Source organism: Lactuca serriola, chromosome 8 (genome assembly GCF_051521515.1).
Source record: "Lactuca serriola cultivar US96UC23 chromosome 8, Lser_US96UC23_V15, whole genome shotgun sequence".
Taxonomy (NCBI): Eukaryota; Viridiplantae; Streptophyta; class Magnoliopsida; order Asterales; family Asteraceae; genus Lactuca; species Lactuca serriola.
In genome coordinates this window covers 68,610,004-68,754,182 of record NC_136415.1, presented here as the reverse complement: position 1 = coordinate 68,754,182, position 144,179 = coordinate 68,610,004, and the positions used below count along the sequence as shown (strand labels likewise).

At 37.0% G+C, this 144,179-nt stretch overlaps 1 protein-coding gene and 1 long non-coding RNA gene across 8 annotated transcripts; one reads left to right on the top strand and one right to left on the bottom strand.

The window, feature by feature from the left end:
• Positions 1–69,376: 69,376 nt before the first annotated feature.
• On the bottom strand, positions 69,377–117,419 carry LOC145067474 (ureide permease 1-like). Of its 7 annotated transcripts, none has more exons than XM_079014608.1 (8): positions 117,352–117,419; positions 71,345–71,644; positions 71,103–71,241; positions 70,848–71,022; positions 70,736–70,767; positions 70,567–70,661; positions 69,747–70,121; positions 69,377–69,657 (listed from the first exon to the last, which is right to left on the bottom strand). In XM_079014608.1, exons 1-8 carry the CDS (start codon positions 117,352–117,354, stop codon positions 69,502–69,504), a joined length of 1,275 nt encoding a protein of 424 aa, XP_078870734.1. In that variant the 5' UTR covers positions 117,355–117,419; the 3' UTR covers positions 69,377–69,501. The 7 variants fall into 7 exon arrangements, with proteins under 7 accessions (XP_078870734.1, XP_078870735.1, XP_078870738.1 ...); XM_079014609.1 differs by lacking the exon at positions 117,352–117,419 and adding an exon at positions 72,492–72,684 and having other exon boundaries at positions 71,345–71,656; XM_079014612.1 differs by lacking the exon at positions 117,352–117,419 and adding an exon at positions 72,492–72,684.
• Positions 117,420–117,657: 238 nt separating this feature from the next.
• Positions 117,658–120,206, top strand: LOC145070865 (uncharacterized). Its single transcript, XR_013690116.1, has 2 exons — positions 117,658–118,705; positions 118,818–120,206. It is a non-coding gene; the product is annotated as an uncharacterized LOC145070865 (long non-coding RNA).
• Positions 120,207–144,179: the final 23,973 nt, after the last annotated feature.

Sequence of the window (144,179 nt, the reverse complement as noted above, 5' to 3'; positions counted from 1 at the left end):
CCTCTTCAGATATGTTAATGTTGCCCCTAGTGATTTTTTATCAAATCGTACAACCATTTATGTACCAAATTCTCATAACGTATTTGAAGTATCATATAACTCAAATATTTTATCTATGTAATCAAATTTGTGCGCAACATGCAAAAATTCACCTAGTTAAGTAAATACCCAAAAAAAATCTTAGGAAAATAGCACAAAAGTCACTTAGTTTATACCAAAATTCTAATTTGACACTTGTTTTTTGTCCCAAATTTGACACTGTGTTTTTCAATTTGTTACAATTCTGACCACTTGACCGATCATACTGGTTGCCTGCTGACGTGACATCATGACGTGTCAGTTTTGATGACGTGACATACTGACGTGTCAAAATTGTATTTTTTTTTTTCACAAAAGACACTAAATTTTTACTTTTTTAAATTTTGACATTAAGTTTTATTTTATATTTCAATTTTGACACTCCATTGTTTTGTTCCAAATCGAACACCATTTTTTCCAATTTTGTTCACTATTGAACATTTTCCATTTGATACCATATAAATATTTTTTTTTCATTTAAAAACCACATTTTTTTATATATACAAGTTTTTTTTATTATTATTATTTTTTTTATTTTCAAACCATAATGTTATGTATAAATATGTATTAGTTTTATTATAACCATATTTTACATTAAATACACAACTTTAAAAGGGATTTGGAGATGTGAAGTGCATAATCAGATAAACTAATTTGATCTTGGGAACACGAGAGTTTGATGTTCACTTTTGTAACATTCAAAAAATTCTTGAGAAATTTAAACTTTTAAAACAAACCACAAACCACATTGTTTACAAATTGTTTTCAAAATAATTTCCACATCAGGGATTCTTAAAATCGTAAAACAAAATATGAGGAGGTGCATGATCACGCCTTCACCTTCCCGCAATCCTCTAACGTACCTATAACATAATCCAAAACTATAAGCCCAAAGCTTAGTGAGTTTCCCCTAAAATACCAATACATAATAAATAGCACAAACATAATAACAGCATACTATGTGCCCAATCAACCATCGAGTTGGAATATCCCAGGCCCCTCAACCATCAGGTTGGAATGCAACCACACTATGGGTCCAATCAACCGTCGGGTTGGAATACCCCAGCCCCCTCAACCATCGGGCTGGAATACCAACATACTATGGGTCTAATCATACTTAGGATGGAATACCCTAGGCCCTCAACCATCGGGTTGGAATGCTCCGGCCTGTTGGCTTAAGCACAAAGCAGTGAAGCCCCAAAGCTTAGTGAGTTTCCCCTAAAATACCAATGCGTAATAAATAGCACAAACATAATAACAACATACTATGTGCCCAATCAACCATCGAGTTGGAATATCCCAGGCCCCTCAACCATCAGGTTGGAATACAACCACACTATGGGTCCAATCAACCGTCGGGTTGGAATACCCGAGGCCCCTCAACCATCGGGTTGGAATACCAACATACTATGGGTCTAATCATACTTAGGATGGAATACCCTAGGCCCTCAACCATCGGGTTGGAATGCCCCGACCTGTTGGCTTAAGCATAAAGCAGTGAAGCCCCAATAACCAACCAATCATGTGCACATAATACATATAACCATACTATTAACCAGCTATCAAACAAATAAACAGATCTTATAAATCACAACGCATAGCATCATCCTAACTACCAGGATATTGATCTACCAAATCACTATAGCATAATATGTACAACATGATATCAATCAAAGGGACGACATTGGTGCCTTCGACCTGTAAGTACAGTGAGAAAAACTTACCTCACAAGTAGTGCTGAACTGATAAGATCCAACTCCAAATCTCAGCTCCGGACTTAAATGCCTACAACCACCATGTGACCATTTCTGTCAAAACCCCGAATTATTCGAAAATGCCCTCAACGGTCAAACTTGGTCAACCATGTTCAAAGTCAAAGTCAACGGTCAAGGTCAATAGTCAATGTTGACCCAACTCGTCGAGTGCACCCACAGACTCGTCGAGTTCCCACAGTACTCAGAAGATTGGGAAAACCCTAGCCAACTCGCCGAGTTGGCAGGACAACTCTTCGAGTTTTCCCAGTCTTAACACATTCTTCACTTTTTTATCGAATCTAATGCTTCAAGATACATATCTGGTTCTATGGGGCTGGAATACCATGTAAAGTTGCCAACTTTACGCTCATGCATGCCAAAAGAAGCTCTAGAACTCATACAAGGCTTAATAGAGAACTTAATGCATGGATGAGGCCTTAAACCTAATAAAGTTTGCAACTTTAAGCTAAAAGAGGCCACAAAATAGTCAGATCTAAGGTGACAACCCATGAAAATCTCAACCCCATGAACAATCCATAAATGATCCAAAAATCCCAATAATCTATCCAAGGGAGAGATCTAAGAAGTAAGGAAAAAAGGTGTCGACTTTATACCTCAAAATGACTGCAACAAAATAGGAGGTTTTGGATCTATAGCCTTCCTTTCAATGATGCCACCTCAAACTTCATGCTCCTTTAAAAAACACCAAGAAATTAAGCTCACTCACACTCAAATATAGGAGAGGATGCACGGAACTAGGGTTTCTGGACATAGGAGACCAATAAGGAGGCCATCCAAAGGATATAAGGCCTTTAAATAGGGTGCAACACCCTAAAAATTAGGGTTTCATAATCAGTTGAGTTGAGGCTCCTCGACTCGTGGAGTTGGCCTATTAATATCCGCGGCTAATACCACTTCAACACGACGAGTTGAGGCCTTCCAACTCGTCGAGTTGCCAAGGAAAAACATAACTAAAGATTTAAATTTCATACTTGAGGATTGGAATGTTACAAATTTAGTTACCAAGGACCGTTCTTTGTAAATATTATTGATTTCTGGTTCTTGCAGATATACTTCTTCTTCATTTATAGTGCACACTTTAATAAGCTAATTTGATCTCGGGGACACAAGGGCACGATGTTCGTTTTATATGTTCAATTTGGAACAAAAAAATAGAATGTCACATCAAAATTGAATAAAATTGAAAAAATGATGATCAATTGGGACAAAAAAACTGAATGTCAAAATAAAAAATAAAAATAAAAACATAGTATCAAAATTGAAAAATGGTAAAAATTAGTGTCTTTTGTAATATATTTTTTTTTCAATTTTGACATGTCAACATGTCCGTCATCAAATTTGACACGTCATCATTTTACGTCAGCAGACAAACGGTTTGACCGATTAAGTGGTCAAAATTGTAGGAAACACAATCTCAAATTTGAGACAAAAAAATTGAATAAATTTTATGCTATTTTCTAAAAAATCTAATGAAACGTGTTCTTGAGATTTTCAATTTTTTGAATGATATCCTCCCAAAACATTAGAGAAAAATAAAAATACATACTTTTATCATGATATTTTTTCTTTACTATCTTCGTCTTTCGTAAACTATCATATTTTAATGAGAGTTCATTTTTTTTCTTTTTCTAACCTTATTACATAATAATAATAATAATAATAATAATAATAATAATATATGAGAAAATACCGGGTATAAACATTTTTTGGGTTGAATTCCAAAATATAGACACAAAAAATTGGATTTTCGGATATCAAAATGGATTCAGCGGAGGTAGCTCCGAGGAGCTCCGCGGAATCCACTATAGCTCCGCGGAATGTCAAAATCTTAAATAAATAAGGGTAATAAAAAAATACTCAAAATCCATTCCGCGGAACTACCTCCATGGAATGAACTCATTCTACGGAGATAGCTCCGAGGAATGAATTTTCAGAAAAAAAAAAATTCACTTTCAATGATTCTTTTATGTAAAAATCTCTAATTTAAAGACCATTTTTTTTCTACATCACATTCATTCCGAACATTGTCAAGAAAAATTCATATTATCATAATCTTTTCTTGAAAAATAAATAGTTGGGGAATAAATATAAACACCGAAGAATTGATGTGAAAAAAAAATATATGAAGATCAATTCCTCGGAGCTTCCTCTGCGGAATAAGTTCATTCCTCGGAGGTAGCTCTGCGGAATGGATCTTGAGGGTTTTTTTATTTTTTAATACCCTGATTTATTTACAATTTTGCCATTCCGCGGAGCTACAGTAGATTACAAGGAGCTCCTCGGAGCTACCTCCGCGGAATCAATGTCTATACCTGAAAATCCAACTTTTTATGTCTATATTTCGGAATTCAACTCCAAAAATATCTATAACCGGTATTTAATTATCATCTTTATAATAAAAAAGTGACAGTTTCTTGAAATGTGAACATGTTTGTTCTTGGTTGGTAACAATTAACCCATGTATATTTAAGAGTCTCCATCCAAATTTCTTGGACGGTTCTATCCATGTCAGATAATAATTATTTCTTACATTTAATAAATTACTGTTATTATACCAATAAGTTGAAACATAAATATTAGAGAATCAAATCAAAGCCGGTTGTTAAAAATGACAGTTTATTGTTTTTTTTTTTTTCAAACCAAGGGAAGGTTGATGTTTACTAAATCTAACTAATTGATCAATTGATGTGTCGTTAAGAAAAAAGATGAGCCTGTTTAAGTATTATTGTTAGACCCTATTTTATTGTTAGACCGTATGTATCAGTCATATTAAAAAGAGAAAATGACAAAATTAGCCAAAATCATTAATTAATTTACAAATTTAGCCAAAAAAAATAGAAATTACAATTTTAGCCACGTAAATCGCAGATGGGAATTGTCCATCTGCGATTTTGACATCCAATCTGCGAAGGTACAAGTGGCTAAAGCACAGTTATGCTGTAGCCACTTGTACCTTCGCAGATGAAGGGTTTTTTTTATTTTTTTTATTTTTTTATTTTATTATTATTATTATTATTTTTTGTATATATATAGTGTTTTAGCAAGCTGAAATCGCAGCTGAACACTGTCCATCTGCGATTTCCTCTGCGATTTTGTGGGTTTTTTTTTTTTTTTTTTTTTTTTTTTTTTTTTTAATTTTGACTATGAAATCAATTGGTTTGACTACGAAATAACCTTACTATATATAAACTTTTGTAGAAACTTATCAGTTTAGTTGTTTTTTCTTTGGGAAATTTCTTTAAAATCTCTCTAAAAAGATGATTGAATGTATGGTTTGTCTTGTAACCGGTGGGAGATGACAAGTTATTGAAACAAATCTGGAATACGTATGTCCACAGGGAGGTATTTCTGAATTCGCGTTGATATTTTCTGAGTATATTAGTTATAGTGAATTTGTATCTTTGGTAAGAAGGAAAATTGGTTTGTTAGACAAATATAGAATTAGTCTTTGTTTCCATCATCCTGAATTGAAATATTATATAGCTATAGTTGAAGATATGGATGTTAGAATGTTGATAAATGTAATCAAATGTAGCGTAGGAAGGGCTGTGAAAGTGTTTGTTGTGGTTGATGAAGGAGATTCGGTGAATGAGGCTGGCGATAGTGGAAATCAGCCGGTTGGTAATGTATGCAGTTATAAAGGGAGCAACGATCCGATAGGTACTTTCAATACTCCCAGTGTACCTTAATTTCATAGTGTTGCTGAAAATGTTAATGTTAGTTATTCACCTATTAACTATTTTGATCTTGAGAATTACAAATATGTTGGTACATATCATAATGACGTGGGTGGTCGTTGTGTTGATGTTCCCGAACAAGAAGTTAAAGTTTTGAATAAGCGTGTAGTAGATAAAAGTAAAAAGAAAAAATATATGCGTCAAAAAGATGAAAAAAAGCATGTTTACGGGGATTATGTTGATGTTGCTGATGTAGGTTTAGATATAGCCGACTTAAAAAGCAATTCAGATGGAGATGAGTTCGGTGATCAGGTCAAAGCTAAGTTTCCCGATAACCTTTTTTACGGTATGCCCCCTCTACCAGAATGTCCAGTTGATATTAATGAAGAAATCCCAACACAGATGGTAGACATGAATCTTCAAAAGATTCAATGTGAGAGTATATTTAAGAACAAAGAACTTTTAAAGCGGTGTATTGGTAAAAAAATGTCTTCGAGAAGGTTTTCAGACGATGACAAGTAGATCGACCAAATCAAGGTATGAGGCTGTATGTGTTTCGAAAAATTGTTCTTGGTTACTAAGAGCAAAAACAATTAAAAATTTTGATGGACTTTTCCAAGTGAATAAATTTGTTGATGTACATACTTGTTCTTCAACAATTTTGCAACCTAATCATCGACAAGCAAACAAATATGTTTTGGGTGAATATCTTGCTGATGTTTTGGCTGAAGATTATAGTAGAGTTTATCGGGGAAAAGATATTGTTAATGATATGAATGCTCAATTGAATATCAATATCTCATACCATCAGGCATGGCGTGCGTAGCAATATGCATTGTTGTTGTTAAGGGGTACGAAAGAAGATTCTTTTACCAAACTTCCAACTTATTTCCACAACTTGGCCAAACATAATCCGGGTACTATGACACATATTAAAACAGATGGTGATGATCGCTTTGAGTTTTTGTACGTCGCACTTGGTTGTTCGGTTAGTATTTTAATATTTTATTATTTTTCCAGATATTTTTATTGTATTTTAATAGATATACAATGTATTGTAGGTACGCGCTTTTGTCAATTTCTGTAAACCAACCCTTGTAGTAGATGGAGCCCACCTAAAGGGCGAGTTCAAAGAAACTATGTTACTTGCAGTTACTAAGGACGGACAAAACCAAGTATTACCGGTTGCATATGGTATCTGCAAAAATAAGTGTACAGATTCTTGGACATGGTTTTTTCAAAAACTACGTGATTGCATAGGCAATATGCAGGAGCTTACAATTATATCTGATAAGTCTCCATCAATACCAACATCCGTTGCCAACATTTTTCCTCACGCTCATCACGGAATATGTGGTGTCCATTTGTATTTCAACATAGTATCTAGATTCGAGAAGAGTAACACGGTTAAAGGAATTTTTTGGGAGGCTTGTAGGGCGTATACAGTTGATGATTTTGACGCTGCCATGGAAGCTATGAGAACGACAAAACAACCAGTATGAGAGTACTTAAGAAGTATAAATCCAGAAACTTGGTATAGGGCACGTTTTAGAGGGAATCGATACAATCTTATGTTGTCCAACAGTGCGGAGTCTATAAATGCATTATCTAGACATGCACGTAAGGTGCCGATACTTATGTTGATCGATTTTTTTCGTGTAACAATGCAACAATGGTGGTTTCAAAGACGTAACTTTGCAGGTATTAAGTTAAATTTTAATTTTACTATTAAAGTTTTAATAAATCTTATTGATCTTAACTTCTTTATTTTGTATATTTTTTAAGCGAAGCAACAACAACACTTACCCCTTGGGCCGATGAAATTGTTAAAGAAAACAAAAAACATTTAGTAAGTGGTATGTTCGCATGATCTCAAATACGAAATGCGAGGTCAAAAAGGGGGCACAAAACGTGATAGTTGATTTCCAACAAATGACATGTGCATGTAGGCAATGTCAACTTGATGGAATACCTTGTGGTCATGTCATAAGATGTTTAACAGTCAACAATTTCCAAGACTGCTCGAGGTATGCATTAAATGCTTACTTTACCGAAACACTGAGGAAAACATATGAAGAGTCAATAAACCCTCTGCCAAAGCCATCCGAATGGGAGATCCCTGATGATTTGATGATTGTTAAGCCACCTATAATGGATAGACGTCAGCCAGGCAGGCCAAGAAACACAGACCGCATTCCATCCCAAGGCGATGATCCAATTAGAAAAGAGTGTTCTACACGTGGTCAAGTAGGACACACGAGGAACAATTGTACTGGAAGGGTGTCCGGTAGTGGAGCACCTCGCACGACAATTTCTACTACAGAAATGATATTTAATATTGGTGGTTCAGCGTGTTGCTCACAAACCTATGAAGTTGATTTTGATATAACACAACCTTGAAATGAAAACTTGTTAGCTTTTTATGTATTGTAATTTTTTTTATTAAATCTTACAAGACATTGATATGCTTTCATATTTTAGTTTAGTTTGTAGATTGTAACAATTAATTAAGCATTTATATTATAATATTTTAGTTTGCAGATTATAACAAGAAATGTTATTTAAAAAAATACAACAAAGTCAACTGATGTCATGATAATGTTACAACATTTTTGTAACTAATTATTAAAATCAGGGAACTGCAATGGATACTTCTCTTTCTCGTTTGTTATATAATCATCCCTAATTCTAATTTTATCTTCCAAACGATCCTTTTGCTCCATTAGGTGTATGATCTGCTCGTCCTTCTCAGTAATCCGTTTTTCGGTCGTTTTGATTGTCTTCTTAGTTTTTTTATCCATTCTTCATGCTCTTTGATTTTGTTTTTTTTTTCAGGTCTGTCCATTCTTGAGCTTGTTTGCATTCCCATGCAATTTCATTACCACATTGAGTGTCCTGTTCTTGTTATTCTTCAGCCTTTTTCAATTCTTCAAAATTATCATCAGACCTATATGGGCCTGATGAAGACGATGTAAAAAAAGGGTCGACTGAATCACAGTAGTAACAATCTACTTTGTTGCATGAGCAAATTTCGAAATTTTTTGGGGAACTCATAATAAAGTCACGATTATAATAAAGTGGTGCTATAATGGTATTTATACATACTACTCCATCTGCAAATCATAGTCTAAATGCAACCATTTCGTAGTCAAAGTTGTAATTCATAGTCAAACTTTGAAATGACTACACATTAAAGACAAGTCACTGTAGTAACCTGCAAATCGTAGTCAAACTCTTAAGTGACAAGACATAAATGACTGTTTGACATGATAAGTCACTGCAGTAACCTCCAAATTATAGCCCTGTATTTATTATTATAAATAGATGTTTAAGCTATACTAACCAAATCATAGTCCTGTATTTAGTATTATAAGAAATGTCGTCGAATGCATCAAGTTCTTCGAATGAAGTACCTCGTTCCAACTCTAAACGACCATGGACGACAAACGATGTGTTGGGTCTAACACGATGCTGGCTAAGTGTTAAGGAGGGTGTACCGTTATTTGATCCCCCACATTGCCTAGTAGGCAGTGTTCTAAAAGGCGCGCCATGGCGCGCGCCAAGGCACGCCATGGCATGAGGCGTGGCTTCGCCGTTACGAAAAGCTTCATAACGTTGCTGTTAGGCGTAACACGTGACAAGGCGTGATATAACGCGCCATGGCGCGTTATGGCGTGTTATGGCACGTGTTTTTTCGTTTGAGACACAATTTTTTTTGCTTCATTATGTCTTTTCAAATCGGAGATACAAGTATTGTGGTTTTTGTTAACTTTTTGTTATTAGTTATTGATCTAACACTTCTAATAAGTAGTTATATTTAATATAAATTTATATTTATGTGGTAATATAATTTTAAATTAATACAAAATCGCCGCCTTACATCACGCCTTGAAAAACGCCGTGGCTCGCCATGGCTCGTTAAGCTTGAGGCTTGGCCTTGCCGCCACGCCACGCCTCACGCCATTTAGAACCTTGCTAGTAGGTGATGAATGGACCCGCATAATAGCTTTGTTCAGCCATGAGATGGGAGAAGGACAACAACGACAACAATCAGATGTTGTTAGTAAATGGATGGATGGAAAGGAAGAAGTCACATGGTTCAACCGAGCATGTAATTATGAGAAAAGTACTAGAGTTCATTGTAGAGACGAGAAAGAGTTCTTGGAAGTTGTTAATGATTTCTTGAAACATCCCAAAAATACGACCCAAAAATTTTTGTTTAAATTTTACTAAAAACCATCTCATTGAATATCATACATACTAAAAATCATAACTGAGTAACTCAAAAGTCATGTAACTGTGTCAAAACAAATACTGTACCAATCATATAAAAAATATCTAGACAAAACTCCCAGGAATAAACTGAAACTGTGGTGTGTGCCATGCAATCATCCCGAGCTCTTCCCTTTACTTGCGGAAGTACCTGAAACCAGAACTAAAAACTGTAATCACAAAGCTTAATGAGCTCCCCCATACTACCACATACCATATAATAACATATAAGCAACTATTGGGCCTTGCCCACTGCATTGGTCCGAAGCCCGGAAACTGCATCGGACCGAAGTCTGGAAACTGCATCAGACCGAAGTCCGAAAACTGCATCGGACCGAAGTCCGGAACTAACCAGGGCCTTGCCCTCTGCATCGGACCGAAGTCCGGAAACTGCATCAGACAGAAGTCTGGAACTAACCAGGGCCTTGCCCTCTGCATCAGACTGAAGTCCGGAAACTGCATCGGACCGAAGTCCGGAAACTACATCGGACCAAAGTCCGAAACTGACTGAACATAGCATAACATAATCACAAATACTGGCATAAACACATATACTGCATACTGCATCAGACCGAGGTCCGGAACACATAATCACAAATCCATGCTTGAATCACAAAGACATCAAGCACATTGAACTATTACATCAGACCGAAGTCTGGAACTACTGCTAACTAAACGGGTCGGCATTGTGGCCGTAGACTAGTTCCTACTGGAAGGAAACTCACCTCGTAATCTGGCTACTGAACCAACTGCTGGGGAAACTGTCTGTTGCTGCTCCGGTATCTCTCCGGCTACAATTTCCCATAAATACACTCAATCAAATAATGATAGCTACACTGTGGTTAACATGACTATTTTACCCCTGGTCAAAGTCAACCTCTTGGTCAAAGTCAACATTCAGTTGACCCGACTCATCGAGTTGGGCCGCCAACTCGTCGAGTCCCTACTCTCATTTCTCAATCCTACCCGCTACTACTCGTCGAGTTTGGCATAGACTCGACGAGTTCCTCTTCGATACTAATACTCAGTAAATCTTCATCTGACTCGCCGAGTTGTATGAACAACTCGTCGAGTTCTGTTCTTGAGGTATGAAGATTGCCTTGGACTTGCCGAGTCAGGGCATTGACTCGCCGAGTCCTACCATGAATGAGTCAAACCTCCAGCTTACTGAGTCCATCTCTCACTCACTGGTTCCACTCGACATAACTCGAAAAGGGGAAAACTGGGGACTCGCGAAAAAAGTGAAATATAGGATTATCTTAAAGCAAAAGACTTGTTTCAGTAGTTCTAAAGTTTTAAAATCAACGCAATAAAGTACTGAAAATACAAAGCAATAAATGTCAGTAAAGCAGCAAACACATTCAGCACATAAATGTTACATTTCCTGATAGAAGTGAGTAAGTTTAAATTCTTTGAATATGTGATGTTTCCTTCCTCCTTGCTTAAAAAAACCTTGTAACTAGTCTCACAAAGTTGTCTTATTGAAATAAGGTTATGTCTTAGTCCTGATACATAAGAAACATCATTGAAATCAATAGTTTTGCATTGGATCGATCCAGATCCCTTATTTCTTCCTTTATTGTTCTCTCCAAATGTCACCACTAGGCCATCCTTCTCAACAAAACATTCAGGAGAGACTTAGATCTTGTCATATGCCTTGATCACCCACTATCAAGATGCCAGACGTGCTCCTGACCCTATAGTGATAAGAAACAAATTAGGACACGTTGACCCATTTCTCAATAGGTCTTTTCACACAAAATTTAACATTAAAGATATCATAAAAAAAGAAGGAAGGCAATTTAAAGAATTATCTTTTTTTGGTCCACTTTTCACTTCTAAAGCGAACATTGTTAGATCTCTTAGTATTTTCACTAAAGTACACTCACTAATCATATGAGAAGTATCTCCATAATGATAACATACCCTTGCCCCATGTTTTTTATTTTTGTTAAAACTTCTCATACACTTAGGTTTCTAATGAGTTGATACTTTTTCATGAATTTTATGAATATTGGAACAAGTTGTGGATATAACATATTTTTTTAGTGAAATGATTTGGAGGGGGCCTAAAACGTTGATGTACACAAAGAATCATCAGAGTCATGGGAATGATCATTATCAATGTTATAACAGTTAATAGTACATTCAAGGGACTTATTGAGTATCTCTTGTGTAGAGTGAAATTCACCATTAGATATGGGAAACTTTGGAAACATTTCAGTGGTTGGGGTAGGAATGTCAAGGGCAGGTTTCTAATAGTAGGATCCAATGCAATTATATAGGTAGTGCAAATGGTGACACCATTAGGATTCATCATGCAATGCTTACTAATTAGAGTTTGATTTATGAATGAGTGACTAATGAACAAAGACTTAAAATCTTCCTTGAGATCATGAGCAGAAGAAAATTTTTGTTTAGTTTCAATATGTTTATAAATGTTGACGGGGTCATGAATATTTCCACCAAGAATTTTCTCACAATGATCAGGTATTTGGGTGTCTAACATATTATTTAACTTATGGTGAGAGTGAGCCCAATTATTCATGATACCTTGAAGCTCATTTTAGCTTTATTGTTTTTGAAATTAAGATCAATATTAGTAAGAGATATATTGGTGACTTTAGTGTTAGTTAAAGCAAGAGTATTTTCAATTTTGGACAAATTTTTTATCAGTGTGTCAATCTCTAACTTAAGTGAATGTTTTTCTTGGTTAACTTTAGAGAGATGATGACACGGGTTATCAAACATAATACACTTTATGTTATCATAATGAGTGATGAAGTTGTTTACCTAATATAAGGACAAGGAATCCCAATCCTGTTTCTTTGAATCCTTAGTGGCTTTGGCTAGATCATCTTCAAAGGTACCAGATCCTCTGCTTTCTTTATATGTGAGTGGACCATCAGTGTGAGCCATGAAACATTTCTTTTTTCCTCCATCTTCTTCAGATAATTCTTTATCATACACCCAGTACTCAACTTCAGCAACCACGATATTCACATCAATAATCTATCTCTTCAAGAGGCCAACAACTTCTTGTACTTTAACTTATAATCTTAATAAGTGTATACCTTCTTGGATTTGCATTCCCTGGAAAAATTATCAACTCCACCATAATTGAAACACTTGGGGCCCTCGTCCTTTCTAGTAGCTGGCTTTATTCCAGTGTCATAACCCTTCTACGCGGTTAGTCTGTCGTTGATTGAAAGCTTTTAGATCCACATTATTTCTTATAAGTCTAGAAAATTTAGTGCTTGACAATCAGACTTCACCTTCAGATTCATTAGAGAAGTCATTTTTGCTGCTTTGATTAGACTTCTTGGAATAGAGTGCCACAAATCTGCCCTTGTGAGTGTCACACATGATTTCCTTTTGTAAGATCTTCTTTTCTTCATGATTACGAATATTAATGAATAAAAGTGGCCAAATACATGGTTACATTTTCTCACTGTAATCTTCAAAACATCTATATGATGTTTCCAACTATCGCTGAGTGAATCAAGAAACTTGAAAACCAAGAAATTTATAGTTTTGTTCATATTAAGACAACACATATTATTGTAACATCCCAAAAATACAGATAAAATTTGGTTTTTAAATTCATTCAAAACATACGCTACTCATATCAAAACAGTCAAAGTGTATCATAGCCACATGTTATTAGAGTACAAATTCCGAAAATCTCAAAATACGGAAACTGTAGGGTGATGTGGTACGATCAGGCCGGGCCCATCCCCTTCGAACCGGAAGTACCTGAAATATAAACTAAAAACTATAAAAACAAAGCTTAGTGAGTTCCCCCAAAATACCACATACCATACAAACATACAACCAAGAATATATGGGTGCTTGCACACCCGTTCGGTCTATTTCAACCGGATACTATCAAGCATATCAGGGTGCTTGCAATCCCCTTCAGTCTATTTCAACTAGATATTGTCAAGCATATATGGGTGCTTCCAATCCCCTTCGATCTATTTCCTCTGGATACCGAGTCTATTTCACCCCTACCACTACCATATAAGATGTTAACAAGAATCACAGAGTCATCAAGCAAAGACAGGCATAACTGACAATTGTCACGAAGACAATCATCATATTACATAATGAACTAGTGGGCTGACATTGGTGCCTTCGATCCATAGATACAATAAAGGAAACTCACCTCAGACTGAAGGTATCAAATCACATTCAGCGGATGACTCGTGAAATCCTCTCCCTAAGGTACAAGTATAAAACCCTAATTAGAAATTAGGCGAATATTCCAACCCGAAAGTCCAAACCCTCATTCTTGAATTTAAGGAAAAAATGGTTTCTTCACCCTTTCCTCATTGGGCCTTCCTCCAACAAAGGCCCAAATCCATACAAGTCCAAAAAGGCATCCAATCCCAACCATAAGGCCTTTAAGGCCCAATATGGCCCAAGTGTACCCAAAAAGAACAAAAGCCCATGAATACCTTGCTACAATAGATGGTCCTGAGGGCCAAACCTAAAAAAGTCAAAAGCCCAACAATACTCGAGCCTAAAAATCTTCTAAGTCCACAGACTGCATATGCACGACATACATGGCTCATACGCCCAACATACACTGATGACGATCTAGAATCGGGGCACTATCCAAGTACGCGCATCATACTCTAGAGTACGCCCAATGTACTGACTAGTCATCCCAAACTTGCACCAAAGTCTTAATCCATTAAGCCCTATGGTCTAAAAGTTAGATATCTACTCATAATAGTGTCTTAAGTGTAAAGTTGCAAACTTTATGCACTTGCATGCCTTAACGGGACTCAAACCATGAATTAATCCCTCTAACTCCCTTAGGTGGTTACTAACACATGCATGATTGAGTCTTAACCTCCAAGATAAGTTTTTTATGAATCCATGTGCCCCCAAGAGTCTAAAAGGATAACTCAAATGGCCTGGAGTCGCCCATAATCCAAAAGACCATGTTATGGGACCAAAAGATGCTAAAATCTTCCCTAAATCTAGATCAAAGCTTAGAATGAACACGTTTTAGACTTTATACCTTCAATAGGCTTGAAATGATGAACAAACTTTGGATCAACAAGCTCATTCTTCTCCTTTTCTTATTCTCAAACTCCCTCCTTCTTCAAAACTACCAAAGAACACGCAAGCACACAATGTAAGCTCAAGAATGCACTCAAGATGGCTAGGATTTCTAGATTAGCACTAAAAGACAGTGGAGGCTGAAAGGGTGATGCACTTGAAGTACTTAAGGACCTTAAATAGGTTGCAAACCCTAAAAATTAAGGTTTTCCCCTTGCTTGAGTACGCCCAGCGTATGCTAGCATCACCTTGATGATGAGCATTCAAGGAGTACGTTGTGCGTACCTAATGTAAACCCAACATACTCACAAACCCCTTCACCACCTTTTTGCTTAATTAAATAGGATGATAGATTAATTTCATACATGGAGATTCGGGCGCTACAATTCTCCCCCACTTGAATCAGACTTCATCCTCGAAGTCAGCTGGGTAATGCTCCCTCATCTCTTCTTCTGGCTCCCATGTCCATTTGGAACCCTTGTAGTGTTGTCACTAAACCTTTACCAACTCAAAAATCTTGTTCCTCAAGGTCTTCGTCTTTCTGTCGAGGATCGCTACCGACCTCTCAATGAAGTTCAGTCGGTCGTCCACCTGAACATCCTCCAATGGAACCACTGCGGAATCATCAGCCAAAACCTTTCGCAACTGAGAGAGATGAAAAGTATTGTGAATCTAATTGAGTTCCTTCGGAAGATCCAACCGATACGCTACCGTGCACACGCGGGCAATAACCTTGAAAGGACCGATATACCTAGGGCCCAACTGGCCCCGCTTCCTGAATCATATGACACCTTTCCAAGGTGACACTTTCAGGTGAACCATATCCCCAACCTAAAACTCCAAGTCTAATCGGCTCTTGTTGACATAGCTCTTCTGTCGACTCTGATTTGTCTGAAGTCTACTCCGAACCTGCTAAATCAACTCGGTGGTCTTGAGTACCATTTCGGTACTCCCCATGACTCGCTGACCTACCTCACCCCAACATATTAGGGTCCTGCATTTCCTCCCATAGAGCATCTCAAAAGGTGGTAGGTCAATGCTAGCATGGTAGCTATTGTTATACAAAAATTCAGCTAATGGAAGATACATGTCCCAGCTACCCCAAAGTCCAGAACACACGCTTGCAACATATCCTCTAATGTCTGGTTGGTTTGCTCGCTCTGACCATCAGTCTGCGGGTGAAACGCCATGCTAAAATGTAGACGAGTACCCAACTCCTCGTGAAACATCTTCCAAAACCTCAAAGTAAACCTAACATCTCTGTCTGAAACCACCGAAACTGGCACCCCATGTTGTGCCAGAACCTCCCTGATATAAATGTCACCCAACTTCTCCGTATAGATACTCTCCTGAATCGGAATAATGTACACGCTCTTGGTCAATCGATCCACAATGACCCAAATCAAATCCACTATGCATGATGACTGAGGCAACTTTGTAATGAAATCCATGGTAATCTTTTCCCATTTCTAAACGGGAATGTCTAACTACTGTATCTTGCCATGAGGCCACTAATCTTCGGCCTTGACTTTCCTACAAGTCAAGCACCTCTCCAAACTACATCCCGCTTCATATGGGGCCACCAATAATCAGGACGGAGATCTCTATGCATCTTTATCGCCCCATGATGAATGGAGAATCTTGACTTCTGTGCCTCCACTATCAGAACCTGAAGTGCACTTCCCCAATAAGAAACCCACACTCTCCGATGGAGAGTCAATAAACCTCGGCTATCATAATCGAAGGAAGCCACCTGACTCACTATGCGCTCACTTATGCAGTGCTCTTCCTTCATAGCCTCGACATGAGCCTCTCGTATCTGCTCAAAGAGTGGAGTAATCACTGTCATCCTCATACAGATATCCCTGATCGGAGCCACGACCACCTTGCGGCTGAGAGTATCGGCCACCACATTGGCCATCCCCAGATACTAAACGTTCTCACAATCATAGTCCTTCACCACATTTATCCACTGACGCTGTTTCATATTCAAATTCAACTAATTCATCAACTACCTCAGGCTCTTGTGATCCATGTAGATAGTACAGCGGACCCTATAGAGGTAATGTCGCAAAATCTTGAGGGAAAAAAACCACAACCCCTAGCTCCAAATAATGAGTCAGATAATTCTCCTCGTGAGGCTTCGGCTGCCTCGAAGCGTAAGCAATAACGCGACCCCTCTGCATCAAAACCACACCCAATCCTTTGATTAACGCATCACAATAAACCACAAAATCCTCAACACTCTCTGGCAAGGACAGAATTGGTGCCTCGCACAATCTCTGTCTCAAGGTCTCAAACGTTGCATGCTACTCAGGCCCCCAGCGAAAAGTGGCAGTCTTCTTCGCCAGTCGAGTCAAAGAAACCGCTATTTTGGAGAAGTCATGAATGAATCTTCAGTAATAACCTGTCAACCCAAGGAAACTCTGAATCTAAGATGGAGACCTCGGAACCTCCCACCTCATCATGGCCTCGACCTTGGCCAGATTAACCAAAATACCAATCTGGTTGACAAGGTGCCCCAAAAGCTGCACCTCGTGCAACCAGAACTCACACTTGGAGAACTTTGCATACAGTCACTCCCTCCTCAGGGTCTCCAACACCTCTCTCAAGTGCTCCTATAACACCCCGAGTTCAGAACTACAAGTTCAGGGTTCTTAGTGTAAATAAGAAAGGTCGACTCGGCAAGTCGATGGATAGACTCGGCGAGTCGAGTCGCGATTTTGGTCATGTGTTAAGTGACCAACTCGGCGAGTTGGCGCTGAAGGGAGAAAACCCTAATTCTGGGAGTTGTGCCCTATATACAGCAAACTATAGCCACCCTCAGCCTCTTTACTGCCCATTTGAGTTCCAGAAACTCTAATTAGTGTGTGTGAGCCTCGATTGTTAAAGTTTGAGCTTGGAAGAAGGATTTAAGAGGAGAAAGTAAGAAGATCAAGAGGCTAGCATCGGGAGATCATTGTAGATCCGAAATCTACTCCTTCTTGGGCACATTTTTGAGGTAACAAGTCGTTACCTTGAGTTTTCTCCTTCTAGATCCATTCTTGGTTGTTGTTTTGGGAATTTTAGCTTGATTGGAATCCATTTCGGGTTTAGAGGTTAGATCTGAAGTTGCAACTTCAGATCTAGATTAATAGTGAGCCATGGAAGCTTAAAGCATCAGCCTTGGGGCTTGATTTAGAGTATCTTTGTCCCAAAACCCCCTAGTAGCTTGTTGAGCCTTGCATGCATGTCAAGCTGGAAACTTTACGTGTGAATCTGGCCCTATGAGTCCAGATCTATGTATTGGAAACAATGAAATGGCCTGAAATTGTCTGAATGAAGATGTCACGTTTGGACTCGGTGAGTTGGAAGAACAACTCGGCGAGTCTGTTGAAGATTTCCTTGGACTCGGCGAGTCTGTTCTTTGACGCGGCGAGTCTGGTAGTGAAACCCTAATCTTTTCTGGTTAAGCTGTGAATCGGTGAGTCGAGGGATGACTCGGTGAGTTGAGCGAGAAGGGACTCAGAGCTCGTTGGACTCGACGAGTCTTTGGGCGACTCGGCGAGTTGAGTCGTGGCTTGTGAGTTTCTGAGTATAGGAACTCGACGAGTCAACGGGTTGACTCGGCGAGTAGGGTCAACCAGGAAGGTTGACTTTGACTTGGACCAAGGGTTGACCAGTTTGACTTCCAAGGGTATTTTGGTAATTATTGGTGTTTATTGGTTTTGGTTATTTGGTAATGATCAGTGGTGGTGTTTGTGTTGGTGGTCGGAGTAGCGTGGTCTTATTTCTTTAAGTCGGCAGTTGCAGGTGAGTTATCATCACTATACTGACAGGGTCTACGGCACCAAGGCCGGCCCGTTATCGGATGGATGTTCGGGCATTGTTTGTAATGTTATTGCTTTGCTATGTTTGCATCCTGGTAGTTAGGATGATTCTATGTTAGAGACCTGGTTAAGGTCGATTTCCTAGTATATAGGATGATGCTATGTTAGAGACCTGGTTAAGGTCGGTATCCTGGTATATAGGATGATGCTATGCTAGTGGCCGGTTAGGTCGGTATCCTGTTAGGATGTTGCTATGTTATGTGACATGCTGGATCGGTTTGATTAGTTGTGTGATGTTATATGATTATATGCTTATGTGCACATGGTTGTTGGACTGGGGCTAGGTTGAGGCGGGTCCTGCTTTGTGTTGTAGGCCAACATAGCCAGGGCGTACCGGTTAGACCGAAGGCCCGACGAGTGGTCTAGATAAGTTGAAGGCCCCAAGAGGGTGGACCATACGTGCCGAGGCTCGGAGAGTGGACTAGACAGACTGAAGGCCCGGTGTGGGCGGACCAGTCATACTGTAGACTTTGAGGGTGGACCAGGTGGCATGAAGGACTGGAGCGGGCGGACCAGTCATACTGTAGACTCGGAGAGAGAGTGGACCGGGTGGACTGAAGGCCTGGTGCAGACGGACCAGTCACACCGTAGACTCGATATGCATGGCTGTTCTGTTTATGTTATGATATGATATATGTGTGGTATTGTGGTTGGTATTTCGGGGGTAACTCACTAAGCTTTCGGGCTTACAGTTTCAATGTATTGTTTCAGGTACTTCAGGAGACCGTGGCAAGGCGAAGGCGTGATCGTACCGCTCGTCAGTTTTATGTTGATGTCCTGGGATACTCTGATAATAAATGAGTTGGAAACCTTTTTGTAATAACTTAATGAATATGGGTTGTTTTTTTTTTTGAAAAGTTTAAATTGGTTGTAAATTTTTGGATGTTACAAGTTGGTATCAGAGCCTTGGTTTGAGTGAATTGGAGGAACATTCGTGTGAATCCAGTCTCAAATCAGGGAGGGATTTTCAAAATGGTTTTCAAAAGGTTTTTCAAAATAAGTAAAGGAGGACGCAGAGGGTACGATCAGCTGGAGCCAGTAAGTAGACCCCAAAATACCATACAAGTGTTTGATTATGTGATATGTTAGAACAGCATGCTAGTACTAGGCTAGGGATCTTAAGGAATTGCATGATAGAATTGCCTGATTATATGATGCCTACTAGGCTAGGTTTTCCTTTGTATGAAATTGACATCATTACTATAGTTATTTAGTGTATGCATCATGGTTATACATAATTAAGATCTTATAGCCTGAGAATGTTTGATTTGGACTTATGTTCTGTTCTTGTATGAATGGGAGCTTAGGGTAGGATTGGATATTCAAAAGTCTATAGGGTACAGCGTTATGTATGACTAGCATACACTAATGTTGCAGGGTTGGTGGAAGTTTCATGGATGGGAGGGTTGCATGAGACCGATAGGTCGATTATGGGATAGTGGTGCTCCTCTAGGAGTGGGGATCGAGTATTTGTTATGTATATGTGATTGTTAGGGTGTTGTGGTGATACTTGATACAAATATGGGTAGGTGTGGAAGGTAGTATGGGCCCGTACTACTGAAAGCACAGGACCCATACGCGTATCAAGGAAGTCACAACCCCTAGGGTTTTGTTGGAAGCTAGTTCTCGGGATTATTATGAGGAATGCCTAATATTCTTGTGGTGTATTTGCAGTATGGCGATTAAGAGACGTCTCAGGGAAGGATCAGGTTCGGGATCGGGATCAGGAGAGGGTGGTTAGGATGGACCAGTACTACCCGAGGTCGTTGGTCAGATGAGTACGGATAAGTTGGATGCTAGGATTCGTGAGATCCTACATGATGAGGTTGCTGCTTTGTTCCGGGCCGAGTTGCCGGAGATGTTTGGGTCGATCAAGACCGCCATCGTTGAGTACTTTGATGAGCGCTATGCAGCTCTTGCGGAGGCGACTTCCGCAACAGCTACAACGACTGTATCAGCGGTAGGGGGAGGAACCGGTTGAGGTTTTCAGTATTGGGACTTCGATAATATGAAGCACCTTACTTTCGATGTATTTCAGGATCCGATCGTTGCCATAAGATGGTTGTCAGACGTGGAGGGATGTTTCTTCACGTGTTCATGCCCTGCGGATCAGAGGGTGAGGTTTGCTCTCAACCTTTTGAGGCTCGGGGCTAAGGATTGGTGGAGGTTGACCACGGGATCTTATTCGGATGCGCAGCAGGCTGCGATTTCTTGGGATCAGTTTCGGGAGATGTTCAGTACCCATTATGTTCCACGGGTTGAGAGTGAGAGGTTGGCTCAGGAGTTCTTGGAACTGAGGCAGGATTTAGAGTCATTGACGGAGATCACCAGGATGTTCACTGAGAGGGCGATGTTTTGCCCTGAGTTTGCTTCGGAGCAGGCTCAGATGTCCTGATATCTGAGTGTGCTCAAGAGGGATATCAGGTAGTTTGTGCCTACGCAGAGGTGCGAGACCTTGCTGGAGTTGCAGGAGTCCGCTCGACGGCGTGAGTTGGAGATTGAGTTGCAGTTGAAAGAGGAGAGGGAGGCCCCGACGCAGTCGCAGCCGGCGCCGAAACAGTCCAAGACCGTTGATTCCATGCTGGGAAATCAAAGCAGCTGCACTTGCAAGAAGTGTGGGAAGGGTCGTACCGGAGTTTGTAGGTCTGGTGGTGCGTGCCGCAAGTACGGGAGAGAGGGGCATTACGCGAGGGATTGCCGTCAGTCAGCCCCGGTTCAGGATTTGAGGATTTTCTATCATTTCCATCAGGTTGGTCACTTGAGGGCCAATTGTCCACAGCTTGTTGCTAGACCGGTGCAGGCTTCAGCACCGACACATTTGTGGATTACGGGTGGAGATCAGCGTGGAGCGGAGCCTCCGAGGACTCAAGGTCGCGCTTTTCAGCTCATAGCAGAGGAGGTCAGAGCAAAGCCGGATGCAATTGCGGGTATGTTTTCGTTTCATTGTTGTCTGGTTATCTGGTTATTTATGTAGTGTTGTATTTTATTCGGCGTTTTGCGTGTTTCATGGTTTGGTTGGGAGTGTTAGTAACTAGGAGTAGTAGGCGGTTAGCATCCAAGGGATTGATGGTCAGAATTCGGTTGTACGATCTTGTTGTCGGGTATAGCAATTGCGATTTGAGGAGTGCTCAGTTGAGGGTCGAACTCCCTTAGAGTTCGGGATGTGCGATGTCGGGATATGATTTCGTAAAGGTTACTCGCTTTAAAGGAAATTAGTTCATGGATAAGAGGAGTATGTTGAGTAGGGATGATTGATTTATGCCGGTTGAGTCACCGGTGATTGGTAGTCAGTGCTCTAAGTGGGGAGAATTGGAAAATTCTCAAGAGGATCGACAACCATTAGAGGTTGATTAGCTGTTTGGGAATCAGCAATGTTTCAGTCAGCCAAGAGTGTGGGTTGGTATGAGTAAGTGACAGACAAATGGGGGGAGGATACAGGCCAAGGTTTTTGTAAAAGGTAATTTGTTGTTGTAAGGCCTAGGATTAGGATGGGATCTAAGTAGATGGAATGGAGTTAGAGTTCGGAACCCCTAGAGGGCTAGAGCAGTATATACGGGAGAGATTCCCAGGAAGGATAGTTCGGGATGATGTAGGATAGTTTGAGCGGTCCGGGGAGACTGAAGGCCGATGGGCATACCAGTCAAGCCGAAGGCTCGGAGAACGGTCCAGACAGGCTGAAGGCCCTGGAGGGCGGTCCAGACATGCTGAAGGTTCTGAGAGTGGTCCAGATTAGCTGAACGCCTCGTAAGGCGGTCCAATCATGCTGAAGACTCTGTATGTGTTGATAAATCTATATGAGGAGGTGGCTTGAGTACGTTGTGATGCAATAGCAACAAGTAGGTTTGGCCCCAGGTATTGATTATGTTAGTAAAGGTGGTGTATGGACTTCGATAGTCGTTGTGATCAGATTCAGAGTATATGTGATGCATGGAATAGCAGTTACTCTACAAGAGATAGTGTAGAGTGGGGTGTGAGCACCTTGGCACTTGTTGTTATGGAAAGGTCGTCGAGAAAGTTTCCTTGGATAAGGAAAGGGAAGGGAAAGTAGCTCCGAGAAGGAGTATTGGTTCACTACAGTGGAAGTAGTAGTGTGTATGTATGATTGAGAGTATTTCAATTATGGTTGTTGAGCATTGTGCTTGTGCTAGTGGTATGAAAGCACATCCGGATTGGGTGTCTGTTGAGGTTGCGGAAGAATTTCCGGTGGTGTAGAACCAAAGGAGTCCGGAAGGGATGACAGGATGGAGCCTTGGATTTTCAGTATGGTTGTGATCAGGAGGTTATGTATGTAACGGTAATTCATCCTGGGGATGTCTGGAGGTATCGTCAGTGAGTCGGGTTTTTCCAGCCCGAGGGTGTTGGATCAGGTGCAATATGAGTATGGAAGTGTAGTTGAGAGCTCATGGGAGCTGCTCAAGAGCTGTAGGATGTATTATCTTGATAGCACAGGAAGGAAAGAGTTGGATCAGAAAGGAAGCGGGATGAGTCCCAACGGAGATTTCAAGAGAGGTAACGCCAGTGGAGGAAAGGGATAGCAGTTTGATACCGGTTCAGGACCCAGTGGTACATGGTGATATCCAACTCTATAAGGGGCAAGTGAGTGGGTAAGTTGGAAGGATGGAAGTATCATCGGGTGATACTTAGTTGATGTGGACATCATTAAAGAGAGAAACCGGTGGCCAGTTTGAAGCAGTTGTCGTGACTCTATGAGGGGAGAGTTGGACTTCATCGTTTTTGATAGCAGTGTTTGGAGGAACCTGAGTCGGTTGAGACCAGGAGCTGTATTGTGGGAGTATCATCTGGGGTGTGTTGCTGCAGGCTTCGAGGACGAAGCCTAATTTAAGTGGGGGAGAATTGTAACACCCCGAGTTCAGAAGTGCAAGTTTAGGGTTCTTAGTGTAAATAAGGAAGGTCGACACGGCGAGTCGATGGATAGACTCAGCGAGTCAAGTCACGATTCTGGTCATGTGTTAAGTGACCAACTCGGCGAGTCGGAAGTTGGACTCGGCGAGTTGGTGTTGAAGGGAGAAAAGCCTAATTCCGGGAGTTATGCCCTATATAAGGCACATTATAGCCACCCTCAGCCTCTTTACTGCCGATTTTGAGTTTAAGAAACCCTAATCAGTGTGTGTGAGCCTCCATTGTTAAAGTTTAAGCTTGGAAGAAGGATTTAAGAGGAGAAAGTTGATGGGTTTTGAGCATTCTAACACTTCCTAAGTGTACATGCAACCCTAATAACCTTGAATCTATGTTTTCATTATATACATGCAAATTTCTATTTCAAGGTTATTTCCTAACTAGCATGGCATGGGGAATATATAAAACATAAAACTAGTAGAAATACATACCTTGTTGTTGCTTGGATTCCTTCAAGACTTTGTGAGCCTAGCACCCCAAATGTTGTGCCTCAAATGCTTTACACAACACTACAACCTTGGAATAACTAGAGAGAATACTTCTACACTTCAAAATCTGCTATGCCCTCACAAGAATACTCTAGTCTCGATTTTGATAGCCATGGGGTCCCTTTTATAGTGGTGTCACAATTAGGGTTTCATCATGAAGACTCATAATTGTCATGACTCCTCCATTCTCATGACCCATGGGTTTGTAACTCCCATGGACTATCCATGGAGCTCCAAATAGTTATATCCGTAACCCATAAACCATGGATCACTTAATCCACTATAAAAGTTTAGATGATTGTCATAATCAACCCCATATATTTAATTAGTTTCAACTTGATCACCAAATTAATACTTAAATTAATATTTGATCAAGACTAATTAAATAATACTATTATTAATATATTAGAAGTTATAATATATTAATAATCATAAGTGCCTTATTCTCTCATTTTGTGTATCCAAGTATTGCAATGCCATGCAACCTAAATGGACCATGTCGGGTCGGGTCAAGTACATACCAAATAAAGTTATGGACTTAAACACTATATCCAACAATCTCCCACTTGGATAAGTCTAATGACTATATTTGCAAATATGACTTCAACATCCAACTAGCAATCGTAGCTCTTTTAAGTCTCTCGAAACTAAGATGATGATGATACGCCATTTAAGATAAGTGATCATATAATCCTCTGCCCTCAAGATATCAGCCGGACAAACACATGGAACATGGTCTTACTTATTTTCCAGCTTTTGTTTCTCGATCTCTAATTTTTGCTTCAACATAGAACTAAATTGAACACATCAATTAGGTTCTGACCGGGCCCAGTACATAAGTCAAAACCAAATCATCGAGGGGCCCAGATATCGCTTCTATTTCTAGAAGGAACATATAAACTTTGACTGATATGCTTGTACTAACTACTTGTTGAATTATTCACGAAGGCACGTTTTATAACATCGAGTTACCAATGCGTTTTCGTACAATCAATTAATAACCAACTCATATTCAACAACTCATAGCTCTAGGTTTGAGGATTTATATGATATTACCGTCTGACGATCACTCGAGATAAATTTCATGAAGTGATGCAAGTGAGCGTCGGTTGAATCCAATACTCAGTCCTTATGAGTACTCATGAATGTTGTAGCAACCATTGCATTGTCTAAATCACTTTAGACAAATCATACAAGCCAAATTCATGACAGTCTTGATTCATATCTACTTCCAACATATGACTGACTGTGGATGGTTTGAATAACTTAGTCATTCAGGAAGAATGGTCTAGTTATTCTGGAAGTCAAAACATGCAAAGTGAAACACAAGAATAATACTTAATCATGTATGGCCTTAACACTTTGAGTGTAAATAAAACACCTTTATCTAAGCACCATATGGATTACTCATTATTCATGTTTTGATTAATCCACTTAATACTTGAATTAAAACAATAGTCATGCCGTCCTCCAAGCATGCACACTATGTTTTTCCGAACAATAGTTATGCCATACTCCAAGTATGCACACTATGTTTACATATGGTCCTCTCTTTGTGAAATAGATCAATTCACAATATTCCAATGATGCTTATTTCACAATTCCAATCCTTGTTGTAAATGCAAGAATACCAAACTCTTGCCATTTACTATAATCTGTTACATTCTAAACTTATATGCAATGATCCCCTTGTAATGACTATGCACAGAAGTCACAAAGACTTGGCAACAGACATTACAAAGCATTCCAATGGAAAACAATTCCATGGAAATGAAGTCTCAAATTCAAAGTACATTCCTTTGAACATCCTTCTTAGCATTAAGTTCTTTAATCTTACACAGATTCAAAGAATAACTTCCATCTATGGATACAATTCCATATTACCATTTTGACCATCACTTCTGAACAAGAGTTTCCTCTTTTCAAAATATGTCAATATGGTCCTTACTCTATACTTCCAATTGTCCATGGGTAACCAATCTTTGGTAAACCTTAGATTGTCCTCGACAATTTTGCTTAATCATTTTAGTCATTTCCAATTCTATTCCTTTTTCCATCTTAATGCCCTAGGCATTTGGAAAATTTAGAATTGATGAATATTATAGCACATGTAATCAAACCTATACCCAAAGCATATGGGACATGATTTATGCTATAAATTTTTTTTATTTGCCATGTTTTTCATAATTCGAACTATGAAGAGGGATGCCGTAATCATAATTGAATTTTGAGAACACCACATATATAGAATTTCCTTATGCTGAACCATTCCAGCATAACATTCATATATATTCTTGACTAAAGTAGATTAAATTCTCAATCTAAGCTTGTAGAATTGGAGTGAAGTATAAAATCCTCTCCCTTAATTATAGCAAAACAACTTTTTCATGGCGAATTTTTGTTTTCTATAATTAATATTGCTGACTTGCAACACTTAACATAATAATCATGCTCCCACTAGCATAATGATTATTATCTTACTAGCATAACACTTATGCTCCCACTAGCTTGGACATGTATCCAGAGACCAACTGGACTTTTAGAAACCAACACTTTATTGACTTTTCTACCAAAGTTTAGATTTCTGATACGTAATTTCTTTGATAAGACTTTATCAAAACCATACACCTTTCCTTAGATAGCTCACTTGTGTGTCTAAACAATTATGAAGAGGGATGACGTAATCATAAAGTTTAGACCTTTTGTCATTCTCACAATTCCTATCTACTCAAAATCTACTTAGTGAAAGAGTTTTCTTACCATCATTTTCATGAATTGAAGAGAAACCTTATGACACTTAGTTTTTTTTATGGTGTATATGTTCCTATCCATGTGAATTTGTCATACCCATAATCAAAAGACAAGGTTAGTGACAAATCCAAACTCATATAGACTGAACTTGTTCAATCTTAATTTCTTGCCACCTGGTAGCATAATGCCCACCATTGCTTCCGGGTTGTTATGCAAATAATTGAGAACTCATAGAACTCACAAGCATAATCAACTTTTAACTGGAATTGAAACATAAATAAGAATATGTCAACACGATAGGCTACAAACCTCAAGTCATGGGCTAGCGATTAACAAAACTCTTGATTAGCTCTTGAACTATTTCAGAATCTTTTAGACTCCCACTGTCCTCTTGACATATAAGACTTCTCTTTGTAAAGAACCATTCCTTGACAAAACAAATATTCAAGACCTAGTGCGGATTCTTATCAAGTTAAACACTTCTCACTATTGGTCTTAGTTGGTCTTTGTTTTATCCAAAACATCACAACTAAACAACCTCAAATGTACAAGAGTAGGACACATCTTACTCTACATTTGATAAGTGTTATAAACTTTCTGAAGATTATGTCACTCAATGGCTCAATCTTGGAGTATGACTCTAAGATTTGATTTTGATGTATGATTTATCTTTTGATTTAACCATTTTAACAACTCATGATTCCTCTCCTTAGCCAAACAAATGAACTAAGGTGTCCTTAGAGGATCAATTGTGATATGGTTTCATAATCACTAAGATAATCATAAAACAAAATACTCAAGTACTCTCCCATCTCTTCAGATTGGAGAAGCTTTTATCTTTCTGCCTTATTTGATTCTTCTTACTCATTCTGTCTATCATTGAAACTCTTCAATGATCCAGAATTATACTTAAACTTGTAAGTATAACCATATTTACTAAAATTTAGTAAATCATAATGAATAATCTTATCAACCTTTGTGGTGGATCTAACCAGCACACAACCAAGTGTACCCAATCTTTTAGTCCTTCACTTGACTCACATGTACATGTGAACACGGAATTAGTCTTAATTTCCCAAATGTGAAAACTTCTCATTCATCATACAATACAAGTTGCATGATTCCAAGTTTCTATCTAACTGAAACTTGGGTGATGGGAATCTTTCCTTATTTGGTAAATTATGATACTACCACAAATTAAAGAATCAAATCCATTTTCAAATATTGCTATTAATGGAAACATATAATCAACAATTTTTCACAAATGCCATTGTAAGGATACTTAAAATAAATAAAATCAAAACTTTTCATTTATTTTAAAACTTTGTGAAAAACTTATAATAGAAAACCTTGTTGTTATCTATTCCTAAGCAATATGTCTCAACTCTTAAGTAACAACTCAAAATTCTGATCACTGAACCATGCGATCAAAATCCCTCTCTGCGATCAGAATCAGCATATACTTCCTTTAAGTTTCTTCACTTTTCTTTGATTCTTAAAACATCAACATGTGACCCAGTCACATCATGCAATAAGAATCTCATAATAGAAACTTAATAGAGTTATACAATGGAGTTTACCTAAAGTAGAGTCAAACATTTGACTATACTATCCTTATGGACTTTTAGGTAAATTTGGCAGCTTCACAACCAATGCCATTCCTTTGGCAACAGAACCCTATGGACTCTTTGGAAACGGTACACGGGTATATCACAGACTTAGCCTTTCTCTTTACCATTTGGTCAACCGAGTAGACTATGGCCAATCCCTTTCAATTGGGAAGAGAAAGGTTTTCTGTACTCCCAATGTTACCATTGTCAATGTCCATGGAAGTTTGAGAAGTTGATCTTCCAATTAAATTTTGCTTTACCAATGCTCCAAATCATTGCTGATTCAGCATCATCAAGCAAATAGGTAAGATCATTACGGGTCATGTCGTGATCTGTCATCAGGGAGTGACTAAAGAACTAAGTCAACAACCAGCTACCTTGAGACTTTGACACCCGACTCTCCCGGCTTGTCAAAATGGGACTTAATCTCCAAGACGTAAGCACATATAGACTTTGTTTGCCTATAAGGATTGAGTGACTTAAAACTTATCATGTATTGAAATGTCACACCCCGAAACCGATAGCGGAAACGTTCCGGGGCGGAGGACGTCATGCAAAGTATCACAACCAATGTACATAGTAAGCGTAGTAAACACAACCATTATATTACCTAGAAGTATTTACATTTGTTCGAAAGTAAAGTTATACATGATTATAGATATATAAATCCAAAATGAACAAAAGTAAAGACGAGACTGCTAAAATGCTCCGTCTTCTCCAAAAGATCGTGGGGTACCTGTCTAATGAGGACCTGAGAATACAAGCAACATTAAAATATCAGCATAAAGCTGATGAGTTCATAAGTGGTTTGTTTCTGTAAAAGAACAAGTTTCCTTTGGTTTTCTAAAAAAGTTGCTATCCAAGAAAATCCCATATTTTCTTACAAGAAAAGTCTAGTTATCCATTGGTTATACATCCTAGTTAAGAAAGTCAAGTTATCCCAGGAAAAACCCTTATTTTCCTTAAAACTTGGTTGGTTATCCATGCACGAATATCAAATATCTACTATACTTAACAAGAATTTTATTTTCGAATCTCTAATTTCGCTCAGAGGAGTATATATTAATAGACGTATTTTCGAAACTCTGGTTTTACTCAGAGGATAATATTAGACTAAATTTTGAAGCTCTGGTGACACTCAAAGACGTACACTAGCTGTATTTTCGAAGTTCTAGTGCCATCCAAAGGCATATTTTAGACGTATTTTCGAAGCTCTGATGACACTCAAAGACGTACATTAGCTGTGTTTTCGAAGTTCTAGTGCAATCCAAAGGCGTATAATATTAGTAATAATCCTATTTTATGATTAGCGTCAATCCTTCGTAAATTATAAAATATAATATAAATTATAACATTTTATAATGAGATCTATAATTAATCTGAAAGCTAACTCTACAAGTTAAACGGTTGGTCAATACAGTTTCAACATTAAAAGCATACGGAATATGAAACATTTCAAATGGAATAATAAATTTGAGTACAAGATATCCTTGTACTTTTTCTTGTATCCCCCCCCTGAAAACATTGAAAAACATTGAAAAAGGTGTAGCGGTATGAACTCACCAGTCGAGAAATGTGTCGGTTAGGATGCTAAGTGTCAGTTCGGGGCTTGAATACACGCGAGGTTCCTATGTAACATGAGGAGATACACAATTGTATCTAATTATACTTTGAACCACTTATTAATTGAGATAGTATACTCCGAGACGCGGAAAACACTTTATTTCACGTGTTGGAAGTGATCCGGGTAGCATCTAAGGGTGTGTAGGGCCTAGATAAGGAGTTTACTCTTCAAGGGTAAACTCTTTGAGGAGTTTACGGCCCATTGACCATATCCCCATGAGTTTACGGCCGTAAACTCATGGGTGGTGTGTTCTTGGATGCTAAATGGTCCTATAATGCACAAGGGAAGGTTCTAGGGTTGAATCAAAGGCTTAGGAAGTGATCGGGACTTGAATTGACCTTGGAAAGGAGTTTATGGTTTATGAAGGTGTTCTTGGTGAGTTTACTGCCATAAACACATGATTTTACGGCCGTAAACTCATGTTTGCACATGATTCATGTGTTATGGTGGTTGTAGGTTAAGCATACAAAGTTCTAGACCCAAATCTATGCCATACAAGGTGTTAGGGGAACTTTGACACTCTTTAGAGGTGTTTATGGTCTAAGAAGGGGTGTTTACGGTCCAATAATGTTCTTGGGCCATAAACTCAAGTTTACTCCCCAAATGGTAAGATTTTGGTGTTCTAAGTCAATTCCTGCAAGTCCAAAGGTCATAACTAAGCACTAGAAGTGATTTGGAAGGGTTTTGGGGCTTCAAAACCCTCTTATAGGAGTTCATGGTTTGGGGAGATGTTCCCAAACCATATACACATGTTCTTGATGCATTTGAATGGTTTAAACACGAATTTGCATGATAAACAAGCTTAATAACAAGCTAGGATAGATTACTTACCAATTTGGAGCTTGAAAGGGGTGTTTTTGGCTCAAACTCGACTTTTAGAGAGAGAGAGAGTAGAGAGAGAAAACTACGAGGGTGGGCAAAAGGCTTTAAATGAAGGTCCACTCACCCTTATATAGGTTTTGAGTTTGTGGCCAAGTGGGAATCCACCCAATACCGACGTTAAACGGGGCTTTTGGTCGTACCCGATTAATTGCCGTAACCCGACTTAGTCGTAACTAAAATATTTCCAAATAAATAACGAGGGTATTTTACGCATTTCTAATGGGTTTGGACACTCATGAGTTCATAATAAAAAGTCCCACTTTAATTAATTTAAACCAAAAGTTAACGGAAAAATTGGAATACGAACGGTTTTATTAACGGGAACTGTTTATACTAACGGAAAGTTTTCGGATTGTCACATGAAACTTGTGGGATAGGGAGATTTATTGGAGGAGGTGGAGGAAGTGAAGTATGATTTCTAGTCCCACTAATGCACAACAAAGGGATTGATCTTTCACCTTGGTTGACATTTGGGATATCATCTTCATTAGGAAGCTTCTTCCTAAAGATTTGGGAAGACCATAGCTGTCTAAACTAGACATCTATAATGGGAGAAATTCAAGTTAGTTGATTTAAAGTCCTTAATATAACACCCAATATGAAATATTAAGGCTGGGATCCAACAACCTATTTATAACTGGAAGAGGGATGTCTTAATCCAAGTTATAAAATAGTTGAAGGTAGGTAAATGACGATTTACCAATTTCCACCATGAAAATGAAATATAATTAAGTTTTAATTGGATTTGAAACTCCTAGATCTTTTGAGATACATTGAACTTTCAATGGCATGTTTGAATCTAGATTGAGCCCTCTCAAGTTTGTGACTAGGATGCCGAGGATCACAAACAAGGTATGAATAACCATACAAATTGACTTGGTACCCTCAACAATATTACATAATCGATGTGCCGGTTAGCCACACAGCTCCACCGATCTATAATAAGGTCAAGTTACCCCTTGCCACACTTACTAGTCCTTGTTAGTGTGCCAATTAACCACAAATGCTCCACTAACGACTTGGTAAGGTACAAAGTGTAATTTTATGGGTTAGCACTAAATTCACATTTTCCTAAAGTAACTAAGATTAGGAATTATTAAGGTATAGTTACTTTATAATTTCATTATACTTTTAATGAGGATTAAGGTCCTATCCTACCTTTTTCGGCTAACAACCCTCCACCAGTCAAGGAAGCGGTAGGTGAGAGTGAACACCCATTAAACACGATTTTATAGGCAGTAACCTTATACCCCCTTATAGACCGGCTTCGTGAATGAGGCCTACTAATGGTAAGACTGACTTATTCTTATACATATCTATATAATTAAAATTATAATAATAGTATAAGGGTGTATTTTAAACATTTAAAATACATGGTGGTTTAATCTATTAATTAAACTATACTCTTGATTTAATTAAACATAAACCATGTCTTTATGAAATTATTAACTCTTTTAATTAAACACTTTAATTAATTTAATGAAGTACATAAAGTTTGAATTTTTAACCTTTTTTTTTTAAAAAAAAATAAGGTTTAATTTGGAATTAAAGTGTAAGACTTTACAAATTCCAAAACTTGATGGCAAGTTTTGAAACTATTTCAAGACTCTTCAAATTTGTAACTAATGAGTTTTAATGGTTCATAAAGTTGAAGACTCTTCATTTTATGAAACCTACTATTCTTTAATGACAACTTTTAAAGAAGTGACTTTTGGTTATCCATGACTTGAGGACAAGTTATGGACACCATCATTGTCATTAAGATCATGAATTAAACACACATGGAGGTTACACATAATTCCTATGATCTTCTAAAAACTCATAAGAACACAAATTCATGTCAAGCAATTTCAAGAAATCATATAAATATATACAATACTTGAAAATTGATAAAAGTCATGTAAAATAGGTTAACAAAATCATTACCACTTTGAAATTTTTTTTTACAAGTCCAAAACAGTTTGGGATAATGATTTTAATCCATTTCCAGCAACAAAACTCAAAAAACTTCCCAACACGCTCCTACTCGTCGAGTGCAAGAACCTACTCGACAAGTAGGATGAATTTGTTCATGGACTCGGCGAGTCTTCCCCATGAACTCGACGAGTCCAGTCGCCAGTGAGCAGATTTTTCGATTTTTAAGCAGTTTTGCATCAATTATATAGAAAACAGTCCTAGTCTCTGATACCACTGATGGGTTTTGAGCATTCTAACACTTCCTAAGTGTACATGCAACCCTAATAACCTTGAATCTATGTTTTCTCTATATACATGCAAATTTCTTTTTCAAGGTTATTTCCTAACTAGCATGGCATGGGGAATATATAAAACATAAAACTAGTAGAAATACATACCTTGTTGTTGCTTGGATTCCTTCAAGACTTTGTGAGCCTAGCACCCCAAATGTTGTACCTCAAATGCTTCACACAACACTACAACCTTGGAATAACTGAAGAGAATACTTCTACACTTCAAAATCTGCTATGCCCTCACAAGAATACTCTAGTCTCGATTTTCCTAGCCATGGGGTCCCTTTTATAGTGGTGTCATAATTAGGGTTTCATCATGAAGACTCATAATTGTCATGACTCTTCCATTCTCATGACCCATGGGTTTGTAACTCTCATGGACTATCCATGGAGCTCCAAATAGTTATATCTATAGCCCATAAACCATGGATCATTTAATCCACTATAAAATTTTAGATGATTGTCATAATTAACCCTATATATTTAATTAGTTTCAACTTGATCACCAAATTAATACTTAAATTAATATTTGATCAAGACTAGCTAATTATATAATACTATTATTAATATATTACAACTTATAATATATTAATAATCATAAGTGCCTTATTCTCTCATTTTGTGTATCCAAGTATTGCAATGCCATGCAACCCAAATGGACCATGTCAGGTCGGGTCAAGTACATACCAAATAAAGTTATGGACTTAGACACTCTATCCAACAAAAGTTAGAAGATCAAGAGGCTAGCATCGGGAGATCATTGTAGATCCAGAATCTACTCCTTCTTGGGCACATTTATGAGGTAACAAGTTGTTACCTTGAGTTTTCTCCTTCTAGATCCATTCTTGGTTGTTGTTTTGGGAATTTTAGCTTGATTGGAATCCATTTCGGGTTTAGAGGTTAGATAAGAAGTTGCAACTTCAGATCTAGGTTAATAGTGAGCCATGGAAGCTTAAAGCATCAACCTTGTGGCTTGATTTAGAGTATCTTTGTCCCAAAACCCACTTGTAGCTTGTTTGGAGGTTGTTGAGCCTTTTCGTGCATGTAAAGTTGGAAACTTTATGCGTGAATCTGGCCCTAGGAGTCCAGATCTATCTATTGGAAGCAATGAAATGGAATGAAATCGTCTGAATGAAGATGTCACGTTTGGACTCGGCGAGTTGGAAGAACAACTCGGCGAGTCTGTTGAAGACTGCCTTGGACCCGGCGAGTCTGTTCTTGGACTCGGCGAGTCTGGTCGTGGAACCCTAACCTTTTCTGGTTAAGCTGTGAATTGGTGAGTCGATGGATGACTCGGTGAGTTGAGCGGGAAGGGACTCAGAGCTCATTGGACTCGACGAGTCTTGGGGAGACTCAACGAGTTGAGTCATGGCTTGGGAATTTCTGAGCATAGGAATTCGACGATTCAAAGGGTTGACTCGGCGAGTAGGGTCAACCAGGAAGGTTGACTTTGACTGAGGAGTTTAACTAGGACCAAGGGTTGACCAGTTTGACTTCCAAGGGTATTTTGGTAATTATTGGTGTTTATTGGTTTTGCTTATTTGGTAATGATCAGTGGTGGAGTTTGTGCTGGTGGTCGGAGCAGCGTGGTCTTATTTCTTCAAGTCGGAAGTTGCAGGTGAGTTATCCTCATTATACTTACAGGGTCTACGGCACCAAGGCCGACCCTTTATCGGATGGAAGTCTGGGCATTGTTTGTTATGTTATTGCTTTGCTATGTTTGTATCCTGGTAATTAGGATAATGCTATGTTAGAGACCCGGTTAAGGTCAGTATCCTATTATATAGGATGATGCTATGTTAGAGACCTGTTTAAGTTCGGTATCCTGGTATATAGGATGATGCTATGCTAGTGACCGGTTAGGTCGGTATCCTGGTTAGGATGTTGCTATGTTATGTGATATGTTGGATCGGTTTGATTAGTTGCGTGATGTTATATGATTATATGTTTATGTGCACATGGTTGTTGGATTGGGGCTGGGTTGAGGCGGGTCCTACTTTGTGTTGTAGGCCAACATACCCAGGGCGGACCGGTTAGACCGAAGGACTAGGGAGCGGTCCGGATAGGCTGAAGGCCCCAGAGGGCGGACCAGACGTGCCGAGGCTCGAAGAGTGGACCGGACAGACTGAAGGCCCGGTGCGGGCGAACCAGTCATACTGTAGACTCAGAGGGTGGAGCAGGTGGCCTGAAGGCCCGGAGCGGGCGAACCAGTCATACTGTAGACTCGGAGAGAGAGTGGACCGGGTGGACTGAAGGCCTGGTGCAGGCGGACCAGTCACACCGTAGACTCGATATGCATGGCTGTTCTGTTTATGTTGTGATTTGATATGTGTGTGGTATTGTGGTTGGTATTTTGGGGGTAACTCACTTGGCTTTCAGGCTTACAGTTTCAGTGTATTGTTTCAGGTACTTCAGGAGACCGTGGCAAGGTGAAGGCGTGATCGTACCGCTCCTCAGTTTTATGTTGATGTCCTGGGATACTCTGATAATAAATGAGTTGGAAACCTTTTTTTAATAACTTAATGAATATGGGTTGTTTTTTTTTGAAAAGTTTAAATTGGTTGTAAATTTTTGGATGTTACAGCTCCTCATGCAGCTCCGGGGTCTTGGAATAAACCGGGATGTCATCGATGAATACAATCACAATCTAATCCAACATCGGTCGGCACACGCGGTTTATGAGGTCCATGAACACGAATGGAGCACATTGGTGAGACCAAAGGGCATCACCACGAACTCGTAATGACCATAACAAGTTTAAAAGGCCATCTTCTGCACGTCTTGATGGGTTTTGAGCATAACTACAAATCTTATGTGTTCATGCAACCCTATAATTTTGGATCTAGGTTTTCACTAGTTGAACATGCAAACTTGAATACAAAAGAGAAACCCTAATATGCATCAATAAAATTCAAAATTAACCTAATATTAGGGCTTAGATACACACCTCAATTCTTATGTAGTAATAACAATTAGCTTGTGTAGATCTTGAACTCTTGAGAGCAAGTGCCTTAAATGTGACACCTCTAATGGCTTACAAACACACTTTGCAAGAGGATGAGAGGAGAGAGGAGGAGATATCACCATAATTTCGATTATATTAGGGTTAAAGACCAGTGGCCGAAAACCCCAAGGGTTAGGCTCCTTTTATACTTGAGGTTGCTTAGTCCCAAAGCTAGGGTTTGCAGGTGGAAAACCTAATTTCTTGCTTAAGGCCTAAGAAGTTCATTGACTCCTCATCTAGAAGCCTTGGATGAAAACTTATAGGGCCTCCTTATAATTTTCGTCCACTCCTATCTAAGGAGTCCAAGAGCCCTATTTCACAACTATCCATTAAATGCAAAACAACCCATGTACTTTTAATTAATTCCTTTAATCCCAAAATTATTTCCAAGTTAATTTCTGATTAAATATTAATTAAATAACATGATTTCTAATTAATATATTATTTTCATAATAACATATCAATAAATCATTCATATCATTTTATCATTCCGAATAATAAATTCAACTTCTTTCCAAAAGTCATCCTGTCAAGTTCCAAGAGTGAAGACAACCCAAAAGGACTGTGCTACTATCAGTTCAAGCATATACTAATTATAGTTATGGGCTAAGATACCTAATCCAACACATCTTCCTCTCTGACCCTCATCTAATGATAACCCTAGTGGCTGAGCATAAGACCGGCCCACACTAAGCGCCCTCTCCATGGACCACTAACTCTCTCCCACTTGGGGTCCTAACACACACCATCTCACGCTCGCAATCAATCAGTGCCCCACTTGGGCTCAGCCAATCCATCCCCACTATAACCTTGTTCCTGCACAAATGAATACGAACCAAGTCAATTGGATACTCCTCACTAAATATCTCTAAAACACAATCTCGATGAACCCTTGATACCTGGACCGATCGATTTTTCGAAATCTCAACCTCTAATGGACAATCCAGTTCCCTGGGAGCTCCAACAAACCTCTTGCTAAGCGCAAGAGATACGAAAGATCAGGTAGCCCCCAAATCAAACAATATTAACGCAAAAATAGCGTTTACAAGGAACGATCCTAAAACAAAGCACACACACACACACACACACACACACACACACACACATATATATATATATATATATATATATATATATATATATATATATATATATATATATATATATGCAAAGAAATTAACATAAATACAAAGTTAAGGAGAAAAGACATACCCGACTCCACATTTGGTGCACCACACGCCTTCTCGACAGTCAGCTAAAAAACCCTGCTCCTCACAACAGACGCATTAGCCTTGCCCTGGCGGACATCAATGATTCGTAGGGTCACTAGAGCATGTGCTACTACCGGTCCATCTGATGCTGATCTCGAGCAGTTGGCCTTTTTTTGGTCCCTCTGATTGTAATCAAAGCAAATCAGATGTGATGCTTGGGTGGTGGTGATAAAAATAGTACAATTCTTGCTAAATTGCCCTATCTTTTCGCACTTGTAGCATCCCGAACCACCCGCTCTACAAACCCCATAATGCGACCTGCGCCATTTTCCACAACGACTCTAGCCATGCAAGCCTTTCAACCTAGAGTTGAACCCCTTGGGTTTCTTCGCCGAAACCCGAATCGTCTGCCCATGCCCCACTTTCCTCTTTCCAACGCCTTGGATATCATTGCATCCATAGTCGGGTAGGCAGATAAAACTAATTAACTCCCTGATGTTAGATCTCAACATTCATGGTATCAGGTCTTCATCATATCCTCATCAACTGTATATTGGGGTACCAATAAAACCCTCTCCCTGAATTTGGCAGTGATCTCCAATCACAATAATATGTAATCCAACACATTCATCCAATAATTAGCAATTACCAACAGAATTTCCTAAAGAACAATGCATGCAACATTCGAGCATCAGGCAATTCAACTCAAAACATACCCTATACAGGCCATCCTAACAAGTAATTGATCTGATATTAGCATGTGAATATATAAGCTTAACAAATAGGCACATCGAGGCATCTCTCCCAGCATCCTATCATACAATTCTGACCAGATACCTAGCCCATAATCTAGCATGAAATTCTCAGATCATAGCATAAAACATATAACTTTTATGGGTATTTTGGGAAGACTTACTTGAGCTCGGCTGATTGCACGCATCGCATCCCTTTTCTTTTATTAAAATCCATACATTAAAATGTTTCTTTTTATGGAAAAATCTACCAACCCCTCGATTTGAGTCTAGGCACACCCAAGAGTATGCTTGAATCCCTCAAACCAAGGCTCAGATACCAACTTGTAACATCCCAAAAATACAGATAAAATTTAGTTTTTAAATTCATTCAAAACATACGATACTCATATCAAAATAGTTAAAGTGAATCATAGCAACATGTTATCAGAGAACAAATTCCCAAAATCTCAAAATGGGGAAACCATACGGGTTATGCGAAGCGATCAGGTCGGACCCTTCCCCTTCGAACTGGAAGTAGATGAAACACAAAATAAAAACTGTAAGCAGAAAGCTTAGTGAGTTCACCCAAAATACCACATACCATACAAACATACAACCAAGCATATATGGGTGATTGCACTCCCTTTCAGTCTATTTCAACCAAATACTATCAAGCATATATGGGTGCTTGCAATCCCCTTCAGTTTATTTCAATTGGATATTATCGAGCATATATGGGTGCTTGCAATCCTTTTTGGTCTATTTCCCTAGGATACTAGGTCTATTTCACCCCTATCACTACCATATAATATGTTAACAAGAATCACAGAGTCGTCAAGAAAATACAAGCATAACTGACAGTTGTCACGAAGACAATCATCATACTACATAATAAACTAGTAGGTTGGCATTGGTGCCTTCGACCTACAAATACAGTGAAGGAAATTCATTTCAAACTAAAGGTATCAAATTGCACTCAGCGGATTACTTGCGAAATCCTATCCCTAAAGTACAAGTATAAAACCCTAATTAGAAATTAGGCCAATATTCTAACACGAAATTCCAAACCCTCATTACTAACTTTAAGGCAAAATGGGTTTCTTCACCCTTGCCTCATTAGGCCTTCCTCCCACCAAGGCCCAAATCCATACAAGCCCAAAAAGTCATCCAAGCCTAACCACAAGGCCTTTAAGGCCCAATATGGCCTAAGAGTACCCAACATGACCTAAAGCCCATAAATACCTTACGACAACTGGTGGTACTGAGGCCAAAATTTAAACAAGTCAAAATCCCAAAAAAACTCGAGACCAAAAATCTTCTAAGTCCAAAGACTACGTACGTGTGGCGTACATGGCTCATAGGCCCAACGTATGCTGATGACGATCCGAAATCGGGACGTTAGCCCAATACACGCAACGTACTCTAGAATACGCCCGATGTACTGGCCAGTCAGTCCAAACTTGCACCCAAGTCTTAATCCATTAAGCGCTAACATCTAAAACTTAGATCCAAGCTCATAATAGTGTCTTCAGATATATAGTTTCCAAATTTAAGCACTCGCATGCCTTAATGGGACTCAAACCATGAATTAATCCCTATAACTCTCAAAGGTGGTCACTAACACATGCATGATTGAGTCTTAACCTCCAAGATATAATTTTTAGAAATCCATGTTGGATTAGTGTCTAAGTTCATAACTATTTTGGGATGTACTTGACCCGATGGTGCATGGTCCTTTTGGGTTGCCTTCACCAAAGCAACTTGATTGGAGAAATAAATGGAGAGAGAGGTAATTATGATTTATTAATATGTTATAAGAATAATATATTAAAGGAAAAATCATATTTGTTTAATTAATATTGGTCAATAATTAATTTTGTGATCAAGTGTAATTAATTAAACTAGAGGGGCTGAATTGTAATTATGTGATAGTTCCAAAATAAGGTAAGGATTATCTTAAATATAGGGTGAACGAATTTAAGGTGATAATGCCTTAGAATTCGACTAGGATAAGGGTTTCTAAGACTTATCTTATGGTTGCTTGGTGGGCAAGCAACTAGATAAGGATAAGGACTAAAACCCTAATCTTTACACCTATATAAACCCCCTAAGGCTCATGAATTCGTCCAACCCTTCCCAAGAAGTCCTAAGGACGAATTCCTACCTCTCTCCTCTCTCTTTATACCTTCTCCATTTGCTCTTGGTGTTTGTAAGCCATTAGAGGAGTGACACTTGTGACTCTAAGCCTTCCAAAGTCAATTCAAGGAGGAATTGGGATTGTTATTACTACATAACAATCAAGGTAATATCATAAACCTAATTATATGTTAATATCGATTTCCATATGCTAGAATTAGGGTTTATATTCTTGGATTCAAAGCATGTACAATAGAGAAACCTAGATCCAAGCATTAGGGTTTGTATGAGCACATAGGATGTCTTATGACCAAAACCCATCAGTGGTATCAGAGCCATGATTGGTTTCTATTGTATTGATGCCTTGTATGTTGAAAAAAATTTCGATTTTTGTGGTTCTGCCTCCTGAACTCGGCGAGTACCATAGTGTACTCGGCGAGTAGGCCTCAACTCGGCGAGTACAGTGTGGTACTCGACGAGTTCGAGCGTCAGATGGAGCTATATCCGGGATTTCTTGCTGTGTTTGCTTAAGGATAGTTACCTTATCATGTTAGATCAATATAAATCCGATTTTATGATATATTTGACTATATTATTGATCTAATTAAAGATATTTATCAATTAATAAAATATTTATTTCCTTATGTGATAATTAATTAATTATTTTGACTTAATTGGTAAATTGTTTTGCAAGAAACCGTTAAATAAATCAAATATGGATAATTATGTAATTAAATGTTAATTTAGATTATTTATTATTTGATCCTTGTGCTTTGAAAAGTTTCATATTTTCCCCTTTAGGTTTTATAGTTTAAATTTGAACCCAAAGGTTTTGTTGTTTTGAAATTTAAATAGTTGAAACCCTAATGTTTTGAAAAAGGTTTCAAAACTTGCCCTCAATTTTTGGAATTTAAATTTTGATTAATAGTTTAATTTTGATGTATATTTCAATTCTAAACCCTAATGTGTTGAAATGTTTCAAAACTTGCCCTCAAGTTTTGGAATTTAAAAGTTGATTAAAAGTTTAATTAGGAATGTTAAATTCTAAAACTCTAGTATAGTTTTGAAAAGGTTCAAATCACACCCTTATGGTTTTATTAATTAATTAAGGTGTATAATTAAAAGAAGTTTAATAAATCCATAAAAGTTTAGGTTTACAATTTAATTGAATTAAAAGTATAATTGTTAAATTAGACCACCCAGTATTTTGAAAGTATAAAATACACCCTATACTATATATAACATTAAAGGTCTAACATTATATATATATATATATATATATATATATATATATATATATATATATATATATATGTATAAGTAAAAGTCAGTCTTACCGTTAGTAGACCTCATTCACGAAGCTGGTCTATAAGGGGTGTTTAAGGAAATTGCCTATAAAATGACGATTGAATGGGTATCCACTCTTACCCACCGCACTCTTGACTAGTGGAGGGTCGTTAGCCGAACGGGTAGGATAGGACGAAACCTTCCATTATAAGTATAATGAAGTATAAAAGTAACTAAATGTTTTTCAAAAAAAATTCTCAATCTTAGTTACTTAGGCAAAAGTGAATTGATGCAATTCCATGAAATTACACTTTGTGCCCTTGCGAAGACGTTAGTGGAGCGTGTGTGGTTTACCGGCACACTAAATGGTTCTAAGCAAAGGTAGCAAAGGGTGACTCAATGTTTGTCATAGTTTGGTGGAGCGTGTGTGGTTTACCGGCACATCGAATAAGTGACTGTAACATGTGAGGGCACCATGTAAGTTTGCATGGTTATTCACACCCGCTTTGTGATCCTCGGCATCCCAGTCACAAAAAAGAGGGGCATATTGAGATTTAAACATGCCATTGAAAGTTCAATGAATCTCAAAGGATCTAGGAGTTTTCATAGATTTAAAACTTAAGTTTCTTTTTCATTTTTTCGTGGTGGAAATTAGTGAATCGTCATTCACTTACCTTCAAATATTCTTCAATTAGGGTTACGGCATCCCTCTCCCGAGTTGTAGAATATTTCGTTGGGTCCTAGCCTTGGTATCTCATTTGGGTGATTTACTAAGGACTCAATCAATCAACTAACTTGAATTTGTTTTTCTCTTGTTTTGTAGATGTCAAAGTTCGACAACTATGGTCTTCCCAAATTCCGTGGAACAAGCATTCCACATGAAGATGGTATTCCACGATTCAATCGATGAACGAAAAATCATGCTTCACTTCCTCCTCCTCCTCCTATTGTTCTCCCCAACCAACAAGATCGAAGAATTGAAAGGTTCAACATCACTAAAGCCCTATTGGAAATGAAACATGAAGATGGTAAACCCGTGTGTGCCCACGTTCTAGGAATGAAATCACACATTGATAGGTTGATAATGTTGGGTGCGTCATTCCCAAATGAGTTGGCTGTGAATTGGGTTTTGCATTCACTTCCTGAATCATATAATGAGTTCAAAAGAAAGTATTATATGATGGATCATGACGACAACCTCATTGACTTAACTTACATGCTCATTGCTGCTGAATCAGAAATGATTTGGCTAAGCAATGGAGCGTATTTGTTGGGAAAGTCAACCAACCATGCTTCCGAGGACATTCTACGAGAACCGACCTGCGTCTGCTGCCAAAAGAAAGGGCGTTGGATACAAGTCTGCCCAAAGAGCCTGAAGAGTCCAAAAGATGGGAGAGTCAAAGAGTATGGCTGCGCTTCAGGTAAAATCCAATATCTAACTCCATTAAGTTCCGATTCATTAATTCTTAATACATAATGTGATAAGATTGCATTTGAATGTTTTACAGGATCGGTGAAAAGAAAGGAAGCTTGGTGAAAGAGTAAGATGAATCTAATCACAAGGAATGGATCTTGATCGCATGAACTTGAAGATTAGATTTTGAGCTTAGATAGTTATGATAGAGTTGTTAGAAAATTTTCTTTTGAAATACATAGTTTTCAATGGATTTTACATTGTAAGGACAAATGTTTTCCGCTGCTTTTATAAATAAAATAAATTTTCATTTGACTTATTTATTTGTTTATTTCCTTGCAATGAAATCGTTATGAAAATTGGTGTTTGCATATTTCTACAACAAATGGATATGATTCTTATTTATGGTGTTTATGGAAAAGTCGAAAATTTACCAAATAGGGAGAGTTTCTCATCGCCCAAGTTTCAATTGGACAGAAACTTGGAATCATGCAACTTGGTTGCACGATGAAAGAGAAATTTCATATTTGGAAATTAGACTAATTCATTGACAAAGTGTCAAGTGAAGGAGATCGAGCACACAAAGTTGCGTGTTGATCAAGTCCACCATAAGAGTAACAATGATATTCGTCATGATTTACTAAAGGTTTAGTAAATACGATTATACTTACAAGATTAAGTGTAATTATGAATTGATTGAAAAGGTTTAAATCATAGCAAAACGAATAAGAAGAATCAAGTAGGCAGAAAGATAAAAGTTTCTCCATTCAAAGAAGAAGGGAGAGTAGCTTTTATGCTTTATGATAGGTCTTAATGATTAAGAACCATATCTCAATTGATCCTCTAAGTGAGTCTTAGTACAATTGTATGTCTAAGAAGAGGAATCGAGGATTGAAGAAATGGTTAAATCAAAAAGTCAATCATACTTCGTTCCAAAACAAGTCATAAAGTTAAGATTGTGACATTGAGTGAAAAAGTATTAAGAAGGTTTATAACATTCATTAAATGTGGTAAGTTGTGATGTCTTGGATAAGACAAAGACCAACTCGGACCAATTTATGAAGTGTTTTGATAAAAGCTACACTAACTCTTAAATATTTGTTTGTCAAGAAATGGTTATTGACAAGAGAATCTTATATGTCAAGGAGTCAGTGGGAGTCTTAATGGTCTTGAAAGGTTTCAAGAACAAATCAAATAAACCTTATCGATCATCACTAGCACACGAGTTAAGGTTTACAACCTATCGTGATGACATTATTTTGATTCTGTGCCAATCCAATGGAGTTAATTATGCATGAGAGTTCTATGAGTTCTCATTTTGAACGCACAAAAGGCAAAGCACCTTAATCAATGAAAGGTACATTGATAGGAAATGGTGAGCTGCTTAACTACTTGGAAGACATGGTGGGCAGCTGTGCTATCATAAGGCAAGAAATCAAGATTAAGAAAGTTCAGTCCATATAAGTTTGAACTGTCGTAAACTTTGGTTTCAACAAATTCACATGGATAGGAACACATACACCGTTTAAAATCTAAGTGTCATAAGATTTCCTCCTTCATGAAAATGATTGTGAGGAAATGCTTTCACTAAGAAGGATTTTAAGAAGATAGTGATTGTAAAATTGCATTCTCGAATTCAATTACGGTTACGGTATCCCTTTCCATAATTTGAATTGTGAGGTTTGGCAATTAGTCTTAAGTGTTTAGACACACATATGAACTATCGAAGGCAAAGGTGTATAAATTCAAGAAGCCTTGATAAAAGATTATCAAAGCCTTAAGTATTAGAAACATGAACTTAAGAAATTCAATAAGTATTGATTTTCTGAAAGTTAAGATGTTTATGAATACATGTCAAAGCTAGTGGGAGCATAAGTGTTATGTTTTACAATAATCATCATGATAGTGGGAGCATAAATGTTATGATTGTATGATTATTAAGGCACGTATATTGCAAAGTTGGCGATATTAATTATAGAAAACAAGAGTTAAACCTTGCAAAGTAGTAAGGGTTATAAAGTTGTTTTGCTATAATTAAGGGAGAGAATATTATGCTTCATTTCAAATCTAAAGGCTTAGGTTGTGGAATGTTAATAAAATTTAGTCAAGGGTACATAGTGTGTTCTTAAAATTTCGATTATGATTACGGCATTCCTCTTCACAATTCGAATTTTGAGAACATAGCAAATAAAACATTATGCGTCGTGTCCCATACGCTTCGGGTATAGGATCGATTGCAAATGCTTTAATATTTAACCATTCTAAAATTTTCCAAATGTCTAGCGCATTTAGAGGGAAAAAGGACTAGAATCGGTTTTGACTAAAATAATTAAACAACTATCAAAGGACAATCCAAAGTTCGACGAGGATTGGTCGCTTGTGAGTAGTTGGAAGTATAGTATTGAAAAATATGGAAATGTTTCCATATTGGATGGACCATATCGACATTATTAGAAATAGATAAGATTCTATTAAGAATAAGTTGTCATATGGAAAATATGGAAATGTATCCATATTGGAAATTCAATATTGAAAATCTATGACTAGATTAGAAACTTTTATGCAAAAGGATGTTCAAAGGAATGTACTTTGAGACATCATATCTAAGGAATTGTCTTGTAACAATCTCCGATAGAGGACTTTGTAATATCATTGACAATAGTCTTTGTGACTTTGGTGCAGTGACATTACGAAAGGATAAGTTGCATAGAAAGTTAGAATCTAGCATATTCTATAAGTAGCAAGAATTTGATATTCTTTCACTTATGGAAAAAGGATTTGGAGTTGTGAAATGAGAATGATTGGAAATGTATCCAATGTGATCCATTTTACAAAGTAAGAACCATAGGTAAACATTGTGTGCATGCTAGGAGCATGGGACAAGTGTTGTAATTCAAGTAAGAAGTTGATTACCCGAAACGACAAATAACGAGTAATCGATATGGTGATAAATAAAAGGTGTTTTATTTATACTCAAAGGTTTGAGGCCATATGGGATTAGTATTATTCATGTGTTTCACCTTTGCATGTTTTGACTTCCAGAATAATTGAGTTTATTAAGAATAATCGAATTATTCAAACGGGCCACAGTCGTTCATATGTTGGAAGTAGATATGAATGAAGACTATCATGAATTGGTGTGTGGATTGTCTAAAGAGCATTAGACATAAGCAAATGTTTGCTGCAACGTTCATGAGTGCTTATGAATATGATTTGAGCATTGGATCAAACCCACGCTCACTTGGACCACTCCATGAATTGTATCATGAGTGATTGGTGAGACGATAACATCTTATATTCTTGAAACCGAGATGTGTGAGTTGTATCTTGTGAATCGGTCGCACATTGATAATATGTAAACGCACTAGTAACTTGGTGTTATAAAACATATTGTTGTGTGTGATTCGGTGAGTGAGTGCAAGCAAGCATTGTATCAAAGTTTATCCGTTCCTTTTATCCAAGGTTGGATAAAAGCAATATCTTTTGGGCCCCTCGATGATTTAGTGATGACAAACGTAAATGCTCGGCCGGGCTAGGGCTAATTTGATTTGTTCAATTAGTCAGTCGTCATAAATCGGGAATCGAGATATAGTACAAAGATAACGATTTGAAATCATATCTCATATGATATCTAGAATGGAGGAATATATGATCCCTTATCTAAGGACACGCGTATCTGATAGGATCAAAGTTGACAGTGGCTTTGGAAAGCTACGATTGCAGATCAGGATCTGAAGTCATACGCAGAATAGTTGTTAGACTTATCCAAGTGGGAGACTGTTGGATTAGTGTCTAAGTCCATAACTATTTTGGTATGTACTTGACCTGATGGTGCATGGTCCTTTTGGGTTGCCTTCATCAAAGCAACTTGATTGGAGAAATAAATAGAGAGAAAGGTTATTATGATTTATTAATATGTTATAAGAATAATATATTAAAGGAGAAATCATATTTGTTTAATTAATATTGGTCAATAATTAATTAAGAATTAATTTTGTGATCAAGTGTAATTAATTAAACTAGAGGGGTTGAATTGTAATTATGTGATAGTTCCAAAATAAGGTAAGGATTATCTTAAATATAGGGTGAACGAATTTAAGGTGATAATGCCTTAGAATTCGACTAGGATAAGGGTTTCTAAGACTTATCTTATGGTTGCTTGGTGGGCAAGCAACTAGATAAGGATAAGGACTAAAACCCTAATCTTTACACCTATATAAACCCCCTAAGGCTCATGAATTCGTCCAACCCTTCCCAAGAAGTCCTAAGGACGAATTCCTACCTCTCTACTCTCTCTTTATACCTTCTCCATTTGCTCTTGGTGTTTGTAAGCCATTAGAGGAGTGACACTTGTGACTCTTGATGGGTTTTGAGCATTCTAACACTTCCTAAGTGTACATGCAACCCTAATAACCTTGGATCTATGTTTGTCTAATTATCATGCAAAGTTGAATTCCAAGGTTATATTCCTATCTAGCATACATGGGGAACAATTTTAACTTGAATCATAGATAGAATAACTTACCTTGTTGTTGCTTGTGTTCCTTGAAACCTTGTGAGCCTAGCACCCCAAGTGTGATGCCTCAAATGCTTCACACAACACCAAATGCTCTTGGAAAGACTCTTGAGATAACACACACTTCTCAAAATCGGCCAACCCCTCTAGTTTCTTAGTGTTCAACTTTTGTAGCCAATTTTGTGGAGAATGGGACTCTTATATAGTGTTGGCACATCTAGGGTTACACCATGTAAACCCTAATGTGTCATGACTCTTCATTTCCATGACCCATGGGTTTGTAACTCCCATGGAGCATCCATAGAGCATCCTATGGGTATAACCCAACTTGATAATCCATGGAGCCTCTTAGCCCACTATACAAGATATGGATGATTTACATAATCAACCCATATATTTAATTAGTTATCCTTTGATCACTTAATTAATTCCAAATTAATTCTTTGATCAACTAATTAAATAATATTATTAATATATTAGAACTTATAATATATTAATAATCTCCAAGTGTTATTCCTCTCATTTAGTCTATCCAATTGCATGGTGCCATGCAACCCAAATGGACCATGCCGGGTCGGGTCAAGTACAAGCCCGAAATAGTTATGGACTTAGACACCTTATCCAACAGTCTCCCACTTGGATAAGTCTAATAACTATATCTCTAGTACTTCGGGAACCGACCGGCAATCGTAGCTCTTTCAAGGTCTCTCAGAACTGAGAAGATGATGATACGCCATTTAAGATAAGTGATCATATAATCCTCTGTTCTAGATATCAGCCGGACAAATACATGGAACATTGTCTTGCTTATTTTCCAGCATTTGTTTCCCGATTTCCGATTTGTTTGACATAGAACTTAATTGAACACATCAACTTAGTTCTGACCGGGCCCGGTACATGGGTCAAAACAAAATCATCGAGGGGCCCAGATATCAGCTTCTAATCCAAGAAGGAACATATAAACTTCGACTCATATGTTTGTTCTACCACTCATTGAATTACACACAAAAGTACGTTTTATAACATCGAGTTACCAATGCGGTTTCGTACAGTCAATGCATAACCAACTTGTAAGTAACAAATCATATCTCTAGGTTTGAAGACTTATATGATATTACCGTCCCACGATCACTCGAGATAGAATTCCATGAAGTGATTCCAGTAAGCGTGGGTTGAGTCCAATGCTCAGAACTTATGAGCACTCATGATTGTTGTAGCCTTGTCCAAGACCTCTACAACCAAACATAACAGTCTTGATTCATATCTACTTCCAACATATGACCGACTGTGGAGGTTTGAATAATATGTTATACCAAACAAAATTATTCTGGAAGTCAAAAACATGCAAAAGAAATATAGTAAACGATTGACAAGAGATAGCAACACTTTACTCATAAATAAAACATCTTTTATTCATCATCTAATGTCAATTACACTTTACAAATTTCGAGATTATCTAACTACTAAATCTAATATCATCCTTCAGCCCTATGCTCCGAGCATGCTGAAGATGCTTAACCCGAGTCAATCCCTTTGTGAGGGGATCTGCCGGATTCTCATCTGATGATACCCTCTTTGCCACGAGGTGTCCTTCTTCGATCCGATGTCTAATGAAATGGTATTTTCTGTCGATGTGTCTGGATCTCCCATGATCCCTTGGTTCCTTGGCTAAGGCAACAACACTTTCACTATCACAGAAAATTTCCATTGGCTCTTTAATAGCTGGTACAACTCCAAGGTCTCCAATGAAGTTCTTCAGCCATATCGCCTCCTTTTCTGCCTCGCTAGCTGCAATATACTTTGATTCACAAGTAGAATCTGCCACTGTCTCTTGCTTGGAACTCTTCCAAGAAATTGCTCCTCCGTTTAGGGTAAAGACCCAGCCCGACTGAGAGCGGAAATTATCCCTATCAGTCTGGAAGCTAGCATCACTATACCCTACAACTCTCAAGTCATCACTCCCACCGAGGGTAAGAACCCAGTCCTTAGTCCTCCGTAGGTACTTGAGGATATTCTTTACCGCAGTCCAGTGTGCCTTGCCAGGGTTCGTCTGATACCTGCTAACCATGCTCAAGGCAAAAGCTACATCGGGTCGAGTACACGTCATAGCATACATGATCGATCCTACGGCCGAAGCATAAGGTGTTCGACTCATTTCTGCTATCTCAGCCTCAGTGCTAGGGCTTTGTGTCTTACTCAATCTGGTGTTACTCTGGATGGGTAACTCTCCTTTCTTGGAATCCTGCATGCTGAATCTCTTCAGCACCTTATCCAAGTAGGTACTCTGACTAAGTCCAATTAGTCTTTTACTCCGATCTCTTAAGATTCTTATCCCTAGAATATAGGCAGCTTCACCAAGGTCCTTCATAGCGAAACACTTCCCAAGCCAGGACTTAACTTCCTGCAGGGTTGGAATGTCGTTTCCTATGAGTAGTATGTCATCCACATACAATACCAAAAAGCTAACTATACTCCCACTAGCCTTGACATACACACAAGATTCATCTTCACTCCTAGAAAATCCAAATTCCTTGACCTTTTCATCAAAGCAAAGATTCCATCTGCGAGGTGCTTGCTTTAATCCATAAATGGATTTTTCAAGCTTACACACTCTATTAGGGTACTCGTTGCTGACAAAACCCTCTGGCTGACTCATGTAAACATCTTCAGCCAACTTTCCATTAAGGAAAGCGGTTTTGACATCCATCTGCCATATTTCATAATCATGAAATGCAGCTATGGCTAACAGAACCCGAATAGACTTAATCTTGGCTACTGGAGAAAAGGTCTCATCATAATCCACTCCAGGAATTTGAGAGAAGCCCTTTGCAACCAATCTAGCCTTATAAGTGTGTACTTTACCATCCATGTCGGTCTTCTTCTTGAAGACCCATTTGCACCCTACTGTCTTACGACCTGGTACATTTTCAACCAAGTTCCAAACTTGATTATCATACATGGATTGTATCTCGCTATCCATAGCCTCTTTCCATTTAGCAGACTCGGGGCCTGCCATGGCTTCCTCGTAGCTGTTAGGGTCATCTTGACTTACTAGTGTCCCATCACTAATAAGTGTCTCACCTTCTGCAGTAATATGGAATCCATAGTAATGCTCAGGTGCACTCCTAACTCTCGTGGAACGTCTCAGAGGTACAGATTTGTCAATTGACTCAACAGGAGTTTCCTCCTCAAGTTGAGGGCTAGAGTTTGAAGTTCCTTCACCGCTTGATTCTTGAATTTCTTCAAGATCAATTTGCCTCCCACTGTCTCCTTGGCTTATAAACTCTCTTTCTCGAAAGACTCCTCTTCTTGCTACAAAGACCACATTGTCACTAGGTCTGTAGAAGAGGTAACCAAAGGATCGTTGTGGGTAACCGATGAAAATACACCTCTCGCTTCGAGGTTCGAGCTTATCATGAGTCTCGCGTCTCACAAAAGCCTTGCAACCCCAAATCTTGATGTGGTCTAGTTTAGGTACTTTACCAGTCCACATCTCGTGAGGAGTTTTGGCAACTTTCTTTGTAGGGACTAGATTAAGAATATGGGCGGCAGTCTCTAAGGCATACCCCCAGAATGAGATTGGTAGTGTAGCTCGACTCATCATGGAACGAACCATATCTAACAAGGTTCGATTACGCCTCTCAGCCACACCATTCAACTGTGGTGTCCTGGGAGGTGTCAATTGTGAGACTATCCCACATTCCCTTAGATAGTCGAGGAACTCTGAACTAAGATACTCACCACCACGATCGGATCGAAGCATCTTAATGTTCCTGCCCAATTGATTCTCGACTTCCTGTTTAAATTCCTTAAACCTCTCGAAAGTCTCTGACTTATGCTTGATTAAGTAGACATATCCATATCTACTATAATCATCAGTAAAAGTCAAATAATAACGATTAGCATCCCTTGTGGCATGTTTGAATGGTCCACACACATCCGTGTGTATAAGGTCCAACAAACCTTCACCCCTCTCACACGAACCTGTGAAGGGTGACTTTGTCATTTTTCCAAGCAAGCATGATTCGCAACTATCATCTGACTTTAGGTCAAACGACTCCAAGACTCCATCCTTTTGGAGTTGGCCTATGCGTTTCTTGCTTATATGTCCAAGACGACAATGCCATAAAGATGCTTTATCCAAGTTATTATTAGTAGAATCAATACACAAAACATTATTTCCTAAGTTATCTACAACAGATACAGCTTCATACACACCATCACAAGGTAATGCTTTAAAATAAAGAACATTATTAAAGAAAGCATCAATAGAACCAACTTCATTATTAAATGAAAAGGTAAACCCTTGTTTGTACAAAGCATGAAAGGAAATAATATTTCTTGCCATTCCTGGCGAATAACAACACTTATTCAAATCTAAACTAAACCCACTACTTAGCGATAAAGTATAAACTCCAATCTTGGTAACAGGTAAAGCTTTCCTATTCCCCATGATCAAGTTTATTCTTCCTTGCTCCACATTCTCACTTCTTCTTAGTCCCTGCAAGTCACAACAAATATGAATACCACACCCGGTATCAAGGACCCAAGAATTAGAATGGGGTGAGTTATTAGAAATGATAGTGTAAATACCTGCATGGTTGGGTTTAACTTTCCCATCCTTCACATCTTGCTGGTATTTTGGGCAGTTCCGCTTCCAATGAGATTTTTCATGGCAATAGAAGCATTCAGCCTCTTTTGGGTCAGAAGAAGGAGTAATGAAACCTTTCTTGGTTCCACTTGAAGAAGAGCCATCAAGGGTCCGAGCCTTGGTACCCTTAGAAGAGCTCTTTCTCTTCCTCCCTCGACTTTTCCCGATTGCCAAAACCGGAGTAGAGTTTTGAGTAGGAGTGATAGCAACCGACTTCCCCTTAAGACCTGATTCTGCGGTCTTGAGAAGTCCCTGAAGTTTGCTGAGGGTGACTTCTTCCTTGTTCATGTGATATGTCATGCGGAATTGATCATAGCACGATGGTAAGGAATGCAAAATAATATCTATTGCAAGATCCTCCGGGAAGTTCACATTAAGCTTCAGCAAACGATCCACATACCTTTGCATTTTCTGCATGTGGCTCGTGACGGATTCCCCGTCCTTCATCATGGTTGTTATCATGGAGCAGATGATTTCATACCTCTCTTGTCTTGCACTTTGATGGTATCTTTCCATCAAATCTTGGTGCATGTCATAAGGGTAGAAATCCTCATAAGACTTTTGGAGTTCCGCTGTCATCGTGGCCATCATGATGCAAGCCACTTTCGTAGCATCCCTTTCATGTGCCCGAAATTCAGGGATCTCCTGAGGAGTTGCAGTGGACTCATCAATCTCCTTAAGCTCCTTGTCAAGGACATATTCTTTGTCCTCGTAGCGGGTAATCATCCTGATGTTTCTGATCCACTCATTGAAGTTGGATCCATCAAAGGTGACTTTCCCACACAAGTTCATAAGGGTAAAGGAGCCATTAGGATTAGAGCCAGAAGCATTGTTGAAAGACATCTGAAGGAAAGAGGACAAGATTAGTTTAGATATAAGAGAGTCCTTAATAAAACACCCAAATGTAATATTAAGGCTAGGATCCAATCACAATATAATATAACTTAGAAGAGGTATGCCGTAATCTAAGCTATATCATATTTGAAAGGTAGGTGAATGACGATTCACCAATTTCCACCACGAAAACCGCAATATTTTAGTATTAGGTTTTTGAATGGTTCTTAGAAATTCCTAGATTCTTTGAGATTCAATGAACTTTTCAAAGGCATGTTTCAATCTCGACTGTGCCCTCCAAGTTTTGTGACTGGGATACCGAGGATCACAAAACGAGGTGTGAAGTAACCATGCAAATCACTTGGTACCCTTAAAGTTTATCACTCAATCGATGTGCCAGTTAACCACACACGCTCCATCGATACTATAATAAACCCTAAGTCACCCTTTACCTACCTTGTTAAGTCCAAGTTAGTGTGCCGGTTAACCACACACGCTCCACCAACGACTTAATCAAAGTGTAAAGTGTAATTTCATGGAATAGCACCTTATTCACATTTTTCCTAAAGTAACTAAGATTGGGAATTTAATAAAACATTTAGTTACTTTATAATATTCATCATACTTTGAATGAGAGTTAATAAGTCCTTGTCTTACCCGTTCAGCTAACGACCCTCCACCGATCAAGCAAGCGGTGGGTGAGAGTGGACACCCATTAAGTCACCATTTTATAGGCAACAACCTTATACCCACCTTATAGACCGGCTTCGTGAATGAGGCGTACTAGCGGTAAGACGACTTTGTTCTTATACATATATATATATATATATATATATATATATATATATATATATATATATAATTATTAAATCATAATAATATAAGTATAAGGATTGAATTTTAACTTTTAAAATTCTAGGGGTTGGAACTAAAGTTTTAACTTAACTTTACTTGTTCCAAAACTTGAGGGCAAGTTTTGTAAACTTTCAAAACTTTTCATTTCTTGTAACTTATGAGTTTAATAGAGTAGTAAAATGAGGACTTTTCATTTTTCCTAACTCTTGTGTTCTTTTAATGGTTTTTAATCCAAGAGACTTTTGGTTTTCCATAACTTGAGGACAAGTTATGGACTCCATTAAAACACATTATGATCATGAATTAATCTACCACATAGGTTACAAGTAATTCCTATGATCATCTAAACATCATAAGAACAAGAATATGAATATGAACATTTTCAAGTATCAAAATCACATTTAATCTTTGTAATTTTGATAACTAGTTGTTGTAAATGAGTTAGAAAAGACATTACACCTTCTAAAACAAGTTTTCAAGTACCAAAACATTTTAGGGTAATGATTCTAATTCATTTCCAGCAACTCAAGTCGAAATTCTACACTCTGTCGACCCTACTCGCCGAGTGCATAAACCTACTCGCCGAGTAGGTTGAAGATACACATGAACTCGACGAGTCCTCCCCATGGACTCGCCGAGTCCATCAGTCAGACAGCAGAATTTTCGACTTTCTTCAACTTTTAAGCACAAATAACAAACAAACAAGCCTAGGCTCTGATACCACTGATGGGTTTTGAGCATTCTAACACTTCCTAAGTGTACATGCAACCCTAATAACCTTGGATCTATGTTTGTCTAATTATCATGCAAAGTTGAATTCCAAGGTTATATTCCTATCTAGCATACATAGGGAACAATTTTAACTTGAATCATAGATAGAATAACTTACCTTGTTGTTGCTTGTGTTCCTTGAAACCTTGTGAGCCTAGCACCCCAAGTGTGATGCCTCAAATGCTTCACACAACACCAAATGCTCTTGGAAAGACTCTTGAGATAACACACACTTCTCAAAATCGGCCAAGCCCTCTAGTTTCTTAGTGTTCAACTTTTGTAGCCAATTTTGTGGAGAATGGGACTCTTATATAGTGTTGGCACATCTAGGGTTACACCATGTAAACCCTAATGTGTCATGACTCTTCATTTCCATGACCCATGGGTTTGTAACTCCCATGGAGCATCCATGGAGCATCCTATGGGTAGAACCCAACTTGATAATCCATGGAGCCTCTTAGCCCACTATACAAGATATGGATGATTTACATAATCAACCCATATATTTAATTAGTTATCCTTTGATCACTTAATTAATTCCAAATTAATTCTTTGATCAACTAATTAAATAATATTATTAATATATTAGAACTTATAATATATTAATAATCTCCAAGTGTTATTCCTCTCATTTAGTCTATCCAATTGCATGGTGCCATGCAACCCAAATGGACCATGCCGGGTCGGGTCAAGTACAAGCCCGAAATAGTTATGGACTTAGACACCTTATCCAACAGTCTCCCACTTGGATAAGTCTAATAACTATATCTCTAGTACTTCAGGAACCGACCGGCAATCGTAGCTCTTTCAAGGTCTCTCAGAACTGAGAAGATGATGATACGCCATTTAAGATAAGTGATCATATAATCCTCTGTTCTAGATATCAGCCGGACAAATACGTGGAACATTGTCTTGCTTATTTTCCAGCATTTGTTTCCCGATTTCCGATTTGTTTGACATAGAACTTAATTGAACACATCAACTTAGTTCTGACCGGGCCCGGTACATGGGTCAAAACAAAATCATCGAGGGGCCCAGATATCAGCTTCTAATCCAAGAAGGAACAGATAAACTTCGACTCATATTTTTGTTCTACCACTCATTGAATTACACACAAAAGTACGTTTTATAACATCGAGTTACCAATGCGGTTTCGTACAGTCAATGCATAACCAACTTGTAAGTAACAAATCATAGGGAAGAGAGTTACTTGTGGCAGAATGGGCTCTAACGTCAAGAGTACAAAGACGTTTATCTTCATCATTAAATTCATGGATAGGTTATTCGATATAATCACCATCTTGAACATTATCCTTCGTAGATTGGATCGTGGGTATATGAGGACCCTTTTTGACAATGTCTATCATGGAGTAATCCATAGTTTCAAGGACCATCATTGCTTTTGACTTCCATATAGTGAAGTTCTTTACATCGAACTGTGGAATTTTATTACTAGAAGTGGTTTTGGAAGGATTTGAAGAAGAAGATGAGGACATTGTTAATGGATCAAAGTAACCTGATCTAATACCAGTTGTAGGTTCCCTTGATATATGAAGATTAACAGTAAGAATGAATGAAGGAACAAATAAGAGCACACAAAGGTTTTTCACTAAGAAATGTTTTCATCTAGAGAACAAACACTAAGATCTAGGGTTCGATAAACAACTAATGATATGGACCCTAGTATGTATAGTAAAGCAATACGATGTAAATCCCTACAAATCAGAGATATCACCTAATCTACGATAATAATAAAGTATACCCGATGTCATTAAGATATCGGATCTGCTAACTAACTACGTATATTTTATAATTACAACAGTTTACATGAAATATACATATCGCGCTGACATGGCTTTGCAAACTTAAGTTCATGTGGCGCTTGGGAAACGTTGGCGTTGATTGAGTCAGTGTGATTGTTTTACATCATCAGAGTCTAAGGCATGACCTTATAGTTACATTTAGAGATTTGCGATCGGTGTTGATTTCAACAATTATCACATTCTCCCCCTGTTGAAAGAATTTTGTCTCGAAATTTAGCTCTTAGTTCCCACTGACAGACGATGTCTAGTGGTTGGATAGATCACCCCCGTAAGTAGATATATTAGTATTATGATATGGAATCACTGATAAAACTTATTTATAGGTTAATGATAAGTATAATGAACTTAAATATAAGTTACACTTAAAGGAAAATAAGTGTAGCTTAACTTACAGAGTTTCCTGACAAAATTTTGGAAAGTTTGGTGGCAGAACTTCAATCCAAAAGCTTCCTTTTGTCGGGCTCTCTAATGCTCGAGGGCTTCGCCAACTATTTCTAAAATCTAAGGAAATTCGAGGTTAAGAACTCGAAGAATTGTAGAGAGAAAGATTGAAGGTGTGAGGGAGGAGGTTCTTGCAGCTGCTATTTATAGGAAGTTTTTGGGCAAGGCGCGTTACGCCTAGACAAGTTGTGTGCCGCGCCCTGGCTTGGTCACTAAGGGTTCCTCCAGAATATTGACACGTGGTGCGATATTTGTGGTCCAACGTCGCAATGACAAGCAAAAATCCTCAAACTTCGAAAAGTCGTATCTCTCTTATACATACTCCGTTTCCGACGCTCTTTATATCAACGCGTAGGTATTTCCAAGCACTACAACTTTCATCAAGATTATTTATCCTAAATAATCTTTTCTTTTTGAACGTTATTTGACACAATTCATTAAATTTTACAATATTAATGTTTTATTCCACTACTATATGCCCATAAACATGTATGCAATAAATATATTTTATTTATATAACTCGCATCACATATGAAGGATTATTAATTACTTACGATTATGCTATTAATTATTTATTATATTATGTTTTAATGTTTATCCTGAACTTACGGACGTTACAAACAACAACAACAATAAATATATAAGTGGTGGAATGAAAATTTAGGCTCACTTGATCAATAGGTAGATAATAAAATAGTTAAAGAAAATAAACATGTTTTAACTTACATCGATACATTGAGAGAAGTCAAACTAAACTTGAAAAGTGTGAAGACTTATGAAATAGATTGACTAAACATGAAAAGTGTGATGACTTTTAAGGATGAAATAGATTTTAGACGAGGAGGGTTCCATAAAAAGCAACCCACTTTAGTAGGTTATGAAGGGGATGCATATAACATCAAGTTAACATGTTATTCATATAGTGAATTTTAATTTTAAAACTCATGGATCATCAAGAATTTAATCCAAAAATTAATTGATAAAATTTAATTTGTATTAGGGTCCATACATACAAAAAGTAGCCTTATAACAACTGAAATTGAATCATGCTTTGATACCACATGAAAAATTATCATTTCGACAAATATTATATTAAAGAAAGTAATTATACCCAACACATAAAATCATTATCAAAATAGTTAAACGGTCATATTAACCGATTACTTTCCAACACTAACATCTTGCTAGTAATTTTTAATAAAAATTAGCACTTAAAAAAAAACATTTTCACCAATATTTTAGTTGTTAACCATTGACCAATAGAAATTGTTGGTAGACAAATGGTTGAACTTACGGACATGTCCCTAGTTCTATCCTCTATGGACCATATCATATGCGTTGGTTGGCCTTTAAATAACTAACTCATCTTATTACTTACCGGTGCATTAAGGAAAAACATATAAAAACACAACATGAGACCGATTATGTCTTTCAAGGAAAAAAGTTAACGTAATGAGGTATATGGGGTCGAACAACATAATTATATGATGTTACCTTGAAGTTTTATATTTACGTTTTAATTATTATGTCGCTGGATTAAGTTAAATTTGGAATGCTTTTAGTGAGATGCAACCATCCAAAACTATCATAGGATCTACAGGAAGTTACAAGACCTTTGGTTTAGCAGAATTAGGTTAATAATGACCTCAACTACCAAGGTTGATATTTTTTTTCTTTTATTGGGCATATTTCCTTATCTTGTGGCCAGTTGGACACCACTCCTTTTAGTTAAGAGAAAATATGAGATCATGAGCATGTGTATTATATATGACAACTGAGTAAAGGTTTAATATATGTTATTTTTCCTATGTTTAAATCACTTTTTCACTAGACTAATAATATTGTAATTTAAATACATTCCTTATAATACATCCAAATGTTATGTTTGGTAAATCGACCGAAACTAATCTTTAGCGTTCGACTAGCTGATATATTAAAAAATATTTACTAGTCGGTAGAAAATAATATTTAATAAAAATTTATAAAATAACATAAAAATAATTACTCAATGAGTCAATGTTATAGGATGCATATCTAATATATTTCATTAAATTAAAACAAATAATAAATAATAGTTTCATTTATTTATCTTTAAATGAAATTTATTGTATCCAAGTTTTAGTTATTAAATTTAGTTATTAAACATTAACTTGATAAAATTTCATAAATTGATCTTATGCTTTAAAAATTGTTTCCAAAACGGTATTTATGAAATATTTTTTTTGCATAGATGGTCCTTATGTGTGGCGTGTGGCTATGGTCGTAAACGAACCAAATGTTTAGCAAACTGTTGAAAATAATATAAAGTTAAAATCTCATATTTATTAGCTTAACTAATTTTTTTAAAGGGTGTTTTGTGTTAAAAATATATTTTTGTGTCGTTGTTAAAGTAAAATTGCAGGATAAACACGCGGGTCATGGATTTGGGTCTGGCTCGGGTTATAATTGTATCCGTGTATCTGAAGTATAAAAGAAGAGGGAGAGAGAGAGAGAAAGAGAGAGAGAGAGAGAGAGAGAGAGAGAGAGAGAGAAGGATGGTTCATTCAGTCATCTTCCAGATCAATGTTTTAGGGTTTTCTCTCCTAGGGTTTTCATCATTTGATTCTTTTGTTGATCATCTGTAATAGTTTGTGTATAATCTTTGTCTTTATAGTTTGGAGATGAGTTCTTAGTCTGTATTAAGTTGTATTAAGTGATAAATCGAGAGTGTAGATTAAGGTTTTGTAGTGAGGTTTCAGTTGTAAGTAGACTTGAAAACCTTCTGTTTCTTAATCATTTAATGGTATAAGAAATGAAGATGTTGGGAAAATTTGTTCTGTCTATTTCAACATGATATCAAAGCTTTAAGGCTCTTGTTTCACGATCCTAATGTATGTCGCTCGTTTGGAGTCACTTCGACGATGTTCTGTTGAAAGGTATCCTTTCTTGTTTACTTTTGATCTATGGATCTTTTTTTAGGGTTTCCGATTTATTTTCCCTAAAGTGAATCGTTCTTTGTTGAGATCTTGGTACTACGAGTGTTTGGTTTGCTTTTGCAGATTTGTGAAGTTGTTTGCTATATGTAGCGTCTGTTTACGTCAGTAGATGATTTTCTGAAGATAAATCGATTAATCCCTTTAATTTGAAATAACTCTCTTGAGGTTGGATTTCATCACCGATAAACTCTTATAGAGAAGGGATTCAGGGAGTCGATTCTTGAACTTCTCCATTGTTGCACTGTGAGGGTTTCTTGTTCCCTTTTTTGTTTCTTTTTAGTTGTAGACGTGGGAGATCCTGGTTGTCTTATGTACACCAGTTATTGTTTGTGTTCTTTTATTTTGTTTGTGCACTGTGCTGATTGTCTTGGGCCCCGACATACTGTGGTGACAATCTAGACATTAGATCAACACAGTTGACACAATTGTCTGTGTTCTATTTGTATTTGGTTCTTGTCTCTATTCATCATGACTGGTGAAACATCGAGGGAAGTAATGTTCCTAAAGATATTCCTATTGATTTTGATGATCCATTATATGTTCATCCATCTGATAATGTTGTAACCTCTATTATAACAATTAAACTAACTAGAAATGAAAACTATCGTTTATGTTGTAGTGATATGTCTAAAGGTCTTAAGGCTAGGAATAAACTAGGTTTTGTAGATGGTACTCTTATTCTGGAAAAAAACAGAGTCTTCTAAAGCTTCTAAGTGGGAGCGGGTGAAGTTTGTTGTTTGCAATTGCATCTTAGGGTCAATTTCAGAGACTATATATGATATTCATGTATATTCTGACAAATCCCAGGATATTTGGAAAGAGTTGTTTGAGACCTATAATAAAGTTGATGGATCCGTAATCTTTAATATTCATCAACATATTATCTCAGACTATTATAATAAACTTGATTCTTTATGGACGGAATTTGATGGCTTAACTAGTTTAACTGAATGTGTTTGTGAGGCTGCCACTAAGCTTAATGACCACTCTAAGTTGATGAAGCTAATGCAGTTTCTTAGTGGTCTTGATGATGTATATAATCAGGTCAAGAGTTACATTCTTTTGATGGAACCTTTGCCAAATGTTAAAACTGCCTTCTCTATTCTTTCTAGAGAAGAGTCTCTTCAAAAGAATGGGTCGTTAAGTTCTAACTCGTCAAAACCAAAGGTTTCTTTAACAGTAAAGTCACTGATTTTAAAAGGGGACAAGGTCAAAATAGGTCCAGGAATCAGGGTTTACAATGCAAAAATTGTGGGCTCAAAGGTTATTCAATACAAAGATGTTATAACTTAATTGAATATTCAAAAGCTTTTAAGCCAATAAATGATAATAAAATCAAAATAAGTCTTTTTCTGCGAACTCTTCTTGTGTTGGATCTAATAGCAACAATGTTGCTCCTTCTGAGTCTGTTTCTGGTAGTGATGGTCACCATCTTACTAGTGACCAATACTCCAAGTTCCTTCATCTCATTAGTGAAAGTTCTACTAGTGAGGATGTATCTGCTACTGCAAATATGGTAGGTACATCTATGTTTCAGTGTTGTAATTCTTTTGTCAATTCTAATTTTGTTCAAAGCTGGATTATTGACTTAGGGGAAAATCAACATATGATTGCCTCTGATTCACAACTTCGAGATGCAGTGGATGTGTCTAAACTTATACTACTTGTAAAACATCCTAATGGTTCTTCAGCTCCTATAAATAAAATAGGGAATCTTCAGTTATCCTCACATCTCACTTTATTTGATGTATTTGTTGTTCCAGACTTCAATGTCAATCTTTTATCTGTACATAAACTTTGTAAGGATAGTGGTTGTGAAGTTGTTTTTTCTGAACATAATTGTAAATTTCAGGATTCACTGTCAAAAGAGATGGTGGAGAATGGTAGAGAATCTGGGGGACTACATTATCTTGATTATGCTCCCTCGGGTACTTCAACTAATATGACTAACTCTAAGTGTTGTGTGTGTAAATTGACTCTGCATAGTAGACTTGGTCATCCAGCTGACCAGGCTTTGAGTTCTTTAAAAGAAAAGTTAAAACTTAGTAATGAGTCTCTTCCTCCTTGTGATGTCTGTCATAAAGCAAAACAAACTAGAGAATCTTTTTCACATAGTCAACATAATTCAACTAAACTAGGCGAATTGATTCACCTAGATGTTTGGGGACTTTATAGACTTGCTTCAGTTGAGGGTTTTAAGTTTTTTCTTTTAAAATCAAAGAGTGAAGTTTTTTATTGTTTTAAGTCATTTGTTAATATTCTCAATGTAGCACGATCTCTTATGTTTCAATCAGGAATTCCTGTTAAGTATTGGGGAGATGTTGTTTTAACTTATGTTTTCTTAATAAATAGGATGTCTGCTTCTGTCTTAAACGGTTTGTCTCTCTATGAACTTGTTTTCAAAAGAACTCCCAGTTTTGATCACTTAAGGATTTTTGGTTGTCTATGTTTTGCTGCTAAACAAAATGTTGCTGATAAGTTTTCTGAACGTGCTGAGAAATGTGTTTTACTAGGATATTACTCTGACAAAAAAGCTTATAAACTTCTTAGTCTGGATACTAACACTTCTTTTGTATCCAAGGATGTGAAATTTTATGAGTCCGTTTTTCCTTTCAAACTAAAATCAACTATTCTTGATAAAGTTTCAAATAATTTTTGTCCTAGTGATCCTTTTTCCTATGATGTTTTTGACACAAATGAATATTTTAATGATTCTATTAATCTTGATAAGATGAGAGTAGAATCCCAGTTGGATGATGTTGATGCAGCCATTAACCTGGATGATGTTAGTTATAGTGAGACCATCAATCGAAGTGGCGAGGCAGTTGTGCCTCCTACTGGTTATTATGTTCCTTCTTCCTTAGGTGTGTCTGAGGAAAGTAGTCATTTCCACTTAGCTCCTTCTGTAGAGCGGTCTTTAAGTATCTCTAGGTCTAGGCGTGAGTCACATATGTCAGTTAAATTTGCTGATTATGTTGTTGAAGGAAAATATAAATATGGTATTGAAAGGTCGATTAACTATTCTTGTTTGGATACTGAAACTAAATGTTTTGTTTCTAATCTCAAAAAAACTATTGAACCTAAAGATTACAATGAAGCTTTGTCTGGTCCAACTTGGATTAAGGCAATGAATGAAGAAATGGAAGCACTTCATCGTAATAAAAAAAATGGGAAATAACTAAATTACCAAAATATAGAAAACCAATTGGGTGCAAATGGGTTTTCAAAATTAAATATAAGTTAAATGGAGAAGTAGAAAGGTATAAAGATCGTTTAGTTGCTAAAGGATATAATCAAAGAGAGGGTATTGATTTTGAAGAAACTTTTTCTCCAGTTGCAAAGATAGTCACTGTGCACATTTTTATTTTGTTATTTGTGCATAATTCTTGGCCTTTAAATCAATTAGATATAAATAATGAATTTCTCTATGATGATCTCACAGAGGATGTTTATATCACTCTTCCTCATGGATATTATTTTGTTAATGATTCTAGGGTCTGCAAGCTTACTAAGTCATTATATGGCTTAAAGCAGGCTCCTAGGAAATGGAATGAAAAATTTTGTGCATCTTTATTCATGTTTGTTTTTCAACAAAGTATAAGTAATTATTCTTTATTTGTTAGGAAATTTAAAGGTTCAATAATTGTGTTATTAGTATATGTGGATGATATTATATTAACTGGAAGTAGTGAAACTGAACTGAAAAAGGTTAAAAAGTTTATGAAAACTCAATTTTTGATTAAAGATCTTGGGATTCTTAAATATTTTCTAGGAATAGAAGTGGTAAATATTGATAATGGTTTGTGTTTAAATCAAAGAAAGTATTTTCTGGAGTTTTTACATGAATATGGTATGCTTGGTTGTAAGCCTGTAAATACACCTTAAGAAACAAATGTTATAATAAGTACATGTGAGGCTGATAAAGGAAATGAATTGTTGGAAAATAAAACAGAGTTTCCAAAACTTATTGGTAAGCTTATATATCTTGTAGTTACTAGGTCTGATATTTCTTATGCAGTTCAAGTACTTAGTCAGTTTATGCATAAACCTAGAAAATCTCATTTGGAGCTTGCTTTCAGGTTGCTAAGATATTTAAAAAATAGTCCTGGAAAAGGAGTTGCAATAACTAAGTGAAATGTATTTGAATTAAAAGGGTTTGTTGATGCGAACTGGGCTAAGTGTTTAACATCAAGAAAGTCTGTATCAGGTTACATGGTTTATTTTAACAATTGTTTGGTTTCATGGAAGAGTAACAAACAATCTACTGTTTGTAGGTCTTCTACTGAATCTGAGTATAGAGCTCTTGGCTCTATTACGTGTGAAATAATTTGGATTCTGAAAATTTTGTTTGAACTAGAAATTAAAAATTTTATCCCTATTTCTATTTTTTTTACAATGATTTAACAATTAAATTAGCTGTTAATCCTGTGTTTTATGAAAGGACAAAACATTTTGAAATCGATCTACATTTTGTTAGGGAAAAAAAATTCTAATGGAGTATTAAGATTAGTTAAAATAAATTCAACTGAATAAAATGCAAATATTCTTAATAAATCTTTGAATGTAAAACAACATGAATTTATGTCTAATAAAATGGGTCTTATTGATGTTTTAAAGAAAGAAAGATATATATTTCGATTGAGGGGGGATGTTGAAAATAATTTAAAGTTACAATCTCATATTTATTAGCTTAAATATTTTTTTTAATAAAGGGTGTTTTGTGTTCAAAATATATTTTTGTGTGGTTGTTAAAGTAAAATTGCAGGATAAACACGCGACTAATGGATTTGGGTCGGTTTTGATTTGGGTTATAATTGTATCCGTGTATCTGAAGTATAAAAGAAGAGAGAGAGTGAAGGATGGTTCATTCAGTCATCTTCAAGATCAACGTTTTAGGGTTTTCTCTCTTAGGGTTTTCATCCTTTGATTCTTTTGTTGATCATCTGTAATAGTTTGTGTATAATCTTTGTCTTTATAGTTTGCAGATGAGTTTTTAGTCAGTATTAAGTTGTATTGAGTGATAAATCAAGAGTGTAGATTAGGGCTTTGTAGTGAGGTTTAATTTGTAAGTAGACTTGAAAACGTTTTAATTCTTAATCATTTAATGGTATAAGAAATGAAGATGTTGGGAAAATCTGTTCTGTCTATTTCAACAGGAACTTAAACAAACAAACATGACCAAGATAATTTGTTACACTACTATATTATATATTCGTTTATGTTCATATATGTGTAACTATATTTGTTTATCATTGTTCGTTTATGTTCATTTAGCTTGTTACGAACATAAACAAGATAATTTTTCAAACAAACAAACATGAACAAGAAAACTTTTTTGTTTATCCATACGTGTTCGTTCGTTTGCTCGGCTAACTTAAATGAATTAACATGAACAATCCATTGTTCGTGTTCGTTCAGCTCGTTTACAGTCCTATGTACGGCTCCCGTTTCACCATTGATTTATTTTACTTTGAATTATAATCAACAATTGTCCAGTGAAAAATAGGTAGCAAAGTTAACCCTTCAATTGTCCAAAGCGGCCAATTAGACCCGAAAACTTCCTGCCCTCATAAATCACCAAAAAAAGTTAAGTGACTTTTTCGATAAATTCCAAAAATATTGTAGGACTAGTGTGTCATTTCCTTGTTCGTAAACTAAACAAACATATCTTAAGTTTAGTATAAAAGTATTTATTTTTAGGTGCAAACATTATCATAAATTTAACAACATCATCATGAATCGGTTAACATACACATATATTAAAAGTAATTTACGTAACATTATCACGATTGTGGAGATATGTGAAATCCAAAACAAAGGCACAAATGTTAGAATTCATCATTGGATATTCAGATAACAAAACCCAAAAAAAAAATTTGAAACGTTCTTTATTTGAAAACAAAATCATAGAATCTTTATAAAAACTCCGAACTAATCTAATTTTACAGATTACCTGTTATAAATTCGGGGTAATAAATCGTTTTGAAATTCTGAAAATCGTGTGTACACTAGTTCTAGGCTTACACGAAAGAGCTCATTCATAGATTCCATCTTTCTAGCATTTCATGTCTTTCTTCCTTCAACTCTAATTAATGCCATGAATTTCAAATTAAAGTATTTGGATGGTACTCCCAACCTTTAATCGGATAAGACTCAGAAGAGTTTTAAGAACAAAGAATATGAAGTATGATTTTCGTGATTGTTGTGCCAGGAAAATGATGACCAAAATGATTAAGTACTTCATTTGTCTGAAAACTGTCAAGATGGTTTTCTTTGTCCAAAAAGTACTCCAAGTGTCAAAACAGTCATAAACTGTCACAAAATCGGATCATTAATAAAGTTCAAAATGAAGTCAAAAAACTGGGTTCACCAACATTTTTTATATAGTAATATAACTCATACGATGATGATACAAAGTCACCAACATTACCCATAATCAGGGGCTGCCGCCCCTTGGACCTCGCTCCCAGGGGCGCTGCCCCCGGACCCCCGTTCATTTAGCGGCTTCGCCACTAAATGACAGTCTACTTTGAATCTTGAATGAACTTAAACAATTGTGCACTCCGCACCTTCCTTACTTGTTTAATATTCATCAAGATTGATTTTTGGTCAACAAGTCAATCCATTACACTTAAATACACATTCATGATACAAAATCACCAACATTACCCATAATCTAATGACTTCCAACCAAAAACTTTGATAATTTGGTGTAGATTATTTGAAATTATATGGAAAAATATGTTTTTTCCGTTACATTTTGGATAGATCCACATTTTATGGATATATTTTCCAAATTTTTAGAAATCACTAATATAACCAGGAGAGGTACATATTCAACCATTTTTTAACCGTTGAAAAAACGAACCGATTTTAGAAAAACCGGGTTAGGCATCATAGCATAAGGCTAAGAGGTATGGTCACACCTAACCCACTCAAAAAGTGACCCCACATCAACTCCACTACAAACCCACTATCAAACCACTAACCCTTGTAAATGGCTACCACTCAACATCATTTTCCTTTTTCTTTTTAATTTTTTTTTGACATTAGAAGAAATTAAAAAACAATTATTAAACAAAACATATATAATTATATATAGTTGAGGGTTTAACTTAATTCAAACATAAATGAGATGGTGTAATGAAATTAAAAGATACATTCTCAAGGAGCACTGTTGTAACTTTAGTTAAAAGCAAATATCAATCATTCTTTTTAAACCCGTTTGCGTTTTTTGTTTCCTTCTTCATCCGTTTTTCAGAAAACAGGTCATTAGCCATTACAAAATCTCAAAGCTTCAATCTACTTCCTTTTAAACCATTTTAACTGCATCTAAATATCTCTCCAGTTAATACACAAGGAAAACGGTCAAATGGCATTAACCAATCGAATTTATCGTGGTCGTTTGTAGCCGGACCCACGCCACACCACACCTACGCCCCTTGCAGGTGGTGTTCACGCGTGGAAAAGTCCGCCACATCAGCCATCATGCATGAAAATGTATACCATGTTGAAAGGCCTAAGTTTAAGTGAATTAGGTACTAGGATTAGTACTTAGACTTAAACTATATGTGCTCTAGATGTATTTGGAAATTTTAAGGTATTCGAACTCAGTGGCAGAGGTTTGTTATGGGTGGAAGAGGTTGTAGATCTCCCTGATTTGTTCGTTAGAAGTAATCCCTATACTATAATTTTACAAATATTAGGCCTAAAAAACAAAATTTTGGTTGCGGTCCCCTGCTAAAATATTTTAGACATGTTATATTCCCCCCCCCCCCCCCCCCCCCCCCCCCCCAAAAAAAAAAAAAAAAATCATAAGCAATAAGATTTTATATGTTTAGCCTTCTAAATGTGTAATTGATATATTACAAGTAGCATGTAAATTCTCATGGTAAGTAAGGCTTATGTTTTTTAATTAGTGATTATATATAATATCATTTCGATTTAACAATGTTAATTTCTCAGAATAATTAACACTCGTGGAAACCATAATCCACTTAGAATCAAATGTGGTGAAAACCTCAATGTGGAAAGAAAAGCAACTCCAACTATGCTAAACAAATTTTGATCCATCCTTGATAAAGTTATGGGAAGTCAAGAAGAAAAGACCATGAATCAAATTTAAAGAATGATTTCGACGCAAGAAGAAAAGATTAAGGAAGATATTGGAAGAAAGTTCAACTCGGAATGACTTAGGGGTGAATGAAAGAGAGTATGACAACCCATACCATAATGTGGAAAAAGAACAACCCATGGGAACAAATTCTTATGAGGAGGAGGAAGAAGTGACTAATAATGGGTTGTACTTACAAAGATTTCAACATGTGCCAACCTCGTAGACTCGCAGTTATGAAGAAACACTTGATCAATTATGTTGCATAACTGGATAGTGGAGATTGAGATGACGTTTTGTGCTTGTCAAAGATGATCAAAAGTAAACTTTTTTAAGATCAAGTTCAAGAAGAGAGCATTACAGCGATACCACTAACACTAACTCATGAATCTTAAATCACGTGACATAGGAAGAATCGTTGGAGATGTTTAAAGAAAGATTTTGTATGGTTGAGGAAATTAGGCGGTAGGAGAGAGTTCATTGATTTGAAAAAATAACGCATGGGTATAATTAAGTGATTACAATGAGAACTTTTCATAGTCTCTTGAGCTTTGTAAGAAGAGTTGCATCAGATGAAGCTACGAAAGTAAGTCAATTTATTGGAGCCTTTTCATGGAACTACAAGTTTAACTTTGGAGAAACGACTACGGAAGGAGAAAAAAATGGGTTCGGACCATTAAATGGAGGGGTTAAAGTGCATGGTATTTTGGAAAAAAAAAAAAAAAGTTGGCTCTATAAACCAACTTCATAATCTAGGTATATATAGTACCTCATTCGACATCCATATAAAGTTGGGGGACAAGTTGAATACCCTTTCTGGAAGGATTTATGAATCGGTAATGAAATGTGAGTCTTAAGTTTTCGAGAATTTATGGGTTAAAATTGTTAAAAGATTATGCTATTGCGTATTAAAAATTCAACAAGAATTGGTAGTGGTAATTTGTCACACCCCCGGCCGGCGGTAGAAACATCGTGTTGTGCAACGTTAGAATATTGGGATGTTAATGATTAGGGTTTAGGCCCAAACCCCTTAGAGTTTAAGTATTTTCTATATATTCCTATGTAATTATGTTTTGAGTATCAATCAATTTATTATCTTACATGCTCTAAGGGGGAGTGTTAGTGTATCCCACATCGGTGCGACACGGTCTGACTATATATGTTGGATTTCCCCTTCTCTCCGCAAGGTCTTTTTTGAAGAGATAATCTTGGACTCCACATATATTTACACAAATGTTGTCCCTTTGACAATTGTGGTTTTCATATGTTGTAAATTGAAAATGACTTTTTAGACATTTTTAAGACCATTTTTGCAGTTTTTTCTTAAATTAAGGTTAACCATAAGATGAAGCAAATCAAGGCAGGAAAAAATAAATCACATAGGGTTATCGTGTGTACAATGTTGATTATACAATGACTGAACTTTGCAGTGTTTTAAATCCCATATTACAATTTTATCCTTTAAATCATCTTAATGTTTCCGATGACCAGATGAAGCCATTAAAACTCCAACAGCCACAATAAACATAGACAACATGCCTATAAGAAAGACATACGTTCTCCTCGAAGACTTTCTGTATTCACCAAAAATAAGCACACCCCAAAAGGTACTCACAAGTGGAAGTGCCTGAAATCATTTCACAACAACCTCATAAGGTAAACATCTTCATCCAAATGCTTTAACTACTTGTACAATAAAGTACAACAAAAACTAACCTGAACTGCATCAGCTGCAGCATAACCAGCAGCTTGACCTCCCATAAACTGGAGACCATTTCCAAAACCACAAAGAAAACCAGCCAAAAACGCCCAACCACGCCCTTCCCAGTCATTCAAATAGGCTTTGATTGAAGATTTAGGCAAGTTGAATGCCGGGTGATAAAGGAATGTAATGTTTAAAATTATGGCAATCACAAAACAAGAGCAAGAAAAGTAGAAAAAAGCTGTGTAGACACTTAAGTGAGGAACACCATCATCCAATGTATTCCATTGGTCATTGGTTGCAAGGTTAAATGCTGGTGAGAAGAGAGAAAAACATATTCCAGCAAACAAACATATGGCTAAACCGATGAATGTGCTTTTTCCAAATACCTGAAATCCCCACAAATGCACAAGTTTATCATGACACTTGTAGAAGATCGGTGTTAGATGTTGAGATTTGTTAGCTAGCATAAATGGGGAAATTTGACCCACATAGATGAAAAAGGAAAAAACTGGATTGAACAGACTTAAAACTATCTAATTTCTTTTCTTTTATTCTTTTTGTTGTGAAGTGTTGAAATATGCGAGTTAAATATTTGGACAATGTAGGTGTAATTATGGTGTAGCTAGAGATATCTGTCTATGTGATTGTCAAAAAATTACATATGTTGAATTTTTTTCTTTGGAGGCCCATGGTTTTTCTCTGGTTTTGAAGTTTGTTTTGTATATGTTTTTGTGTTCTTATTTTCTATGGTCGGTTTTACACATGTTAGATAATTAAATTTCAACTCATTCAATGTGAACATGGGTGAATGTGGTTTATGTACAATATAACCTTGATTGCTCTTTGGCTCTCGAGTTCAATAAGAAAACTTGCAGTCCCTGCTTTCGCTTTCTCTCCTTTACCACCTCCATCCTCCGGATCCTTTTCTGATAATAAAAAAAGAAATATCAAACTAATAATCCAACTTAAAAAGGTTAGTGAAAAATCCAAGTAGTCTTACTTGATATCGCGTATGATCCGCTGCTAATTGATCTGTCACGTATTAATTATTAGAATTCCAAATACACAAGTCAATAGTTTGATATATGATGACACTAAAAAAAAAGATATACCCTTTTTTGTCAATTTGAGAACCTTTTAATCCATCAAGTTTTTCTTGATTATCTTTGGCATTAGATGCATGCACAATAGAACCAAGACAAACAGCAATCAAGAAACACGCGACCCCTGGGAAAAGTATCTCAGCTCTGTTGATTTTATCGTCTAAAAAGTAGTTCAAAGTTGTACCTATCACCCATTCACAAACTCAAAATCATCATCCCATATATGTTTCAAAATAGTCATGATGATGATGATGATGATGATACCTATAACAACTGTAATACTTGCAGTGATGACCTCAGTTACTGATAAACCAACAAAAGCCCAAGCGTATTGTGTTGACAGATTTCCAAGGCTTAAAACCACCCCACCTGCCATTGCAAACAGAACGCTTGGCCAATTGTTCTGAAAAAAGCAGATTGTAATTCACAACTCAAGAATGCATATGGACTATGAATGTGTGGCTCATTGATGCATTTTGTCGAATGGTTTACGTGCATGATTATACCTGAGAAAGCTGGACTAGAAAATTGGGTTTGTCATCATTGCTATGGCCAAATTCCCCAAATGTGAAAGCGATTATGACAGCAGCCAGAAGATTGGTGATTGTGTAATCAAGATAAGTGTGTTGAGGAAGACGACCACGTCGTTCTAACAGAGTTAGAATTGCAGGCCATGTTCCTAGGAAGAGGAGCGCAAGCAGCATGCATGCTATGGCTCCTCCTCTGCTATCTACTATGTACATCTTCAAATTCGAACGGATTCCCTCTGTTGTAAAAGTAGTCAAGAAAGGAAACTCGGAAAAATCCTAAAACCAAAACTGAATTGATGTTAGAGGGTGTTAGCGTTTTTAAGAATCTTGAAATGAATCTAAAAGAAACTGTGCAAAAGTTGACTTTTTTCAACCGATCAAAATGTAGAGAGATTATCGATCAAACTTAAGAAAGTTAACAAGTAAAATGAGTAAAATGGTTATATGAATGCGAAAGACACGTATCTTTCAATCTATACATGAAATTTAAAGAACAGAGTTGAATGTTGACCAAAGAAAAACATGAGTATTAGATGAATGATGAATCTGAAAAGAATATGCAAGAACCTAAGAATCATCAAGACTCTATTTACAAAAGAAAATGATACAATTTGCCCAAAATAGATAATTCTTGCAAACTGTATTGTTTTTTTGACATTTTCGATAAACCATAAGATCAATATCATAAAAAAAACCCAAATATTATAGTTTAAAAGTTCGATAATTCTGAAAGAAAAGATACAAATATGATGACATACATGAAAACAAACAGAATTAACCATAAAGAAACGAATCTCCGAAAGCATAAGACGTAGTTTGCATCTTTGACAAGAAAGAAAGAAAAAAAAAAAAGTCAAACCCACCATTGCAGAGGAAAGCAGTTTACAAAAAATCGGGAACTGAGTTTAAAACAAATTGCTAATCTCCAAAGAATCTGAAGCTACTTAACAATCACGACAACCCTATAAATATATAAAATAAAGACATAATACCAACCAATCATAGAACAAAAGGTAATTCAATTCTGCAAACAAAAAAACAAAATAAAGTAGCACATATTGCCAGCAAATTTTCATTTCATATAGCAATGAGGTCACTTTCATGAACAATAATGATTGCGTACCAAGATATTTTGGAGATGAGCAAGAAATGATGTGAGCCTTCAAAGATGCAGCACCACTAATGGAGTTTTATTTATGCTTTTAATTCAGATCCTTAAAGATTCCAACTTGATTCTTGTTGGGAAGGCAAGTTTAAGAAATAAAATAGAAAAATGCATCGAGACTTGAAGAGGTGGAGAGGTGGTGAGTCTACAAAGATAAAGCGGATATCGGGCTTATTATTATTTTGACAGATCACATATCCCACCTCATGACCCGAGACATGTTAAAAACAGATATTTTATTCTCCAGGTGTCTATGTGGAAATTAAGGTAAACTTTGAAATTTTATCAAATTATATTCTTTGTTAACAGCTACGATTTTGCTCATTAAGTCATTCGTAATGTGGTTTCCTCCCTGATCATGTTTATGTCGAAAACTTTGTACAAACGGGGCGAAGCCAGGAATTAAAAATAAAGAGAGCTTATATCACCTCGTGAATTAAGAATAACGAGGGTTTATGTCACAATCGTAAAAATAGGCATGTTAACAATTTGTTGGTTGTTATCTTTATTTTTAAGCACAATGAAAAATATTGATTTTGTTTGTGTCCATGTAAGAAAGTGAATGTTTCCCATTAAAACAATGGATCTAAATAGTAATATGTATGCCAACTATAATATATACCGGAAATTGTTCAAATAATATAATTATTAAGAAATAAAATTTTATATAAATATCTTGTAAAATAAAATATATAAATTAGGAATAAAAATAATGATTAAATTTAATTAAGAATGCAAAATGGATTTACAAAACAACCTATCTTGAAATAAAATGACAATCTATATAACTTTTTAGACATTTAAATAAAGATAATTAAAATAAAATAAAATCATCATAACACATAAGTACATATAGGGCTCATATATAAAGAAATGATTTTAGGGCTTGCATATCAAAAAATGGTGTTGGGATTATAAGACCAACTCCAATCATAAAATACTAAAACCATAAAAATAAAGATTTTTTTAACACTAGAATAGTTTTTATTCCAATCACACACTAAAAATTTACACCATAAAAATAATTTAATATAAATTGTAATAGTTATAAATTACAAATCTAATAAACTATAATATAATATTGATAAAGTAAAAAATAACAGTTAAATTAAATGATATTTAGTATAAAAGACATTTGGTGTGATGAATAGTGTCCTGGTATATATGCCGACCATTTTGTGTAATAACACCAAAATGGCGGTTCATTGGAGAAGCTCTAAGCATCACATATATCAAAAACTATAACCATCATTTATGAATATTTACAGCAAAATATGTTTTCATTTTTACCTCTAATGGAGAAAGAGAGAGATATGAAGCTCACTCTACAACTAACTTTCCGAAGAGAGAGACATGAAGACACTGGGGATGGTCTTTCCGGGATGGAGGTTGATGGCGAGATGAGGAAAATGGTGGCGGCGCAATGCCAACGATGGGTTGGGTGAGGCGATTTATCCGAGAATACGGTGGGAGCGGGAAGAAGACTCATTTAATTTTCTTTGAATTTTTGACTTTTTAACTTCTAACTTTTGCAACTTTTTCAATTCTTTTTATCTCTTGGTTGCGATCCGTTCTCCTATTTTGTTTCTTACCAATTGTGTATACATAACTTAGAAAATTTATTTCTTCTAAAATCTTCTTGGTCAAAGGATATCCAAGGATCGGATTAATGGTATGTAACTTTGGATGGATACACCTAACAAAGAGAAAGTATGTAATAGCCCAAATTCATATGAATCCCAAAAAAGAAAAGCGATCAAACAAAAAATCATAACAAAAATATTATAAGTAGACAAGTTGGAGGGGCTAAGCATCGGCTAGCCCCCTACTGCCTCCGCATGTGTATAAAGTGAAACATAATTACGGTATACGTTACAAGACCTTTAAACCCCGTTGAAGTCAACATGACACAAGGATAACGACGTGGTAACTCCCCCCCCCCCCCCCCCCCCTCTTCTCCCATTTTGTGGTCTCCGACAGTAACGAGCTACAACACGTTTTTTTACTTTTCCAAACTCGACCTTTGAACACTCATATTTCATTAAAAAAAATTTATTTTTTATAAACACATATTACTACCTTATTTTTAATTACCTCTTTTTTTCTTTCTTTATATTTCATAAATTTCAATATTTCCAAAAGAAATGTATTTGTTTGATTCGTTTCATCCATGCAGCGATGATGTTGATGATGATATCGTCGTTGCTATGATGAAACAATATTTTACGAACCTGTGATGTCAAACATAATTCACAAAGAAGGACATATACGTCAAGTTAACGATTATTTTGTCGATAATTGTGTCCTAGCCAAACAATTTCAAAAGAAGGTTTTGTTTGCGAAAAAAATATGTTTGTACGGATAGCCAACGTCTTGGAAAGCAGGTATTATTTCTTTCAAGTTTTGTAATTTATAAATGGAGCTTTTACATAAATTAAATACATTTTTCATATTAAATATACGTTTACATATGAATTTTTCCAAATAAGATATGATGCTAGAGGTAAACCAAGATTCACAGGGTTACAAAAATATATTGTGGCAATTAAGTTTATCACTACTGGGGAGTCGCTTGTGTAACATCCCAAATTTCAAGACCAAAACTTTCATTTTTAATTAGATTATTATAAAACCAACAGTATAAAAACATATATAAAAACATCACATGTCAAAACCAAAGTGTCAATAATCAAGCATGTTATCATAAAACAATATCAAAGTGTATTCCCAAAGATCTCTTGTGCGGAAAACATAGTGTGATGTGCTGCGATCGCCGACTCCTTTCCTTTGAAAACGAAGTACCTGAAACCAAAACTGAAAACTGTAAGCACAAAGTTTAGTGAGTTCCCCCATCATACCACATACCATACATAACACATACTGTATAACATAACTGGGTACTAACTACCCTTTCGGTCCTGTCGACCGGTACTTTGCCTAGCATAACAGGGTGATGGCCTACCCCTTCGGTCCTTTCGACCGGTAACCTTGCCTAGCATATTAGGGTGCTGGCCTACGCCTTCGGTCCTTTCGACCGGTAACCTTTCCTAGCATATCAAGGTGCTGGCCTACCCATTCGGTCCTTTCGACTGGTATCCGGAGACTATTTCACCCCTACCACTACCACATAATATCATAGCACATATATCATAATATATCTAGCAAAAATGAGTACTAACTACCCCTTCGGTCCTTTCGACCGGTATTGGGGTCTATCCTACCCCTCCGCTGACATATCACATAACTTCATAACATCCGAGCATATAATCATAACAGATAGCAACATACCAGATAATTATCACAAAGACAATCATCTCTACTATAACTCTTACTAGTGGGCCGACCTTGGTGCCTTAGACCCACTTCTATTGGAAGGTAACTCACCTCACACTGCTGAAGTCCCATAGACAAAACTCTAGCTGCTGGATGACAGGTTCTCGAATTGTCAATCATCAAAATAATACCCAATTAATAATTGGGTTCTAACACATAACCATAAGTTCATGCTTGGGGTAAAAGACTACTTCACCCCCATCTTATCTTGATTCAAGAGCTCAAGGCCCAATCCAAAGGCCCAAAAGTCAACAATGAGTCAAAGCCTAACATGTGGTCCAATTTTCCAAATTAGGCTCAAACCTTTACATGGTCTAATTCTAAGGCCCACCCATTTAATCTAATTCAAACATTTGGCATTTCTAACGGCCCAATATCTTATAATCATAAAGGCCTAATTATGGCCCATCTATGGCCCAACTTTCCAAATTGGTCCCAAACCCCTCACATGGGCCTTACCCTAAAGCCCATTAAGTTATTCTAATCCATATGATTGATCTTGGATGGCCCATCAATATCCCAATTATCAAATCCCAATAGAAAGGCCCAACTCAAAGTCCAAGTGAAATTAGGGTTTTCACATAAAATGACGATTAGGGTTAAGTGTTTCTTACCTAACCCATTAAGGACTTAATCCATTAAGTCCATCAATCTATTGGGTAAATCATATAGCGTGATTAGGCCCATTAGGGTTTCGCTAGTCGGGCCCCACCCACTACCACCTCAAGTAGTGGTGGTCAATGGCGGCTCACGACAGCGGCGACCACCTCACGGTGGTGATTATGGTTCTGGTCCAATCGTGTCCAAGCATTCCAAAAGAAATCCAAACACAACTAATCACACCGCCACCCAAAACGGCGGCTGCTGGCAGTAGGAGGCGGCAGCCACCACCTCACGGTGGTGGTTATGAGTTTCTTTTAATTATTCCTTTACCAATTACAACATACAACACAAAAAACCAATTAAACACACACACTAGCTAAACACACACACACAACCACCCTTATGGTGGCCAACGGTCGTAGATGGTGGAAGCCACCACCTCACGGTGGTGGTGGTGGTGACTTCCTTGGTTTTCTAGCCACACAAAACACACACACACACACACTCGAAATTGCAGAATACACTCCAGCCACCGACCTGGTGGCTCACGGCGGAGACAACAACAGATTTGTGATGGAAGCCACCACCTCACGGTGGTGGCGGCAGTTCTTTTGATTCCCACCCGAGCAAACACATGCACACACTTCAAAATACAACAACACACACACACACACACCTGCACAAAATTTGCTGAAACACGCACCAAGACAGCCACCATCATGATGGCAGGCGGCGGTCGGAGTTCGCTAGTATATTCCGAACAACCGCATGGCAGCGATGGCGTCGTGACTGAAGGCAAGATAGAAGAAGAAGAAGAATAAGGATAGGTGGTGACGGAGGAAAACGAGATTGCGACCTCGCCGATCTTCACAGCCACCAACGGCGATAGTTGAGGTCGCTTGGCCGGTGGCTCGCAACTTCAACCATGGCTAGGAGGCAGTTGATCAGAAGTGCTTCTTCTCAGCTTCAAGGGATTGGGTAAGATTGTCAACAGAAGCATTCACGGTTTGAGCATTTTTCTGAGCAACAGCCTGAAGAGAATCTAGAAAAATGTGAGCATCAGAAATTAGTTTTTTGACATTTTCGGTCGCTTGCTTCAAATCTTTGGCGGATTCTTCAATTGCAATGGATGCCTTCTGACATGAGGAAGTGGAGGCATCAATGGCTTTGGCAGCATTGGAAATGGAGGTATCATCCTCCTTGACAAAGGTTGCCAATAAAGCCTTGATAGCAGCCTCAGAGTATGTCTCACTAGGAGTTGAAAAGGAAGAAGAAATCAATTTGTCAAGCTTTTCATTTACATTCCTTAAATGCCTCTTCGTCATAGGAGCATCATCATCATCATCGCTCTGTTCTCTGTAAGAGTTGTAGTAGATGGAATCAAACTCCATTTCCGCTCCACCAAGAACGGTCTCAGTTTCATGTGAGTGAGGTGGAGATTGAGGTTTAGAGGTAATTGGGGTGTTAGTGCCAGAAGTGATGGGTTTGAGCCATAAGAGCTTTCCTATGTGCACATGCAAACCCTATTGCTTGGATCTAGGTTTCTCTAATTAAACATGCAATGTATCCAAGGCTTACAATTCTAGATCTAATGTAAACAATTGAATCATGACATATGAAATCAGATCTAGAAGAATACCTTAAGTTACTTGCTTGAATCTTCTTGTTCTTGGAGCTTAGAGTCACAATTGTCACTCCTCTAATGGCTTACAAACACCAACTAGCAAGAGGATGATTTTGAGAGAGAAGAGAGGTGAGGAAATCGGCTCTAGGGTTTCTTTCTTGCAAGAGTGGCCGATTTCCCCATGGGGTCTATTTATACTATGAGCTACTAGGGTTACACCCTTAACCCTAATTGAATAACTTAGGCCCTAAGCAATCCAAAGATCCTTCTAGATATAAGGCTTGAACGATTTTTAAGATATCCAATCCCTAAAAAGCGTCCACCCTAATGTCCATAAAGATTCATAGCCCAAAAAACATAACTATCACACATTTGACAGTTTATGCCCCTTTATTCAATTAACCTCTTTAAGTCACCAAATTAATTCTTAATTTATTTATGACTTACGTCAATCAAATAATATTATTATTCCTTTAATATATTATTGTCATAATATATTAATAATAGTATCTCTTCTCTCTTTATAAATCACCTTGTCAAGTTGCTATGGTGAAGGAAACCCAAAAGGACTATGCACAACCGGGTCAAGTACTTACCAAATATAGTTACATGCTTAAACACTAATCCAACAGTCTCCCACTTGGATAAGTCTAATAACTATAAATGCAAACACAATCCGATTAGCAATCGTAGCTCTTAAAGACGCTGTCAAACTCTGATCTTATCAGTATCCTGTCCTTTAGATAAGGGATCGTATAATCCTCTATTCTAGATATTGTGCGGACAATTACATGGAACATTGTCGTACTCATTGTCCAACAATTGGTTTCTCGATCTCAGATTCATTTGACGTAGAACTTAATTGAACACATCAATTCAGTCCTGATCGGGCCCGGCACATAAGTCAAATTAAATCATCGAGGGGCCCTGATATCGCTTTTACCCTCTTAGGATAAAAGTAACAGATAAACTTCGACTTATATGCATTTACTGATCAACTATACACAACAATGTGTTTTATGACATCAATTTACTGATGCGGTTTCGCATTATCAATGCACAACCAATTAGTAAACAATAAACCATATATCTTGGTTTTAACACCATATGATACTATCGTCTTGTGATCACTTGCGGTACATTCCATAAAGTGATTCTAGCAAGCGCGGGTTTATTCCAATGCTCAAAACTTGTTCATAAGCACTCATGAACGTTACAGCAAACCTTTGCTATGTCTAATACCTTTTAGACAATCTACACACCAATTCATGAGAATCTTTATTCATACCTACTTCCAACATATGAACGATTATGGACCATTCGAATAATTCGATTATTCTTAATAACTCAATTATTCAGGAAGTCAAAACATGCAAAGTGAAACAATAGTTAAACAATTAACATAAGACAGTAGCTTTACTTGTAAATAATACTCCTTTATTTAATCATCAAATGTCAATTACATTTATCTATTACATGTATCTAAACTATCTAATCTAAACTAATATCGTCTTTCAGCCCAATGCTCCTAGCGTGATGCAAGTGCTTAACCCTACTCAGTCCCTTCGTAAGCAGATCTGCTGGGTTATCCTCTGACGATACCCTCTTTACTACGAGGTGTCCTTCTTCTACCTGATGTTGAATAAAGTGATATTTTCTGTCAATATGATGAGATCTACCATGATCCCTTGGTTCCTTGGTTAAGGCAAATGTAACAACCCGAAATTCCATATCACTTCTTGTAACTCAAATTGTAATCCAATTCGATCAACCAAACGCCGTTTCCAAATCCGTTTCCGATTTCGCCGTTTAATTAATTCATTATCTTGTATTAATCTAAAATCACTTAATGGGTGTCTTAATGCCATTTGAAATCATTCTAACACCCCATAATAGTTATCGGAATAAGTCTAGAATCGACCATATCGGGTAACGGCAATTTGGTCGGGTGCGACCAAAAGCCCCGCCTAACGCCGGTATCGGGTAGAATTCCGTCGTGTCCAATTCCCGAGCACTATATAAAGGACTCAAAGCTTTCATTTGAAGCTTTTGGCCATCTTTCCTTAATCACTCTCCAACCTCTCTCCTCATCCATAATCAAAGGTCCAAAAACAAAGATTTAAGGCTCCAAATCAAAGAGGTAACATCCCTAACTTGTTATCTAACCTCTTTAGCCTTCAAATTGATGTTTAATTTGAGTTTTAGGACCTGGAACATGTGTTTACGGCCAAGGATCAAGCTTGGGCCGTAAACACTTAAAAATAGGGTTTTTAAGCCAATTAACCCTTCTAAATCATTGTTGGGACTTAGGTACGACTTTGAGGCTTACAAATCGGGACTTGAAACACTAAAAACATGAATTTTGTGGGAAAAAAGAGAGTTTATGGCCAAGCATGTGCTTGGGCCGTAAACTCCTCAAACATGGGGAGTAAACACCATTTAACATGTTAGAATGCCTTGAAACTTAACCAATAGCCTTGGAATAAATCATAGAACCATCTAAAAATAGTTTGGAGACCTTAAACATATCAAAACACCACATATAAGAGTTTACGGCCATAGAACATACTCCAAGGCCGTAAACTCCAAATTATATGTCATTTGATGCCTTTAAACCATCCCAAAGCTTGGAAAATTAACTAGAATCACATGTGATTGCTCTAAGTTCCTCAAATCAATTTTCTCTTGACCATAGGAGATTTTACGGCCGCAAACTCCAAGTTTACAGCCGTGAACTCCCTTTTAAATGGTGTAAATCCAAACAAATTAATCCAAGGCATTTTAGAAGTTCATTCCAACAACCCCCATGTCCATTCAAGCCATTAAACCCTCAAAATCACACCCACATGAGTTCACGGCCGTGAAGTCATGTATGTGTGTGTTATATGGCCGTAAACTCCATAAAATGTTTACTCTTGGGGAGTAAACCCAAGTCCTAAGTCCCTAGTGTCATTATACGTCCGAAGATGTCACCGGGGTCACTCCAAACGCTCGTTTTGAGGTGTTTAACCTCGTTGGAGTGTAATGTTCCATATAATTAGTGATTGTAAATCTAATTGGATATATATGGAAATTATTACATTTTACATAGGGACATCGCGAGTAATCAAGCCCCGAACCAACGTCTAGTGTCCGAAACCGTCGCATTTCCGAGTCTGGTGAGTTCATACCCCTACCCTTTTTCACTGTTTTCATTGTTTTCAGGGGGAACACAAGCAAAGTACAAGGGTTTCTTGTACTCAAAAACTTGTTTTCGTGTGTGTGTTATACATTTTATATGCTTTTAATACTGATTGATACAACTGATAACCATTCGAACATGCAGATCACGTAAACATTTATTTGTGAAATGGGTTTTATAAACTGTTATTCTTTATATATTTCACAAATGGTTTTCCACATTTTATCAGTTAAAAGCATGACATTAGAACACATGAACAATACAACTTGTACACTGTTTGTCCTCGGTAACACTCCACAGAGATACGCGAGTGGAGGGCTATCATATTATTACTAGTAAATTTGTTATTCCTGTATAATTGGAGACACGTCCTCAGCGAACACTCCACAGAGATACGCGAGTGGAGGACTACACCCATAACCAGAATCTCTGGGATTTAGAGAGCGTGACTTGATTGTATAGATCTATACAGGGCTGAGTACCCCACACATGGCTGCTAGCTACAGCCGAACCAAAATGGTTCAAGGGTGACGAAAGTCATAAGGTTGTGGACTACTTATTGCCATAGGTTCAGTCTATCATATGGTTATGGAACTCGCAATTAGGATAACAGAGATTTACTTATAGTAATAATGAACAACTTTATACACCTCACAAGATAATCAGGTTTTGGTATATATCTTTCACATTGGAAACCAACATTCAGGAAAGTATGGGATTTTCCTGGGGAAAATATTGAACATAACCACGTTTTACAGAATACATCTTTTATATTAATAACCAACATTCAGGAAAGCATGAGGCTTTCCTGGGGAACGTTTTCATAACTAGAAAAGTGCAACAAACTGGATAACCTTACATCTTTTACAATTGGTAATATACAATCAGGAAAGTATGGGACTTTCCTGGGAATCCATTGGTACATAACCAGAACAGAATAACAAAACAGATAACCTAAATGTACATTTTCACAAGGGTAAACATGTTTTCAGTGTACAACTTTACATTACATATTGTGAAACAACAACCAACCTTTTTAAGAAAATGTGGGATTTTCTTGGCGTGTGTTACATTTTCAGAAACAGAAAGGAAACATGAACATTTTCACAAAACAAAAACCGCTTATGAACTCACCAGCATTATGCTGATTTTCAAACCGCTTGTGTTCTCAGGTCATTGATAGAACAGGTACTGAAGATCCACTTGATCCAGGATGGAGTGCGTACAAGATCCGTTCGTTTTGTTTATGTTTATACTATGTATCACAACTGTATAACTATATCTTTTGAAACAAATGTAAAACTTTTCTATATGTAATGTAATGTTTGTTTCACTTTACTTACTATGTACATTGGATTTGATACTCAACGTGGAGTCAACCCCGGAAATGTTTTCGCCTTCGGTTTTCGGGGTGTGACAGATTGGTATCAGAGCCCTTGTTTATAGTGAATAAAGTATACCAAACCTTACATGGTATAAAACTATAAACACTAAAGGGCCTAAGTGCTCTGAAATAAAAGTATCTTCAAACTATAAGTATTTTCAAAAGTATATAAGTATACCGAGCCGTCGAGATCCGTAACTACAAGTAGAACAAAACATAAGTAAATGGGTGTTGTGTACTGTGGTTAAACCTGGGCAGTTATGTAGTCGTGTCTAGGATCAATATAGCCTGGCCAACTATATTCATTCGAGACACGGCCAACATGTGCTTGGGAGTGACTGTGGTATGCGGCATGCCTAAAACTTACCCTAATACCACAAACATCGCGCCAGTGTAGTATCGAATCATGAAATACTATGGGAGTATTTCTCGAGCCAATTCTTCGTAAGAATCCTCGTTCATGTATAGATCCTTGATCAATCCATTAGCGATAATTTACCTGCTTTGATAACTCTTTCCTGCTTTATCGCTTATTTGGAATAAATATCTGTCATATCTCTCGATCCAATTCAGAGGACTTATCATCCTCTCTTTCTTGATCTTATTAGATCAAGATGCCTCCTAGAAAGAGACCCAGCTCAAAGACCAATAACCCTCCACCACCACCTCCTCCTGAAATTGATCCCGTGTTATTCCAAACAGCTGTTACCGCCGCGGTGGCAGCTGCTATGTCCCAATTAAACACCTGTGGTTCGGGAGGTGGTACTCAAGATCAAGAATGTAATCAAGAACACCGAAAAGGAGGGTTCCTACAAGGACTTCATGAATTCGAAGCCTTCATCCTTCGATGGCACTGGTGGTGTCATTTCCTTGTCCCGATGGTTCGAGAAAATCGAATCCATTTTTGAAATCTGTGCCTATGCTGAGTCCGATAAGGTCAAATTTGCAGCCTGTACCTTCAGTGATAAAGCCTTGACTTGGTGGAATGGCCGAGTCAAATCCTTGACCCTACCCGTAGCCAATGCCATGGGCTGGGACGCCATGAAAGAACTCCTCCTTGCCGAATATTGTCCCCGTGGTGAAATGCAGAAGCTAGAGCACGAGCTCTGGAACTTGAAGATGAAAGGTTCCGACATTGCTACATACACTTCTCGATTCGATGATCTCGCACTTCTCTGCCCTGGGCTACTCACTCCTGAAAGTAAAAAGATCGAGAGGTTTATTTGGGGGCTAACGAATCCATCAAAAGGTCATGTCTTAGCTATTCGCCCGGACATATATGATAGTGCTAAGACTTTAGCCCAAGCCATAATTGACCACAGTGATGATGTCGAGGAAACCACCACCGCCCCTGAGTCGACTAAAAGCAGTGGTGAGAAAAGAAAGTTCTGGAAGAAGAAGAAGGGTCAATCTTCCCAAGGATCCTCCAAAAGACAGCAAAATAGTAGCAGTTCATGCTGCTACTACCCCCGTTGCTGCTGCTTCTGTTGTGGGATCCATAGCTCCAACTCCTACCAACCGGTATGCTGGTAATCTCCCTCTCTGTTCTCTGTGACAAGTGCAAGTATCACCACAACCCTGTCCCCTGTCGAGAACTTTCCTGTACCAATTGTGGTAAGAAGGGGCACACGGTCCGATTTTGCAAGGCTCCAGCCCAATCGGTCAATCAATCTTCTGGAGCAGGCGTTGGTCAAACATGTTACAACTGTGGTGAAGCTGGGCACTTTAAAAGGAACTTCCCCAAAAATTCTACTGCTGATAACACCTAAAGAGTCCTCGCCATGGGACGGGAGGAAGCGGTCGCCGATCCCACTGTTGTCTCTGGTACGTTCCTTCTCGACAACTCATATACTAATATTCTTTTTGACTCGGGTGCTGAGAGGAGCTTTATTAGTCATGCATTCAAACATAACCTAAAACATAATTCCCAACCTTTAACCGAAACGTTTACCGTCGAAATGGCAAACGGTGAGAAAGAAAACGTGAGCGAAGTGTTCGTAGGTTGTACCCTTACCTTGAATGACCATTCGTTTCCTATCGATCTCATGCCGGTATCCATAAAGAGCTTTGATGTCATCATTGGCATGGATTGGTTGAGTCCCAATCATGCAGATATCCTTTGTTTCGAAAAAGCCATCCATCTCAACCTTCCTTCGGGTCAATCTCTTGTAATCTATGGCGATAAACTCAGTTCCAACCTTCGTATCATTTCCTGCATCAAAGCTCAAAAGCTCCTGCGAAAGGAGTGCATTGCGTTCTTGGCCCATGTAATCAACGAGAAACAGGAAGTTAAAGACTTCGCGAGCATCCCCGAAGTCTGTAACTTTCCTGATGTATTTCCCGAAGAGCTTCCAGGAATTCCTCCCGAGCGTCAGGTCGAGTTCCGTATTGACCTAATTCCTGGAGCTACTCCCGTAGCGAAGTCTCCGTATCGCTTAGCTCCAGCAGAAATGCACGAGTTATCTAGTCAACTCAACGAGTTGCTCAGTAAAGGATTCATTAGACCGAGTTCCTCACCCTGGGGAGCTCCGGTATTGTTTGTTAAGAAGAAAGATGGATCCTTTCGAATGTGTATCGATTATCGTGAGCTGAACAAGTTGACTGTCAAAAACCGATATCCTCTTCCGCGAATAGATGACCTCTTCGATCAACTCCAGGGAGCCAGTTACTTCTCCAAGATAGACCTTCGGTCAGGGTACCATCAGCTACGAGTTCATGAAAGTGATGTGTCCAAAACAGCTTTCAGGACTCGGTATGGACACTACGAGTTCGTAGTGATGCCCTTTGGTCTAACCAACGCACCGGCGGTGTTCATGGACCTGATGAACCGGGTGTGTCGTCCTTATCTGGACAAGTTTGTCATTGTGTTCATTGATGACATACGCGTCTATTCCCGAAGCGAAGAAGACCACAAACAACACTTGAGGCTAGTGTTGGAAACCCTGCGATCCGAGAAGTTGTACGCGAAATTTTCCAAATGCAAGTTCTGGATTCGGAAGGTAACTTTCCTCGGTTATGTAGTAAGCGAGGAGGGTATTCATGTAGATCCTTGCAAAATAAAGGCGATAGAGAATTGGTCAGCACCGAAGACACCCACAGAAATCCGACAATTCTTGGGTCTCACTGGCTATTATCGAAGATTCATCCAGAACTTTTCTAGAATCGCCAAACGCTTAACCACTCTAACACAGAAAGGTGTACCCTTTTGTTGGAGTGATAAGCAAGAAACCGCATTGCAGACGCTGAAGAAAGCCTTGTGCAGCGCGCCTGTTCTGTCCCTACCCGAAGGGACAGAGGACTTCGTTGTCTTCTGCGATGCGTCTAATCAAGGCTTAGGCTGTGTGCTTATGCAAATAGGAAAGGTGATTGCTTATGCCTCTAGACAGTTGAAAGCACACGAGGTCAACTATACCACACACGACTTGGAGTTAGGAGTCGTAGTCTTTGCGTTGAAGATTTGGAGACATTACCTCTACGGAACCAAGTGCACGATCTTCACCGATCACAAGAGCCTGCAACACATATTTGACCAGAAAGACTTAAACATGAGACAAAGGCGATGGGTAGAACTACTCAGTGATTATGAGTGTGAAATCCGTTACCATCCCGGCAAGGCCAATGTGGTAGCAGCTGCCCTTAGCCAAAAGGAGAGTGCAGGCCGTAAAGTGAAGAACCAGACGATGACCATCCATTCCAACCTACCCATGCAAATCCGAGAAGCCCAGTTAGAAGCCCTCAAACCCGAGAATGTGTCGACCGGAGCCTTAAGAGGAATGGAAAAGAAACTTGAGATCAGAGGTGACGGAGTCCATTGTTTCATGGATCGGATCTGGATTCCCAAGTTCGGAGGATTCAGAGAGATTGTTATGGAGGAAGCGCACAAAACCAGATACTCTGTTCACCCGGGCTCTGAAAAGATGTACTTAGATCTGAAGAAACAATACTGGTGGCCAAACATGAAGGCTGAGATAGCTACGTTCGTGGGCAAGTGTCTGACTTGCGCCAAAGTAAAAGTTGAGCACCAGAAACCCTCGGGTCTGCTCCAACAACCCGAGATACCCAAATGGAAATGGGAGATGATCATCATGGATTTCATCACTAAACTGCCCAAGTGTCCGAGTGGGTATGATACCATTTGGGTAATTGTCGATCGTCTGACAAAGTCCGCCCACTTCATTCCGATCAAAGAATCATTCAAGATGGAAAGACTCGTGCGAATTTACATTCAAGAGGTAGTCCGACTGCATGGTGTACCTACATCCATTATCTCTGATCGAGATAGCAGGTTTACTTCCAGATTCTGGCAGTCTCTCCAAAAAGCCCTTGGAACAAAACTAGACATGAGCACGGCGTATCATCCTCAGACCGATGGAAAAAGTGAGAGAACAATCCAAACCCTGGAGGACATGCCTAGGGCATGTGTCATTGACTTTGGAAAGTCGTGGGACACACATCTACCCTTGATCGAGTTCTCGTACGACAATAGTTACCACACCAGCATTAGGGCTGCCCCGTTCGAAGCCCTTTACGGCCACAAGTGCAGATCCCCTCTGTGTTGGGCCGAAGTGGGGGATACACAGTTAGCCAAGAGTCGAGTCCCCGACAGTGCTCTCACTGGTCCTGAAATCATCCGTGAAACCACCGAGAAGAACATCCAAATCCAAGAACGACTGAAAGCTTCACGTGATCGCCAGAAGAGTTACGCTGATAACCGTCGGAAACCACTGGAATTCCAGGTTGGAGACCGTGTTCTGTTGAAGGTCTCGCCCTGGAAAGGCACTGTACGCTTTGGTAAGCGTGGGAAACTTAATCCGAGGTACATTGGACCTTTCGAGATCCTCGCCAGGATCGGTCCGATAGCCTATAAACTTAGTTTACCTCATGAGGTCAGTAACATCCACCCCGTCTTCCATGTTTCAAATCTCAAGAAGTGCCTATCCGATGAAACCCTAGTGATTCCTTTAGACGAGATCGAGATCGATGAAAACCTCAACTTCGTTGAGGAACCGATCGAAATCATGGATCGAGAAGTCAAACGTACGAAACAAAGTCGCATCCCGTTAGTGAAGGTTCGCTGGAATGCCAAGTGGGGACCGGAGTTTAGTCGGGAGCGAGAAGACTCGATGAAACAGAAGTATCCGCAACTCTTTCTAAATCCATGATTTGTATTTTGTCTTGTATCTTTTCTTGAATTTCGGGATGAAATTCCCTCTAATGGGGGGATAATGTAACAACCCGAAATTCCATATCACTTCTTGTAACTCAAATTGTAATCCAATTCGATCAACCAAACGTCGTTTCCAAATCCGTTTCCGATTTCGCCGTTTAATTAAGTCATTATCTTGTATTAATCTAAAATGACTTAATGGGTGTCTTAATGCCATTTGAAATCATTCTAACACCAGATAATAGTTATCGGAATAATTCTAGAATCGACCATATCGGGTTACGGCAATTTGGTCGGGTGCGACCAAAACCGCCTAACGCCGGAATCGGGTAGAATTCCGTCGTGTCCAATTCCCGAGCACTATATAAAGGACTCAAAGCTTTCATTTGAAGCTTTTGGCCATCTTTCCTTAATAACTCTCCAACCTCTCTCCTCATCCATAATCAAAGGTCCAAAAACAAAGATTTAAGGCTCCAAATCAAAGAGGTAACATCCCTAACTTGTTATCTAACCTCTTTAGCCTTCAAATTGATGTTTAATTTGATTTTTCGGACCTGGAACATGTGTTTACGGCCAAGGATCAAGCTTGGGCCGTAAAGACTTAAAAATGGGGTTTTTAAGCCAATTAACCCTTCCAAATCATTGTTGGGACTTAGATACTACTTTGAGGCTTACAAATCGGGACATGAAACACTTAAAACATGAATTTTGTGGGACAAAAGAGAGTTTACGGCCAAGGCATGTGCTTGGGCGTAAACTCCTCAAACATGGGGAGTAAACACCATTTAACATGTTAGAATGCCTTGAAACTTAACCAATAGCCTTGGAATAAATCATAGAACCATCTAAAAATAGTTCGGAGACCTTAAACATATCAAAACACCACATATAAGAGTTTACGGCCATAGAATATACTCCAAGGCCGTAAACTCCAAATTATATGTCATTTGATGCCTTTAAACCATCCCAAAGCTTGGAAAATTAACTAGAATCACATGTGATTGCTCTAAGTGCCTCAAATCAATTTTCTCATGACCATAGGAGATTTTACGGCCGTAAAATCCAAGTTTACAGCCGTGAACTCCCTTTTAAATGGTATAAATCCAAACAAATTAATCCAAGGCATTTTAGAAGTTCATTCCAACAACCCCCATGTCCATTCAAGCCATTAAACCCTCAAAATCACACCCACATGAGTTCACGGCCGTGAAGTCATGTATGTGTGTGTTATATGGCCGTAAACTCCATAAAATGTTTACTCTTGGGGAGTAAACTCAAGTCCTAAGTCCCTAGTGTCATTATACGTCTGAAGATGTCACCCGGGTCACTCCAAACGCTCGTTTTGAGGTGTTTAACCTCGTTGGAGTGTAATGTTCCATATAATTAGTGATTGTAAATCTAATTGGATATATATGGAAATTATTACATTTTACATAGGGACATCGCAAGTAATCAAGCCCCGAACCAACGTCTAGTGTCCGAAACCGTCGCATTTCCGAGTCTGGTGAGTTCATACCCCTACCCTTTTTCACTGTTTTCATTGTTTTCAGGGGGGGAACACAAGCAAAGTACAAGGGTTTCTTGTACTCAAAAACTTGTTTTCGTGTGTGTGTTATACATTTTATATGCTTTTAATACTGATTGATACAACTGATAACCATTCGAACATGCAGATCACGTAAACATTTATTTGTGAAATGGGTTTTATAAACTGTTATGCTTTATATATTTCACAAATGGTTTTCCACATTTTATCAGTTAAAAGCATGACATTAGAACACATGAACAATACAACTTGTACACTGTTTGTCCTCGGTAACACTCCACAGAGATACGCGAGTGGAGGACTATCATATTATTACTAGTAAATTTGTTATTCCTGTATAATTGGAGACACGTCCTCGGCGAACACTCCAAAAAGATACGCGAGTGGAGGACTACACCCGTAACCAGAATCTCTGGGATTTAGAGAGCGTGACTTGATTGTATAGATCTATACGGGGCTGAGTACCCCACACATGGCTGCTAGCTACAGCCGAACCAAAATGGTTCAAGGGTGACGAAAGTCATAAGGTTGTGGACTACTTATTGCCATAGGTTCAGTCTATCGTATGGTTATGGAACTCGCAATTAGGATAACAGAGATTTACTTATAGTAATAATGAACAACTTTATACACCTCACAAGATAATCAGGTTTTGGTATATATCTTTCACATTGGAAACCAACATTCAGGAAAGTATGGGATTTTCCTAGGGAAAACATTGAACATAACCACGTTTTACAGAATACATCTTTTACATTGATAACCAACATTCAGGAAAGCATGGGGCTTTCCTGGGGAACGTTTTCATAACTAGAAAAGTGCAACAAACTGGATAACCTTACATCTTTTACAATTGGTAATATACAATCAGGAAAGTATGGGACTTTCCTGGGAATCCATTGGTACATAACCAGAACAGAATAACAAAACAGATAACCTAAATGTACATTTTCACAAGGGTAAACATGTTTTCAGTGTACAACTTTACATTACATATTGTGAAACAACAACCAACCTTTTTAAGAAAATGTGGGATTTTATTGGTGTGTGTTACATTTTCAGAAACAGAAAGGAAACATGAACATTTTCACAAAACAAAAACCGCTTATGAACTCACCAGCATTATGCTGATTTTCAAACCGCTTGTGTTCTCAAGTCATTGATAGAACAGGTACCGAAGATCCACTTGATCCAGGATGGAGTGCGTACAAGATCCGTTCGTTTTGTTTATGTTTATACTATGTATCATAACTGTATAACTATATCTTTTGAAACAAATGTAAAACTTTTCTATATGTAATGTAATTTTTGTTTCACTTTACTTACTATGTACATTGGATTTGATACTCAACGTGGAGTCAACCCCGGAAATGTTTCTGCCTTCGGTTTTCGGGGTGTGACAGCAACCGATCCTTCATTGTCACAGAAAGATTTACATAGGCTCCTTTATGGCAGACACAACTCCAAGGTCACCAATGAAGTTCTTCAACCATATTGCCTCCTTTGACGCTTCGCTCTCTACAATGTACTCCAAGGTCACCAATGAACTTCACCAATGAAGTTCTTCAACCATATTGCCTCCTCCATTAAGGGTAAAGACCCAGCCCGACTGCGAACGGTAGTTGTCCCTGTCGGTCTGGAAGCTGGCGTCACTATACCCTCGCACCTTTAAGCCATCACTCCCTCCGAGGACAAAAAACCATTCCTTGGTCCTCCGAAGGTACTTAAGGATATTCTTGACTGCGATCCAATGAGCTCTGCCAGGGTTCCCATGATATCTACTGACCATGCTCAAAGCAAAGGCCACATCAGGGCGAGTACAAGTCATAGCATACATGATTGAGCCAACTGCGGAAGTGTAAGGTACTCGGCTCATCTCAGCTATCTCAGCTTCTGTACTCGGACTTTGAGTCTTACTGAATTTGGATTTACTTTGTATCGGTAGTTCTCCCTTCTTTGAGTTTTCCATACTAAAATGTTTTAGTACCTTATCCAAGTAAGTATTCTGACTAAGTCCTATTAGTCTCTTACTTCGTTCTCTCACTATCCTCATTCCCAAAATATAGGAAGCCTCTCCGAGGTCCTTCATAGTGAAGCACTTCCCGAGTCAGGACTTAACCTCCTGTAGAGTCGGGATGTCGTTTCCTATGAGTATTATGTCATCGACATATAAAACGAGGAAGCTAACTATACTCCCACTGGCTTTGACATATATACATGATTCATCTTCACTTTGTACAAATCCAAACTCTTTGACATTCTCATCAAAGCAAAGATTCCATCTGCGAGATGCTTGCTTAAGTCCATAAATTGACTTCTCAAGCTTGCACACTCTATTGGGATGCTTCGTATCGACAAAACCCTCTGGCTGAGCCATGTAAACATCCTCAGCCAACTTCCCATTAAGGAAAGAGGTCTTGACATCCATCTGCCATATCTCATAATCATGAAATGCAGCAATGGCTAGCATCACCCTAATAGACTTTATTTTAGCAACTGGCGAGAAGGTCTCATCATAGTCAACTCTGGGAGTTTGAGTAAAGCCCTTCGCAACTAATCGCGCCTTATACGTGTGCACATTCCCATCCACGTCGATCATCTTCTTGAAGATCCATTTGCACCCAACTGTTTTATGTCCGGGCCCATTGTCAACCAAATTCCAAACTTGGTTGTCATACATGGACTGAATCTCGCTGTCCATCGCCTCTTTCCATTTTGCAAACTCTAAGCCTACCATGGCTTCCTTATAGCTATTAGGTTCATCTAGATTTATTAGTGTACCATCACTAATGTACGTGTCCCCTTTAGTAGTAACATGAAAGCCATAAAACTGGGGTTGAACTCTAACTCTTTCGGAACGTCTAAGAGGTAAGGAATCGTCAATTTGTTCAACCGGAGTTTCCTCCTCGGGTTGAGCGCCAGCGTTAGAAGTTCCTTCATCGCTTGACTCTTTAATCTCTTCAAGATCGATTTGCCTCCCACTATCCCCTTGGCTTCTGAGTTCTCGCTCTCGGAAAACCCCTCTCCTCGCAACGAAGACAAAATTGTCAATCGGTCTATAGAAGAGATACCTAAAGGATTTCTGCAGGTAGCCAATGAAAATACTGTGACAGCCCGAAATTTCTATTCTGTACAAACATATCAAGTCAATAGAAGTCCGAACAGTTGCTGATAATTTTCAGACTTTTTAGAATAAGTTTGAGTATTTCAGGATTTACACTTTAAGAGATATCAGGAGAGAGGATGCCCTAGGGTTTACGTGCAACACTGTTATTCCAAAACTCTAAGAAATTAGAGTTTACTGCCTGAATAAAATATTTACAGCCAAAAACCCTAAATCTGGGAGTATAAATATGACTATTTGTCATTATTTTCACTTTTTCCAAATTCTCAAGATCCAAACCCATTTCTCTCTCAAGTATCATCCGAAAGTTTTTCAAGATCTTCAATCCAGTAAGTGATTCTAGCTTTCTTAAGTGATTATATGCCTTAATCTAGTTTTTAACACACTTCTAACCGTGAAATCATTCCAAAACGTTGATTCTTCCATTTCCACCAAGAACACACACTAGTGTTCTTGGACTTTTAGCTCATTTCAAGCTTCAATATAGTAAGTACTTCTATCCTAGAGTCTCATAGAGCTTATAATACTTGATAACATCAAGAAATTGTCCTAAGAACACCAAGATCAAGGTGTTCACGGTCCAAGAATGTTCTTGGGCCGTAAACCCCAAATGAAGGTGCCAAAGTGTGCTCTAGCCCTTCACAAGCCTTAGAAAAATGTCTAAATCCTTTCCTTGTTGAGCAAAGGACTTGAAAGCCCCAAAATACCATAAATCATAGGAGATTACGGCCGCAAACACAAAGGAAATTGGTCTTAGGTCCGTGAACTCCTCAAAGGATGGAAATGGTGCCCTAATCTCTTCCAAGGACTAAACCATCAAGTAGAAATACTTCTAAGGGACATGTAAGGCTTCAAACCATCAAATGGTCAAAAGCATAGGAGATTACGGCCATAAACTCAAGGTTTTACGACCGTAAAGTCATTGGGTTATGGTCCTTGGGGAGTAAACTCAAGAAAGGGGTCCTTTGGAACCCTAAACCTAATAGCTTTGTCCTACAACACTTAGATACAATCCTTGAGACTTATAACACTTACATAAGGTGTTTAGCATGTCCTAGGATGTCTTAAATTTGTTTATTAGTTGTTTAGAGACTAATTGGATACATATATGTGATATTATATGACTACTAGGATCCTTGTGTGTGTTCAAGACTTCACTTGACACCTAGCAACCATGTTTCATCAGTTTATCCATACCACTCACTACAGGTGAGTTCATACCTCTTAATCAATGGTTTAAATATTTTTAAATGCTTTTATGGGGGGGATACAAGTTGAATACTTATAGTTATTATACGAATCACATGTGATTAGTAACTACCAAACTAGTGGATTATTACTTTTCAAACTATGTTACCAAACTGTTTTACTTCAAACTGTTTTACAAACTCTTTTACTTGTCGAATACTTTTACTTAAACTCTTTTATACTTATTGTCAAATGCATGCCTATGTATGTATAGTTATATAAGTAATGTTTAAAGGGCTTAGGAAGGCTAGCTCTCTTTATCTCCTTTTCCTCCTTGGGATGTGGCTGTAGGGCATCGGTTATCCGTCCGAAGGTCGTCTATCTGTTAGTTATATATTATGTATACATATATAGACATAAAAGTTCTTTCAACCAGTTCCATACCTTTGGGTAGCAAGGGTTTACAATCATGCTCATACATTACTAGTAAGGTAGCATAGGGGTAGCATAGGAAGATACTAATACTATTACTAGAACAATGAAACATACAATGAGTCAGTTCATTCATGAGTCAATACAGGTAGTACACACAATACATTACTATACATGCTAGATAGAGAGAGAACACACATTACAGCTAGCACACGCAGAACATTACAGTACATACAGGCTAGACAGAGAAAGAGTACACTTTACAGATAGCACATTCATTACATATACATTCATGCAGTTATGTGAACCATTAAGCGGGTCATGGCACTTCCTGCCATGACCGTTTTTGTATCCAAAATCTCCTTAATTAGGGAGCGTATGAGTTTGCGTATAGATCTATACTGGATTGACTATCCTACACCTTGTTGCTCGCTATAGTGGGACTTGCAAGTCTACGGGTGCCAAATGTCATTTCTTACGGCGTCTTACATCGTCGTTTTACTAGAGTCGATAGCAGGATACAGGTCGATCACATGTTACTTTAAATATCATTTGGTTTAAGGTAGTTAGTACATCAGTAGTCACTTATTACAAATGATGGGTTTTGGCCATAAGAACATCCTATGTGCTCATACAAACCCTAATGCTTGGATCTAGGTTTCTCTATTGTACATGCAATTCATCCAAGACTATAAACCCTAATTCTAGCATACAAGTAATCATATTAACATAAGAATGGGTTAAGTTATTACCTTGATTGTTATGTAGCAATAACAATCACAATTCTCCTTGTAATGACTTTAGAAAGCTTAGAGTCACAAATGTCACTCCTCTAATGGTTCACAAACACCAAGAGAAAGAGGATGAAGAGGAGAAGAGAAGGAGGCTGCCCAAAACGTGTGGAAACCCTAAGGATCTTGTTCACCACATTTTTGGGTAATAAGGGTTCTATATATAGTGAGGCTATTAGGGTTATCTAACAAGGAAACCCTAATTTGGATGCTTAAGTCCTAAGCAACCCATGGACTCCTTTACTTAAAGGCCTTGGACGATTTCCAATGGGTTTCCCCATAGAATTCGTCCAACCTTATAATATAAGGTAATCCACATCCCAATTGCAATTATCTTATAATTACAATTCCAGTCCCTTAAGTTTAATTAATCTCTTTTAGTCACCAACTTAATTCTTATTAATTCTTGACTAATATTAATTAAACAATATGATTTCTCCTTTAATATATTATTCTCATAATATATTAATAAATCATATTTAATCCTTTCTCTCCATAATTCATCCTATCAAGTTGCTTTGGTGAAGGCAACCCAAAAGGACCATGCACCATCGGGTCAAGTACATACCAAAATAGTTATGGAGTTAGACACTAATCCAACAGTCTCCCACTTGGATAAGTCTAATAACTATTTTGCATATGAATTCAGATCCTGATCTGCAATCGTAGCTTTCCAAAGCCGTCGTCAACTCTGATCCTATCAGATATGCGTGTCCTTTAGATAAGGGATCATGTATTCCTCCATTCTAGATATCGTATGAGACATGATTTCTAATCATTCTCTTTGTACTATTTCTCGACTTCTGATTTATGACAACTGACTTAGGAGTATTTATTTGGATGGATCAGTTTAATCCGATCTGATCAACTTAATCCAAATTAATTTCGGTTTTCAAAACGTAGATCCAAATAGTCCAAACTAAATTCAAATCCGATCCGATCCAACCAAATTATAATTCGGTTGGATCGGTTTTTTACAATTCGGTTTTCAAGAATCAAGACATTTCAACAAATATATAACTTTAGTATTAACTTACTCTATAATATAAACTAAAAAATATTGTTTAATTAGTTGTGAACTAAAACTTATAAATAACTATCAAGAAAAATATATTATAGTTTACTACTTTATAGACAATTTTTTTATAAGAAGTACATATTAAAGTATTATAATATATGAAAATTTTTAATATATTAAAAGAATAATTTAGTAAATTTATAATTTATTAAAGATATATATTAAAAAGAACAAAATAATAAATTGTAATTCATTTTTTTGGACTATTCGGTTTTTATTTTATAAACCAAAACCAATCCGAAATCCAAAATAATAATTCGGTTTTGTTAAAAACCAATCCAAAAATCCGAATATCCGAACCAAATAGTCCGATCTAAATTTTCCAATTAGACAATTCGGTTTTATCCAAACAGTGAATAGTCCTAAACTGACTAATTGAACAAATCAAATTAGCCCTAGCCCGGCCGAGCATTTACGTTTGTCATCACTAAATCATCGAGGGGCCCAAAGATATCGCTTTTATCCTACTTTGGATAAAAGGAATGGATAAACTTTGATTCAATGCTCGCTTGCACTCACTCACCAAATCACACACAACAATATGTTTTATGACACCAAGTTACTGGTGTGTTTACATATTATCAATGTGCAACCGATTTGCAAGATACAACTCACACATCTCGGTTTCAAGAATATAAGATGTTATCGTCTCACCAATCACTCGTGATACAATTCATGGAGTGATCCAAGTGAGCGTGGGTTTAATCCAATGCTCAAATCATATTCATAAGCACTCATGAACGTTGCAGAAAACATTTGCTTATGTCTAATACTCTTAAGACAATCCACACACCAATTCATGACAGTCTTTATTCATACCTACTTCCAACATATGAACGACTATGGCCCGTTCGAATAATTTGACTGTTCTAAACCAATTAAATTATTCAGGAAGTCAAAACAACATGCAAAGTGAAACACAAGAATAATACTAATCTCATATGGCCTCAAACCTTTGAGCATAAATAAAACACCTTTTATTTATCACCATATCGATTACTCATTATTTGTTGTTTCGGGTAATCAACTTCTTACTTGAATTGTTACACTTGTCCCATGCTCTTATCATGCACACAATGTTTACCTACGGTTCTTACATTGTGAAATAGATCAAATGAACACATTTCCAATCATACTCATTTCACAACTCCAAATCCTTTTTTCATAAGTGAAAGAATATCAAGTTCTTGCCACTAATAGAATATGTTAGATTCTAACATTTTATGCAATGATCCTTTTCGTAATGCCATAGCACAAAAAGTCACAAAAACTATTGCCAACGATATTACAAAGTCCTCTATCAGAGACTGTTACAATACAATTCCTTAGATATGATGTCTCTCACTCAAAGCACATTACTTTGAACATCCTTTTGCATAAAAGTTTCTAATCTAGACATAGATTTTCAATATTCAATTTCCAATATGGACACGTTTCCATATTTTCCATATGACAACTCATTCTTAATAGAATCTTTTCTATTCATAATAATGTCGATATGGTCCATCCAATATCATACTTCCAACTACTCACAAGCGACCAATCCTCGGCGAACTTTGGATTGTCCTTTGATAGTTGTTTAATTATCTTAGTCAAAACCAATTCTTGTCCTTTTTCCCTCTAAATGCGCTAGACATTTGGAAAATTTTAGAATGGCCAAATATTATAGCATTTGCAATCGATCCTATACCCGAAGCGTATGGGACACGATGCATAATGTCTTACACAAAGATTTGATACTTTATCAATCTTCTGCCATAATATTTTATGTGCTATGTTCTCAAAATTCGAACTATGAAGAGGAAAGCCGTAATCATAATCGAAATTTGAGAACACACTATGTATCCTTGACTAAATTTATTAACATTCTGCAATCTAAGCCTTTAAATTTGAAATGAAGCATAATATTCTCTCCCTTAATTATAGCAAAACAAGTATTCAATCCTTACAACTTTGCAAAGCAAGACTCTTGTTTTCTATAATTAATATTGCTAACTTCCAATACTTTCCTTAATAATCATACAATCATAACATTTATGCTCCCACTATCATGATTATTATTATAAACATAACACTTATGCTCCCACTAGCTTTGACATGTATGCAGAAACAACTTAACTTTCAGAAAAGCAATACCTATTGAATTTCTTAAGTTCATCTTTCTAATACCTAATGCTTTGATAATCCTTTATCAAATCTTATACACATTTTCCTTAGATAGCTCATATGTATGTCTAAACAATTCAGACTAATTGCCAAACCTCACAATTCAAATCATGGAAAGGGATACCGTAACCATAATCGAATTCGAGAATTCAATTTACAATCACTATCTTCTTAAAATCTTTCTTAGTGAAAGCATTTCCTCACAGTCACTTTCATGAAGGAGGGAATCTTATGACACTTAAATTTTAATGGTGTATGTGTTCCTATCCATGTGAATTTGTCAAAACCAAAGTTTACGACAAATTCAAACTCTTATGGTAGGACAACTGCCCACCATGTCTTCCAAGTAGTTAAGCAGCTCACCTTTTCCTATCAATGTACTTTTCATTGATCAAGGTCCTTGCCTTTTATGCATTCAAATGAGAACTCATAGAACTCACATGCATAATTAACTCAATTGGAATGGCATAGAAACAAAATAGTGTCAACACGATAGGTTGTAAGCCTTAACTCGTGTGCTAGTGATGATCGATAAGGTCTATTTTGATTTGTTCTTGAAACCTTTCAAGACCATTAAGACTCCCACTGACTCCTTGACATATAGGATTCTCTTGTCAATAAACATTTCTTGACAAACAAATATTCAAGAGTTAGTGTAGTTTTTATCAAAACACTTCATAAATTGGTCCTAGTTGGTCTTTGTCTTATCTAAGACATCACAACTTTCCACATTTGATGAAATGTTATAAACCTTCTTAATACTTTTTACTCAATGTCACAATCTTAACTCTAAGACTTGTTTTGGAACGAAGTATGATTGACTTCTTGATTTTAACCATTTCTTCAATTCTTGATTCCTCTTCTTAGACATACAATTGTACTAAGACTCACTTAGAGGATCAATTGAGATATGGTTCTTAATCATTAAGACCTATCATAAAGCATAAAAGGTACTCTCCCTTCTTCTTAGAATGGAGAAACTTTTATCTTTCTGCCTACTTGATTCTTCTTATTCGTTCTGCTATTGATTTAAACTTTTTCAATCAATTCAGAATTACACTTAATCTTATAAGTATAATCATATTTACTAAACCTTTAGTAAATCATGACGAATATCTTTGTTACTCTTATGGTGGACTTGATCAACACACAACTTTGTGTACTCGATCTCCTAGTCCTTCACTTGACACTTTGTCAATGAATTAGTCTAATTTCCAAATATGAAATTTCTCATTCATCGTGCAATCAAGTTGCATGATTCCAAGTTTCTATCCAATTGAAACTTGGGCGATGAGAAACTCTCCCTATTTGGTAAATTCTCGACATTTCCACAAACAACATAATTAAGAATCAAATCCATTATTGCTAATATTAGAAACATTCTAACATCAATTTTTCATACACGCCATTGCAAGGATAAATAAATAATATAAAATCAAAATTTATTTTATTGCGGAAAAATTTTGTCCTTACAATGCAATTCACTGAAAAACTATGCTAATACATCTTTCTTAGCAATCTAATTCTAACTCTAAGTAGTAGCTCAAGAATCTAATCTTCAAGTAATGTGATCGAAATCCATTTCTTCACGGTTAGATTCTGCTCACTTCTTCCCTTAAGCTTCCTCTCTTTTTCTTCGATCCTACAAAACATCAATTGTAATCTTATCACATTATGTATTAAGAATGTCGAATAGGAGCTTAAAAGAGTTAGTCAATGGATTTTACCTAAAGCAGAGCCATACGTTTTGACTCTCCCATCTCTTAGATCTCTTAGGTAAATAGGGCAGCTTCGTCTCCAATGCCCCTTCTCTTGGCAATAAAAGCAAGTTGACTCTTTTGGAACAGGACATGGAACTACTTCAGACATTGCCTTTCTCTTATGATCAAACTTTTCGATCACAACATGTCTTTCGTTGCCATTGTCTATATCCATAGAGGTCTTGAAGGCAGATTCACCAATCAACTTTGCTTTTCTATTGCGCCAAACCATTGCTGATTCAGCAGCAATAAGCATATAGGTGAGATTTATAAGGGTCACGTCGCAGTTCATCATATAGTACTCTCTTACGAACTCACTATATGAGTTAGGAAGTGACTGAAGAACCCAATCAACAGCCATCTCCTCACAGATAACGGATCCCAACATTCTTAACCTATCAATGTGTGACTTCATCCCTAGGACGTGTGCACACACTGACTTTCCTTCTTTATGTTTACTTGCCAAAAGGGCTTGAGTGAGTTTGAACTTTTCAAGCCTTCTAACTTTTGGGTTAGGGAGAATAATTGGAGGAGGTGGAGGAAGTGAAGCATGATCTCTTGTTCCTCGATCGAATCGTGGAATATCATCTTCATGTGGAAAGCTTGTTCCACGGGATTTGGGAAGACCATAGTTGTTGAACTTTGATATCTACAAAACGGGAGAAAACGAATTCAAGTTAGTTGATTGATTGAGTCCTTAGTAAATCACCCAAATGAGATACTAAGGCTAGGACCCAACACAATACGCTACAACCTAGAAAAGGGATGTCGTAATGTAGTTGCAGAATATTTGAAGGTAAGTGAATGACGATTCACTAATTTCCACCATTAAAAACGAAAAAGAAATTTAAGTTTTAAATTTATGAAAACTCCTAGATCCTTTGAGATTCATTGAACATTTCAATGGCATGTTTAAATCTCGATATGCCCCTCTTGTTTGTGACTGGGATGCCGAGGATCACAAAACGGGTGTGAATAACCATGCAAACTTACATGGTGTCGTCACATGTTACAGTCACCTATTCGATGTGCTGGTAAACCACACACGCTCCACCGAACTATGACAAACATTGAGTCACCCTTTTCTACCTTTGCTTAGAACCATTTAGTGTGCCGGTTAACCACACATGCTCCACTAACGTTATTGCAAGGGCACAAAGTGTAATTTCATGGAATTGCATCAATTCACTTTTGCCTAAGTAACTAAGATTGGGAATTTGTAAAACATTTAGTTATTTTTTTACTTCATTATACTTATAATGGAAGGTTTTGTACTATCCCACCCGTTCGGCTAACGACCCTCCACTAGTCAAGAGTGCGGTGGGTAAGAGTGGATACCCATTCAATCGCCATTTTATAGGCAATTTCCTTAAACACCCCTTTTAGACTAGCTTCGTGAATGAGGCCTACTAACGGTAAGACTGACTTTTACTCATACATATATATATATATATATATATATATATATATATATAATGTTATACTTTTAATGTTATATATAGTATAGGGAGTATTTTACACTTTTAAAATACTAGGAGGTCAAATTTAACAATTATACTTTTAATTCAATTAAATTGTAAACCAAAACTTTATGGATTTATTAAACCTCTTTTAATTATACACCTTAATTAATTAATAAAACCATAAGGGTGTGATTTGAACTTTCCAAAACAATACTAGGGTTTTAGAATTTAACAATCCTAAATTAAACCTTTAATCAACTTTTAAATTCAAAAATTTGAGGACAAGTTTTGAAACATTTCAAAACATTAGCGTTTAGAATATACATCAAAGTTAAACTTTTAATCAAAATTTAAATTCCAAAACTTGAGGGCAAGTTTTGAAACCTTTTCAAAACATTTGGGTTTCAACTATTTAAATTTCAAAACAAAACTTTTAAGTTCAAATTTAAACTATAAAACCTAAAGGGGAAAAATGAAACTTTTCATAACACAAGGATCAAATAACAAATAATATAAATTAAACAATTAATTTCATCATTATCTATATTTGACCTAATTTCAATTTCTTGCAAAATAAGTTACCCAATTAATACAAATAATCAACTTTAATCATATAAGGAAGTTATTATCTAATCAATTGGTAATTATCTTTTGTTTAATCAAGGATATACTCATAAATATGGATAAAATCGGATTTTAATGATCTAAAACAGATAAGGCAATTATCCATAAGAAAAACAGCAAGAAATCCCGAAATCCCCTCTTTCTGACGCTCGAACTCGCCGAGTACCCATATGGACTCGCCGAGTCCACAATGGGACTCGCCGAGTTCATCAGGTAGTTTAAAAAAAAATGGATTTTTCAACTTGAACAAACATACATGGCATCAATACAATAGAAACCAATCAAGACTCTGATACCATTGATGGGTTTTGGCCATAAGAACATCATATGTGCTCATACAAACCCTAATGCTGGGATCTAGGTTTCTCTATTGTACATGCAATTCATCCAAGACTATAAACCCTAATTCTAGCATACAAGTAATCATATTAACATAAGAATGGGTTTAAGTTATTACCTTGATTGTTATGTGGCAATAACAATCACAATTCTCCTTGTAATGACTTTAGAAAGCTTAGAGTCACAAATGTCACTCCTCTAATGGTTCACAAACACCAAGAGCAATAGGATGAAGAGGAGAAGAGATCGAGGCTACCCAAAACATGTGGAAACCCTAAGGATCTTGTTCACCACGTTTTTGGGGCATAAGGGTTCTATATATAGTGAGGCTATTAGGGTTATCTAACAAGGAAACCCTAATTTGGATGCTTAAGCCCTAAGCAACCCATGGACTCCTTTCCTTAAAGGCCTTGGACGATTTCCAATGGGTTTCCCCATAAAATTCGTCCAACCTTATAATATAAGGTAATCCACAGCCCAATTGCACTTATCTTATAATTACAATTCCAGTCCCTTAAGTTTAATTAATCTCTTTTAGTCACCAACTTAATTCTTATTAATTCATGACTAATATTAATTAAACAATATGATTTCCCCTTTAATATATTATTCTCATAATATATTAATAAATCATATTTAATCCTTTCTCTCCATAATTCATCCTATCAAGTTTCTTTGGTGAAGGCAACCCAAAAGGACCATGCACCATCGGGTCAAGTACATACCAAAATAGTTATGGACTTAGACACTAATCCAACAACAAATATTACAGTACTATGATATTTTCCCATTACATTCACTTCGTGAATATTCACACGATGCACAGTAATGTAAAAATTATATTTTTAGTTAATGATAGTCGGACTTTGGGAAAATACACACTCTTACAAGAGACACACACACACAGATACTAGATGCCTTGGTAGAAGGCTACAGTTAGTAGGAAACATAGGGTTTTCTAGGAGAGTTCAAACATCTTACAAAACATCTTACAGAACATCTTACAAAACATCTTACAAATGCTTTCATACAAAAACAGACACTAATATACTTATGATCTCACCAGCTTTAAAGCTGATACTCGCTTTCAAAAGAACTTGTATTCTCAGGTCACTAGTAGACAGGTACAGGTGCCAGGCTTTTGAGAAGATGGAGTTTGTTCAAGACTCTTCTTTTATTTTAATATGTATTTTTGGTGTCTATAAAACTTGAAAGAACACACTTGTATGAAATTATATTATTAATGCAATGGATGATGTTGTTGCTTGTTTACTACTATTCATTGTTGTGATACTGTACATGACGTCCTCCGCCCCAGAACGTTTTTGCCGTTCATGGTTTTGGGGTGTGACAAATACACCGCTCACTACAAGGTTTGAGCTTGTCGTGAGTTTCTCGTCTTACGAAAACCTCACAGCCCCAAACCTTGATATGTGCCAACGAGGGAGCTTTCCCTGTCCACATCTCGTGAGGTGTTTTGGCAATCTTCTTTGTAGGGAATCGGTTAAGGATATGGGCGGCAGTCTCTAAGGCATACCCCCATAATGAGATAGGTAGTGAAGCACGACTCATCATGGAACGAACCATGTCTAACAGGGTTCGATTACGCCTTTCTGCCACACCATTCAACTGCGGTGTCCTAGGTGGCGTCAATTGCGAAACTATTCCGCATTCCTTGAGATAGTCGTGGAATTCAAGACTTAGGTACTCTCCACCTCGATCGGATCGAAGCATCTTGATTTTCCTTCCCAATTGATTCTCCACTTCATGTTTAAATTCTTTGAACTTTTCAAACGTTTCTAACTTGTGCTTGATTAATTAAATATACCCATATCTACTATAATCATCGGTGAAAGTCACGTAGAAGCGGTTCGCATCCTTTGTGGTGGATCTAAAGGGCCCACACATGTCGGTGTCTATGAGATCCAATAAACCCCCATGCCTCTCACAAGTGCCAGTAAAGGGTGACTTGGTCATCTTTCCAAGTAAACAAGATTTGCACGTGTCATCTTCCCCAAGGTCGAATGACTCCAACACTCCATCCTTTTAGAGTTGGGCTATGCGCTTCTTGTTGACTTGTCCAAGACGACAATACCACAAGCATGCTTTATCCATACTATTGGAAGAATCCATACACAACACATCATTTCCTAGGTTATTTACAACCATAACAGTTTCATAAATTCCATTACAAGGCATTGCTTCAAAATATAAAACACCATTTAGATAAGCATAAATCGAACCATTCTCATTATTAAACGAATATCTAAATCCTTGTCTAAATAAACCATGAAATGAAATGATGTTTCTTGCCATATATGGCAAGTAGCAACAATTATTTAAATCTAAACCTAATCCATTACTAAGCATTAGAGAATACACTCCAATCTTGGTGACATGCGACGATCTTCTGTTCCCCATGATTAGATTTATTCTTCCATGCTCCACATCCCTATTTCTTCTTAGTCCCTGCAAATCAGAACAAATGTGATAACCACATCCTGTATCAAGAACCCAAGAAATTGTTGGATAAGGTGTCTAAGTCCATAACTTATTTGGTATATACTTGACCCGACCGGCATGGTCCATTTGGGTTGCACATATGTTTATTAATATATTATAAGATAATTTTATGAGAGTTATACACATATGTTTATTAATATATTATAAGTTATAATATATTAATATGAAGTTATGTAATTTAATTAGTATTAGTCTTAAATTAATTATGAATTAATTAAGAGATTAAAAGGAAGACTAATTAGATTATAGGCTATTGGTTTTATATGGTGTGGGCTAACACTCATTTGTTAATGGGCTAGGCTTATATGGAAGTCCATGGATGATCCATGGAGCTTTTAACCCATGGATCCTTGGAAAGGAAAGGTCATGGGTTATTAGGGTTTCACCCTAACCATGCACACTATATAAGCATGCTTATGGAGCATGAAATGGCAACTAGTGAACTAGTGTGTGTGTGTGTGTGTGCTTGTGTGTGGCCGAAAATACAAGTGTGTATACTCTCTCAAAGTTTTCCAAGAGTTTGTGGTGTTTTGTGATTCCATTTGAGGCATTCACACTATTGGTGCTTGGCCCTCAAACTCCTTAAGAACCAAACTCATCAAAAAGGTATGTAATCTCTTCTAACTCTTTTATGTTGAAATGTTCCCCCATGCCATGTTAGATAGGTTATGAACCTTGGAAAATTATTATTTTGCATGTATTTAGACAAACATAGATCCAAGGTTTATTAGGGTTGCATGCACACTTAGGAAGTGTTAGATTGCTGAAAACCCAACAGTGGTATCAGAGACTAGGCTTGCTTGTTTGATACTTGATGCAAAATAGTGAAAAAAGTTGAAATTGTTGCTGTCTGGCTGATTGACTCGCCAAGTCCATGGGGGGACTCGCCGAGTTCAAGGCAAAATTCATCCTACTCGGCGAGTAGGTTCGTGCACTCGGCGAGTAGAATGATCAGAATGCAGAATTTCGACTTTTTCTGCTGGAAAAGGACTAGAAACATTACCCTAAACTGTTTTGGTGTTTTAAAACTTGTCTTAGTTGGTGTAATGGTTGTTCTAATCCATTTACAATAGCATATATCAAAATTCCATGATTTTATGTGTTCATATAATTCTTGAAATTTTGATGATCATGTTCATGTTCTTATGAATTTAGAAGATGATAGGAATTATTTGCTGAATTGTTTAGAATTAATTCTTGATCATTTATGTGTTTTAATGGAGTCCATAATTTGTCCTCAAGTTATGGATATCCAAAGGTCACTTTTCTTTAACACACACTTAAAACACATAAGTTACATAAAATGAAGAGTCTTCATTTTATGAACCTTTAATTCATAAGTTATGAAATGAAAAGTTTTGGATGGTTACAAAAGATGAAGAGTCTTGTCCTTAAGTTATGGAGGTTCAAGAGTCACTTCATTAATAAATATATAAATAAAGTGTAACCTTAATTAATTCCATAAGTTATTAAATAAAGAAAAGTAATTCTTTTATTAGTTTAAAGTCTTCCATAACTTGTCCTCAAGTTATGGAACTTGAAGAGTTTTTGGATTAAAACTACTTTAAACACATAAATCATGGAATTAATTAGTTTTGAATAGTTTCAAAACTTGCCCTCAAGTTTTGGAATTTGGAAAAGTTTCACACACTTTAATAAACTTTAATTCCAACACTTAGAATTTTAAAAGTTAAAATTCAACACTTATACTATTTATAACATTAATGGTTAATTATATATATATATATATATATATATATATATATATATATATGTATGTATGTATAAGAACAAGTCGTTTTACCGTTAGTAGGCCTCATTCACGAAGCCGGTCTATAAGGTGGGTATAAGGTTGTTGCCTATAAAATGGCGACTTAATGGGTGTCCACTCTTACCCACCACTTGCTTGATCGGTGGAGGGTCGTTAGCCGAACGGGTAGGACAATGACTTTAAATTCTCATTAAAAGTATAATGAATATTATAAAGTAACTAAATATTTTTTTATATAATTCCCAATCTAAGTTACTTTAGGAAAAATGTGAATTTGGTGCTAGCCCATGGAATTCACACTTTGTACCTTACCAAGTCGTTGGTGGAGCGTGTGTGGTTAACCGACACACTAACTTGGACTAGTAAGGATCACGAAGGGTGACTTAATGTTTGTCATAGATCAATGGAGCGTGTGTGGTTAATCGGCACATTGATTGGGTGATAATATTAAGGGTACCAAGTGAATTGGTATGGTTATTCACACCTTGTTTTGTGATCCTCGGCATCCCAGTCACAAAATTTGAGAGGGCACACTCGAGATTGAAACATGCCATTGAAAAGTTCAATGAATCTCAAAAGATCTAGGAATTTCAAATCCAATTAAAACCTAATAAATTATTTCGTTTTTCATGGTGGAAATTGGTGAATCGTCATTCGCCTACCTTCAAATATTTTATAGCTTGGATTACGACATCCCTCTTCCAAATTATAAAATATTGTGTTGGGTCCTAGCCTTAATATTTCATATTGGGTGTTATATTAAGGACTTTGAATCAACTAACTTGATTTTCTCCCATTATAGATGTCTGGTTCAGACAACTATGACCTTCCCAAATCTCTTGAAGATGGTGTCCCTTAACATCATGCTTCACTTCCTCCACCTCCTCCAATTATTCTCCCTCACCCACAAGTTCTTGAAAAGTTTAAAGTCACTCAATCCCTATTGGCAAGCATAGTCTATGTGTGCTCACATCTTGGAGATAAAGTCACATATTGACAAGCCGGGAGAGTTGGGTGTCAAAGTCTCATGAAGGTTGGATGTTCAATCACTTTCTTAGTAACATAGTGAGTCTCTTTGGGACTACTATGAGACAGACTATGACATGACCCTTAATGATCTTATCTATTTGCTTGGTGTTGTGGAATCAGCAATGATTTGGAACACTAGTAAAGCAAATTTGATTAAAAGAACAACTTCCCAAGTCTTAAATGGACATTGACAATGGTAGCATTGGATATCTAGAAAAACATTTCTCTTCCCAATGGAAAGGGATCGGCCATAGTCAACTCGGTTGACCAAATGGTAAAGAGAAAGGCTAAGTCTGAGATAGTCCAATGTGCCATTACCAAAGGGTCCATGTGTTTTGTTGCCAATGGAAGGGGCACTGATTGCGAAGCTGCCATATTTACCTGAAAGATCATAAGACTGATCAAGTCAAAAAGTTTGACTCTACTTTAGTTAAAGTCCACTAACTAACTCTATTAAGTTTCTATTTGGAGATTCTTATTACATAATGTGAATGTGTCGCATGTTGATGTTTTTAAGAATCAAAGAAAAGATAGGAAGCTTAAAGTAAGTATATGTTGATTCTGATTGCGAAGGTGGGTTTCGATCGCATGGTTCGGTAATCAGAATTTTGAGCTGTTGCTTAAGAGTTATAATATATTGCTTATGAATAGATAACAACAAGGTTTTCATGTGGGTTGTAAGGATAAGTTTTTCCGCAAAGTTTTAAAATAAAAGAAAAAAAGGGTTTTAACTTTATTTATTTTAAAAAATATCCTTACAATGGCATCTGTGGAAATTGTTGCTTATATGTTTCCAGTAATAGCAATATTGGAAAGTGGATTTGATTCCTTCATTTGTGGTAGTGTTTGAATTTACCGAATGCAGAAAGTTTTTCATCACCCAAGTTTCAATTGGACAGAAACTTGGAATCATACAAGTTGTATTGTATGATGAATGAGAATTTTCATCTTTGAAAATTAAGACTAATTCTTTGATCACATGTATATGTGAGTCAATTGAAGGACTAAGGAATTAGGTACACTGGGTGTGCGCTGGTCAAGGTCCACCACAAAGATTGATTTGTCATGATTTACTAAAGATTAGTAAATGTGATTATACTTATGAGGTTAAGTATAATTCTGTAACATTGGAAAGGTTACAATGTAAGACAAAACAAATGAGAAGAATCAAATTAGGCAGAAAGATAAAAGTTTCTCAATTCTAAAAGGATGAGAGAGTACTTTAGTATCGTATTTCATGATCATCTTAATGATTATGAAACCATATCACAAATTCATACTCTAAGGACGTCTTAGTGCATTGTTATGGCTAAGAAGAGAGGTCATGAATTGTTGGATTGGTTAAAATCAAGAAGATGAGTCATACTTCGTTCCAAAACAATTCTTAGAGTCATACTCCAAGATTGTAACCTTGAGTGACATAAAGGAAGATTTATTAACACTAGTCAAATGTAAGAGTAAAATGTTTTCTACTCTTGTACATTTGAGATTGGTAAGTTGTGATGTCTTGGATGAGACAAAGACCAACTAAGACCAATTGTGTGAAGTGTTAGTCTTGATAAGAATCCGCATTGTCCATTGAATATTTGTTTTGTCAAGGAATGGTTCTTGACTGGGAAAACTTATATGTCAAGGGGACAGTGGGAGCCTTAAAGATCCTGAAAGAGTTTCAAGATTTAATCAAGAGTAAAACCTGTAATTTATCACTAGCACACGACTTAAGGTTTGCAACCTATCGTGTTGACATAATTCTTATTTCTGTACCTACTTCAAATAAGTTGAATTTCCATGTGAGTTATCAGAGTTCAACTTGGAAGCATTGGTGGGCCTTGTGCCGCCAAGGTGACAAGAAACTAAGACTGAACAAGTTTAATCCATGTAAGGCTGAATTTGTCACTAACCTTATCTTGTGATTATGGTTTTGACAAATTCACATAGATAGGAACTCATACACTATAAAATCTAAGTGTCATAAGGTTTCTCTCCGATTCATGAAAATGATGGTGAGGAAACACTTTCACTAAGTAGATTTTACGTAGATTTCAATTGTGTTATTTGCATTTTCAAAAGTCGTTAGTGGAGCGCGTGTGGTTAACCGGCACACTAACATGGACTTATGAGAAATGGCAAATGCCTAAGCAATTAAGACTATGATTACGGCATCCCTTTTCATAGTTCTGAAAATTGTTTAGACACACATGTGAGCTATCTAAGAAAGGGTGTATGAATCTAAATTTCTGAAGTCCAGCAGATTTCTGGAAATATGTCAGAGCTAGTGGGAGCATAAGTGTTCTACTAATAATCATCATGTCAGTGGGAGCATGATAATTGTGATTACTATTATTGCAAACTAGCAATGTTAGTTATAGGAAAACAAAAGTTTCAATTCGTGAAGTTGCAGGGGTTGAAAAGTTGTTTTGCTATAATTAAGGGAGAGGAAATTATACTTCATTTCAATTCTAGAGCTTAGATTGAGATTTTAATCATCTTTAGTCAAGAATATATATATATATATATATATATATATATATATATATATATATATATGAATTTTATGTTGGAATCGTTCAACTTGAAGAAATTCTATATATATTGCGTTTTCAAATTTTCATTATGATTACGGCATCCCTCTTCATAGTTAAATTTTGAAAATATGGCAAATAAAAAAATATTGTAGCAAAAGACTTGTCTAGTATCATGTCTTTATGTCAAACATCATGAATCGTGTCCCATATGCTTCGGATATAGGATCGATTGCATGTGCTATAATATTCATCTTTTCTAAAATTTCCAAATGCTTAAGGCATTGAGAAGGGAAAAGTCTAGAACTGGATATGACTAAAGTGATTAAGCAATTGTCGAGGACAATCTGAGGTTCGCCAAAGATTGGTTGCTCAGGGACAGTTGGAAGTATGATGTAAGTTGTCGGAAAGGACCATATTGACATATTCTGAAAAGAAGTAACTCTTGTTCGGAAGTGAGAGTCAAAATGGGACTATGGAAATGTCTCCATAGGTGGAAGTTATTCAATCTATGTAAGATTAGAAAACCTTAATGCAAGAAGGATGTTCAAAGCAATGTACTTTGGATATGAGACTTCCGTTCCATAGAACTTGACCTTCTTTGGAATACTCTGTAATGACTGATGACAAGGTTTTGGTGACTTTGTGCATAATCATTACAAGAGGAACATTGCATAAAAGTTTAAAATCTAACAGTTTTTTTTTTGGTAAATGATAGGAATCGGGGATTCTCACATTTACAATAAGGATTTGGGATTGTGAAATGAGTATCAATGGAATCATGTTCAATTGATCTACATCACAATGTAAGGATCATAGACAAACATAGTGTGCATACTTGGAGTATGGCATAACTATTGTTTAGAAAAACAAAGTGTACATGCTAGGAGCATGGGACGACTGTTGTTTTTATTCAAGTCTTAAGTTGATTGTTTGAAACATTATACAATGAATAATGTGTAATCAATATGGTGATAAATAAAAGGTGGTTCTATTTATATTCAAAAGGGTTCTGAGACGATATTGGATTCAATTATTATTGTGTTTCACTTTGCATGTTTTGACTTCCAAAATAGCTAGGTTATTCTTTCTGAATGACTAAGTTATTTAAACACTCCACAGTCGTTCATATGTTGGAAGTAGGTATGAATCAAGACTGTCATGAATCGAGTTTGTAGATGGCTAAATGGGTTTAGTCATAGCAATGGTTGCTACAACATTCATGAGTGCTCATAAGTTATGAGTATTGGAATCAACCCACGCTCACTTGTATCACTTCATGGAATTTATCTCGAGTGATCGTGAGACGGTAATATCATATAAATCTTCAAACCTAGAGATATGAGTTGTTACCTATGAGTTGGTTGTGCATTGATTGCACGTAAATGCATCAGTAACTTGATGTTATAAAACGTGCCTTTGTGTACAATTCAACAAGTAGTAGAACAAGCATATGAGTCGAAGTTTATCTGTTCCTTCTAGAAATAGAAGCAATATCTGGGCCCCTCGATGATTTTGTTGTGACCTATGTACCGGCCGGTCAGAACTAAATTGATGTGTTTGATTAAGTTCTTTGTCAAACAAATCGAAAATCGGGAAACAAACTGCTGGACAATAAGTACGACGTTGTTCCATGTAATTGTCCGGCTGATATCATGAGAACAGAGGATTATACGATCACTTATCTAAAATGGCGCTTCATAGTTCAACGGAGTTTTCGAGAGCTACGATTGCTGGTTGGTTCCTGAAGTAACATACGCAAATATAGTTATTAGACTTATCCAAGTGGGAGTCTTTTGGATAAGGTGTCTAAGTCCATAACTTATTTGGTATATACTTGACCCGACCGGCATGGTCCATTTGGGTTGCATCTCACCCGAACTATTTATGGATAATTTTATGAGAGTTATACACATATGTTTATTAATATATTATAAGTTATAATATATTAATATGAAGTTATGTTATTTAATTAGTATTAGTCTTAAATTAATTATGAATTAATTTAGAGATTAAAAGGAAGACTAATTAGATTATGGGCTATTGGTTTTATATGGTGTGGGCTAACACTCATTTTTTAATGGGCTAGGCTTATATGGAATTCCATGGATGATCCATGGAGCTTTTAACCCATGGATCCTTGGAAAGGAAAGGTCATGGGTTATTAGGGTTTCACCTTAACCATGGACACTATATAAGCATGCTTATGGAGCATGAAATGGCAACTAGTGAACTAGTGTGTGTGTGCTTGTGTGTGGCCGAAAATACAAGTGTGTATACTCTCTCAAAGTTTTCCAAGAGTTTGTGGTGTTTTGTGATTCCATTTGAGGCATTCACACTATTGGTGCTTGGCCCTCAAACTCCTTAAGAACCAAACTCATCAAAAAGGTATGTAATCTCTTCTAACTCTTTTATGTTGAAATGTTCCCCATGCCATGTTAGATAGGTTATGAACCTTGGAAAATTATTATTTTGCATGTATTTAGACAAACATAGATCCAAGGTTTATTAGGGTTGCATGCACACTTAGGAAGTGTTAGATTGCTCAAAACCCAACAGAAATAGCATGAGATGAATCATTAGATTTAATTGTGTAAATACCTGCGAAAGATGGCTTGATCTTCCCATCCTTGATGGCTTGCAGATATTACGGGCAACTTCTCTTCCAATTCCCTATGTTGTGGCAATGGTGGCACTCTGCCTTCTTTGGGTTTGGGTTGGGTTTAGCAGAGCCAACCTTGGTCCCACTAGAAGAGGAACCATCTTGGGACTTTCCCTTGTGGTGGCTCTTTGAAGGAGCCTTCCTCTTCTTGCCCCTTCCTTGCCCAATAGGCAAAACAGGAGCAGCGGGTGGATTGGGAGTTAATGCAACAAACTTGTCCTTTAGGTTGCTCTCATTAGTCCTTAGGATCCCTTGGAGTTTGCTTAGGGTGACCTCTTCCTTGTTCATGTGGTAGGTCATCCTAAATTGGTTGTAGCACGAGGGCAAGGAGTGAAGAACGATGTCGATAACTAGATCTTCCCCAAAGTTAACATTCAACTTGCGAAGACGATCAACATATCTTTGCATCTTTTGAAAGTGCATGGTTAGAGACTCTCCACTTCCCATCTTAGAAGTGATCATGTTCGTGATGATCTCATAGCACTCTTGCCTTGTGCTTTGGTGGTATCTCTCCATTAAGTCTTGATGCATTTCGTACGGATACATGTCCTCATAGGACTTTTGGAATTCAGGGTTCATTGTGGCTAGCATAATTCAATGGACTTTCGTTGCGTCATGCTCATGGGTCTCAAAGATAGCCATTTCTTCGGGAGTAGTGATTTCTGGATTGATCTTTTCGAGCTTCTCGTCGAGGACATACTCTTTGTCCTTGTAGCGCGCAAGTGTGCGAATGTATCTTATCCATTCGCTAAAGTTCGATCCGTCAAAAGTCACTTTTTGACAAAGGCTCATTAGTGTGAATGAGCTAGCAGCAACGTTGTTCGCGGTAGACATCTACAAATAGAATGGAATAAAGTTTGATTAGAATTAAATCCCTAATTAAACACCCAAAATGAAAAATTAGGGCTAGGACCCAACAACATTATTCACACATTAGAAAAGGGATGCCGTAATCCAACATGCAAATAATTTGGAGGTAAGTGAATGACGATTCACCAATTCTTCACCATGAAAAACATAAGCTTAAATTTTAAATGTATTGAGAATTCCTAGATTTCTTTGAGATTCATTGAACTTTTCAATGGCATGTTTGAATCTCGATATGCCCCTCTAGTTTGTGACTGAGATGCTAGTGATCACAAAGCGGGTGTGAATAACCATGCAAATATACGTGATGCCCTCATTGTTACAGTCATTTATTCGATGTGCCAGTTAACCACACACGCTCCATCGAACTATGACAAACAATGAGTCACCCTTTGCTATAATTTCTTAGAACTAATTAGTGTGTTGGTTAACCACACATGCTCCACTAACTTCTCAGCAAGGGTACAAAGTGTAATTTCATGGGATTGCATGAATTCATTTTTCCTAAAGTAACTAAGATTGGGAATTTTATGAAACACGTTTAGTTACTTTGTATAGATTCATTATACTTATTAATGAGGAGAGGATTGCCCTATCCTACCCGTTCGGCTAACGACCCTCCACCAGTCAAGCAAGCGGTGGGTGTGAGTGTACACCCATTAAGCGCCATTTTATAGGTAGCAACCTTATACTACCCACCTTATAGATCGACTTCGTGAATGAGGCCTACTAACGGTAAGACTAGCATTTTAAATCATATATATATATATATATATATATATATATATATATATATATTAAGCTTGTAATAATATGATAGTATAATGTTGAATTTTAAACTTGTAAAATTCTAGGGTTACCACTGATGGGTTTGAGCCATAAGAACTTTCCTATGTGCGCATGCAAACCCTAATGCTTGGATCTAGGTTTCTCTAATTAAACATGCAATGTATCAAAGGCTTGAAATTCTAGATCTAATGTAAACAATTGAATCATAACATATGAAATCAGATCTAGACGAATACCTTAAGTTACTTGCTTGAATCTTCTTGTTCTTGGAACTTAGAGTCACAAGTGTCACTCCTCTAATGGCTTACAAACACCAACTAGCAAGAGGATGATTTTGAGAGAGAAGAGAGGTGAGGAAATTGGCTATAGGGTTTCTTTCTTGCAAGAGTGGCAGATTTCCCTCACTCGTGGGGTCTATTTATACTATGAGCTACTAGGGTTACACCCTTAACCCTAATTGAATAACTTAGGCCCTAAGCAATCCAAAGATCCTTCTAGATATAAGGCTTGAACGATTTTTAAGATATCCAATCCCTAAAAATAGTCCACCTTAATGTACATAAAGATTCATAGCCCAAAAACATAACTATCACACATTTGACAGTTTATGCCCCTTTATTCAATTAACCACTTTAAGTCACCAAATTAATTCTTAATTAATTTATGACTTACATCAATCAAATAATATTATTATTCCTTTAATATATTACTCTCATAATATATTAATAATAATATCTCTTCTCTCTTTATAAATCACGTTGTCAAGTTGCTATGGTGAAGGCAACCCAAAAGGACCATGCACAACCGGGTCAAGTACTTACCAAATATAGTTACAGGCTTAGAAACTAATCCAACAAGAAGTAGGTACCCGCATATCAGATACGTTGACACGAACTTGAGGTTTTGTTGTAGAAGTGCTGATGGTGGTAACTTCAGTGAACATGGGTGTTGGGATTGGTATAGAAGAGACAGTTGAAGAGGAAATAGGAGGAGGGCACGAAGCAATGGTAATAGGAATGGAGTGTGTAGGAGAAGGAGGAGGTGAAGTTCGGTTACCTTGATGAGCTGGTGAAGGAGGAGGCAAATTACCTTTGAGCGAACTCTCATGCTGAGAAGCTTCATCATCACTTGACTCTGGTTCGGGTTGTTGGTCAGATGGAACATATTCGAAATCACTTAAAGAAGGAGCCTTCGGCTTGTGTGCCTTCTTCTTAATCTTTCGCTTCTTTGGAGCAGAAAGAGTTGCTTGTTTAGACTTTCGCTTTTTAGGCATAGCAACTTTTTATAAGGGACCTTCCTTCTCGCTTTTTCATTCAAACTTCTTCCCTCGTTTTGCTGGTTTATCTGCAGCGTCCAGCGAGCTTTGCATTTCGGGAGTGAGCTGCCTAGGTCTCGTAGGAAGAAGCTTCTTGTATTCATTTATCAACTTGCTTTCACTGGAAACACACATGTACATATATTCTTGAACCGAACCAATGAATTGAAACTTTGTTGGATCAAAAACAATTATTTTTGTCGTGTGAAATGTAGCAACTGACGACATCAGCGAGTCTGCCATTGTTGGAACTTGGAACTTCTTCATCGCCCATTGAGTAACGAGGGTCCAAAACCTAGCACAAGAGATTTCAGAATAGCGAGAAGTAGAGTTGAGACTTTGAACTAGTTGAGACCATAAAATAAACCCAAAGTCCATGTTAACCCCATAGTAGCCCATAGAGAAGGGTCATGAACGCCTTGCGCTTGCCTCATCAGACCCTGCAGCCCTCTTCGATAAACCCTTGAAGAGGAGAGTAAAAAGACCATTCCACTGTGGAGGAAGGCAAGATTTCTTGAACTTTGTCACTGTGGTAAGGACTTTAGTGTACCCCATATCATAAAACATTGTAAAGAGCTTTGTTGTGGTGATTGAATCTGGGTTGATCATGGAGTCATCGATGATTAACCTTAACAGCAAGCAAAACCTAGCTTTTGAAATCGACGTCTTTTGATTGAATATTTCAAAGAAGATCCTCTCCTTGACTTTATCGTATACTGCTATAGAGTAGACTTGAGAAAGTAACGACATTGGGACATATTCCACCTTGGTTAGGGCAACTACAAGTGGTGAATATTTGAGGCATTAAACCACTTGGAGCATGTAGGGATCATACTGGAAAGGAGTGAGATCAATGATCAGGTTTTGATTTGGTTTGATGGTAAGAATAGAAGACTGGGTGCTTTGTTCGTGAGTAGAAAAGGAATCTGCCATTGATGAACCTTGAAGAGAAGAAGATGAACAGTAGAGAGAATTACACGGTCTCCCGCTCTGATACCAATTGATGAGTTGAAAACTCTTTAGATCGATTAGATCTTTAACATGTAAATCAATAAGAATAACAAATACTAGAACACTCAATGAATCAACCGTATGTCGAATGATTAAAATATACTCACACCTCAAAAGAGCTCGATTAAGAACTTCTACTATAGAGGTGTGCTAGGGTTTATGGTACAATAGATACGATAATAAATGAAAAACCTTAATGACAAGGATGCATGCATGCACCTTATATACTAAACCTAGAAAGATAAACATGGTTGGACAGGCCTAAACCAAGAGTACAAAATGGATAGAACTACTAAGGCCCAATGACGCAACCTCTTAAACTCAACGGTCCCTAATGGAGAAAAATAGAAAGAAGGTACCATGCATGCAAGGTGGCCAGCACGGAAGTACGCCCAACGTAAGCTGGGGGTACTAAGATGATGACATACATGAAAACAAACAGAATTAACCATAAAGAAACGAATATCCGAAAGCATAAGACGTAGTTTGCATCTTTGACAAGAAAGAAAAAAACGGTCAAACCCACCATTGCAGTGGAAAGCAGTTTACAAAAAATCGGGAACTGAGTTTAAAAGAAATTGCTAATCTCCAAAGAATCTGAAGCTACTTAACAATCACGACAACCCTATAAATATATAAAATAAAAAGACATAATACCAACCAATCATAGAACAAAAGGTAATTCAATTCTACAAACAAAAAAACAAAATAAAGTAGCACATATTGCCAGAAAATTTTCATTTCATATAGCAATGAGGTCACTTTCATGAACAATAATGATTGCGTACCAAGATATTTTCGAGATGAGCAAGAAAAGAAATGATGTGAGCCTTCAAAGATGCAGCACCACTAATGGAGTTTTATTTATGCTTTTAATTCAGATCCTTAAAGATTCCAACTTGATTCTTGTTGGGAAGGCAAGTTTAAGAAATAAAAAAAATGCATCGAGACTAGGAGAGGTGGAGAGGTGGTGTGGTGCTGTGATTCTACAAAGATAAAGCGGATATCGGGCTTCTTATTATTTTGACAGATCATATATCCCACCTCATGACCCGAGACATGTTAAAAACAGATATTTTATTCTCCAGGTGTCCATGTGGAAATTAAGGTAAACTTTGAAATTTTATCAAATTATATTCTTTGTTAACGGCTACGATTATGCTCGTTAAGGCATTCGTAATATGGTTTCGTCCCCTAATCCCCTATCCTAATAAATAATTACTTTTCTGCCACTTGGCATTCTCTAAGCCCCTCTCCTAACTTATATTCCCGCTCATTTTATCAAGGTGAAATTCTCAAATTATCCCTCTCGCTCCTTATATACCAGTCAAATACTTTCCTCTTCAATTTTCATATTTCAATATGAAAATCAAGAATTTATCTTCTAAATCTTCGGTCTTCCTCAAATCTCGGTCCCTTGATTAGCTGTGATTTGGGTTTCAAAATCCCTAATTCTCTCCCTTTAGTTGTAAAATCAGTCGTCCCTTTAATATTTCAACATTCTTGCTTTGTAACCTCTAATTTCCATCCGACTCCTTTTCTTTGATCTTTTTGGTAAGCTTCGATGGTGGAACAAGAGGAGGAAACGATGGCAAAATTTGAAGTGGATGACAGACCGATTGGCAGAGAGACGAACATCAATCGACCAGGGTCTTCCACCACCTCTCTCGCTGCCGCCTCAAGCAGATATCGCTCTTCTCAACATAGGTGACAATCGGACGACCGGTGACTCAACTGATGACCATTGACCCTAACTGCCATAAGGCGATTTGAATGAAACATTAGGTTTTTTTATACCAAGTATCACTTAAATATTTTTGGAGATATCGGCATCTGTTCTTCATTTTTTATCGAACCCAAAATCCTTCTTCCCCCAAAAAGTAAGCTCTTCACTCCAATTTGTAGTTGAATTTTGTTTATTTTTGTTGATTTTGTCTAAATTGACATTTTTTCATTACATCCAATAATTTTCCCTATATTTTTTTACAACAGGTAATGTTTGCACTTTGGATGTGAAAGAAGATTATTAAGATTTTATATAATGGTAATTAGATGTACACCCTGTTTGTGAGTTGATATAGAAGCCATACTTTTGCTTTGATGAGTTAAGTGAAAAAAAATACAGAGATACGTGATATTAGTAGAGAGGTAGATGCAGCCAAATTGATAAGGTAGTAGACTGTGAATACTGTGAATCCACCATGCATTGAACTTGGCTTTAAATTATAAATGGGTGGTGGACTGGGTACCACCAGTAGACACCATGTAAACAAAACAGGTCCGTCGAGTGTTGCTTGCATACTCCTGAGCCTAACCCAAAATGTTCTATACCATTACCATATCACAAAACAAAAAACAAAACACAAAAGAAAAAAGAAAAGGAAAATATAGCATAACATACGATTGAATTTGATTCAGCAGGTGATGTTATTATTTCTAGCAAGGCTCTCATAAAACTAGATGTATCCATGGTCAGTGTTGCTTTCATACTCCTGAGCCGAACCAAATGAAGTTTGAACTGCTGACACTACATCAACTATGGTAACTGAAATTTAAGACTTTTCTTCATTTTTGCTTATGTACTTATTATGGTTATAATTACATGATTTCAGAAAATTGATCAAAGTTAATATCTTTTTGGTAAAGTTTAATTTTCAAGGAAAAACTAGGCATGGTGGTTTGTTTAAAAAGTCATTATGTTAATATTTTGTTATAGTTTGTTGATTTAATTTTTTTATTTTCAATTGTACAAACCATACAATCTGTTTAATATGTGTATTTTGTTAAGCCGTTTATGTTTTTTACATCCTTACTTCTGAACACGGTAAGCAACTTACACTTTTGTTCTCCATTATGTAACTGTAAGTTGTCAATTTATCTCACTAAGCTTGCCAGTGTTTCTGCTCAATGAAGCACTTAGTGTCATCAACAGAAATATCAATGCAATCTGGAGATAATTATTATACAACAGAGAGGATACACGGTGAAGGCGAAGTTTAATCACGATCTGTTGTTGTCGGATGCTCCAATTTGGTTGATTTTCCCTTAGGCAAAATATGGACAATTATACCCCTGTTTACAAATTGGCTGGTCTGAAAGATTGTCAATATCATTGGATGGTAATTTGGTGAATGTTAAAGATCATGTTTAATTTGAAGGCGTTGGAAGTATCAAAAAAGGTGCTAATCACCCGATGAAAGTTTTAGACAATTTTACCCCAAGGTTAGTATGGAGCTTTCGTGAAGACATAGTTTCTACTTGGTTCTATTTACCATCAGCAATTCATTGTTTCTGTTGGGTGTCAACCATGGAAGTACATTGCTATTATTGGGATATTTAACTTCAAGTCACAATAAAGATGTTGCAAGTTTTAATGTGTTGTGTCCTCAATGCTATGGTGCTTGGTGATTTTGGTGTTCCCTAATTGATCCGGTGCTTTTAAAAAAACGAGTTAAATGATAGATTAATCATTTAATGTATCAAATTTCTTAGTCGTTGTATATGGAAAACCCAATGTCCCTGTGTTCCTTTAACTTTCATTTTTCAACAATCAACTATTTGATTCAAATATATTTTTTTAAATTACTAAAAAACATATTAAAATGCTATACAATTGTGATTGAGCAATTATAAACTCAAATATTATTTTATATTTTTTTTCCATTTATCGTAAAAGATTGTATTTTTTTTTTTACTTTGTAATATTAGGTGAAGTTTATTAGTACGTTGGTTACCAAATAATAAAAACTTATGTTTTTTAAATTTACTACAATTATGTATATTTTTGTAGCAATTTTTTAGATACAAATTTTATTAAAAAAATCGTTATGTTTGTGGCTTTATAAGCTTGGAACGCCCTAAATTTTAACAATTTTTGTTATCCATTTTTTTTTCCTACATCCTCATTTTCATAAATATAAGGCGAAAGAGAAAAGATAAATATAAACTTTAAAATAGGAAAAAAAATCATGATAGTCGATCTACCAACTTTAACACATTTCTTAAATGGTCTCTATTTGCTTTAAAAAATGACCCGATAGACGATGATTTATTAAGACACTATACTTTAAGGATCCTACCTAACTATAACAATGTACTTACAAGCTTTCTATTAGTACACTGTAGGTTTAACAATAAAGCAACATACTATCAATTGTTTTTTTTATAATACCTTAAATTCATTCCCTTATACTACATCATTGTACTTCCTCTTTCAACTATAGCTAAATTACATTTTCTAGTTTACATTTTTATTTATATAAACGATTATGAATTTTGTTGTTTATTATTTTATAGCAATTCACATCAATTTTTGGTGATAATCGGGTCACACATTAGCGACAAAAATCGCTAAACAAATGTTTAACAATAGATTTTATAAAATAAACGATAATTTTATCAATTACACAACATCAACTCATTTGTATCTCATTATATTACACTTCTTTTGCAATCTCAAATATTTTTGAAAAAAAAAAATCACCGAAAGGAAACTATTTGTCGCAATCGTAGTACGCAACTACATACCTAACTTGCAACTAATTAAATCTAATTCGCATATTACAATCTAGATGGTATTTGAATTTTCATTTCTAAGTTTTTATTTATATACATAGATTTGGATTTGGTTGCTATTTGTTTTATACCAAATCATTCACTATTTATTACCTATATTATTTCGTTTATCAATGTCATTTTCATTATTGATTGTGTTTTTGTTTACATTTTATTCAAATTTATATTATGTTTGTGTTTATATTTTATTCAAATTTATATTATGTTTTGTAAATCATATTCATATTAAGAGAAAAAATAAGGGTTAAATACAAGAATTGCCGATCATCTTTTCATTTTTTTCTTAGTATTGGAATATACTTTTGTTTATTCTTATTATAACATTGTATTTTCATTTAAAATTTATTACATCATTATATATTGAAAAGTCCATCAATCTTGACCATGATTTTTTTTAGTTTTATTTTAACAGTAATATCATATTTTATATCGGTTGTGATTGAGTTACTGATAAAACTTTCCTAAAATTATACCAAAAGGGTTAAACAAAATGAAACAAAACAAAATTTCAACCTCAATTTCCTATAGAAACCAAAATGTCTTATAATAATAAAACAATGAAGCTCTATATTTCTATGGAAATCTTACAAATTTGCATTTTAAAGAACAGATTTAGTTCCAAAAGCCACCTTTCAGAAAAGAAGAAAATTTTAATTTCAGGTTTTAAGAGGAGGGGGGGGGGGGGGGGGGGGGGGGATCTATAGCTCTTGAGGATCATCAAACATGAAAACATATTAATTTTGTTATCTTAAGTTAGGAACCTATGTATTTTTGTTATTTTAAGTTATTAACCCATGTATCACGTTGTTAATACATCGGATTTTGTAAATAAATTAGTGATTTTAAATAAGTGAATAATGACTATTAGTTTTATAGCCTATATAATATTTTACTTTGTAGCCCGTGGTTTCCACGGGTTATAACCTAGTCATGTTTATGTGGAAAACTTTGTACACACAGGAGCGAAGCCAAGAATTAAAAATAAGAAGGGCTTATATCACATCGTGAATTAAGAATAATGAGGGCTTATATTACGATCGTAATAATAGGCATGTTAACAATTTGTTGGTTGTTATCTTTAATTTTAAACACAATTGTGTCGATGTAAGCAAGTGAATGTTTCCCATTTAAACAATATATCTAAATATTAATATGTATGTCAATCATAATGTATATCGGTATGATGAAATAAAATTTTGTATAAATATCTTGTAAAATAAAATATATAATTTAGGTATAAAAGTAATGACTAAATTAAATTAAGAATGCAAAGTTGAATAAAATGACAATCTATATAACTTTTTAGACATTTAAATAAAGATAATATAAATAAAATAAAATCATCATCTAAAACAGTAACACATAAACACATAAAAGGCTCAGATATTAAAAAATGGTGTTGGGATTATAAGACCAACTCCAATCATAAAATACTAAAACCATAAAAATAAGGATTTTTTAACATTAAAATACAATTTTCATTCCAACCATACTAAAAATTTACACCATAAAGATATTTTAATATAAATTGTAATATTTATAAAATACAAATATAATAAACTATAATATAATATTGATAAAGTTAAAAACGACTGTTAAATTAAATGATATTTAGTACAAAAGACATTTGGTGTGATGAATAGTGCCCTCGTATATATGCCGGCCAAAATTTCTTCACACAAAAATGTCGACCACTTTACGGTTCCATTGGAGTAAAATTTTGTGTAATAACACCAAAATCATGGTCCATTTGAGAAGGTCTAAGCATCACATATATCAAAAACTATAACCATCATTCACGAATATTTACAGCAAAATATGCTTTCATTTTTACCTCAAATGGAGAAAGAGAAAGAGAGAGATATGGAGCTCACTCTACAACTAACTTTCCGAAGAGAGAGACATGAAGGACACCGGCGATGGTCTTTCCGAGATGGAGGTTGATGGCAAGAAGAGGAAAATGGTGGCGGCGCAATGCAATCGATGGGTTGGGTGAGGCGATTCATCCGAGAATACGGTGGGAGCGGGAAGACGACTCGTTTTCTTTGAATCTTTGTCTTTTTAACTTCTAACTTTTGCAACTTTTTCAATTCTTTTTATCTCTTGGTTGCGATCTGTTCTCCTATTTTGTCTCTTACCAATTGTGTATACGTAACTTAGAAAAATTATTTCTTCTAAAATCTTCTTGGTCAAAGAATATCCAAGGATCGGATTAATGTTATGTAATAGCCCAAGTTGCATATGAATCACAAAAAAGAAAAGCGATCAAACAAAAAATCATAAAAAAATATTATAGGTAGACAAGTTGGAGGGGGGCACCGGCTAGCTCCCTACTGTTGCCGCCACTGTGTACAAAGTGAAACATAATTAGGGTATACGACACAGGGTCTTTGAACCCCGTTGAAGTCGACATGACACAAGGATAACGGCGTGGTAAACCCCCCTGCCCCCCCCCCCCCCTCTACTCCCGTTTTGTGGTCTCTGACAGTAACGAGCTACAACACATTTATTTTTTTACTTTTCCCAAACTCGAACTTTGTACAGTCAGATTTCATTAAAAAAATCATTTATTTATAAACACATACTACTACCTTATTTTTAATTACCTCTTTTACTTTTTTTCTTTATATTTCATAAACTTTCAATACTTCCAAAAAAAATGTATTTGTTTGATTCATTTCATCCATGCAACGATGATGTTGATGACGATATCATCGTTTCTATGATGAAACAATATTTTACGAACCTATGATGTCAAACAGAATTCACACAGAAGGATATCGATGTCAAGTTAACGATTATTTTGCCGATAATTGTGTCTACCAGCCAAACGATTCCAAATAAGATATGATGTTAGAGGTAAGCCAAGATTCACATGGTGACAAAACTATATTGTGGCAATTAAGTTTATGGCTATTGGGGAGTCGCTTGATTCCGTTGACGATTATATGAGAATGTTTGAGAGAATTGTAAGAGAAAGTTTGTGTATAATGGCGAGATGTGTTATTGAAACCTTCCGTGACGTTTATTTGCCCAAACCTTCGTTGAATGATATCCAATAACTATATGCGGCACATGAAGAAAGACATGGTTTTTCGGGTATAACTGGAAGCACTGATTGCACACACTGGAACTGGAGAAATTGTCCCGTGGCATAGAAAAGCCAGTATGTAAGTGATCATCATGGAACGCCCTTCGTTGGTATTGTTGGATTAGGTGTCTAATCACATAACTATAATTGGTATAAACTTGAATTGATAGTAGCACAGTGTCACGATCGAGATTCTAGACCCTTCCAGAGTTCTCGAGAAAATGGGAGAAGTTACAAAGTAAAGCCTAATAGACCCTGGAACGTCCTAGATTTCTCTAGGACATCGAAGAATAATTTAGCACATTTCATGGATACTTGTAAATACTTGTAGCTTAGTAGAACAATCTATATTAGTCATGAAAGTAGGACTAATGTAGTGTTATCTAGAAACTTCCCTAGAAGGGGAAGATCAAGTATAAATAGGGAGGAGCTCATTTGCTCCAAACTATCGAGAAGTTTTCATGTAATAACTTAAGTTATATAAAGAAGCTCTTCTTCTTAGAAGTGTTCTTTGTCGTTTCTCTTGCTTCCTTAAATCGTTAATACACCCAAGTTATCGAAATTAGCCTAACTTAGTCGGAGAAGACACTAAGTGGCGCACGGTGATTGAGGCGTCTCGTGACACATGGTATTAGAGCGCAGAGTTCGTGAAAGCAAGAGATCGAAGTTATGGAAGGAGGAAGTAGCAAAGTAGCAAACGTGCCCCCTGTCGTCGAGGAGAAACGAAGAAAGTCGAAGAAGAGGGACCAATCAATAGATGCCTTGGCAACCTTAGAAAACAAGCTTACAAGGACGGAGATCAACGTCAGTGAGATCCTTAAATAGAAGGATATCGTCGATCAATTCGTTGTTGAGATAAGTGACACGAGCGATTGATTGAAGGAGACCATCGATGTCATCAAAGAAGAAGTCCTTGGACTTATCAACACCTTGCGGAATGAGTTCCGTGAGAAGGTAGCAACGTTGGAAGCTGAAGTAAATCTGTGCAAAGCCGCAATTGCTGGAGGAACGGTTACAAAGATGACGCCACACACAGAAGCACCCAAGCCCTCAAGATATGGAGGTAAGCGTGATCCTAAACTACTCGAGGAATATTTCTGGTCCCTAGAATGTTATTTCAATGCTATCGGAGTAAGGGAGGACAAGTACAAAATAGACACGGCCGTTCTGTACTTGAGTGAAAACGCAACACTATGGTGGAGGCGGAAGCATGGCAACATTAAGAAAGGCTTATATGTCATAAATACTTGGGACGAGTTTAAGAGACAACTCAAGAAACAATTATGTCCCCATAATGCTGAGGACGTTGCCATGAAGAAACTCTAAGGATTGAAACATGTCGGGTCTATTAAAGATTACGTGGCAGAGTTCACCGCCTTAATGTTGGAGTTGCCCGATTTACAAGAGAAAGACAAGTTATTTTACTTCCAAGATGGACTACAATCTTGGGCTTATAACGAGCTTAAGAGGAGGAACGTCCAAGATGTTGACGAAGCTATAGCAGTAGTGGAAGACCTTATGGACTTCCGAAGAGATACTGCGATTAGGAAACCTAGTGGCGGAGAGAGAACAACAACAAGGCCGCAACAGAAGGACAATAAACCCACTACAAGACCATCAACTTTCAAGGGGAAGGAGATTGAAGGAGGACCTCGAAGGGAAGTCAAGTGCTACTTATGTGACGACCCTCATCTAATTAAAGGTTGTCCCAAGAAGAAAAGTTTCAATGCTTTGGTCTTCGAAGAAGAAAAGGAAGAGAGAGACGAGGCACAACTAGGCTCCATGCGACGCCTCAATTCGGTGGCAAAAGAAGAGGCCCACACGAAGAAAGAACGAGGACTCATGTTTGTGACCGTTAGTATAAACAACAAAGTCACTAAAGCCTTAGTAGACACAGGTGCATCCCATAATTTCCTTTCTAAGAATGAAGCTGAAAAGATGAACATTTAATACACCAATGAAATAGGCTGGTTGAAAGCTGTCAACTCTCCTTCCGAGCCTATTCTTGGAGTCGCTTATGGAGTAATTGTCGAGATCAAAGGATGGAAGGGTTCTATCGATCTAACCGTAGTACCCATGGATGATTATTGAATGGTCTTGGGGATGGAGTTCTTCGACCAGGTATGCCCTTTCTCGTTCGAAAATCAAACCATGCGTATCACCAAGGATTCAACGATACACATTGTACCCTTAGAAAGAAGCAAAACAGAGTCCCGGATCTTATCAACCATGCAACTCAACAAGGGACTAAAGAAAGGAGAAATGACATACTTAGCAACGTTGAAGGAAGAAACCACCCCGCCCAACAAAGAAATACCAAAGACAGTGAAAGAAGTACTAGAAGAATTCAAGGATGTGATGCCTCCAGAGTTGCCAAAGAAGTTGCCACCAAGAAGGGAAGTGGATCACGAGATAGAACTCAAGCCCGGAGCTAAGCCGCCAGCAATGTGTCCCTATAGAATGACTCCACCTGAGTTGGAAGATCTTAGAAGACAATTGAAAGAGCTACTAGATTCCGGAATTATCCGCCCCTCAAAGGCCCCATTAGGTTCCCCAGTCTTGTTCCAGAAGAAGCTTGATGGGAGTCTAAGAATGTGCATAGACTATCGGGCACTGAACAAAGTAACGATAAAGAACAAGTATCCAATCCCACTGGTAGCTGATCTATTCGACCGACTCAGGAGTGAACGATGGTTCACAAAGTTGGACTTAAGGTCTGGTTGTTGGCAAGTACGCATAGCAGCAGGGGACGAACTGAAGACGACGTGTGTGACAAGGTATGGCTCTTATGAATTCTTAGTCACGCCTTTTGGATTGACGAATGCCCCTGCCACATTCTGCACTTTATGAATAAGATATTCCACCCATTCTTGGACAAATTTGTGGTGGTGTACTTAGACGACATAGTAGTTTACTCAAAGTTGTTAGAAGAGCATGTTGAACACTTGCGGTTAGTTTTCCAAGTACTCAGGGAAAGCCAATTATACATAAAGATAGAGAAGTGTTCATTTGCCCAACCAGAAGTAACGTTCCTAGGACATAAGATTGTTGATGGGAAGATCCATATGGATAGCAACAAGATACGAGCAAACCAATAATGGGAGCCGCCAAAGAACGTTTTTGAACTACGATCGTTCTTAAGCCTTATAAACTACTATCGAAGATTTATATCGGGATACTCGGCCAAAGCTACTCCCCTCACCGACCTTCTAAAAAGAAAGTTTCATGGGAATGGAATGAGAACAAATGACGTTTGATCTTCTAAAGAAAGCTGTCATGGAGGAACCAATCTTGAAGCTACCAGACTACACTAATCCATTCCAGGTGCAAACGGATGTGTCAGACTTCGCGATTGGAGGAGTATTATTACAAGATGACCATCCAGTGACCTATGAAAGTCGGAAACTAAATGATACGGAACGGAGATACCCGGTACACGAAAAGGAAATGACAGCAATCATACATTGCCTTCGAGTATGGAGACACTATTTGCTTGGGAGTTGGTTCGTTATCCAAAACGACAATGTAGCGACTAGTTACTTCCAAAATCAGAAGAAACTAAGCCCTAAGCAAGCTCGTTGGCAAGATTTCTTGGCAAAATTCGATTATGTCATGGAGTATAAGCCAGGAAAAACCAATGTAATCAGTGATGCCCTTAGTCGAAAGGCTGAACTTACAGCCATCTCTCGAGTAACATGTGATCTCGCTGATCGAATCAAGGAAGGATTGAACCATGATCCACTAACAAAAAACTTGGTGGAAATGGCAAGAGAAGGAAAGACATGAAAATTTTGGGTCGAAGACAGACTCTTATCATGGTCGGTAACCGAATTTATGTCCCAAGATGGAACAACTTGAGGAGAGAAATCTTAAAGGGATGTAATGATTCGAAATGGGTTGGACATCCGGGTACTCATCGCACGAAGGAAATCATAGAACGATCCTATTATTGGCCCAATATGCGGAGTGACATAGATGCATACATAAGGACTTGTCTTGTCTGTCAACAAGACAAGGTGGAACAAGCCAAACCGGCAGGTTTGTTGGAGCCACTACCAATCTCCGAGCGACCATGGGAGAGCATATCGATGGACTTTATTTCAGCATTACCCACGTCCGAAGGGTGCGGCTCAATAATGGTGGTTGTGGATCGGTTCTCCAAATATGCAACGTTTATACCAGCCCCACGGGACTGCACTGCTGAAGAAGTAGGACGGTTATTCTTCAAGCATGTCGTAAAATATTGGGGACTCCCCCGAAACATCATAAGTGATAGAGATCCCCGCTTTACAGAAAAGTTTTGGACAGAACTATTGAAGATAAAGGGATCAGAACTCCACTTCTCAACTAGTTTCCACCCTCAAACCGATGGCCAAACCGAGAGGGTGAATCAATTACTCGAGATATATTTGAGGAATTTTGTCAGTGCAAACCAACGGGATTGGGCCAAGCTAATTGATGTGGCCCAATTTTCATATAACTTACAACAGAGCGAAGCTACGGGGAAGAGTCCTTTCGAGATTATAACAGGTCAACAACCATTGACGCCTCAAGAACTAACAAAAGGCTACAAAGGATCAAGCCCACCGGCATACAAGTTTGTAAAAGGATGGAATGAAGAACTCGATATAGCAAAGTCTTACTTGCACAAGGCAGCCAAGCAAATGAAGAAATGGGCGGACGAGAAGAGGCAGTCAAGAGAGTGTTGGGTTTTGAGCATTCTAACACTCCTATGGTGTACATGCAACCCTAGAAACCTTGGATCTATGTTTGACTAAGATACATGCAAATAATTATTTTTCCAAGGTTCTTATCCTATCTAGCATGACATGGGGAACTTGAATCAAATAAAGCTAGTAGGATTACTTACCTTGTAGTTGTAGTTCATTGCTTGGAGTTTTAGAGCCTAGCACCAACAGTGTGGATGCCTCAAATGGAAATCAAAAATCACCACAAACTTTCGAACCTTGAGAGAATAGTCACAACTATCTTGAAATCAGCCCTCTACTTTACTCACCACAACTAGTGTGATTTCAAGAACCAATGGCTCCTTTATATAGTGTGGTGGATTAGGGTTACATCCATGTAAACCCTAATACACATGTCTCTTCATTTCCATGAGATCCATGGGGTAAAGCTCCATGGAGTATCCATGGACTTTCCAAGCAAGCCTAGCCCATTCCAAATAAGCATTAGCCCACACTATATAAATATAAGAGCCCATATTTAGTTAGCAATACTTTTGATCTCTAAATTAATCCTAGATTAATTATAGATCAATACTCATTAAATAATATGATCTTATATTAATATATTAGAACTTATAATATATTAATAAATCATATCTTATACTATTCTCAAAAGATTATCCATAAATTGTTCGGGTGAAGTGCAAACCAAATGGACCATGTCGGGTCGGGTCAAGTACATACCAAATATAGTTATGGACTTAGACACTATATCCAACAGAGAGTTCATAGGAGGAGACGAAGTGATGGTAAAGCTTCCACAAAGAATGTTTAATTCTACCCGACAAGTACACAAAGGCTTAACAAGAAGATACGAGGAACCCTACAAAGTTCTCGAAAAAGTCGGGACCCGATCATACAAACTAGACTTGCCATCCCACTTAAAAATTCATCCAGTATTCCACGTAAGTCTCCTTAAAGCATACAATCGTGATAATGAAGATCCATCGCGAAGCTAATCACATCGAGCCCCAGTAGCAACCATAGTCTCCTATGACAAGGAAGTATAAGAAATCTTATCTGAAAGAACGGTCTGTAAACAAGGCACACCCAATTGGACAGAATACTATGTTCGATGGAAAGGACTACCAGATAGTGAGTCCATCTGGGAACGTGAACAAGATTTGTGGCAGTTCCGAAGCAAAATCGAGGAGTACAAATCGAAAACTTGAAGAGGACGTCAAGAACTTAAGTGGGGGAGGGTGTCACGATCGAGATTCTATACCCTTCCGAAGTTCTCGAGAAAATGGGAGAAGTTACAAAGTAAAGCCTAATAGACCGTGGAGCGTCCTAGATTTCTCTAGGACATCGAAGAATAATTTAGCACCTTTCATGGATACTTGTAAATACTTGTATCTTAGTAGAACAATCTAGATTAGTCATGAAAGTAGAACTAATGTAGTGTTATCTAGAAACTTCCCTAGAAGGGGAAGATCAAGTATAAATAGGGAGGAGCTCATTTGCTCCAAACCATCGAGAAGTTTTTGTGTAAGAACTTAAGTTATATAAAGAAGCTCTTCTTCATAGAAGTGTTCCTTGTCATTTCTCTTGCTTCCTTAAATCGTTAATACACCCAAGTTATCGAAGTTAGCCTCACTTAGTCCGAGAAGACACTAAGTGGCGCACGATGATTGAGTCGTCCCGTGACACGCGTCCTTTTAGATTGCCCTCAAATCAAGTAATTGGAAAGAATCATTTTTGGATAAAGAGGTTGATTTATTATTTGATTAATAAATTGAAACATATAATTTATTAATATATTATGAGAATAGTATATTAATTAGAAATAGTAATATTTAATTAATAATCAATCAGAAATTAGTTTGAATTAATTTTAGGATTAATGGAATTAATTAAAAGTGCATGGTCAAAAGTGCAATTTTTCAATAGTTGAACAAAATGCTCTAGTACCTTCCACCAGGAGGGTGGACGGTTTCAAAGGGGGTAATCTAGGGTTTCTAGATTAACCCATATGGATAATAAGGAAGTGGATAATCACCAAAGTTGAATTATTATTATTTAATTCAAATCAGGGTTAGCTAGGGTTTCTTAGTTACACTATATAAGGACTCATAGGCTATGATTTTCGGCCATCACTTCCTTCCCAAGGCTTGGCCGAAATTTTGCTCTCCACTCTCCTTTCTCCTCTCTCCATAATCTACTAGCTTGGGTGTGAATCACTAGAGGCACGACATTTGTGGTGCTTGCTTCCAAAGGTTCTACAAGTCAATGATATTTGTTATTTACTATAATAACAATAAGGTATGTAATCCTAAGCCTTTTCTTGTGTTTTTCGAAAATTACCTAGGGTTTCTAGGGTTCTTATTTTGATTTTCTTAGTTATAGGTTCAATAGTGAAAACATAGATCTTGTTTTAGGTTGCATGCACACTTAAGAGTATTAAGTTTGTTCTTGTTATACCTAAAACCCATAAGGTATTAGAGGCTATTGCTTCCCAAGATTTATGGATTTGGCATGCTTTTTTTGGGGTTGCGTGTTCCAACAACGATGTCAACGTTCTTGATCAGTCGCTAATATTTGACGATCTTTTGTTAGAAAAGGCACCGGATGCTCCTTTCATAATGAATGGAAATGAATATAAGTTTGTGTATTACCTTACGGGTGTAATATATCCATCATATTCCACATTCGTGAAGGCATTTCACCACCCAGTTGAACCAAGAGATAAAATTTTCAAGAGAACACAAGAAGGAGGACGTAATGATGTGGAATGTGATTTTGGAGTTTTAAAGTCAAAATGACACATAGTTGAACATGCGACACAACCATATCAATTAAAAACTCTACATGATATTATGTATGCATGTATCATAATGCATAATATGGTGATTGCTGATAAATGACGAAACATTGCGGAGTATTCGGCTACAGAACCCAAACACGTGCAATTTCAACCAGAGACAACGAAATATTTATATAGAGTCGTTGATATTCAAGACGCATAAAAACATAAGAAACTTCGAGAAGATCTGGGTGATTATATATATGTTGTTAACTAAGATGAATAATTTAGCGGGAAAGATGTAGCTTTCCTTGTTTTAAAATGTTATTTGGTTTTTGTTGTATTTTTTTAAATTTTAAATGTTATGTTTAATTAAAAAATTAGGTTTTATTTGAATAACACGTTTTACTAAATTATTTTTGTTTTTTTAAATATTAAAAATTAAATTGAAAAAAATAATTTTAAAAATAATAACATAGAAATTAGTGGGTGTTATAACATGTTGTCTATTTCGTCACTTGGTGTTATAACACCTTGGGGGTAACATGACATATGAGGTGACATTTTTTTGGTGTACTAATATGCCTTAACATGTTGTCCACACCAACTAGCCTTACTATTATGTTATGAGTCAAATGTCATTATGATATGAGTCAAAAGTCAGGTCGCGTTAGATTTATAGATCTTTGGTGGTTTAATTAGGAGTTTGTGTGGTGCGGCTTAAAGTCAAAATTGCATTGCATTTGCAATTTGAGTTTTTTGAAAATTGCAAATCATATTGCAAACTTCTAAACCGCGTTATTCGGTGTAGACGGTGTTACTACGGTTTAATGAATAACTAAAAATATTTTGTATTTTAGCTTTATATGCATTAATATATAAGTGCGTTAAATGATTCTATACAAAACTTATTAAGTTGATAAATGCCAATAGAAAAATACATTTCATGTTTGTATTAAACTCTTTTAGGGTTAGCTTTTCAAGAGAACGTCTTTTTCTTTCTAGTAAAGTTGCCACTCATATTTGTGTTAGGATATTAAGAGGTACTTTAAGCACTTCGACAAACTGAAGCACAACACAAATTAGAATGACGAAGATGATAAGACAATTAAAAAGAAACACAAAGAGATTTAATGTTGTTCGCTTGATCTGAAAAATCGAGTTACATCCACATGAAAAACTAGATATATATTTTATCGATAATTAATGATATACACTTTTATATGTATTTACTACATTTACATTTCATAACACATTTACAATTCGAAACACGCTTGTACTAGGGTTACAATCAATGAGATATATATAAAGTGTTGTTGACCTAAAACTTCTAGGTTGCGCTTATAGGCCCATGACAAAACCTATTCTGAGTAGAAAGGACAACATCAAAGCTCTATCCTAGGGAATGCTTCTTTGTCACTAATGGTTTGAATCTATGAGAGCACCAAAAGGTTGGAGAAAACAACAAAGCTGGAGAACATGGAAGCTTCATCATAACCATGACTTTGATGCCAAAAGATATTGTGTTCCTTAGTCAGAGCTCAACCTTTGGTCCAACCTAATGGCTTTATCCTTACTAAATTCGAGACAATTCTTTGGACCAAATTCGATCCTAGGCTTCTTGTAAGCTTACCCCTTGGACGAATTTGCAACAACTTCTCCTCTGTCGTTCTATCAACATGTACATCTCAATAATATCTCACTTGGAGAATGATCGACAAATCTATTTCCATCCAAGTAATGTAACCCATTATATCTCTAGTATGTGCCTTCGCTTCAATTCTATGGAAGGCTAGTTAAATCCGTATACAACTTCAACTTCTCCAACGTTACCTCCTTGGTAAACATATCCATTAGATTCTTCATACCAAGGAACTTCTTCTACTTGTAACATCCTAAAATCACGATAAAAATTTTCATACCAAGTAATGTAACCATTGTTTTCAACCAAAACCATATCAAATGAAGTATCAAATACAAATATCCCCATGATCAATGTATCATAAAACCTCCCAAAACATATCATCGAAGGATGTGTACAACCATGCCTTCACCTTCCCACGTTTATCTGAAGTACCTGAAACAATAAACCGAAACTGTAAGTCAAAGTTTAGCGAGTTCCCCCAAGGTACCACCACACAAACATATAAGTTATATAATTTGGCATATTAGGTCCACAACCTCCCGGTTGGATTACCCTGGCCCACAACCTCCTAGTTCGATTGCCCTGCATATAACGTATTAGGTCCACAACCTCCCCCTTTGATTACCCTGACCCATAACCTCCCAGTTGGATTGCCCCTGTCTGTTAACTGATAGCATAAAGCAGTATAGTCTCAACCTTAAACATATTATCTCAACATATACATAACAAGTAATATATATCAAGCAACAAATAATTATATAACCAGTCAACAAACAAATATGCAGATCTACAGATCACTACCGCATAACAACATCCTATATACCATGATATAGATCTAACATATCAATACATCATAACAACATCCTATATACCGAGATACACAATCTATTGGTTTGGCATTGGTGCCTTCAACCCACACGTATAGTGAGGGAAACTCACCTCTTAATCTGAAAAGATAGTTGATCACGCCACAGCTACGCGTAGCAACTCTATGGATCACCTATACAATAAATAGTGACCTTATCTCAAAATATTGTCTAAATACCCAAAATACCCTTAGGTCAAACTTGGTCAAACCATGGTCAGAGGTCAAAGTCAACAAGTCAACTTAGCTTGTCGCCACGTCGTGGTTAGCTCTAACTACACCGTGGTGACTAGAGGACGAAACAGTCGCATGGAAACCATACACCACATCTTGGTAACCATTCACCACGTCATGGTGACTATTCAGACCAACTTATTCTAATAAGCTCTTGATCCATCAAACCAACCATTCAAACTTCCCATAAGGCATTCTATCCTCTAATGAACCATAAAAATCATTTATTTATAGAAATTCAGGTCTAATGCATGTCATGAACTCAAACTAGGTCAAAATAGAGAAAAAGGGGGCCAAGATCACATGCACGAGTTCAAAATTCTAAGAAATTCCAGATCCAGCACTCCTAACCCCAAAGGGACTCTAGGAACCCATAAAGTTGGCAACTTTATGGAATTCCAACACTCTAATAAGTCCCAACATGAAGAACAAGGCTTAAAAACCTAGATCTATGTACAAAAAACTAAAAAGCATGGAACTTGAAAGCTTATAAAAGTACAAAAGATGCACAACAAGAAGATTAGAAGAGTCCCTTGTTGAATCCAAGCCCAAATGTCACCTTCTTCTTCTTCTAATACCCAAAAATCAACACTAAAGGCTCAAAAGGCATGTTAGAGGTTAGGGTTTCCTTGGAAACTGAGAGAGTGTGATGGAGGCTAAGGGTGATCAACCCTAGCCATCATATTCACTAAAATAGGAGTGCAAACCTTGGAGATTATGGTTTCTCATTTAACTGCCACCACATCGTGGTTATAGGCCACAATGTCATGGTGGTCATTTAAAACCCGCGATACAAAATTATCATCCACGTTGTGGTGATGCTCCACCATGCTGTGACCACCTCAAGGAAGGTTTATACACAAAATTTGATTTATACCTGGACCGGATGTTACACAAGTTGAGTTTACCTTCGGTTATTAATTTAACTCGGAGATTAAGGTTTTTCATTTAACCACCACCACGTCGTGGTTATAGGCCACATGCCATGGTGTTCATTTAAAACACAGGATACAAAATTCTCCGCCACGTCATGGTGATGCTCCACCATGTTGTGGCCACCTTAAGGAAGGTTTATACATAAAAGTTGATTTAACCACCACCACGTTGTGGTTATAGGCTACCATGTTGTGGTGGTCATTTAAAACCCGCGATACAAAATTCTCCGCTACATCATGGTGGTGCTCCATCATGTCGTGGCCACCTCAAGAAAGGTTTATACACAAAATTTTATTTATACCTGGACTGGATGTTACGTAAGTTGAGTCTACCTTCGATTATTAATTTTCTAATTAAATTGTTCCTCATCTTGATGTGCTCTATCTTGATGTGTGCATCGGATTCTTTGCCATGTGAAATGTGTTATGGTTATCCTAATTTAGGACATGGTCTTCTTGATTCAAGCCTAGATTTGATAGGAAGTTCTTTAACCAAATAAGCTCTTTGCTACATTTTGATATAGCCATATACTTAGTGTTAGTGGTTGATAGAGCAATGTACTTTTTAGTAATAACGTCTAACTGGTGGTCGTCCCTCCAACTATAACATGTAATATGTAGTGCATTTCCTCAAATCCAAATAACGCCCAAGTTATAATCATTAAAACCTTATATGACAACCTCCTACCTTTTAAAACATAAGGATATTTTTTGAAGTTTTTTTAAGTAGTAAAGCAATCACTTAAGTCCTTCCTAATGCTCATTCGCAAGATTTGACAAAAATTTGTTGACGAGTCCTGCTATATCAAAACTTTTTGGTATGGTGAAAACTGTTGATGCATAGGGAACCTTTTTATTTATGCTTTTTCTACTTCTAAATTTTAGGATGAACTCAAGTGACTCCTGATAGGTGTGCGTTTGGCTTTAACATTAGTCATGTTAAACTTACATATACTTTTGGATATACTTATGTCATTCTAAGAAACTACTTAGCAGCCCCAAGTCCATCTCAAACTTTCTCTAGATTTAGAGACCCCACAAAGTTGTCTCTCGGTATGCTCATTCCAAGAAACTACTTAGCAGCCCCAAGTCCATCTCAAACTTTCTGGAAAACTATTTCTTCAACTTGTGAAGAGTCAAGATTGCAATCAAGTACTCATTTCATATAGAAATATGAATACGAGAAGTAAATAAATCTAGTTCATCTTATATTATCCGGAAGGCAACAAGGTTACAAGTTTGAAAGATAAAGTATGTAAAAACTTGCAAGTATCTTATGTTGCAGTACTATTTATAGTACTATCAACATATACAAAATATATGAAGAGACTTCGACATTGAGTATAAAACAAAATGCTCCTAGAAATACATAGATATATCGAAGTCATGTGAACTTCAATATAGACAACTACACTACCCTTTGACATTACAATACAAAACTTTGCATATGAATAACTTCGCAACTTATAAACTCTACAACTTTTCGATCTCCTACATGTCATATAGCAAGAGGATGATGTAAGAGGACATGAACTTCTTCAGATAGAAACAATGACCACTCTCACATCTCGTGTACTCGTTCTTCTTAATGAAGTCATAAAACTTCAACTAACACTGCCTTGGAACTTACTTTAATCCACACAAATTTTTCTTCAATTTACACATCTGGGTGTTTTTTCATTTATCTAAAAACCTTTACGTTGTGCCATGTTGATATCTTCATCAAGGTCAACGTGTAGGAAAGTTATATTTACGTCAAGTTGCTCTAAATGTAAATCTTATGCAACAGCGATTCCAAGGATCATTCTGATTGTGGCCATCTTCACAATTGATGAGAAATTTTCATTCTAATCAATTCTCTCCTTTTATAGGAAACCCTTTAGCAATTATTTAGCCCTATATGTCTTGCTTCCATAAATCTCATTTTGAAGACCCTAAATACCCACTTATTTTTAAGTGCATTCTTCTTTGCTAGAAAGTTTGGGGTATCCCCAAAGTTACATTCTCAGTGGATTTACACCCATTGTCCTTGACTTTACTTCCTTCATCTTCACTCCCACGTACTCCAAATTTGTCAAATATTTTTGTTATAGATATGGCTAATTATCTAAAAAGTTAGTGACACAATTAATAATTACTGTGGCCTATTGGGTTACACACTTGGTTGAAACTTAAAAGTAAGAATAAACAAATAGAGTGACTAATTTGTTATTTGCTAGTAGATAATGAAATAACTAGAAATTATGGAAAATGGTCTTTCATCAAATAAAAGCTTAAAGTTTGAATTATGGTATTGTTACCATAATTGAGCAAACTTGGGGAGAAGGAAAGATCAAATGACTATATATATATATATATATATATATATATATATATATATATATATATATATATATATATATATATCAATGTTGTAAAAATCCTGATTAGGTACCGATTAATCCCTAGGCGCTACTCGACAGATTAGAGAGCGCCTAGTGATTAATCCATGAATACAAAAAGACTGAAACAATAGAACCCGATAAAATTTTAACACTTTGAAGAAGTTATATCTCAATAGAAACTATTTGAGGTATGATTAGTGTTGTATTTATCATATTAACCTATTTTTGTTATGATATTAGTGGTATTTATGAACTTTTATATGATATTAGTCCTATTTAATTTTTTAAAATCTAACAAATTAGCAATTAATGGTCCCCGATTAATCTCCGCCTAGTCGATTAATCCCTTAACCCCAGTCCACCGACTAGCTAACGTCGAGCGATTTTTACAACCTTGATATATATATATATATATATATATATATATATATATATATATATATATATATATATATATATATATATATAGAGAGAGAGAGAGAGAGAGAGAGAGAGAATTAAACCTTGCAAGCTCTATCCTAGAAAACCTTAAAAACCATAAATAATTATCTCTTCCCATAGATATCTCATATTAACAGCTCCAGTACACCCTTCGATGGATCGGAATTTTCTTAAGCACAATGGAAAAGACTTGATTGTTTGAAGCCAAAGGGTGCAGATGCGATAAAAGAACTCTACTTTGGGTTCTCTTATTTCTTCTTGATTACTATTAGAGGTAATATGTTTATTGTTCTTGTAGGTTTAGTTAGTTTTTTAAAGTTAATAAACATAGATTCATTGTTGTTTATGATGCTTTCTTTTGCTTCAGTTGTTTAAATCTTAATCTATTTTATAATAAGCAACATAACACAATAGTTTACATGCTCATATTGCTTCCATAACCTTCATGTGTATCCGTGATATTAGGTGCCTTCATGATGTCTTCTTCTAATATCTTATCAAACATCACTTGGTCCTTTCCTTCGGGTTTCTTTCCATGACAGACAGTACTGAACTCATATTTATACAATGAATTCTCACTGAACGTCGCATCCCAACTTCGAATAACTCTTTTGTTATGATTATCCTAGAAGTGTTAGCCTATTCCATCCAACATGTAGTGTAACGCTTGAGTCTCAGTAAGTTCTTCTTTTAACCTTGTATATTTATATTGTCCCATTTTGACCATGGAGTTGTACGCTAGGCGTACAATGAAGTACGCTTAGCGTATAAATGATGAAGCGAGTACGCGAGGCGTACCTAGTGGTACGATTAGCGTACTCATGCAAGGGTGATTGGGGGTTCTGGATGCGTACGCGGGGCTTACACGATGATTAATAAAAACCCTAATTTGAGGGGTTGGCCACTATATAATCATCCTTATGGACTTAAAACCCTCATATCACCAGCCTCCTTGTTCCCTTTACCCTACTTTCAAACCCTAATCCTACATTGTGTGACTTTTGGAGCTTAGAAGGCCATTAGAAGAGTATTTTGGTGATTTGAAGGAAGGTGTTCACTCTTGGAGATTCATTGGTGAAGATAAAGCTATTAGATCCAGAACCTCATCTGCTTTTGGCTGTCATTTGAGGTATAAAGTCTTGAATTTGATGTTTAATTTCTTAGATCTCTTTTCGGTTGGGTTTACGGACCCTTTTGGTCCCATTGATGAATTCTCATGAGTCCATGACGTTTTTGGAGCTTAGAGTTGCCACTCTTAGTATTATTTGGGACCTAGAATCATAAAGTTTTCATTTTTGGGGTTGAAATTCACCCATGCATGAGTTAGGGCCATTTTCATGAAAGAAGAATGTTATACTTTGAGTTTGGATTCATTTGGGTCTTGTAAAGTCCCCATGTCAGTGAGTTTATGGGTTTAGACGTTGATTAGGACTTAGATCTGTGATTTGGACCCTTTGTTTAAAGCATTACGTGATTTATAGCGGAAATGACTTAATAGAGAAGTACGTTGGGCATACAAGCTGGTACACGTAGTGTACATGTCATGAAGCCAGTACACATTGTGTACAAATGAGTATGCCCTGCATACTCAGTCAGAGTGGGCTTCATACATGTGGGACTCGGTTAGGGTCATTTCTTAGAAATTGTTGCTTTGCGCTTTAGTAGGCCATCAGAAATCATACTTTAAGGCTAAGGATATGATTGGGCTTTAGGGTAAGGCTCATTTGAGGGGTTTGGGCCCAATTTGTAAAATTGGGCCATAAGTGGGCCATTAATGGGCCTTGGAAGATTATTTAGTGTTGGGCATTTTAAATGATGGATTTGGGCCTTAGTCATGAGTCAAATTAGGCCAGGGGTAAAATAGTCATTTTACCGTGAGAATGGACTATCGGATATTAATTGGAACCCATGTATTTATTGGGTGTTATTTTGCACTGATAGCTCGAGGAGTCGTCAGGTGTAACGCCCGTGTTTCTGGGCTTGCCATTTTTTTAGCAATGTAATAGTCTAGGTTAATCTTTGTAACCCAATTTGAAATAATAAGAATGTATTATTTGTGAATTATGTGAATTATGTGAATTATGTGTGTATTTTCTTAATTATTATAATTTAATGAATTAAGAATAAAGTGAGCGTCAAAATTTAAGTCTAAAATAAACTCGATATCTTTGCATAAAGTTGTAGTGGCTGAAACGAGGTTTCCGAATATATATAGAACGCCCAAATCTGACTTCGTATGAGGAAGTTATGATTTTCTGAAGTTTCGACTTAGCAGTATGCAGCCCGAATACTCGATTTGAGATCGAGCGGTTTTTAGCCGAAGCAATCTAAACGAGAATTGAAGACCTCGTTGTTTGTAGCGAAACGATGAAAAGTTAGGCGAGAACGGGACGAAGAAGTTATGATTTTATAACGAAGTTTTTCTGTCCGGGCCTACTAAAAAGAAATAATAAAAATAAAGTCAAAATCAGCCGACGGAGTCTAAACGAAAGTTGTAGAGCGTAGTCTCACCTACACGTGGATATAAAGAACGTCGAAAACGGAGTTCGTATGCAAAAGTTACGCAATTTAGAAGTTTGACGAGTCAAATTACGCCGAGCGTAATTTGAGTACGCCAAGCGTACTCAGGAGGATGCAAGTTGCCTGACCTATACTCGAGTGCCACCGATTGATGCATGCAGTGACGTCAAAGTACGCCCAGCGTACTGAGTACGCCCAACATAAATTGAAATTACGCCCAACGTAATCCCAGACCCCCCAACTTATAAATAGAAACCGAGACCATCCATTTTCTCTTGTTCAAACTCTTTCTTCTCTCTAGTTTTTGCCTCGATTTGCATGCCAATCATATCCCGAAGCCCCGGTATCATTCCCGAGCCCCGAAGCAAGATCCGAAGTCCCGAGGATCCCGAAGAGCGTTATTCCCGAGCCGAAGCCCTGGCCGCGAGGAGCCCGGTTTTTGTGAAAATCTTCCAGATCTACGAAGAAATACTACTTCTGCAAGCCGTAGTGCTGTCTGATCATCTTTTGATCAAGTGAGTGTAGTTACTTTCTTCCAACACATTATTATGAAGTATTTTATATAAAATACGTGCTATGTGTATATATTTTGTTGTTATATGTGTGAATATATATCCACTCTCTTCTATCTCATAGATCTGATTTATTCTCTATGAAATACGTGTTATGTGTGTGTTCCTCATCTGATATGTGGAATATGTATTGATTAAAGCATGCTATATAGGATTTAAACTATGTATAAAAATGTATATTTTTATCTACTAATATGTTAGGTAGAACATGGGTAGATAGTTGGTGTGTAATAAACAGATGAGAGGCCTCGATGTTGTTTTGATTTAGTCATCTAGCGGAGTTTAGATGACGACCACAGACTTTTGTAGACAGTCTTGTGGAACACTAGCAGGCTTGCCACATGTAGGTGTTAATGAACTTGGGTGTTCATTCGCTGTACTCCATCCTCCCCCCCCCCCCCATGGTTGCCTTATTTGACATATATTGCCGGGAAACCCCCGAATGCATGTGTTGTCGCCCCGATGAAATATTCTTAGACTAGGTCCCTTGTGTTAGTTATTTTAGGGACATAAAGTGATAATAACGGGAATGCGTAATTGGGTTATTGTTGGTTGATGAATATTAATTTAATTATTTATTGTGGGTTGAAAACCCTATATGCTCACCAGGCTCCCAAGCCTGACCCACTCAGTTTCTTTGTATTACAGGAAGTGGCGCGAGGGCATAAGATGGATAATCATCAAGTTGTTTTGTTTACAAGTCTGTATATGTATATATTTGTTGAATGACTTGTAATGTTATCGTTTATGCTTTATGGTCTGTATCGGAACATGACATCCCGATTTTTGATTATGGAATGAAATTATATTTCTTAATGAAATGTTTTGATAAAAATATATTTTATCATGTTTTGTTATTGGGAACAAATTCCGCATCTCTTTCAAAATCAAAAGGATTTACTCTGAAAATGTTTAAAAAGCATAAATGAAACCAGTCTTTTCTGGCCGAGATTTTGGGGATATCACAGTTGGTATCAGAGCATTAGTTTAAGCGAACTAGGAATTTGTAGGATTTCTAGACTTAAACTTAAAATGCTAAGTGAAATTTTGAGATGTGTGTCTGTTATATTTTAGACACGAGCACTAGTTTATTTTAGGAAAATTGCCTAAAAATGCTTTTATGTGCTAAATGTTATATGTTTGCCATATATGATATTATTTGTTCGGATCCATGGTCTGTTGCCGACCGGATCTGGAAACCTTACGTGTGTAGGATTCTATGCGTACGTCTACGAATTTAGAACTAGCATGTAAACGTTTCGGAGTGATAAGGATGATTTGAATATCTATCGTGAATGAGGATCTAATTTCACCTTATTCGGTGTGTAGATCAAAAATGTTGAGAACAAGAAGTGGAGTTGGAAATGCTGATGAAAACAGGAATCAACTACCAGTGATTGAGCAAATACTTGTCGTAGCAGCAACACCTGAGCCGATAACAATGGCTGGTGTACAATTGATGATTCAAACGATGTTGGATCGTGAAATGGAGGAGACTAGGCGGTTGCTTCAACAGAATCGTGAAGAACTGTCAATTCAAGTGGAAGAGCCCGGATTAAATGAAGGGCACTCGGAAGGTGGAAACTTCAGTAGGTCTGTTGGTCAAGCCAACCCACCGATAGTTAGGCAAAACAACCATGATGGAAGGAATGATGGAATGGGATGAAAGTACAAGGACTTTCTAACTTTCAAACCATCGACCTTCAATGGAAAGGAGGATCCGATTGGAGTTATGGATTGGATCTTAGAAATGGAGTTAGCCTTCATGACTTGTGGCTGCAGAGGCAACTTGCAGACTATCTATGCAGTGCATCAGTTCTGAGGTGGAGCCGTTCGTTGGTGGAACACTCTAGGGAAGACTTTAAGCCCTAATGAGCCACTACAATTGACATGGGTATAGTTCTTGGCGCAGTTCAAGTGCAAGTTCTGCTCGGCTCAAAATTTGTTGGAATTGGAGAATAAGTTTTTGGCATTGACGAAAGGTAGCATGTCAGTTGATGAATACACTAATAACTTTACCGATAAGATGGAGTTTTCTTTGCGCATCGTGCCAGATGAGCTGACAAAGGTTGACCGATACGCAAAAGGACTCCCATGGGAGTACAAGGTGCCGGTACGTCAGGCACATACTCTAGAGGCAGCTATCTGGGCTGTCAAGTCTGTTGAGAACATGATTAAGGGGAGAACCACCAACAAGGTTGAGGTTGGTGAGAAGAGAAAGTTTGAGGGAACATCTGGTTCCGGTAAGAAAAGCAAATTTTCGAAATCTGATTCGAAAATTTTTGGTGGAGGAAAGGGAGGCGAAGCAAAATGGTGTGAGAAGTGAAAGAAAAAGCATTTTGGGAAATGTAGTGATGATGTAACCTGCTACAAGTGTGGAAAAATTGGACATTTTGCCAATGAGTGTCCGAACAACAAAAGAATGTGTTTTGGTTGTAATGAAGAGGGGCATATTTTGAAAGACTGTCCGAAGAAGAAGCAGGCAGCAAAGCCCAACATTCCACCAAAGCCGAAGGCGAGAGCCTTCCAGATGACACTTGAGGCTGCGAAAGATGAAGCTGATGTCGCTTCAGGTACCTTTCTTGTTAACGAACTACCTGC

Excerpts from the sequence above, each read along its gene's own strand:
- LOC145067474 (XM_079014608.1), bottom strand. Across the intron at positions 70,768-70,847 it reads TCTCAAATTGACAAAAAAGG|ATCAATTAGCAGCGGATCAT; the intron begins GTATATCTTTTT and ends AATACGTGACAG. Across the intron at positions 70,122-70,566 it reads AGAGCCAAAGAGCAATCAAG|GTATTTGGAAAAAGCACATT; the intron begins GTTATATTGTAC and ends TGGGGATTTCAG.